This window comes from Meles meles, chromosome 1 (genome assembly GCF_922984935.1).
Source record: "Meles meles chromosome 1, mMelMel3.1 paternal haplotype, whole genome shotgun sequence".
In the NCBI taxonomy this organism is placed as follows: domain Eukaryota; kingdom Metazoa; phylum Chordata; class Mammalia; order Carnivora; family Mustelidae; genus Meles; species Meles meles.
Genome location: NC_060066.1, coordinates 216,624,806 through 216,759,319, shown reverse-complemented (window position 1 = coordinate 216,759,319; position 134,514 = coordinate 216,624,806). Strand labels below are relative to the sequence as shown.

At 63.2% G+C, this 134,514-nt stretch overlaps 7 protein-coding genes across 21 annotated transcripts in view; 2 read left to right on the top strand and 5 right to left on the bottom strand.

The window, feature by feature from the left end:
• RNF223 (ring finger protein 223) overlaps window positions 1-1,745 on the bottom strand; it is a 3,455-nt gene extending 1,710 nt beyond the window's left edge. The window contains exon 1 of the mRNA XM_045983222.1: window positions 970-1,745. The gene's annotated coding sequence lies outside the window, so the exon portion shown is untranslated. The remainder of the gene's footprint in view (window positions 1-969) is intronic.
• A 1,811-nt stretch (window positions 1,746-3,556) lies between these two features.
• C1H1orf159 (chromosome 1 C1orf159 homolog) lies at window positions 3,557-36,666 on the bottom strand. 11 transcript variants are annotated; one of them, XM_046001239.1, is made up of 12 exons: window positions 32,320-32,589; window positions 32,112-32,209; window positions 27,029-31,596; window positions 16,114-16,351; window positions 15,944-16,032; window positions 13,766-13,841; window positions 10,288-10,449; window positions 9,954-10,019; window positions 8,318-8,452; window positions 7,078-7,103; window positions 6,951-6,981; window positions 4,165-5,585 (listed from the first exon to the last, which is right to left on the bottom strand). In XM_046001239.1, exons 5-12 carry the CDS (start codon window positions 16,013-16,015, stop codon window positions 5,488-5,490), a joined length of 666 nt encoding a protein of 221 aa, XP_045857195.1. In that variant the 5' UTR covers window positions 16,016-16,032; window positions 16,114-16,351; window positions 27,029-31,596; window positions 32,112-32,209; window positions 32,320-32,589; the 3' UTR covers window positions 4,165-5,487. The 11 variants fall into 11 exon arrangements, 10 of the variants coding, with proteins under 10 accessions (XP_045857189.1, XP_045857183.1, XP_045857192.1 ...); XM_046001233.1 differs by having other exon boundaries at window positions 3,557-7,103; window positions 16,114-16,192; window positions 16,317-16,351; window positions 32,320-32,596; XM_046001227.1 differs by having other exon boundaries at window positions 3,557-7,103; window positions 27,029-29,937; window positions 30,737-31,596; window positions 32,320-32,595.
• A 37,759-nt stretch (window positions 36,667-74,425) lies between these two features.
• Window positions 74,426-99,932, top strand: TTLL10 (tubulin tyrosine ligase like 10). Its single transcript, XM_046013523.1, has 14 exons — window positions 74,426-74,565; window positions 83,745-83,810; window positions 85,954-86,357; window positions 87,008-87,088; window positions 87,164-87,296; window positions 87,395-87,513; window positions 87,683-87,806; window positions 89,008-89,093; window positions 89,415-89,586; window positions 90,489-90,660; window positions 91,244-91,384; window positions 96,816-96,932; window positions 97,237-97,330; window positions 97,717-99,932. The coding sequence occupies exons 3-14, from the start codon at window positions 86,039-86,041 to the stop codon at window positions 98,130-98,132; spliced, it is 1,974 nt and encodes a 657-aa protein (XP_045869479.1). The 5' UTR covers window positions 74,426-74,565; window positions 83,745-83,810; window positions 85,954-86,038; the 3' UTR covers window positions 98,133-99,932.
• A 3,624-nt stretch (window positions 99,933-103,556) lies between these two features.
• On the bottom strand, window positions 103,557-107,905 carry TNFRSF18 (TNF receptor superfamily member 18). Of its 4 annotated transcripts, none has more exons than XM_046028363.1 (5): window positions 106,760-107,905; window positions 105,501-105,620; window positions 104,532-104,619; window positions 104,170-104,372; window positions 103,557-104,046 (listed from the first exon to the last, which is right to left on the bottom strand). In XM_046028363.1, exons 1-5 carry the CDS (start codon window positions 107,064-107,066, stop codon window positions 103,925-103,927), a joined length of 840 nt encoding a protein of 279 aa, XP_045884319.1. In that variant the 5' UTR covers window positions 107,067-107,905; the 3' UTR covers window positions 103,557-103,924. The 4 variants fall into 4 exon arrangements, with proteins under 4 accessions (XP_045884319.1, XP_045833825.1, XP_045833834.1 ...); XM_045977869.1 differs by having other exon boundaries at window positions 105,501-105,617; XM_045977878.1 differs by lacking the exon at window positions 106,760-107,905 and adding an exon at window positions 106,443-106,738.
• Window positions 107,906-109,037: 1,132 nt separating this feature from the next.
• TNFRSF4 (TNF receptor superfamily member 4) lies at window positions 109,038-115,381 on the bottom strand. Its single transcript, XM_045977900.1, has 8 exons — window positions 112,960-115,381; window positions 112,574-112,696; window positions 112,008-112,109; window positions 111,615-111,681; window positions 110,992-111,188; window positions 110,733-110,837; window positions 110,013-110,639; window positions 109,038-109,063 (listed from the first exon to the last, which is right to left on the bottom strand). The coding sequence occupies exons 1-7, from the start codon at window positions 113,114-113,116 to the stop codon at window positions 110,569-110,571; spliced, it is 822 nt and encodes a 273-aa protein (XP_045833856.1). The 5' UTR covers window positions 113,117-115,381; the 3' UTR covers window positions 109,038-109,063; window positions 110,013-110,568.
• A 643-nt stretch (window positions 115,382-116,024) lies between these two features.
• On the bottom strand, window positions 116,025-126,159 carry SDF4 (stromal cell derived factor 4). Of its 2 annotated transcripts, none has more exons than XM_046028333.1 (7): window positions 126,018-126,159; window positions 122,811-123,164; window positions 121,827-121,963; window positions 121,464-121,577; window positions 118,209-118,367; window positions 117,682-117,857; window positions 116,025-116,581 (listed from the first exon to the last, which is right to left on the bottom strand). In XM_046028333.1, the coding sequence occupies exons 2-7, from the start codon at window positions 123,113-123,115 to the stop codon at window positions 116,405-116,407; spliced, it is 1,068 nt and encodes a 355-aa protein (XP_045884289.1). In that variant the 5' UTR covers window positions 123,116-123,164; window positions 126,018-126,159; the 3' UTR covers window positions 116,025-116,404. The 2 variants fall into 2 exon arrangements, with proteins under 2 accessions (XP_045884289.1, XP_045884293.1); XM_046028337.1 differs by lacking the exon at window positions 126,018-126,159 and adding an exon at window positions 125,365-125,500.
• A 180-nt stretch (window positions 126,160-126,339) lies between these two features.
• B3GALT6 (beta-1,3-galactosyltransferase 6) lies at window positions 126,340-132,035 on the top strand. The gene has a single exon (XM_046028348.1). It carries the CDS (start codon window positions 126,373-126,375, stop codon window positions 127,360-127,362), a length of 990 nt encoding a protein of 329 aa, XP_045884304.1. The 5' UTR covers window positions 126,340-126,372; the 3' UTR covers window positions 127,363-132,035.
• The last annotated feature ends 2,479 nt before the right edge of the window (window positions 132,036-134,514 follow it).

Below are 134,514 nucleotides of genomic sequence, written 5' to 3'. Positions count from 1 at the left end.
GGTCAGTGGGACCTGGAGGAGGGTGGCTCTGGGTCGGATGAAGTGGGTTTGAACAGGGATCCCAGCACAGGCACCTGACGTGGTGGACACACCCGGTTCTCGGGCCACCGTAGGAGGGTGGGGTGCCACGCCTGGCTGGCTGAGGGTCAGGACTCTGTCTGGGGGCCAGGGTGAGCTAGCCGGCTGCAGGAAGTCGAGGAGGGCCTGGACGGGGTGGGGGCCGGCGTCCCAAGAAGGGTTTGTTTCCCAGCCTCGCCCGAACCTGTAGGGCCAGCTTGTCTGGCTGGTGACGAGGGCTTTCTGCTGGCCCTCAGGACCCAGAGTACACCTCAGCCCGAGGAGCCGGAGGCGGAGGAGCTGAGCCATCGTCTGGGATGACCCACCACCCCGAGGGTTCCACAGGGACACAGCTGCCGTCCTCCCGACGCGCTTTCCGTTTCCACGGGGGACCCTGCCTCTGTCTCCCTGGCAAGGCTCGGGTGACCCGCCTGCTGACCAGGGCCCTGCCCAGCCCTGCCTCTTGGCCTGCCACATGGGTCTTGCCTGGAGGAGGACAGATAAGGAGGACAGTGGACAGACCCCATGAAGCCCAGAAGGACACCCTAGAGGTGACCCTATCTTGCCGGTCAGTCCAGGTGGGCGATGACTTGCAGTGATGTGTCGTGCAGGTTCGGGTGTTGCTGTGTGATGACTCTGACCACCATGAGTCACGGTGACGTCACTGTGACGTCATGAGTGCTCCCAGCACTGCAACGCGAGGCGTCACCGCATCTGGGAACAGTGGGGGCCGCAGGCTGGGCAGCAGCTCCAACGTAGTCGGCAGCGGGGACCACAGGCTGACCCCTCCAGGCCCGTGTACCCACACAACCAGCCCCTTGGCACCGAGGTCTCAGCCCTCCTGGGAGGCAACCCCCCCCCCCCCCCGCCCGAGCCTGTGCACGCGAGAGGCGAGTGCTGGCTGAGCCTTACCTGGCGGCCGGGGTCGTCAGCAAGGCCTGAGCATGGTCCTTGAGGCTGGGCACCACCGGGCTGTGAGGCTCTGAGCGCTCCCGTCCGGCGGGAGCTGCTTTGGAGCTGCTTTGCCCCCTCTCCTCCGGGCTGGCCGCCAGCCGCTGTCCTTCCTGGTGGCACCGGTCTGGCAGGTGTGCCCTCTGCTTCGTCCCAGGCAAGCGGGACTCGGGGGGCTGTGTGCTTCCAGAAGCCGAGGACTGTCCGGAGCAGGTGTGAATTCTCTGGGTGTCGGCTTCCGGCAGGTGTATTTATACACGCAGGGTCATACCAGCCAGGGGTGTGGCCTGGGGCCTCCGGGATTGGCCGGGCTGCTGTCCTCGCCCCGGCAGGCTGGGCAGCGGAGGGCGGGAAGTCAGAGGTGAGAGGTCCGAGCCTGGGTGAGGCTGGGGCAGGTCTGTGGGTGCTGGGGCCTGGGCAAACCCTCCCTCTGGCAGCCGCTGGGAGGCTGGAGCAGCCGTTCCACAGACAGATCCACTCACGAACCCTGTTCAAGGTCCTGGTGGCACCTGAGTGCTTAGGGGCTCCCAGAAGGGCCGACCCGAGGAGCACCCCAACCTCACCCACACGGCCTGCTTCCCGGGGGTGCGAGCGCAGGCTCGCCGCACGAGTCCCAGGAGGCGGGTGAGAGGTCAGGGCTGGGCACCCCCAAGGGGCGGAGTCAGGGTGAGCGCGAGTCAGGGATGAGACCGGCCACAGGACTTGCTTTGGGCGAACGTCTCCTGGGGGTGCCCTCAGTCACACACATGAATTCAGGGCGCCGGAGCCCAGGAAGCCCCCAGCACGGCCAGGGAGGCCAGACATCCTCCTTCCAGGCATCCTTCCCGGATGCGAAGGCCTGGGGCTAAGGCGGGGTCTGGGTGGAGGCTGGGGCTGGGGTCCAGCCGGGAGCGGGGCTTGTGTCCCTCGCAGCGAGCGCCTGCGATGAGGTGTGCCGGCCGGGGGACAGGGGCAAGGGACCCGAGGAGGAGGCTGGAGACTCGGTGTGGGGAGCTGCTGTGTGGCCTAGGCCTGGCCTGTGCAAGACGGGGTTCTGGTTCCCGAGGGAATGGTGACTCGGGGTCACATGCTGCCTCCAGGAAGTGTCCTCGGTGCCTCTGCTCTGAGAACACCCTTGAGGGCTCCTGGGAATGTTCACGTTCTGAGGTCACTTGAGCTCCTTGGTGGACGAGTCAGCGCCCAGAGGCAAAGGGAAGACCTGAGGAATGTGCCATCTGGGGCGGCGGCCAGGACTCCCTGCTCAGGAGCAGAACCCAGCCCTGGGCACTGGGGTCTTGGCAGCTCAGGACCTGGTGACCCACCCGGTCCCCACACACCTGCTCACCCCCCACCCCGGCGGGTGCGCAGCTGTGCCGTGTGGATGCAAGTGCTGCTCACGTCCTCCGTGTTAGTGGACCCGCGGGCCAGCCTGGCTAACCGCGAGTGTGTCCGTGCGGACGCCGGTGCGGACACACCTGTGAGGGGAGCGTAGCTTCCAGGGTGCGTGTGGCCCCACGGCCCCGGGACTCGGCTGGGGAGAACACGAGGTTCCCAGTGAGCCACCCACCCCTGCCCCGTGGCTCTGAGATGTGGGCTCCTGAGTCCCCAAGGGCCGGACAGTGGTTGTGCTTGGCCAGGTGAGAGGACTGTAGCCCCAAGGCCCGCTCTGGCTGTGGTCCCCCCCACCCCAGGACTGGGACAGAATGGGCTTCAACCCCAGGTGCTGTCCAGGACGCACAGAACGGCCGCCGCACAAAGAAGCCCTTCCCGGCTCGTCTGGGACCGCGGTGGCCTGGGGGTGTGAGGGCAGAGTCCCCCCCGGCAGCCGGGGACTGGGATGCTGGGGAGACTGGGACACGCGCAGGCTGCGGTCCCCACACGGGCAGAACCTGGGCCCCGGGCTCCGGACGGGCTCAGCATTGCCCTGGGGGGACACCAGGACTCAGCCAGTCCTGCCCCTCCCACGCCCAGGGCTGAAGGCCACGTCCGCTGAGGTCAACTGGGGCCCCCCCACCTCTCTGCAGCCGGCTCCTTCTGGGGTCCCGTGCCCGGGTCCCCTCCCAGGCCCCACGTGGTGCTCCTCTGTGTGCCCACCCCCTGACGCAGCCCTAGGTCTTCCTCCTGCGAACATCCGACCTCGCCCGCTCTCGGGGCTTCTCCTGGCGCTGAGTGAATGAAGGAACAGCCTGCAGGCCGTGAGCCCAGCACGGTGCCGGCTGCCCATCCCCCACGCCGTGTGCCTCTCCTCGGGTGCGGGGGAGCCCCGCGGCAGCTGACCTGGCGGGGGCTCAGAAGGGGACAGATGCCTCACCTGCCTGTTTCAGCCAAAGTCAATGGCCCCTGAAACTGGCCTCATATTGGCCTCCTCCGCAAACGCTGGAGTCCGGCTAAGGGCAGGAGCCCTGGTGTAGGTGCCCGACCCTACCAGCCGCCCGCTCCCGGCTCAGGTGCCCTGCACCCCACTGTCCCCGCTCACATGCTTTCCAGCCCATCTGTGCCCATCTGGGAGGCTGGGCTTGGGAGCCAGGGGAGAACGTGCAGGACCCATCAGGGTGAGGGGGCTGGGAAGCCCAGTGACCCTACTCCCCACTATTTGGGGGCATAAAGAACAGTAGCACCCAGGCCCAGGGGATGCCCAGTGGCAGGGGGGATGCTGGCGGACTAAGGGCCCCAAAGACCAGGCCCCCAGGCCTTGAAGGTCGGGGGAGCACATCTCAAGTGTGGAGCTGAAGGGGGCTACAGGCTCAAATTCAGAGTTGTCTTTGCTGCCAAGGGCGGGGCAAAGCTGAGGCTGGGGGAAGGGACAGGGAGATGTTGGAATAAACCCCGGCTTCCAGGCTGCACCTCAGGGTGGCGGGAGATGGAGAAGACCTGGGGTGGGAGACCCCATCTGTGCCTGGCCTGGGCCTCCAGGGCCTGACGGGCTGGACCTGCCTTCCTGGTCAGACGTGGCTCTGCATGTCCTGTTCTGTCCCCCAGATTAGCAGCCATGCTTGGTGCCAAGGTGGGAACAGGGACAAGGGACTCTCTTCCCATGTCTGTTTCCCACCCCACGAGGATCCATAGCATGGGACAGGCTAGCCTGACCTCAAGGGGCTACAGAACACGCAGGAATCTGGAGGGTCCTGCCCGTTCTCCCCTGGCTCCCAAGCCCAGCCTCCCAGATGGGCACAGATCGGCGGTGGAGTGTCCTCTCCCTTCCCCGTGGTCCCTGAAGCTGATGGGGACCATCAGCTGGCCTCCCCACCTCCTTCTGGGTCCCCTTCTCCTCAGACTGAGGGGATAGAGGAGTGAGAGGCAGTCCCCAGGACAACACGTCTCTGCTCCTGGGGAAGCGAAGTCCACGTCGGCCTGGCTGACAGGCCCCCCCACGGTAGGGCAGGTGGGGCTTCGCGCTTGCTGAGGAGCAGACGAACTCGGGAGCAGGGAGAATGGGGGAAGAAAGCCCTGAACAGTTTATTGACACTGATTTGAAGCTGGTGCGCCCCTCTCAGCCGCTGGACCGTGGTAGGCTCAAGTAAACTCTTGGGACAGGCATCACGGTGCGCAAGGGACACAGGAGCTGAGCGCGCAGGCCCTGCCTTGGGCCCTTGGGACGTGGCGTCAAAGGACAGAGATCAGTCCCGAATGACAACGTGTGATGATCAGCGCCGAGCCCAGGGTGTGAGAGACGGCCACAAACGCTCCTTTCTCTTGGGGAACCCCTGCCTATGTGTGACCGGCCGGGGCCAGAAATGCTTCTCCAGGCCTGGGGCAGTTGGGGCAGGACCACTGGCCAGCATGGCCCTCCACAGGTCCTTTGAGACCAGGCTACCCAGGCAGAAGTCACAGGTGAATGTCACCCTGGGTGGACATGGCCTTCATCTCCAGCAGTTCAGGCCAGAGCCCGTTCCTGCGCCCAGCATGGAGAGCGGATCACGGGCAGGAGACAGGAGGAAAGCAGTCTCTCTGCCTTTTCTGCTTAAAACTGACACAAGTCAGTAAGAAACCAGGAATCTCGCCTCTGCAGCTCCCGGAAGCATGTGGTGGCCTTGGGCTTGGGGGTCGGGGGGTGGGGCCTTGGCTACAGGACAGCGCGGTGGGCGCCTCAGCCTTGGAGGGGCCGGTGCTCAAATCATGCCTCCCCATGCCTGGACACCATCCCGGAGGGGAGGCCAGGAGGGCAACCGGCCTCGTGGTGCGGGGATGTCTGCCCATGGTGGGCTTGGAAAGGCAGAGGGGCCGAGCCCCCAGCTTTGCCAGGCATGGAGCAGCCAGCAGGCCTTGTAGGCTCTTGGCCGCTGGGAGCGGTCTCCCCCAAGGGACCCAGACGCCCGACCCCTGCCACAGGCTGCAGCCTGGCTCAAGGACGCGGCTCCCAGGTCGTCACACCGAGCAGCCGTGGGGTGGGCGGAAGCACCTGTAGCCGCACCTGTCCCGAGGCCTCGCCAGGCAGCACCTGCCCTTCGTGTGCTGGCTTCTCTCCAAGGCGGTGTGCGGAGCTGTGGGTGGGTCCCCGGCTCAGACATTGCTGACCCGGGCCTCCACCGAGGAGATGGCCGTGGAGCCTGCGTCCCCGTCCAAGGGCCGCTCACGCCTGACGTAACGCGGCTTCCGCACTGAAACAGGGTCAGAGACAGGCAGGGTCAGAGAGGGGCCGGGACGGGAAGGATGGCCCCGGGAACTGGCCCTCCCTCGAGCTCCTGGGGGTGGGGTGCGGAGCAGTTGAGGGGAGGTGGTCCGACTGAGCTCCCAGCCCGTGAGCAGAGTTGCGGCTGCTGCGGAGAGCGTCTGATGAAGGCCTCACTCATCGCAGACACCGGTGCCCCGCGCCCCGAGCGCCTCGGCCTGGGTGAGGGCCTTGCTCTCAGAAGACACAGAGGCAACAGGTCCCGTGATGCACGCAGGGTGGCCCCCAAGTGAACCCACGTCTGAAGCCCCAGAAGCTGCAGGTGCGGCCTTACTTGGAAAAGGGGGATTTGCAGGTGTGACTAAGGATCTTGAGATGAGATCCTCCTGGATTATCTGGGGGGGCCCTAAATCTAGCGACCAGCGTCCTCCCAAGAGGGAGCAGAGGGAGGAGACCCGGGAGCAGCCCCGTGAAGACAGGGCCGAGTGGCGTGGTCACCAGCCCAGGGACGCCTAGAGCCACTGGGGCCGGAAGAGGCGGGACGTTCCCTCCCCTGGAGACTCGGGAGGGGGTGTCCCCCCAGCCCCCGCCTTGACTTCTGCCTCTGGCCTCCTGCTGTGAGAGAGGACGTTTCTGTCGTTTCACGCCCCCGCCTGTGGTCATCTGTTACGGGGGCCCTGGGGGACTGACACAGGGAAATTCGAGATGCTTCTAGACGGTACTGGGTTAGAGAAATCAGTGCAGATCTAGCCTTGTCCCCAAAGAAGAGGGACATCCTCCCCTGTCCCCACTCCAGACTCGTGCACAGCAGCAACAACACAGACTGTGGAGGCCAGGGGACTCCTGCTCCGTGGCCTGCAGCCGGTGACCACGGGCCAGTCCCCCAACCTCTCTGTGCTCGCAGGGCCGTCTGGAACAGGGCCGACAGGTGCGCCTGCTCCTGGAATCATCCGAGGTGGGGCACGTCTGACCAGTCATCTGAAGTCCCGGCCGCTCTGGAGGGACTGCAGGAAGGCCCTGCGCCCGGGCCAGCCTGCGCCCCACACCCGCCACCCAGGCGGAGCTGGGCCTTGGTGAGGGCCACGCACAGGCTGCGGGGTGGCCTCAGACTCTGTGCTGGGGGTTCTCGTTCTCTCCCAACAGACTCAACATGTCAGGAATAAAATGTCAGGAGTCAGAAGGGTTACAAGGGAAAGGCACGACAGCTGTGACCGGTTGGGGGGGACCTGGCCTGTGTCCTGAGAGCTGCAGGGCCAGGCGCCCGTAGAACCCAGCCCTGCAGCGTCCCTGGAAAGTGGCCGACCCCAAGGGCAGGAGCATTTTGACATTGTCCCCGAGATGAGGGCTGACATACCTGAGGGGTGCGGCGGGGGGATCATGGCAGCCTTGAAAAGGAGAAAAGGCTCAGTGAGAAGAGCGGGCGGCCCTAGCCCAGGGGCCCACGACACGGGGCGCTCGGCCCATCCTTCCGGGCTACTTACAGCTTCGCCAGGCTGCAGGACAGGGGCTGCGGGCAAACACGGGGGTCACCTGGGGCAGGGGTCCCGCGCCTGGGGGGACCCACGGGGCCTGCAGAGGCTCTTTCCCCCACTCCGGGCTCTGCACAGTCCCTGCTCCACACAACCGCCCAGCAGGGCCTGGGGCCTGGCTGTCCGTCCGGCCACACTGCCCACCTGCTCGTAGGGTGGGGGCCCCCAAGCACCCCAGGGACAGCCGCCCTTCCAGGCCTCTTGGCAGAGTGACCAGCCAGCCCTCAGAAGGCACGCTGCCATTGGTCTCCGGCACCACCAGGAACACGGGCACGAGGACGCCTTCAGCCCCAGGGAGGCCCAGGGCCGGGGTCATGCCTCAGAGAGACCCCTGCAGGGCCCCCCTCTCACCTCCGCTGGGGAGGCTGCCGTGTGTCCTTGTGCTCCTGGTGGCCGCCTAGGCTGACCGAGCCCGGCTCTGGGGGTGTTCAGGAGCAGAGGCCCCGAGCGGGTCTACCTCAGCCACCACGCTGGCACACGGGGACCCCCACAGCCACTCCCGCGCAGCCTCCCTGCGCTGACCCGGGAGGACCCGTCCCGACCGGCCCGGGTCAGGCCCTGGGCGCTCCAAGGCCCCGGGGGGCACCCAGCGCTGGCTCCGAGTGGGCAGACGGGGCCTCCCAGAGGCCAGACGAGGAGGCTCTGGCTTCTCACCCACTGGCACTGTCTATGGAAGGGCTCGCCCTGGAGGCCGGACCACCTGCCTGGCACCCCGAGGGCACAGCAGGAGTGACGCTCCCCTCTTCCAGAGGGAGGCAGGTCCGGCATCCAGGCCCAAAGCCGGCTAAGGTGGCAGGGACCCCAGGGTCCCCTACCCCCGGGGGGCAGGACGGGGAGAGGACACAGCCGGCTGGGGAAGCAGCGGGCAGGTGGCCCCAAGATGTCACTCCCCCTCACGCCCGCTCAGCAGCCCCCCCGTGACGGCCCCCAGTGGAGTCTCGCCAACACCTTCACCTGAGAGCCCACAGAGTCCACACGGGAGCCTCCCTGAGCCAGGCCACCCCTCTCACTCAGACACAAGGACCACGGGACAAGCCGGTCCCCTTCCCGTTTTGTGAGGACTCTCTCCGGCTGGACAGTGGCATCTGGCACCCCAGCCCCAGCCCCTGCTTCTCTGTGCCCCCGAGGCAGGCCCCGGGGCCCCACAGGGGGTGTGCACTGCCCAGCACCCTTCCGGCGCCCTCCCGCGTACCTTTGCTTCCTCCGTAGAACACCTTGGGGAGTTTACTGGTGCGCTTCAGGTAGAAGAAGCCAGCCACAGACAGGATGAGGCCGGAGCTGATGAACAGTGTCCCCAGGAAGAGGGAGGCCGCCACCCGAGGGCTCCCTGCGAGCAAAGTGAGTGGCTGCCTGGGCGGGCCTCGGAGGGCCTCCCCAGACCCCCGTTCCCGGACACGCCTGTGCCCTCACAGGGCTCCGCACCCAGGGGCTCGGGTCCCTCGCAGGCCGAGAAGCCTGGCTGTGGGGTCTGAGGGGCTCAGGCTCCCTAGGCCTCAGGCTTGTCACAGGGAGGTGGGGTGCTGAGGGGTTAGGGTGCCAGGCCCTGGGGTCCCCATCTCCCTCCTGAAGACCCGGCACAGACCGTGGGGCCCCACATCCCCGGCACGCCAGGTCAAAGCCTTTCACTCACAGGCTGGGTTCCCACTACACTCTCGCCTCTTGGAGCTCGTTCCTTGTCCCTAGACGGCCTTCCTGGAGCCGTGATGCCTGCCCTTCTTCACAACACGGGGTCAGGAGGGGCTGGCGGGCCCACGGCGGGGGCTCTGGATGGTAGGTGCGGGGCAAGTGCTCTCAGGTACCTGTGGAGAGGCGGCTTTCCGACCCCGGGACACGGGCACGGGGTGTGGCCACGGCTGTGTTAACATCTAGGGGGCATGACTCCTGGTGAATTTGGCGTGTCCTGCCCCGAATTTGCTGCACTGGAAATGGGCTCCGGAACCAGACTGGCCAGCCTTCCTCCACCAGTAACCTTCCACCAGACCCAGCATGGTGCTACGGGAGGTCGGGGCCATCTGCGCTGACCCCCCCCAAAACTCGGCTGCCCTGGAGGCGGCCTTGGTGGTCCAGGTCAGCGCAAGGCCACTTGCGTCTGGCCCACAGAAAGCCGGAGCCCTCAGCCCAGGTCCGACATGCATGCCCTCTGCTGAAGGCGCAGTGACGGGGGGACACTCGGGCCCCCACTGTGACCTGGTCACCTGAGAAGAGGAGGTAACCACTCTTGGGGCAGGTCCTGCTCCCTGACTGCTGTGGCCCCCGCGGCACGGCCAAGCCTCCACGGCCGGTGGGCCCTGCATCAGACGGGACGGGAGGCCGGGCGGGAGGCGGGCGCTGGGTCTTCCCAGGAGGCCCGGGCTGTGGTGGCCCCGCCCGGCCTGCGCTGTTTGCGGTCTGAGCCCTGTACCCTCAGGAGAGCCTCAGGGGGTGGGGGCGAGGGGGCCTCAAGGCGGCCTCCCATCCCCAGACAACTGAGCGTCCTGCGCTCCCCTGGACCGGGGCGCTGGGCGGGCCAGGCCCATGGCAAAGGGTGAGGCATGCGGCTGTCAGGGCTTCCACCACGAGACTTGCTCAGGGGCACGCGTGAGGGCCTCCTGCCTGTGCCCACGACCCCAGCCCCGGGGGCTGCCGACTCCACCAGCCCCGTTCTGCGGTCAGGCGGGTCCCTGTCCACAGACCTCCTGCCTGCGCTGCAGTATGACCTTGGCCGTGGTGGGGGCCCTGCAGAGGCCAGCTTAAGTGGTCACACGCACTGGGAATAGCAGACGGCGACCCCTTCCTCCACCAGGACCTGGGCAGAGGCCCTGCCCTCACCTGGTGAGCCAGAGACTTACCGAGATTTGGCTGCCCGGGCGTCCCTGTGCTCCGGTTCACCGGGACCTGGGCGCCCCAGCCAGCAGCTATGGGGAAGCAGAACCATCAGCCCAGGGCAGGTCCGGACCACGCACAGGGACGCTGCGGAAGACGCCCAGGGAGCCAGAGACACCGCGCAGTGGGGAACCACGGGCCGGAAACCAGAAAGGGAGGAGGCTGTGGGGACAGAGCAGCCCTCACCCCACGGACAAGAGGACTCGGGGAGGGAGAGGACCGGGTGGGGGTCCCCTCGATGGACAGTGGTCCAGGGAAAGCGCCACCTACAGCTGTGGGCACAAGAAGGGCACGTCCCACCTGTTCCTGCGGAACTTGGAGACACAGCCCCTCGGTGGGAAGTGGGCCAGGTGGGCCCGGCGGGGGGAGCCACGGGGTGGCCGCTGCACTCAGGGCCGTAGGTGCCATTCCCGCAGCGGACGCAGCGGACACTGCCGTCCTCGTTCCGGTGCCCGAAGCAGCCTGTGCAGGAGGCGGTGCGTCAGTCCCTGCCTTTGGGGGTCTGTCCGCATTCTGAGACCGTGAGACTCAGAATTCACTCAAGAATGCTCACTAGCGGGCGCCTGGGTGGCTCAGTGGGTTAGGCCGCTGCCTTTGGCTCAGGTCATGATCTCAGGGTCCTGGGAGCGAGCCCCACATCGGGATTGAGTCCCGCATCGGGCTCTCTGCTCCGCAGGGAGCCTGCTTCCTCCTCTCTCTCTGCCTGCCTCTCTGCCTACTTGTGATCTCTCTCTCTGTCAGATAAATAAATAAAAAAAATCTTTAAAAAAAAAAGAACGCTCACTAGCTGGCTCTGGAAGGCTGGGCGGAATGGCACGTTCAGTTTCAGAGAAGACACACTTGACAGGAGCCGCAGTGAGCTCTCACCCCCGGGGCTCCTGTGGGCTCCTTTCCTGCACATCGTGTAAAATACCCCGGACGGCCCGGGAACCCAAGGCAGGCAGGTGCCGTGCGCGGCCTCGTGCTCTGGAGAGCACTGAGGCAGCCTGGCCACTGGGCCCTGCCCCTGCCTCCACAGGGGCCGTAGGGGACCAGGCCCACGCCCCTCGGTGACCCTTGCCCCTCTGTTGCCCCCATCCCTGGGGGGTCCCAGACAGACGCCACCGCAAGCAGCTCCGCCTGGCCTGGCGCTGGGAGCAGCCCGGCTCCCACTGGCCAGCGGTTTACAGACCATCCGTCTTGCTAACCAATCAGGGCACCCCTTAAGGGCAGGAATTGTGCCTTACGCCTTGATTTTTCCTTCACATCTCCCACGTTGAGCCCAGCGGCTGGGCAGACACATGCTCGACCAACGCTGAGTGCGGGCACTGAGCTGGACCTGGATCCTAGCACTGCACCTGGGGCAGCGTCCGGAGGCAACCCACAGGCCACACGTCCTTCATGGTGAATTTTACCGATGTTTAATCCACACACAATGTGCCACTGTGAGATGAAGGCCTTTCTACAGGGACACCAAGCGGATGGCAGGGCCAAAGACTGACCACAGCAGGGCCGGTGGTGCTGAAGGCCCAGAGACCTGGGAACGGCGGGGCGTGGGGGTGGTAACTGGGCAACGCTCCCCAGGGCTACCGACCTTCTGGAGGCCCCGGGCTGGGCTGTTGTGTGCAGGCACAAGGGACAGCTAGAGAGCCAGCACTGGTGACCAGAAAGACCAGAAAGGAGGGGGCGCCTGGGGGGCTCAGGGGATTAAAGCCTCTGCCTTCAGCTCAGGTCATGATCCCAGGGTCCTGGGATCAAGACCCACGTCGGGCTCTCTGCTCAGCGGGGAGCCTGCTTCCTCCTCTCTCTCTGCCTGCCTCTCTGCCTGCTTGTGATCGCTCTATCAAATAAATAAAATCTTTAAAAAAAGAAAGAAAGAAAAAAAAGAAAGACTAAGGAGCTCGTTATGAAGCCAAGCCCCTTTGAAAAACTACCCGAGTCCGGGCTTACTGGCTTTCCAGCCTCGCAGGTGAACCAGGTCACATCCAGGAAGTCCAGGAAGCTGCGGATATCGGGACCTTGAGAAGAGAGGAATTCGCCAGAATCTAGAGGTACTGCAGGTGAGGTCTGATGGTCAGTCCTTGGCTTGGCTTCCCGGCCTCAGGAGTCTAATCTAGGATCCCTTGTGGAAAGGTCCAGCAAGGCGGACCGGAGTCTAAGTGGCCAGTCACTGTCCTCGCTGCACGTGGCCGCGCGTGTGAGGCCAGACTTACTCTAAGAGCAAACCCGTGTCTCGCTGTGACTGTCTTTGGTAGGAGTGGGGGTGGCCGTGTCTGCGAGGCACCTGTGTGGCCGTCAGACCTCACTCCTGTTCACCGTGTCTGAGGATCTGAGCTCTACCCGTAAGCCGCGGGGGCTCCGGAAACCTCCTTGGCTGCGACTCTCCGAACGAGCGTGTCCGCCTTCCTCCCACCCTCCCGACTTGGAACCACTAAGAACTGAAAGTGCCCTTTCCCCAAGGCCTGCGGGCTGCGGCTGGATGTGAGGACGCGCGCCCCGGAGAGATCACCCCGACGCCTCCCGTGCGGGCCCCTGAGAAAGTCCACGAGCCGCCCCACGGCCTCGGCGGCGACACTCAGCGGCGAGCCCGGAACTCGTCACACCTGCCTGTGTCCTCACGCCCCCGACTCGGCCTCGACTCCAACGTCTAGCACGCACTTAGCCGACTGCCCTCCAGGAAAACCAGACTTCAAATGGGCTCCAACCCTAACAGTCTTCTGCTTCCCTAGAACAGCCCCTAACTCCACACGCGACTGCCCGCACCACACGGCGGCCTCACTCGGGGGCCCGCGGGCTCCTGACGCCAGCGCGTCCGCCGCCGGGATGAGAGGCCCCTCTGGCGAGGCGCGGGACAGTGAGGTCACACCCAAACTTTTCCTCCCATTCCATGACACCGTTTCCACAACTTCCAAACTTCCAATCCAGCTCTCTCTGCAGTTTGGCTTTTTGGTGTTTTTTTTTTTTAAAGATTTTATTTATTTATTTGACAGACAGAGATCACAAGTAGGCAGAGAGACAGGCAGAGAGAGTGCGAGGGAAGCAGGCTCCCTGCAGAGCAGAGAGCCGGACGTGGGACTTGATCCAGGACCCTGGGACCACGACCTGAGCCGAAGGCAGCGGCTTATACCACTGAGCCACCCAGGCGCCCCGGGTTTTTTAAGATTTTATTTATTTGACAGAGAGAGACACAGCAAAAGAAGGAACACAAGCAGGGGAGTGGGAGAGGGAGAAGCAGGCTTCCCGCTGAGCAGGGAGCCCAATGTGGGACTCGATCCCAGGACCCAGGGATCAGGACCTGAGCCGGAGGCAGATGCTTAACAACTGAGCTTCCCAGGCGCCCCCGGCTTGGACTTGTAATATGTGAAACGTTCTGAGAATAAAGTTTCAAATGGGGGACTGAGGGAAACCACAATATGCCTCTTGCACACAAAAAATATTTCCAGCTGAAGACCCTTAAAAGAAGCGGGAGCAGGAAGGGCCCTGACCTCCCTTTCTGTCCCTGAGAAGCAGGAGACAGAGGCCCCACGTGGAGGTCGCCCATGCCATAGGAGGAAACATACTCCCCACCGGAGACCAAGAGCCAGCCGGGAAGGAGGCTCAGCGGGCATCCTGTCACCTTCCTGCTGCTTCTGCCCACGTTCCTGGCCCCTCGCCTACATCCCGGGCACCTCCCGTGTCCTTCCTGAGGGGACCGTGTGCCCGCCTGCCCACACCAGCCAAGGGGACCTCCACGGCGTTCGCGTGAGCACTGGCCTCGTCACCAAGACCGGTCAAGGTCGGCTGGTGCAAAGCAGCTTACCTGGACCACACAGGCTTGCGCCCCCGCAGGTGGTGTTGACGTCCGGCACGTCCACACAACACTCGGGCTGCTGGCCCTAGAGGGGAGAGGGCGGTGAGCTCCCAGACCCCACGGCTGGGGGCTCGGGGGAGACAAGTAGGCCAGTCTGAAAACGGCACCAGCAGAGGTTACCGCATGAGCCAGGCCCAGTGCCCACGGCTCTGGCCTCTTCTAAATTCTGAATCGGGTGACCATCCCTTGTTAGCCAGAGCGAGGGGGATACACGTAGCCATCCCACATGGACACTTCCTGGGATAGAACTTCAGATCCCCCGTTGAGTGTCTGACGACGGAATAAACAAGCATGTTCCTAAGCATCAGATTCCCAGAAGCCAGGAAGGGGGTCCCTTGGGGGCCCACTCAGAGAGGCCGACCAGGGGCCCGGGCTGGGGCAGCCTGGTGGGGCAGGGAGTGGTCCCAGGGATACTGCCTGGGCTGTGGGTGCGCTCAGGTCTATGCAGTCACCGTCCTCCACTGCCCGCCTGGCTGACCACTGAGGCCTCGCCTGGGACGTGCTGGGGTCTCTGGGGCCTGGGGCACCGCTACCGCCACTCAGCCCCACGGACCACAAGTGGGTAGAGGGTGGGGCACGTCAACCCAAACATTATTTATCGGCAACCGTCTGTGATACTGCGGATTCGGCTCCAGGACACAAAAAAGTGAATCAAGTGGATTTCTGTTTCCTAGCGTACGTGAGTCACATTTATACTGTAATGTGGTCTGAATGTGCTACTGCGCTGTGTCTGGAACACAAGGTACAGCTTAACGTAAAACATTTTCCGCTACAAAACGCTGACCAGCACCGAGATTTCAGCAGGTCAGTCACTGATCACAGGTCACCGTAACAAACAGGACGGTCATGAAGAAGCCTGAACTGCTGCAAGGATCCCCCACACATGGCACAGAGGCCTGCCGTGACACCCGCCGTGAGCACCTGCAGCAGCAGAAACGGCGCCCGGGGGTGGGCAGCAGCAGGCGGCCCAGACTGTCCGCAAAGTGCGACAGAACGAGGTGAGCCTGCGCGCTACCCACCACTTGCCAAACGGCGGCTTTGAAAAGGAAATAACTGGAGGTGCTAAACCCCACCCTCCAGCTCATGTGGGCTCCTTCCCACATGGGAAACATGGGTTTTTCTAGACTGTAATAAAATATGAAGATAAACCCGTGCGCCCATGGCCTCTCTGGTAAGGCAAGTCTGCCCTTCGCTGCCCAGAGAGGAGTCACCCCACAGGTCCTGGTCGTGCTGTTCTCAGCGCCCTGCAGCTGCCCTCCAGCAGGGGTTCCTGGGGGGGTCCCCGAAGAGGAAGTGCTCAGACCAGGGCAGCCTGTGGGGCAGGAACTCACGCCTGCTGCGTGTGCCAAGGAGGTTCCAAGTGGGGAACAGACGAGCCCAGGCATTTACAGGACCAGACTTGAGGGGTTCCCAGTGGAAGCTTGGCTCAGTGTGTACTGTCACAGCTGAACTTTTGTTCCTTATGACGAACACAGGGAGCAGTGATGGGTGTCTAAGGAATGGCGTGGAGTACCCACACCACCACAGGAGGGGTCCGAGGCCAGTACATGGCTGAGGTCAAGCCCACGAGGGACACTCCAGCCATCCCACTGCCCCTGCCCCGGCAGAGGCAGAGTGGCTGAAGTCCCCATCCTCTGGAAGGCCGGGATGATGTGTGGCTGGTGGTACATGGCCACGGCCGGGCGCAGCATCCCCGTGTCACCGGCCCGGGAGAGCAAGGACACCTGGCTGCAAGGGGCCTGGGGCAGACCGTGCCTGATGCCACCGCTGGCCCAGAGCACGCAGTCTCCCCTCACCCCGAGCTGGGCAGGCAGCTTGCAGGCTGCATTCAGCGCCGGAGGCCCTCTTCCAGCTCCAGCAACAGGATCCATTTGGCAAAGAGAATAAGAAAGTTCTGGGGGCAGAACAGAGTGGGTGGCAGGTGGGGAACATGTGTTTGCTGCTCTCCAGGAGGCACGGGCTTCTCTGACCCCGAGAGTGGCCACAGTCAGTTGTCCCCAGGGCCAGGGCAATGGTGACCCCCAAAGGTGGAAGGTGAGGCCCCTCTGGGTGCAGGGCGCACTGCCTCCAGAAAGGACTCCGACGTCACTTCCCGGCACCCACGCCCCTGGGTGATGGGACACCTACCGCACTTTCCGAGGATTTGCTGGCAACTTCCACCAGGAGGCCCGCCAGGAGAACGGCACGCTGGAGTGCCATGTTCCAGAACACCAGGTCTGCAACAGACGGGGACCCCATGCAGATGCCGGTGCCTCCTCCCGGGGCACCAGGCGGGGACCGAGGTGCAGGACCCTTACCCAGCCCTCCGAGATGGGAGCTGCAGACCTCCAGAGGCGGGCGGGACCGCTAAGAAGCCGCAGAGCCCCGGTCCCAGGCCTGCGGATCAAGGTAGACGGTGAGGTCGGTTGTTGGTGGGCTCGCCCGACTCACTGCAAGGAGGCCCCAGAGCTGAGGCACTGCGGCGGCTGTCCTCAACCCCTCTGGATCTGGACGGACTCACTCCTTGCTCCACAGCTCTCAGCCACTCACTGCCTCCTGAAAGACGAAGCAGACGGCGTTCTACTCAGAGCTCGGAGAGGACTTGTCCGCCTGCCATCTCACTTTGTCCTAGCGAAACGCCCGTTCAGGCATCTCACCAAGAGGCAGAGATCCTCGGTGGTGAGACACCGCGGGGCCAACACAGGCCCGTCAGGGAGCCTCCTGCTTGCCCTGTCCTTGTCCTGGCGCGATGGCATCTTGGGCGATGGAAGCGCCATCTAGAGCCGCGACCGAGGACGGCTCCGGAGCGACAGAACAGGGCATGTCTCGCGACACCAACAAACTCCAACCTCCCAGCCCGTGTGGTCTGCGGCCAGAGAAAACTAATCCACACAGACCCTGCAGTAAATGAAGTTTGGACAAATCCCTGCTGGCCCGCAACACAGTGACCGTAACCCTAATCCCTCGGCGACACAGCTGGCTAAATATTTGGACATATAAAGGTCACCTCTAAAAAGACTTCTTACTCGACAAAAAGAGCTGTTACTCAGGACACCTGTTCAGGTTCCCGGAGACGAAACTTCCACGGTGGTAAGTGGGCCAGGGAACGAGAAGCCCCTCCCGCATCGGCCTCAGGGCCAGCAGGACCAGGCGGCGGGTGACTTCCAGCCTGGGGGGCCTGGGCAAGAGCCTCATCGCCACGGGTGTTGGGCAGCCTCCTTGCACTGTGGGCCCCAGGCCTCTGAGCATGGGAAGGCAACACGTGCGTGACAGCAATATTGGGGCAGGGGCTGCGGCTCTGTCCTAGCCCTGCAGAAGCAGGAGCGACCTATCAGGCCTTGCTAAGAGCCCCTCCCCGCCCCTTATTCATGCCGCCCCATTTAAAATGCATCCCAAATGCACCTTCTCTTTTCTAGGACAACAATTGCGGACGTCATAGGCGCACTAACCCTCACCCACAGGCTGTGAGCAAATCTCTTCCTTTTCGTCTGTTTCACGTGTACTCAGCAGAGACGTCTCTCTCCGCCTCGTGGAAACCCTAACAGTCACGGACCCTGCGGTGCACTCTGTGGTAAGAGGCATCTCCAGGGTCATACTAAGTCATAAAACACCCTTCCAATTCAGGAAATCAGAAGTCCAAGATTGATTTTTTTAAAAGATTTTATTCGAGGCAGAGGGAGGGAGAGGGAGAGAGTATGACCACAAGCAGTGGGGAGGGGCTGAGGGAGGTGGGGAGACCCCTACTGAGCCCGGAGCCCAACCTGCGGCTCGATCCCAGGACCCTGAGATCATAACCCGAGCTGAAGGCAGACGCTTAACACACTGAGCTCCCCAGGCACCCTAGAAAGTCCCAGATTTCACTCAACGCGTTCATCTGCCAGTTAGTCGATGTTCCTGGGTGTAAACTGCCCAAAACCAGCCGCGGCCACCTACAGCAGGCCATCGGTGAGCTTAGACACAGACACACGGTGCGGATGTCTCTGCCACTGCCAGGGGAGCCCGGGCCCCTCCAGTCCCTCCCTCCAACCTGGCTTCACACATCCACGCATCCCCGGGCCGGCCCCCGTCCCCGCAGACCAGCTTGCGCGGCCTTGAATCCGACGTCAACAAGCCGCACAGCGTGCCCACCTCCGCGCCCGGCTCCTTGCACCGAGCTGGTCGTCTTCAGTCATCGGCACGGCACTCCTCTCACGGCTGAATGTGAACTCGGCGGTGACCGTGCACAGCATGGCCGTCACCCCCCACCTGCTGATGGGCGCCGGGGCTGTTTCGGGACTGCAGAGGCTATGAATAAAGCTCTGTGGACATTTTTTCTGTGTCTCTGTGTGGACATTGTCTTCATTTCTTTTGGGAGATACTTAGGACTGGAACGACAGGGTCAAGCGAGTCTTTAGAACCTTTCTAAGCTGCTGCCCGTCTCCCACGGGGAGTACCGTAAGAGCGCCCTTCAGCGCATCTTCCGGCTCTTTGCAGACCTTCGTCACTGCTGCCCCAGAGACGGTCACATGCGCCGTCTCCCGCACCGGCGGAGGACGCAGCAGCCTTCCAACTCTGCAGGCTCACGCGCCCGTCACCGTTCTTGGGGCCACAGCTGTCCTGCCTGTGCCATCTGCACCCATCACACACGCGAGCAATGTCCGAATTTTTTAAGATGCACGTACTTAAAAGAAAGCACTTCCCCCAAACATTTACTGTGCCCGATGCTCGCCCTCATTCATGAGATCGGGGTTTCTCTCTGCTGCTGACCTTCAGTTGACAAAAACTTCAGCATTTTTAGCAGTGCACCCTTGACAGCAACAAATCTTATCAGTTTCCCTTTCTCCGAAAATACTTTTCTTCAGCATTCACCCTTGGAGGGTACAGAACCCTTCTAAATTTTAGGTGCAGTCCCACTCACCTCCGCCTCTGGGGCCCCTGACTCAGTCTTTACAACGCTATTCTCTGCCTTCAAGATTTTCAAAGTTAATCTTAAGTTTTCAATAATTTGAAAATGATGTGTCTAAGTGTGACTTTATTCTATTTTTCCTATATGCCTTTCACCAAGTCTGGAAAGGTTTTAGTCATTGTTCCTTAAGGTATTTCTTCTGCCCCACTGTGCGTCTCTCCTCTCCTTCTGGAGTCTACAACTATCCATGTGCTAGACGCTTACCCTAATCAACCCCCCTTTTGCCTTCAGACGAGGCGATTTCTAGCAATCTTTGATGTCACCAACTATTTCCTGTCACTCCCATCCTACTATGACCATTCAGTAAAGTTTACATTTCAGACGCTGTATTTTTCAGTTTTTTTGTTTTTTTTTTTTTTAGATTTTATTTATTTATTTGACAGAGATCACAAGTAGGGAGAGAGGCAGGCAGAGAGAGGAGGAAGCAGGATGCGGGGCTCGATCCCAGGACCCTGGGATCATGACCTGAGCGAAAGGCAGAGGCTTTAACCCACTGAGCCACCCAGGCGCCCCGTATTTTTCAGTTCTTAAATTTCCATTTGGCTCATTAAAAGTGTGTGTGTGTGTGTGTGTGTGTACATATATCCTATTTCCTTACAGAGATTTCCTCTATTTTTGTTCAAGATCCCTGTATTTTCCTTCACCTCACTGAATACAGTTATTAGACCTCCTTTAAAGTGTTTGTTTGGGGGCGCCTGGGTGGCTCAACTGTTAAGCATCTGCCTTTGGCGCAGGTCATGATCCCAGGGTCCTGGAATTGAGCCCCACCTCGGGGCTTGGCGGGGAGCCTGCTTCTCCCTCTGCCTGCTGCTCCCCCATTTGTGCTCCCTCCCTGTCAAATAAGTAAATACATAATCTTTAAAACATAAAATAAAGTGTTTGTTTGACCAAAATCTGTAAGGCACTTATCAAGCTCAACATCCCCAAAACAAATAATCCAGGTAAGAAACGGCAGAACACACGAGCACACATTTTCCCAAAGAAGAATCCAGATGACTGAAGACACAAGATGCTCCCCATCACTCGGCATCAGGGAAATACAAACCAAAACCACAGTGAGACACCCCTCACGCCAGTCGAGAACGGCCGAAATCAATACCACAAGAAACAACAGGCCTTGGCGAGGCTGCGGAGAAAGGGGAGCCTCGTGCACGGCGGGTGGGAAGCCGAGCTGGTGCAGCCGCTCTGGAGAACAGTGGGGGGAGTCCTGAAAAAGTTAAAAATAGGGGCGCCTAGGTGGCTCAGTGGGTTATGACTTCAGCTCGGGTCATGATCTCAGGGTCCTGGGATCGAGCCCCGTGTTGGGCTTCAGGCTTGGAGCGGGGTGGGGGGGGTTGTCTGCTTGAGATTCTCTTTCTCTCTCTGCCCCTCCCCCCATGCATAAATAAATAAATCTTTTTAAAAAGAGTTAAAAACAGAATCGCCCTGTGGCCCGGCAATTGCACTACCATTTACTCACAGCACACACAAATGCAGATCCAAAGGGACACGTGCACCCCGACATTTCCAGCAGCCTTGCGAACAGCAGGCAGTCTATGAGAAGCGCCCAAACGCGACTGATGAACGGACAGAGACGACGTGGAGTATATACACAATAGGGTAGTACTTGGCCACAAAAACAAGGAAATTTTGCCATTTGCAAGGACATGGATGGAGCTGGCATGTATCACGCGAAGCAAAATAAATCAGTCAGAGAGAAGACAAACACCAAATTATTTCACTGTGTGGAATTTAAGAAACAAAACATAGAAACATATGGGAGAGGAAAACAAGGGAAACACGCCATAAAAGACTCTGAGAGACTGAACAAACCCAGGCCTGATGGGGGGGCGGGGGGCACTCGGGAGGGCACTTGGCTGAGCACTGGGTGTGTAAGTCAGGAGCCGTCACACTCTACTCCTGAAGCCACCGCTGTGCTAACTAGAATGTAGGTACAAATTTGGGGGAAAAGCGTCTGTGTGACCATCCAACACCTGGGTCATAACATAATGAGTATCGATTGTCTTTTCCCTCGAGAATGACGCCTCTCGCTGCGGCTGTTCGAGGGTCAGTCACTCCGGACGGGGCCCTGTACATGGCCAGCGCTATGTGGACACTAGACTTGACTATAAACCTCTGAAGAAAGTTAATGTTAAAAACTCTCAGCAAAAAAAACCCAAAAACACAACAAAAAACCTCTCAGCAAACTAAAACTAGAAGGAAATACACCAAACCTGATACAAGACATCTATAAAAACCTGTAGCTAACATCATACTAACAACGAAATATAGGACATTTCCCCCTAAAGACTGAAGACGCCACGGGTATCTAATCTCAGCATTTCTCTCCAACATCGTCCTGTAGATGCCAACGCAGCAAGGAGAGAAAACGAATAAGCTGTCTCTGTGCAGATGGAACGGCGATTTACAGGAGAACCCAACAAATTTACATAAAGAAGCTGGTATAATTTATGAGTGAACGTAGTCATGTTCCAGGAACATAGAGTCAATATACAAGTCAACTGTCACGTCTATGTACCAGCAGCGACTAACTGGAAAATGAAACCTAAATATTCACAACGGCGTGCAAAAACATAAACTGCGGGTAAATTCACTTTAAGATGTAAGACCTAGACACTGAAAACTAGAGCACACTGCTGAAGTTCAACATCTGAACAGGGGAAGGGCATACCGTTACAGCGTATACTATATGCGCCATTTATATGTAACGGAAATATCCATTAATCCATGTCAGTGCGTTAAAGAATTCAATATTATTAAGATGTAACCTGTCCCTACATATCTTATACTTAACATAGTACCAATCAAAATTACAGAAGCCTTTTATTTTGAGGAATTCACAAGCTGGTTCTTTTTTTCCCCACAAGCTGATTCTAAAATTTACAAGAAAATGCTTAGGGGCGCCTGGGTGGCTCAGTGGATTAAGCCTCTGCCTTCAGCTCAGGTCATCATCCCAGGTCTGTCTGTCAAATAAGTAAATGAAATCTTTTTTTAAAAAATGCTTAGAACCTAGAAGAGCCAAAGCAGCTCTTTTTGGTTTTGTTTTTTCAAAGATTTGTAATTTATTTGACAGAGACACACAGCGAGAGAGGGAACACAAGCAGGGGCAGAGGGAGAGGGAAAAGCAGGCTTCCCGCTGAGCAGGGAGCCTGACGAGGGGCTCGATCCCAGGACTCTGGAATCATGACCTGAGCAGAAGGCAGATGCTTTTTTTTTTTTTTAATTTTATTTATTTGATAGAGAGAGAGATCACAAGTAGGCAGAGGCAGGCAGAGAGAGAGGAGGAAGCAGGCTCCCCGCTGAGCAGAGAGCCCAATGTGGGGCTCGATCCCAGGACCCGAGATCATGACCTGAGCCGAAGGCAGAGGCTTAACCCACTGAGCCACCCAGGCGCCCCCAAAGGCAGATGCTTAACGACTGAACTGCCCAAGCACCCCACCAAAGCAGTTTATAAAGAGAAGACAGTGGATTGACATGACCTCACCTGAAGACTTAAGACAGTTGGACTGATTAAAGTACAAACAGATCGATGTAACAAATCAAAGAATCCAGAAATAACTCCGATGATTTTTGACAAGATGCCAAAGTAATTCAATGGAGAAAAATAGTTTTGCAACAAATGGCACCAGACACCCAGCGACTCACAGGACATAAAAACCAGAGGCACACTCGGCTCAGATGAGAAAATCAGAGACGGATCATGAAGCTAAACGCAAAAAAAAAAAAAAATCTACAAAGCTTCTAGAAGAAAACACAGGAGACCATCTTGGTGACCTGCTTAGGCAAAGACTTTTAGAAAGGACACCGAAAGCATGAACGGAAAAAGAAGACCAAGTCATACATTAAACTTCATCAATATCAAAAACGTCTCATCAAAATACACCATTATAAAAAAAATACACCATTATGGTGGATACAAGACTGTGCATCTTTCAAAACCCATAAAAGCATGTGTCACAGAGAATAAAGTTTAATGGATACGAAACCAGAATTAAACAGAATGTCAGGGATCGTGTCAGGGATCTCAGGACGGAACAGACTGGGACCACCGATTTTAACCGTCAGCAGTCTGGGACGCCGACATACCGGCGGGGAGGGAAACAGCACGTCTGGGACATGACGTCTGCCCGGAGGCTCAAGGTAAAAAGGACCACACGCAAACAGCGTACTCTAGTCAGGAAACTCGCTTCTCGTGGGGATGGAGTGCGGGCGGACAATTCTGAAACTGCTTTCTGTGCACACGGAGGCCGGGCCGGGCTAGACAGATAAGCAAATGGATGGTGGGGGACAGGGCTGCCTTGGTGGCAAGCAGTGACTCCTGATGCCGGCTCAGGTCGTGACCTCACGGTCCTGGGACCGAGCCCCGTGTGGGGTGCGGAGCCTACTTGATTCTCTCTCTCCTCTGCCTCCTACCCGCCGCCCCCCTCAGGTAGAAAGAAAGACAGAAGGAAAGAAAGGAGGGAGGACATGGAAGGTGGATGGTGGGAGCCCGGTTCGGACCGGAAGCTCGTGAGCACACGGTACGGGTTACAGGTCACAGACACACACGGAACAGCCCCGCCCGCCGGAGGCCCACCGGCAGGGACCCCAGTGCCCCGATCCTGGCTTCTACACACCGTCCTCCAGGAAAAGACACGGGGCTCCCTGGAGAGCCGGCTGACTCTGGGGCTGAGGCAGGCAGGCAAGACGAACCTGGAGCCAAGGAAGGAAGGACCCCCGGCCCCGACCGAGAAGGCGCTCCCCACGGCCCAGGCCGGAACGCCGTGCGCGGCGAGAACCAGCGCGGGAGCGTCCCCGCCGCACAGGACACACACCCAGGAGCGCAGCTGAGGAAGCAGAGCGGCCAGAGAAAGCCTCCTTCCTGAAGTCCTCCCTGGCGCCCCCCACCGCGGGGCTCTCGGCTCATTCCCACCCCGTGCAGGGCGACGGCCTCACTGGGCGGCCGCCAGAGAACACAGGAGGGAGACCAGACACCCGGCAGGCACCACGCGGACCAGGTGGCCAGGCCAACGTACCCCAGGCTGTCCGCCAGACGCCAGCCACCCCCGCCCCCCGACAGCCTGGGACGAGAGGGCCACCTCACCGCCGGGGTCTTCTCTCCCAAACGCACCAGCCCCCTCTAACCACCGCGGAACACAGCAGACAAACCCAGAATGCGGGACATGCGACCCAACACCTGTGCAGCCCTCCTCAAACCTGTCACGGTCTTGAGAACACAAGAGAGTCCAAGACACCAGCCCATCCCAGAAGGGACAAAGGAGCTGGGACACTCAACGCGCTGCGGGACCCGGACAGGGACACCGAGGAGTCGAGTGAACCCTTCAGTCTGCCGTGTAGACCACAGGGTCATAGCACTACTGTTTCTCAGCTTCCACGAGGGCTCTGTGCCGTCCTAAATGCGGGTATTAGAGAAAACTGGCCATTCTGCCACTTTTCTGCCAATCTAGAACTGCTCCAAAATTCCTTAAGTGTATTTTTAAAATAAGCCACTAGTAAAATAAATAAGCAAGTCAAAGAACGGGAGATCGTATTTGCGACATGATCCGACAAGCTGTTACCCAGAAGATAAAAAAGCGCTTTTACAACTTGGTAATTTTTGAAAAAGGACAAAAGACTTGATCGGACACTTAGAAAAGAGGTACGCATGGTGACATGGCTGGAAAGTGCTCAGCATCACTGAGCTCTGGGAAACGCAGATTGAGGCCCCCAGGAAACTCTGTTCAGCAGGCCCTTTGGGCAGGGTCACACGCAGGGATTTTCCCGAGAGAAAGAAAAACACGCCATAGAAAATGTGGGCAAGGACCCCTTAGTCACACAAGCCAAAGCCCAGAAACCCCACCAATTGCCTCACAGGACTGATAAGGGCACCCGGGCGTGTCCCAGGAGTGCCAACCCAGCAACACCACGGGGCTGCGGCCCAGGTGCCCGGGGGAGGGGAGATTCCAGAGACCCAGCGGCTGGCGCGGGCCCTTCCCGGGTGCAGGTGGGGCCTGCTTGCTGTGTCCCCCGGCCCTTCCCTGGGCCCGCGAGCAGATCTCTCTCTCCTCATAAAGGCACTAATCCCACCACGCGGCGCACCTGCACGACTTCATCTAACCATAACCCCCCAAAGGTTCCACCTCCAAACACCAAAGCACTGGGAGGCCGGGCTCCAAACGTGGATCCGGGGGGCACGACCATTCGGCCCACCACATGAGGGACCTGTCACGGATGACAGAAACGTCTTCTGTCTCGGCCGGTGTGCAGGTCTCACCGCTGGATGCGGCTGTCAAAACTGGGCAAACCGGGCGGCGTCACCTCAGTAACCACCCGAAGAGGCGCCACCCGTTTAAGAAATCATATGGAGCCCGAAAGTTAGAGAATTGGGTAAAAACGTGTCTACGTGGTAATGAAAGAACTGGTGAGAATTTAAATTGTACAAAAACTGTCTCACAGCTCACTTTTCCTTACAAGAATTGGTCTGAGCGAAGACACAGAGCCTCCAGGTCGCTGCGATTCTGAACAAATAGCGCACTGGGGTGAAGTGGGTGGGCTGCGTGTGGTCAGCAAACAAGGATGGTGCTGACGGGACCGGTAAACCAGCAGGAGCCTCGCCAGTGACCACACAAATAATCACCGCAGCTCCGACGCCCGCCTTGCAGCCGTGGCTGGACGGCGCAGTAGGCGACGGCGGGGGAGGGAGGTCCTCAGCTCTGGGTCTCGTGCACTGATAGGGGCACGAGACCGGCCCACCGGACCGCCCCCCACCAGAGAACTGCTGGTTATTCTCCCGGCAAGCAGAGGAAGCAAGCGTGGAGTCTGACTCTCAGGAAAAAGTAAGAACTTGCTGCTCGATCTAAACATCCCATCTCGGGGTGCCTGAGTGGTTAAAGCCTCTGCCTTCGGCTCAGGTCATGATCCCAGGTTCCTGGGATCGAGCCCATCGGGCTCCCTGCTCAGCGGGGAGCCTGCTTCCTCCTCTCTCTCTGCCTGCCTCTCTGCCATCTGTCAAGTAAATAAGTAAAATCTTAAAATTAAAAAAGAAAGAAAGTAAAGGCTGCCAACCTCACTGGACGTAAGGGAACATTCCAGTCAGCGGACATGGATGGCAGATGCCCGGAACGGCATGTGGGCACCCACGTCACGTGGACGCCACACACGGGAGAGGGCTGTGCACCCCGGGAGCTGGCCTGGGGGTCTGCATGCTGCAAATCCGCTCCCGCATCCTTGGCCTTGGGGATGCGGAATTCCCAGGGCTGCGGTGACGACCGTCCTTCTTCCAACGAGCTAGATGACAAATCATGGCTCACCTTGGAGTATGAGAGTCAGTGAAGGGTTGGGAGGTGCCTTTGGGGTCCTGGGGTGCTGCCTGTGGACCAGTCCACTCAGGGGATCACCCACCCAGGGGATCCGTTCGCTCTGCTTTGGGGAGGAACATGCCAGGGCGGGGGTCGGGGTGTGCCTGTGCTAGGAAAACCAACCCTCTGGATAATTCAGATTTTACTTCCTTCTAGGAATTTCTAAAAACAACGCGGCCATTGAGATTCTGGCTGAACACGGACCCCTGCCCAGGGGTGCTCCCGGGAGTGGGAATGGGAGGGTCGGGGTGGGCCGTTCCCCCGCCCAGCCGCCTGCACCCGGCCTCGCCGGCGTCAAAAACCACGAGAAAGACGAGCCCCGGGTCCGCCGCCTCCGCAGGGCGCCGCCACGCCGGCAAAAACACAAAGCCGGGCCCTTCCCGACGAAGCGTTAGGAAGGCTCAGAAACAGCTTTCGCGGGGAGAAGCCGCGGCGGCCAAAGCGCGGTTCCCTGAAAGCCGCGTCCCAGGGAACCCGAACGACCCGGCCTTAACGCAGACTCCTCGAACGCCCACCGGCCGGCGCAACCCGGACGGCTTCGGGCCGCACACCGGCCGGGAGCCCGGCTACCGGGGAGAGCGCCGGGCGGCTTCCGGGCATCCGGGGCCGCCCTCCGCACGCCCCTGGGCTCGCTGCCGACGGCGCGGCCTCCTGCGGCCCCCCGACTTCCGGGACGCGGGTGGGCGGCCCTGAGTCCGGCCACCGACGAGCTCCCTCCGCGGACTGCACCTGCGGGACGTTCGGGAGCCCGAGGGGGGCCGGGTCCCCGCGGGCCTTTGTCCCGGCTCCGCGCCCCGCGCCGCCTCCGAGACCGCCCGGACCCGGCGTCCGCGCCCCAAGGCTGCCCCCGGCGCTCCTGCCCCTGCTCCCGCCCCCGGCCCGCCCCCCGCCCGCCCCCGGTCCGCCCCCGGGCCCCGCCGCCCGCGCTCCCGCCCCCAGCCCCTCACTCACCCCGGCGCCCTTCGCGTTCCTCTTTCGTACCCCCCGCCCTCCAGGCGGTCGCGCCGCACCCCCTGGGATTTGTAGTCTTTCTGGCGCCTCAACCCAGTACCAGGCAGCGCGACTCCCAGCTTCAAACTACAGCTCCCGGCAGTCCCCGCGAGAACTCCCTCTCCAAAGATGGGTTCGGGCCCAGGCTCTCGCGAGGCCATGGGAGGCGCGCGGAGCAACCTAGGAAGTGTAGGCTAGGGCGCCCGGGTCCTAATGGCCGGGCCCCAGACCGAGCCGGGAAGGAGAAGAACTACGCTTCCCAGGGGCCCACGCGCGCCCGCCATCTTTGGCGTTGCTAGGAGACGCGAGGATGCGAACCAGCGGGTGGCGCGCCGCGGCCGCCGTGTTCCCTCTGCGCCGCGTCGGCCGCCGGGATCCGTGCGCGGCCGGGGAGGAAGTGAGCGCAGGTGCGACCTGCCGCCCGCGACTAGCTTACGCGACCGGCCAAGGCCCGGTCAAGGCAAAGCACAAGCTCCTCCCGGAGGCGAGAACGCGTCCCCCGAGGAGCGCGGGGCGGAGTCTGCACTTCCCGCCTCGGGCCCGGGGCGTCCCCCCCGCGGCCTTTCGGAGCCCTGTGTCCCGGCTGGTGGCAAGAGGCCGGCGCTGGGTCCCAGCGAGGAGCCGCGGAGGGACGCGGCCTCCGAAAGGTTCCTGTGGGTGCGGGTCTCGGTGCGGAGCCCGGGGAGGGAGCCTCTGCGGCTGCCCTAGCGGACGGCCCCGCCGCTCTGGGGACCTTGGGCAGCGTTCCCGACCCGGCGCGGTCAGCGCGGAGTAGGGTATCGCGGCGCCGCGCCCGCGGCAGGGCTGGCCTTCCGGCGGCCCCTGCGCGTGCAGGGTGGGGGCGCGGGGGAGGGGAGGGGGTGTGCCGAGGAGCCCCCGGGGGAAGGACAGTAAGGCCGAGCGAGCTCTCCCCTTTGCAGGGCTCTGCCCTCCTGGTGACGGGGCTGGCGCCGCGGAGCGCGCAGAGGGCGAGGCCGCGGGCTGCGCCTCAAGGGGGTGTCGTCCTGAGTAAAGAGGGGCCTTCTGTGCCATTGGGCTGCGCGGGCGCTCCTCAGGGCCTGCAGGGGAGCAGAGGGGTCGGTGACCTTGCCTGAACCAAGAAGGGCACCCGGAGCGCAGCGCGGGCGCGAGGAGGGCATGGGCTCTCAGGCTTCTCAGGTCACTCTGGACCAGCAGGGAGAGAAGAAGACAAGTGTGACCTGGGGTTTCTCTGAGCTGGTGGGGCCGGTCCAGCCGGTTACCCTTCCCGCTAACCGACCCCTGCAGCCCTGAGGCCTCGGGGATGGGGAGGGGGCTGGGAATGCTCCCCACACTTAGTTCCGGAGTCCATGGGGTCCGTGTGGGTGACTGACCTGTCACCCTTCTAGGCCGACGGTGTCCCGGCAGGACGACTCTGAGGCTGGTGGGATTCCCACAAGCGTGGTCTCAGGCTCCGCGTCCGAGCTGAGAACCACCGTGAGCAGCCGTCAGTTTCTCATTTATTAGGCTCTCTTGGGCGTTAGTAAAAGGGTCTGGAGCTTGTCAGCCTCCTTGGGGGCCTCTTGAGTGAGAGGTGAGTGTGAGTCAGGGTTAGGGGTTGCAAGTGTGCTGGGGCATGGGGGCCCCTGAACTCTGGGATGTCCCTGGGGCCTCCCTCCCAGCTGGCCTTTGTGCCTGAGTCCTGGGGGTTCTCGTCCCTCTGGCAGGCACCTGAGGACATCCCTCCCTAGCCTGAGCGTCCAGAGTCTCCGGTGGAAATAGACGCCAGCCTCGCAGCGTAGGTGTCGGGAGCAGGAGGGAGAGTGACCGTCCTGTTTGTTGCTGGGAGGACGGCACTCGCTGCGCTTCTTGAACGGCGGTGGCAGTGCCGCCCAGGGTGTCCCTCGGGGCCCTCTGAGGCAGCAGTTGGCGTGTCACGGGCCTGGCCGTCAGCCGGGCAGGCCATGTTCCGGGAGACTGGGGGACACAGGCTTGCTGCGAGAGCCCGGGGGCTGGCCAGGGAGGCTGCCCTGGGAAAGCGACTGCAGGCTGTTCCCGCTAAGCCTGGGGTGGGCTGCCACCTTCCCGGCTTCGGGGGCAAGATCAGGCCCAGAGAGGGCCTAAACACCTCCAGGAAGCTGCTGCAAGTGTCAGGGAGGGATCCCAGGCAGAAGCCATACCCAGGATCCACCCAAGGCTTAGGGCTCGGAGGGCAGGATCCGGAGGAGCGTGCTGTGCTATAGGCCAGGCTGACTCCCAGCCGGCCAGCTGGGTCCTGACCTGCAGGAGCCCCCGTCACCCAGTCGCCCCCACCCCCATCGCTGCTGTCCCCCCAGGTGCTCCCTTGGCTCGCGTGCTCCCAAGAGTGGCAGGACAGAGCTCAGGGCTGAGTGCTTCTCTGCCACCACCCCTCCGTCCACCTCATAAATTCAGACCCCACCTCCCAACTTGAGCCTCCTCCCCGGCCTTCCTGGGCATCCCTTGGAAGCCTCACCCCCAGGAGGGGTCAGCTTATGTCTGCCCCTCACCCCGTGCCCTCTGGCTGTGGTAGGTGACTGTCTCTTGTCCCCCACGGGTCCTGTCACGGCCTAGCCCTTGCTGCACAGTGTCGCCTGCCTCCCCCCTCACTCAGGGAGGTCTCCTCCCAGTGTCGGGGCTGCCGTGCCCCAGGCTGGTGTCCCCATCGCCAAGCAACGGCCTGGCCCCCGGCCCCTCCCGGTGCCACTCGTGTAAGGCGGGCAGGGGAGCCCGGCAAGACCTGTGAGGCTATTGTCAGCGAGGGCGCCCAGCAGACACTGAGGCAAAGTCTGCATCAGGTAAATGTTCTGATGGTCCGAGGCCTCCTGCGGCCCAGAAAAGGCTGAGACAGATGTTCTTGGAACAGTGCAAGTGACCCGGTGAGCTAGAGGGTGCTGAGAAGATGAAAGAATGCAGGTTAACTCTACATAATGTAAGGACATCTGCTACGGAGCCCAGAGTCTCTAGACTAAAATAAAAAATAGGTCCTGGGATCGAGCCCCGCATCGGGCTCTCTGCTCAGCAGGGAGCCTGCTTCCTCCTCTCTCTCTGTGATCTCTGTCAAATAAATAAATAAATAAAATCCTTAAAAAAATAAAAATAAAAAATATACTTCCTTGACTATCTTAAGGGCCACAAAAATGCAAAGTCCCATCCGGCAGTCATGTGGGGGACACCCCTGCAGGGCACAGGAAGCAACGCAATGTGGGACCCAGGCTGGTGCCGGCAGAGTCCGGCCATGATCAGGGAGGGGATCCCGCCATCATCCCGCAGAGATCTCAGGGACAGGGGCACCGGGCCTGCTGGGCTGGCTAGGTCCCTGCATGGACACCTTTCCACCCCGCAGAGATTTCGGATTCAGTGTGGGGAAGGCTGGGAGAGTCGGCAGCCCGCACGGCTGTTGGTGGCACTCACGTGGAACCAGGGCCCGATCACGTTTGTGACGCCGAAGAGAACTCGGCCAGTGAGAGGGTCAGCTTGGCCACTGAATCACTGCTCCCGAGAGGAAACTTCTTAGACTTGGTGTTACAAAGTGAAACCCGACTAGACTTACGTAGTATTGGAAACGTTAAGAGACACTTTGGAATAAGGTATATTAAGTTGACTCCAGCTTGGGTGGGTCTCATGGGCATTTGCTGGGTGAAGAAAATCCAATCTCAAAAATCCAGTCCAATATGCTGTGATTGCACTTACCTGATAATCCTCAAATGACAGAATTATGGAGGTGGAGAACCGCCCGTGGTTCAGGAGGCGAGGGATGGTGGCGGGGGCGAGAAGGGGCAGCAAGACGGGTCTCTGTGGGGTGGAGCAGCCCGTATCCTGATGGCAGGAAGGTCACAGGAGCCACACGTGCGATAAAACGGCAGAATAAACAAGTGCCCGAGTCCTTCCCCAGTGGTGATGGTTGGCCTCCCCGCTGAAATCTGAAACCGGCCCCAAACGTGGCGGGTGGGAGGGGCAGAAGAAAGGGGCAGGATGCTCCAGGCTGGTGGGTGGCAGGTGTAATAAACAAGGGAACTTACACAGGAGGCTGGCCTTGGGCAGTAGCGAGTAGAATGGACACCCCCCACCCCCCCCACGCACCAAACCTTCCAAGAGTCCTTAGCGGGCTGGTCACGCCCACCCTGCGGGTTTGTCTCTGTGTCCTGGAGCCACCTCTGGGAGCAGGGAAGCCACGCTGCAGGGACCGGGGGCGGGGGGGGGGGGGGGGAGCTTGGCGGCAGCAGGGCTTCGGACAGGTGGGACTGTTGTGGGAACCAGAGTGGCTGGCACGCGGGACTCCGTATCTACCCTCCAGGTCTTAGCTTTCTGTCCTGTCCCCTGATGCCAAGGGACACCGCGCAGGCTCAGCTTTTTCCTGTGACGGAGCTGCTCAGACAAAGGGGGCCTGGAGCTTCTGAAAGAGGAGAGACCCTCGGCGAGCTGCCGACAGAGCCCCAGCCTGGCCACACTCTCTCGGGCCAGGATTGCCTCCGAGGAGCCTGAGCACAGCAGCCAGCTTCCCACCGGAGGCCCTTCTGATGCCGCCTCAGGAAGGCAGCTTCGCAGCCAGCCTGCGGAAGGAGGGGAGCCTGAGCTCACTGCTCCTGCTCCTGGCAGGCGGGAGAGGGCCCTCCCCAACTCCTGGCTTCCCTGAGAGTGTCCTCTGCGGTCCCTGGGGGGGGGGGTGCTCTAACTTCCACACAGCTGCTCAGGGATGTGTGCGGATGGGGCAGGCTCGGGACCCTCAGCCTGCCTGGTGTCCCCAGCCCCACCTGCCGGACTGCCTGCACAGCACAGGGAGCAGGTGAAGGTCGTTAGCTCTTCCCAAACAGCCTAATGCTGGGGGAGGCTCAATTACCAACTAATTAATCGCCTGCAATTAGAAGGAGGCCTTAATTGCCATGTTTGCAACTCCCCCGACCCTGTCCTCCTCAACCAGGCCCGTTTCCCTAGGCTGTGGGGCGTGGCAGACATCTGTGCAGAGACCCGGGGAGAAGCCAGGCTGGGTGCCCCGGACTGCCCTACCCTATCCTTGCTTTTCAGGTGTGTAAGGGGAGGCTTTCCTGAGGTACCCATGTGTACTCACCTGTGACCACCAGCAGGCCTGGCACCTGCCGCGGGAAGCCAGCACACAGCACCCCTGGGAGCCAGGGACTACGAGGACAGAGAGTGAACACCTGTCACCTTGACAAAGAGACAAAAAGGCCTTGAGTCAGCCACAGGCCTGGGTGGGGCTGCTTCCTGGGCACCGCCTGCCGCGCTGAGCCTGTGGGCCCCAAACGCTCCCTGCTCACCGCTGAAAGTCAAAGAACATTTCAGCCTTGCTGGAATGTTCTAGGAACTCCAAGAAACCAGCCTTGCAGGGAAGCAAGTAATCCTGTTTGTTATTAGCAGATCTCTGCAGCACACGTCCCACCTCCGTGGTGGACTATGACCAAGTCCCGCTTCCTTCAGGGCTAGGCCACTCCCCAGCTGGGGCCTGCGCACAGGAGACTGCCCCGGTGACCTCAGCCCTCGGTCGGCGAGACCCTGAGACGCCCCGATCTCCAGGTTCTAAGCACAATAGAAGGAAAGCAAATGGCGAGGCACTAGGGAGACCTCCCCCGCACCCTGCAGGATGACAACTCCCCGGAACTCTGGCACCACGATAGGGTAGGCGGCCTTCGGCCCTGAGTGAAAATGCTGGGGAGCTAAAGGAAGGGGCCATTCTGGGAACTGGACGACTTTTGAAAACTGGAGGCCGAGCAGGGAGCTGGGCCGGGACCAGGACAAGGAAAATCAGCACTTTCCAAACTTGGTGGAGAACTAGGCCGAGCGTGGCCCCAGCACCCCCACCTGGTCACCTGCTGCGGGGCTGAAAGGGGACCCCTACCTCCCTGTGGGCTGGGCAGCTTCACACTTGGGCCATGGGATGGCCCCCTCCTCCGCGCCCGGCATATTCGCAGGCCGGCCTGCAGGTGGCATCCCTGTCCGGTGGGCAGCCGGCCGGAACCCGTGCCCCAGGCCAGTCTGACTGCGGCCAAGAACCTGGGCCCTTTCTCAGTGAGGTGCCGAAATGTGGGTTATCGGGCCCGAGCGTAGGCCCCTCGCCGTGGAAGAACGGCGGAGAACCTGAGGCTGGTGCTGAAGCGGCCCCTCCCCTGGCGGAGAGGAAGGGACCCCGCCTGCAGCCTCCCCACGCCTCCATCCCAGGTGTCCGAAAGCACCGGATCGTGGGTCCCCGCCCACTCCCCAAACCAGCCCTGGCACCTGCGAGGAGCCCTGGCAAGCTCGGGGCCACCACACTCCCCCGACTGCTCGTTTCCGTATTATCAACGAGGGCAACTCCTTCTCCAGGACGGCTGTCGTTCTGCTGCCAGAAAGCCTGCCGAGGGTCCTCTCATGACCTCGGGACCCCACTCTTCCGAGTCACGAGGTGTCCTCACCCCCAGAGGGTCTCTCGTCGGCTTCTGGGCCTGTCCGTGAAGCTGATGCACAAGTGTACGGCAGCCCACGCACCTGTGACCCAGGGGGCCGGCATGAGCGGGGGGAGACACCCTGCACCCCTGCGGTGGGAAAGCCCGCCCACCACCCCTCTGCTCCGTCCGATGAGCTAGATGCGACCCAGAGTCCCTCGTTCCCGGAGAAACCTCCAGAGGAACAGAACTGGTAGGTCGTACGCATAGAAACACCGTAAAGAATTGGCTCACCAGATGGTGGAGGCCGAGAAGTCCCGACATCGGCACTTGGCGAGGTGGAGACCCCGAAAGCTGCAGTGTCGCGCCAGGCCAGGTGCAGAGGCAGGAGAAGACGGACGTCCCGGTCTGAAGGCCATCAGGCAGGGGAGATGGCCTCCTCGTGGGGGAACGGTGGCCTTTTTGTTGTATCCAGGCTCTTAGGAGACCAGCGGAGGCCCGCGGTTGCTGGAAAGACCGCCTGTTTACTCTGTCCTCCAGTTTACTCGTCAGTCTCACCCAGAATCACCCTCGCAGAGACACCGGGAATACTGTTTGACCACGTATCTGAGGCCCCTCGTGGCACAGCCAAGCTGACCCAAAGTCAACGCAGATGCCGACTTGCGCTGGAGACTCACGGCCAAGTCCAAGATGTCGCAGAGCGACCTGAGTGATTGACCACAGACACGGAGCTGTTCTTAGGAAAGTTAGGTTTGCTGCTTGAAAAGGCCGGCTAAGGACAGCATGTGGCAACCTTTCCGTAGAACGAGACGCTGTCAGACCTCGGGGACCAGGGACCTCAGCAGGCAGGTTCGTTCCTGGGGTCTCTGGAGAGAAGGCCTATCCCCATGAAGGTCCTGTGCACCCAAGCATTTGTATGAATTAAATGTGTGTCTTCTCCAAACTCCTCCCGCTTCATGCTCTTCACCAACCAGTCACAGTCCATCAGTCCACACGAACAAGCAACCCATAAATGGGCTGAAAGCTTCTGGGGAAAAAGCAAAACCAAACAAGACCAAGTGGGCAGCGACCCTGACCAGTGGCTGGTCGAAATCAAAGCCCCTGTGGCCAGCCAACTCTGAGAGCCTCAGGCATCCCACTGTGAGGCACTTGTCCCCTGGGCACCCCTCCCCTCCCTGTCTCTGGACTCGCCTCCTGGTACACGCAATGCAACAGAACTCGGAGAGCAGCACTTTCCAGCCTGGTTCTGAAAAGGCCACAGCTGGTCACCAGGCTCCTGCCAGGGCTACCCGCCCTGGGGGATGCCAGCCCTCTTGGGCAGCCCCGTGGGGGCCTCCGGCCAAGCTCTGGGCTGGTGCAGCCCTGCCCTGTATGGCCAGGACAGCCTTCTGCTCCGTCAGCGGCTCTGGGTCCCTGGGCCACCGAAAGAGAGGACAAATGCCTGGCATTTCCACCCACAGAAGTGGGGTCCCTGGCGCTGGAGCAGTGGATAACCGACACAGCCACTGTGGGAAACGCCGTGGCACTCAGGGGCGAGTGGCTGCCGTGGGAGCCCCTTGCCCTGCACTCTGTTCGCCTCCAGGACCCCTGCCACATTCTGGCCGACCTCTGCTAAGGACATTCCACGCACTTCACATTCCCCAGGTTTCCTACCGCCTGGTTCTGCCCAGCCCTTTGCTGGCCTTTGCCTGGTGCCGAGGTGGCCGACCAGGGAGCTCTGCCTTCCAGTCTGGACAGGGAGGCCCAGAATGCGGCATGACAACGGGCCTGTCATCCCCGTACTCCCCTGGTCACCCAGGCCCTTATAGGGCCACCACCGGATGTTCTGACTTTAGGCCCATTTAATACATAACCCTGGGCACCACCCTGCGCAAATATTTATTTGGCTGTTAAGGGCTCAGCAGGACAGAGGCCAGAGAAGCTTCTCGGAGCCACAGCGCGGGTGCAAGAGCAAAGCGTGGCAGAAAGGTGGTCGGCAAGGGACAGAGGAGGGCGGGGAGCTGCGGGCCCCAGGCGAGCGGCTGGGCCTTGTCTGGAGGATCCGGGCTCCGCGGAGTGTAGAGCCGAAGCTGTGCTCCCTGGCAGGAGGCGACGGCGAGGAGTGCCGGGCACCTTGCTCCTGTGCGGGACGCGTGGGGGTGTCGTGGCGCCGGGAGCTGGCTGGCGGCCTGTGGGGCCCAGGACGTGTCCTGGTGCTGAGTCTCTGTGTGCCGAGGAGATGATAGTGGAGGCAAAGGGACGAAGGGGACCCAGAGCTCCGGATGCCTTCACGGCATGGGTTTGTGGTCCTGAGAGCCGCAGGAGGACTGCACTCCGTGAAGGGTCGGCTGCCCATGCCCCAGAGCTCAGGAATGGCGTGAAGGGGCTGGTAGGCTTGTCCGGTCGGAGCCCCTGGGGATGGTGCCGACCTCCCCTGGTGACACCACCCCCAGGCCTTGCTCCTCTAGGGAGGGGCTGTTGTGGCTGAGGCGTGTCCTCTAGGAACCCAGCCCCGAGGGTGCAGAACAGCCCCTGTGCTCTCCCTGACCCTCTGGGGACCTCCTGGGGCTCATTCCCCTCTGCTGCCGGGCACACAGGTGATACAGCACTTAGAAGCCGGACTCGCACCCTTCGGGGGCTGCCGTCCAAGACTGAGAAGCTGGTCCCCTCTGAGAGCCACGCCCCTGCTGACAGTCCCCAAGTTCCCTGGTGCAAGCATGAGGCACACAGCCACCTTTAAATTAGCAAAAGCCCACTGCAGACCCCTTACCTGCCAAGGCACCCTTACAGCTGTCTGGTTAGTGAGAAGGGTGGGGTATTACCTCTCACCAGGGAGGCGGACGAAGGGCCAAGGGAGGCTCCACAACACTGGCTAAGAGCAGGGGCCTCAGCCACCCCTGAGTGCTGGCCTGTGGGGTGGTCCCAGTGTCCCCACGGAGCAGTGCCAAGGGAGGTGTGCGGCATGCCCCTCGGTGGGGATCCCAGGACGTGGCTGACCTGCAGATCGTGGGGCCGGTTCTCAGTCCCTGCTCCTGGCCGGACCTGGGGTGAGCGACTCAACTTCCCCATGTCTCCTCTACAAACCAGCACACTGGCCGCCCTGGGCACTGGCCCTCTGGATGGCTCCTGAGAATTCTCAGCAGAAGTGAGAGATGAGGGTTGCCTGGGTGGCTCAGTGGGTTAAGCCTCTGCCTTCGGCTCGGGTCATGATCTCAGGGTCCTGGGATCGAGTCCTGCATCGGGCTCTCTGCTCGGCAGGGAGCCTGCTTCCTCCTCTCTCTCTGCCTGTCTCTCTGCCTACTTGTGATCTCTGTCTGTCAAATAAATAAATAAAATCTTAAAAAAAAAAAAGAAAGAAAGAAACAAGAGATGAGGTGCTCACCTGACCCCGCAGAATCTGTCATGCACAAACCCCGTTGTGGGCAGGTAATGTCATGACCGGCCACTAAGCCGTGTCCCGGAGAGTGCGTGATAAGGAAAGGGGAGAAAAGACAGTGTGACCTTGAATGGGAAAAGCAGAATTCGTTTTTAGCCGTCTGCTTGCATCAATGCATAAAAAAGATTGTAAGGGGAAAAAACGATTATAAGGAAATGCCCTCAAATGCCAGCGAGGGCACCTGTTAGCCGTGGGTCGGTGCTGGCGTCGGCCGCCTTCGAACAGCTCAGTGTGTTTTCCTGAGCGGCGACTCGTCATCGGGGAGAGCCGCCGTGGGCTGGCGTGGGACGTCGGGCGCTCCCGGCACGTGCGCCCACACTGAGGCTTCCAGCTCCGCGAGTGAGTGGGAGGCCCGTGGGGGGCCCGCGATCGCCCCGGCCGCCTGGCTCACGCCCCGGGGGCCCCTTTGGTAACCATGGGACTCGCCAGCCACTTGCAGGAGCCAGTGCTGCCTGCCGGGCGACCTGCCAGTCCCCTCCTGCGGGGCCGGCTGCGGTCGGGGGTCCGGGCCGCGTGGGCTCCAAGGAGGCTCACGGCGAACCTCTGTGTCGTGCCGTTCGTCTGGCTCTGGAGGCGGCTAAGGCTGGGAGCGACTTGTTCCCTTCCGGGCTCCCGCAGCCGCCCAAGCTGTGGCTGAGGCCTCCAGGAGGTGCCCTGGGGCCGGAGGGCAGCAAGTATCGCACTCACCGGAGTCTCCCTTGTGGGCCATGGGCCTCGGGCGCCTTCTTATTTCTTCAGTGGAGTCTGGCCAGCTGAGGGCGTTCCCAGCAGCCTGGCTCCCGGAGGCCACACTTCATCCAGAGGGAAAGGCTCCTTCGTCGGCTCCCAACGGTCACAGACGTCCCTCCCATCCTGGGGAGCGTAGATGACCGTCCGCTGTGAGCCTTTGGCCTTTCGAAGGTGCAGAACCCTGGCACACCCAAGCTCGGCGGGGAAGGCCTTCTCCAGCCCCAGGGTCAGGAGCTGCTCTGCCTAGACCCCCAGGGTCCACCTGGCTGGACCCAGCCTGTGGGTCCTCACAGTTCTGACCCTGTGTCCAAGCCCAGGCCCCCCAGACCCCAGACTGCCTTGGACCTGGGCAGACTTCCCAGCCAAGGGCTGGACCTGGTCCTCCACCCCTGCCCTGACAACGTGTGTGTGTGGGACACACACCCATGCGCACACACGTACACACACGCAGAACTCTCTCCAGGCCGCGTCCCCACCACACCGTGCTGGCGGATGTTGGCAGGTCCAGCCCCCAAGTGTCCCTGAACATCACCCACCCTCACAGCTGCCCTGCCCTGCCCTGCTCTGGACATTCGAGAGGTCTGCGCGGGACAGAGGCGCAGGACAGAAACCGTGAGGTGGAGACTCATGTCAGGGCGGGCTCCGACACCTGATCCTGTTCCCAGGCCTCAGGGCAGGCCCAGTGCCCCCCGCTTTGGTGCTTAGGGCACACACAAGCTCTTGGGCCTCTCGGCTGTCTGGGGACATGCGGGGTTCCAGCACGACTTCTCTCTGACCCTCTTGACGGGGCCTGCTGGTCACCCTCATTGTCAGACCTGCTCCCAGGAAAGCATGGTTGCCCCTGGCCTGTTTTCTGTCCACACTCGTCACTCCTGCCAGGGCTGGGGACATCTCGTCCCTTGCCAACCCTGTACATTTGTGGTTTCCCCACGGACCCAACCACTAACCCTGGCGAGTCAGCTAGAGCCCACCCTGGCCACACCTGTCCCCGGACACACCCGGCTGTTTCCCCCAGCTGTGCCTGCCCCTTGACCACACTTGCTTTCCCTGGCCACAACCCTCCCCCCAAAGCTGCTCCTGTGCCCCTGGGTTGCACCTGCCTGCCTTCTTCCCTCAGCCCTGTCCACTCTGTCCACTTTCCCTCCCAGGCCCTTTCCCTTGCTGGGAACCCTTCCCGAGACCCCCACCCCCGCCTCCCTTCCTCGGCTCAGTCTACAGGTCGCCCCGTGACTAAAACCCCCAGTGCCCCTAGACCTGGTTTGGGTCCCTGACTGACACAGCCCCAGTGCCCAGTACCCACCTGCTCCCGGTCAGAGCTCACGGGCACCATGCAGGTGGTGGCTGGAGTGTCCCTCTCCCCTCCTCTGTCGCCCGGGAGGCCTCCCCGCTGCAGCACCGCTGGGCTTCCCGCAGGCGCAGGCGTGTGCGGCTCCCAGGTTTGGTAGTGGCCAGCACACCCCAGGCTTCGCCCCGTTTGGCTCGAGCTTTTCTCTGGGCCCTCAGGCTGCATGGGCGCCCGTCGCAGTTTTTGTATTTGAACAAACTTGGCTCGGGGTGCTTGATGGTCCCACGTTTCTGCAACTCTCGGGGCCGGTTATCTTCCCAAGTGCAGCCCCCCACAGGCGCCTCCCTTGGAAAAGGACTTATCCTGAGAGCCCGAGGAGTCTGACCCGTCGGTTCCTTAAATGGCTTGTGCGTAGGACACGAGCTCTTTCTGTTGTGTCTTTCCTTGGAAAGGGTGAGATACGTTCCCTCATGCGACCGTCTGTTTTCTGAAACGTTGTCTCTGTTCCTTTGCTGGACTCTCTGAGACCTACAGAAAGAGCCAGCTGTCGTCAGAATCCACATCCTACAACACACCGACACGGTGCCTGAGGTCGCCCTCAGGACTCCTCGGATGGTCCCCCAGTTCCAAGGGGCCTCATGATGTCCCCAGGATGGGAGGGGAGGGACCTTCCACGGTGCCCACTCCCCCGGGCCCCGCACGGGGAGCACAGGCCGCAGGGAGCCCCCTGGGAGGCCCCCTGATGTGTCTGGAAGCCTGGCGCTCAGGGTCTCCTGTCGGGAGCCTGTCCTGGTTCCAGGGCATCGTCCCTCCTCCCGGAACAAGGAGTGACCCAGGGGAGGCTGGAGCAGAGGAGTCGGGCAGCACTGTGGGGAGGGGGCCCTGCCGGCCTGTGGGCATGGGGATGCGCGGTTGGGCTCACGGAGATCTCCTCTGGAACCGTGCCCGTGAGTGGTGCCTCAAAAATAGCACACGATGACCGCAAGTTTCCTCACAAAATGCAAGCATGGTTTGCTAGATGAACACGAGGAGAAAAGTGTGTTCACCTCAACTGATGCAGGAAAGGTTTTTAATAAATCTTAGAACTGACCCAACTGTGATTTTTTTTAAGATATTATTTATTTATTTGACAGGCAGAGATCACAAGTAGGTAGAGAGAGAGGAGGAAGCAGGCTCCCTGCTGAGCAGAGCCCGATGTGGGGCTCGATCCCAGGACCCTGAGACCATGACCTGAGCCCACTGAGCCACCCAGGCGCCCCTAATTGTGATTTTAAGGATACCTCTTAGGGAAGTGTTCCTAGAAGCTCAGGAACATGAGGAGACCCACACCCTGAAACCTCACCCCAGGCCTCACGGGCCCCCGGCAGGCCTCCCACCCATTCTCTTTAAGACCCAAGTCAGGTCAGGGTGCCCCACGGCACGGCCCTGGCTCCACAGGGGTCTGGAGACCTGCTCAACGGGACAAGGAGGGAAAATCGGTGAGAGGCCTAGCACCCAGGCATGAGAGAAGAGATAACAATGGATGTTATTTGCAGAAGATATGATCATCCATTTGGAAAAACCAGCAGAACTGATGGATAAACTATTAGAATAAGAGCCCAGTGAGAGACCGACCTGCAGAAACCATTATCTCAAGGACATTGTGCTGAGTGGAATCGGCCAGTCACAAAAGGACAGACACTGTATGGCTTCACTTCGCCAGGAAACGGGACTGACTGAGTTCACACAGGCAGCGGATGGTGGCACCCGGGGCCGGGTGGGGAGTGCGTCTCATGGGACAGAGTGTCAGCTTGGGGACACGGAAAGTTCTGGAGATGGACAGTGGGGATGGTCGTCCCACAGTGTGAGTGTGTCCATGCCCCCGAGCTGTGTACCCAGAAAGGGTTAAAAGGGTAAATTTTATGTGAAGTATAGTTCGTCACAATGAAAAGATCAACATCACAATAAAGAATAGTAAAGAAGCCAGACACAAAGCATGACTCCTTTACTACGAAACACCCAGGACAGGCAGACGGAGGGACAGAGCAGACCGGTGGAGCAGTGTCTCTCTGGGACAACGAAAATGCTCTGCAACCAGGCCGACGTGGCCACGGCTCCGCATCACGTAAACATGCTCAGCGCCACTGGAACACACACTTCCAAACGGTGAATTTTAGGGGTGCCTGGCTGGCTCGGTCGGCGGAGTATCTGACTCTTGACGCTGGGGTTGTGAGTTCAAGACCCAATGTTGGGTGTCGAGCTTACTTGAGGAAAAAAAAAAGAGGTGAATTTTACATAACATAAAAAATTTTTTAGGAAAAAAAAAAGAGGTGAATTTTACATAACATAAAAAATTTTTTAGGAAAAAAAAAGGTGAATTTTACATAACATAAAAAATTTTTTAGGTAGGCTCCTTGCCCAGTGTGGAGCCCAAAGTTGGGCCTGAACTCAGAACCCTTAGGTCAAGGCCAGAGCTGAAATGAAGTCAGTCACGCAGCCTGCTGAACCACCCCAGCGCCCCTCACCTCGTTTTTAGTGATGAAAACCGTCCATCACATGGTATAAACCAGCATTAACCAACCAGCAAGAAAAGGCGGTTCACAGTATGAAGGAAATGGTGACGTGTCTGGGAGCTGACCGAGGCACACATCTGAGGAGAGAACCGCCAGCCTCAAGCAGGCCCGCGGGTGCTGGCGGAGTCGCCCAGAGGCCCGCCGAGCTGCTGGGTGGGACAGAGCTTCACCCACGGCCCCGTTCCTCCACACACACCTGCAAAGCCCGTGCAGTCCTGCTCCAAATGACACCTGGAGATTTTTCGAGAACCAGATGAATTTACCGTGAAATTTGTGAGAGGAAACGGCATGAATAACTAAGTAGACATCACAAACAGAGGGGGCCAGCTCTTCTGGGCTATGGGCACAGAGCAAAGGGACAGTTTTACGAACCAGCTGGTTCGGGCAAAGTGAGACACGGACTGGAGAGAGCTGCAGAGCCCAGGGATGGACGAGCAGGGACCGCACCTGGACAAGCCAGCGGGGGAGCGGTGGGGCGGGAGACAGGATCACGACATGGAGCAAAAGAGGCCTGGATCCGCCCACAGCAGGGGCAGGAGAGGCTGGAGAACCCGCTGCTGCCTGGCGGCCTGTGGTCAGGGAGGGAGACCGGACCTAACACCTCGGGCATGCCAGCCATCAGGCCGCCAGTGGGCACGTCTGGTTCCGTCCACGTCGGGGGTTCAGACCGGACAGACCCTGAGCTCGCTGAGCAAATCCATAGAGACCATTATCAAGGCTACAAAAGGAATTGGGCAGTTCAGCAGGGAAAAGATAGAAATCCCACCAAAAACATGAGAAAAGGAGCAAAGTCTATGAGCGAGCCTGTTCCAGAGGACAAGGTCGCGAGTCTGAAGACCTCGCGCAGAAACACGGTCAAGCACGTGGGCCGTAGCGGACGCGCCAGTGAATCACAAGAATTCGCCATGGGACAGTCTGACACGGCGCGCCGGTGTGCGCACGGATGTGGCCGAGAGTCCAGACAGGGCGGCCAGGAGTGCACAAGGCAGCCTGGCTGGACGTGGCCAGCGGGTGGGGCGCCCCACAGAGCCGTGGGGGACGCCCCAGCATCCAGCGTGCGGCCGGCGGCTGCAGAGCGCAGACCCAGCGCTGGGAGCGCCTCCGGAGCGAACCCTTGCATGCCGAGACCCGCGCAGGGGCAGGGAGGGGCAAGGGGCGCTGCGGGCTCTGTGCACAGGAGGGCTGACCACGCCCACCGCAGAGCAATGGCCCAGTCCGCGGAGACGGGCAAGGCGGTGAGCACGTGACCTGCTCCCCTCACCCAGCTGAGAAGGACTCCGTGTCCAAGGAGACCTGGCTCCCTGCAGCCCAGGCCCATGCCCCAGCAGGTGGCCCTGCGGCTGTCAGGGGCCCTGGCCTATGGCCCTGCCTCAGCTTGCTCTGTCCCCTCTTCCCGCCACCTCGGCATCCGCCGTGTCACAGGGCAGGTCCTGAGGGAGCCCCTGACCCCCACGCGGGTTCCTGAGATTTATTCCCAGCCCTGGCCTGTAGTGAGTGGTACCCGCCCTGCTTGGACAGAGGACCTGCAGCGGTCCTGATCCCCTGCCTGGGTCCCTGCCAAGCTATGAGACAGCTCCACGGTCCCTGGCCGAGCCTGGGCTGCTCAGGGATCACGCGATGCTTTATGCTTCATGAGGAGGCTGGGAGCCTGGGTGGGAGCCTCGTGGGAGCCCCTCCTCACCCACCACCCAGGATCCTGGACAAAAGTGCTGGACAGAAGCCCCTCCCCAGCTCAGTCCCTCCAAGCACAGGATTCCCTAGGGCGATCCTCGGGGACCCGAGCCCGTGATGGAGCTGGGCTGCCCGGCCCCTGTCCTCTGCAGCAGATGGTGACGCCCCCTCCCAGCCCACGCGGGGCTGCAGGCCTCTCCAACGGCCCCGGCGAGTGTCAGTGGGGCCTGTCCCGGAGCTGGAGAACGTGGAGGTCTTGTCAAGGGGGACTTCGGTTTCAGGCTGTGAGCTTCCTGGCTCACTGTGTGCTGGTTCCTCTGCGCAGGGCCTGCCGGGCAGTCCCCTCTCCCGTCACCCGCAGGCTCCCAAAGCTCCGTGTGACCTCTGTATTGTCCAGCCACAGGGTGAGAGGCCCAAGCCTGTCTTGGCTGAGGACAGGACTGACGGCCAGGAGAATGGCAGGCAGGGTCTGCGGGCCGTAGAGGTCTCCAGTGTGAGGCTGTTGAGAAAAACCGCAGTCCCGGGCATGGGGTTCCAGGGCTGGGGGGTGAGGGGGCTAGTAGGTGGGGGAGGGGTGGCCAGCTTTACACCCGGAGGAGCGTCAAGAAGGGTTCCAACCGGGACACCCACCCCCCATTTCACTGCAGTGGGAGTGGCGGGACCGGGCCTGCGGCCCTGCGTGACGGCCAGCGCGGCCCGACCGCCCCCCGACCGCTATCTTCCTCTGCTCTTTTTCCTGTTCTTTCCTCTTTTTCCCCCCAGAGCAGGTTTCCTCGTGATTATTGAGGTATTTATTTTTAAGTGAAAGCCCTTGGCATTCCTGTGCAGACAGACACTATATACAACCCTGGTTTTCTCTCAGCAGAAGTTAAAAATTATTCAACGCAGAATTCCTGGGCTGTGTTGCAGAGGCCGGCTGTACCAGGCAAAGGTTTCCACCGCATTCCGCCCGGCCAGGCCACGATAAAGCAGCCCCAGGAAGCTGCGCCTGCCGACGATTCTCCGCCACCGCCGTCCTCCCAGGGACCAGGTAGGACTGCGGCTTCCGGGAAAGCACCAGGGAGGAGTTGGTCTTGTGGGGTCTGGGTGACCACCTCTGCCTCTGACCGGGGCTGGCCGGAAAGCTCCCACCAACACTGCCGCCTTTCTTGCCAAGCTGTGGTCCAGCCCACGGTCTCCGGGATGTCCTGGTGTTGCCAGGGACGCTGAGGCCTTAGGGACCGTGGAGAGGTCCCCAGGCCATGACCCTGTGAGAGAGAGAGGGGGTCTTTGGGAGGGGCCGCGTCAGCTGAAGGGGTCTTACAGAAACTGGCGGTGCTCCTGCTGTTTGTTGGGGGATGGGGAGGGATTGTGGCCCAGGCACACCTTTGGGAGTGTTGGAAGATATCTGGGAAAGCTGGAGGGGCTCATGGGCCAATGCCAGCCAGGCAGGAGGCCTGAGGCCCCACGGCATGGTGACCTGTTGGAAATCCAGCCCCACTGGCTGCACAAAAAGGCCACAGGATGACCTACGGGCTCCCCGGCAGAATGGGGGTCTTGGACCTCTGTAATGGGTGTGGGGCTTTGAGCGCCGTCTGGAGAAGGGTGACTATTAAGTCCCTAGACCGTCCGCTATGACCCAGCGATCTCCGAAGATGACAGCCAGAATCCTGGGGAGTCAGGGAGGGAGGGAGCAAGACTGAAACCCTTCACATTCCTAGACAGGACAATGGCAGAAAGCACTCGCAAGGGAGCGGATTTATTCCATTTCACAAGACAGACGTATACCGTGCCCTGCCCTAAAGGTACGGAATTCGCGAGTGGCTGGAGTAGGGCGGCTTCCTCCTTCAAAGCTGAACTTGAACCCGCCGAGATTTGGAGCCCAGGTGTCGATGCAGCGTGTTTTGTCGGCGACACGCGGCCTAAAACATAGGACGGCTCCCCCGCGGGGCTGGGCCGTGAGCGGTCCCACGGCAAAACGTCAGAATACGGTGGAGACCACGCCTGCCCGGGAGGGTGGACTCGGGGTTGGGGTGTTAGACGAAGTGTGACCTCAGCACGGGAGATGGATGTTGTCCCTGGTCTCTGTCAGAAGAGGAGTTGGAGAGTGTGACAGTCACAGCAGGGAGCAGGTAAGCTCGCAGCCAGGGTTACTGCTGAAGGGACTCCCGGGCGTCACGGGCTGGAGCCTGACCAACCGAGTTTTATTTCATTTTCTTATCACAGCTCTATTTGCACGCAGTGTAAGTACGTAGCATTCCTGTAAGACAAACACAGCGCCGAGCACCCCGATGCCGTCCGGGACACAGCCCCTTCCCTGTTCCAGACGGTTCTTGCGCTGCTTACCTGCATCTGGGCAGCAACGGCATTGAACGGCTTCCGGCGTCGCAGGGTTAGGGATCATCTGCGGAATTCATCCTACGGAAGACGGGACTTATTCTTCCACCTCTCCCGCCCCCCACACTTGCACCCCCCGCGTTCCCAGTGGGGCTACGTCACAATCCAGGGTTAGATGTGCTCACTCCGGGCCAAGGGCAGGCCATGGTTACCGTCGCAGCCCACACATGTGTTGTTTTCCCTGGAGTTAATAATCGCCTTTCTTGCTTCGCGCTTGCTGTGTTCTCTGAACTCATTACTAATTCATCCTCAGTTCTTGCCAGTGGCTTAAATCTGAGCACATGGGGCATTCCGGAGGCAAACGCTCCAGTCCTGGTCAGTCCTCCTGGTCCGTGGTAGGGCTGGCGCCTCAAAATCTCCCTTGTGTTCAGCCTGAAGGTTCCCTTTGCTTCTCCTTGGTTGGATTTTCCTGGGTCTCATGTCTTTCTCTCTTAGTCCTTGTTCTGGTGAAGCACGTCCTTCAGCAGCTCTTTGCAAAAGGGCACACGGCAGACCCATGGCTTTAAAATGACTTTAATCCACTGTTGCTTGCTGACGTGACAGTCTGGCTGTGTACGCGACTCTGTTTTCCCTCCAAACTGTGAGTCCATTACCCAGTGCCTCCCAGGTTCTGATGCTGCAGTGGGTAGATGTGATGCTGTTTAGCTCCCGATCTGTGGTATGAAAACCAGGTTTTTTCCTTGCTGGAAGTGATTTGGGCCTTCTCTTTGTCCCCAGTGTTCTGACAGATCATGAAAATGACCTTGGTGTGGATTCTTTTCCGTCTCTTTTCCCAAGTGCCCCGTGACTCTTTTGGTCTGGGAATTCCTGTCCTTCAGTTCTAAGAAATTTTCTTGAATTATTAATTTTTAATTCTTTCTCTTTCTCTGTGTTCTCTGTTTCCTCTCCCTGTGGTACATGTTGGGATTCTGGACCTCTTAGACTGGTCTCTAATGACCTTTCTTCATTCCTTTTCCTGGTCTTCTGGCTTTACTTTCAAGGAAATTCTTTAATTCTGTGTTCCGACTCCTTTATTGAGCTTTTCACTTATTCTGAAATATTAATTTCCAGGAATTCATTTTGGTTCTCTGAATATTTATTTCTACAACTCTCTGATCTTTTACTGTGGTCAGAATATTTTATCTCTTTCAGGATATTAATGATTTTTTTTTAAGTTTTCCTCTCATACAGACCCTGGAGAAACACAGTAAATATATTTTTCCCCATATTTCCTTACGGTCACACTTAAATAGTATCAAAGTTAAATCAGAGTTGAATCAGAGTTAAGCACTCATAAATTGTCAAGAAAAACACAAGAAACTCTACAGAAGGGTGGGTACGGGCTCTGGCCTGGTGAGCCAACGACCTGACCCACGAGCACTCAGGCTGGAGAAAAGTTCAGTCACTATTTGTCAAGAAGGCAAAAATCAGACACGGGTCCATTTTCTGGGAGCAGAGCCCAGAGCAGGGGACCTGTGTAAGGAGTACTGGGGTAAGGGAGACCTCAGGGAACAGGGAAGCAAGGTCCAGTAGGGAAGGAGCTTCTGGCCTTGGAGGTCAGGCCAAGCTTCCCTACTGAGTATCCGTCATGATTTTGAGGGTAACCATCCCCATGAGATGGACAAGAGCCCTGGGCAGTGAGGGTTGTGCACCTGCCGGCAGGGGTCTGGGTGGGCACCTGGCTTCACTGGAGGTGTGGTGTCACTTGGGGGGAGGGACACCTTCGCACACCTGGAAAGCTGTAGGGGTGGGCGGCTCTCGTGTCGCAGGCGCTGGGGTCTTCGGAGACAGCGGTCTGTTCACGTCACCAGAATCAGGAGCATCTGTAAGGCGCCTGCAAGGAGGCATCCTGAGGTCCCCCCACAACACACGACGGGAGGCAGGGCGAGCCCCCCATGAGCTGTGCTGAGTGTGTGTGGTCTGTCCGCAGTGTGCTGCTGGGTGTCCTGGCCAGTCTGCTGCATCCCGGGTGGTGGGCGGGGTCTCCTGTCCTTGGCTCCTGCGTGCCCTTCCGGAAGGGGTGATGGTGAGCGCGACGCTCCCGTGTGCACGGACGGTATCCACGCTGCTGCTCAGGGAGGCGGGAGAGAGACCGGCTGGGAGCCGGCGGCACCTGGCGTCCTCCCTGCGAGCCCAGGACCTAAGCAGCCCCGAGCCGAGCCCTCCTGGCGCGAACTCCTGTGTTGGAATCAGAGTCTCAACTCCGGGCAGTGGTGGGAGGCAGCCCAAGGGACAACTGGCCGGCCCTGTACTGGAATGTCTCGCTTCCTACCCGCCTGATTAACCCTGGGTCGACCTCTAACTGTTTCTGCAGAAACCTGCCTCTTGGGCCCCCAGGGACCGGACAATGGCCTTTCCCTCTAACCCGTCGGCCTTGTGCCCATGTCAGCAGCAGGAACTTCGGGGACGCTCCCAATGTCTGTCTGTCTGTGACATGGGTTGACAGGCTAGGCCGGGGCTTCCCGGGACTGTGTGGACAAGCACAGAGTTTTCTGGAGTTTGGTCCAGTGGGTCATTGGTCTGGGGAGAAGGAAATGTCCTGGAATGTAGATTCTGTGTTTGGTTTCCCCAAAAAAGAACAGTTTGATTAATTCACACATCTTTGCTGTGAGTTGCCTTACCTGGTGCCTAGGAAAGCTAGTGCTTGGGAAGACGCTTAGGGCTGTCTCTCCTAAGAAACAGATGCCTCATGTAACAGCCAATTGAACATCAGCTCACCGGGAAATCCCAAGTCCCGGTTCACCCTCTCCCTGCACAGATCTTTCTCAGGCCTTCTCTGGCCCTCGCCACACGTGTCCCCATGCCGCTCTGAGAACTAGAACGGACCCGTCACTTCTCTCCATAAACCCTTCCTCACGTCCTGCTAACACCACAAACAACATCCGAGAGGGGCTGTCCTTGCCTCCCAGGACATCACCATGTGCCACCTCAGCAGATGAGGAGGCCTCAAGGGAGCAAAGGTCCCCGCACAGGCCGGCCTGAAGGTCGTGGGATCCAGGAGCTGTCGTCACACCCTGGGCATCTCTGAGGGCTTCTCGTGGCCGTGGGGGTGGGTGGTGTCTGGATAGGATAGGATGGTGCCAACTCTCTCTGGCATCCTGCAAACTGTGGTCACACAAGCACCTGGAGAAGGCATCCAGGTCACAGGCCCGCATTCACGCTTGTTCCCAAGAAATAGCCTTCAGAGGGAGAGCGTGGGGTTTGGCGGCAGGGGTGAAGCCCCACAGAAGGACTTGGGGATGACGGGGCCCGGCTGGAGAGCTCAACGGACCCTCAAGTCCCGGGGAGGAGGACACATGGAGGCTGGGGGCCAGGCCTGTGGCTGACATGGACCCAGTCAAGTCTCCCTAGTGCCACCGCAGGGTGCGTGTGTGGTTCCCACCGGGCCAGAAGGGAGTGGTGTGGGGGGGTGTGAGTGGGCCGCTTGACCCTAACCACAGTCCCTCCAGCAGCGTCCCTGGGGGCTGCTCCAGCCTGAGCCCGCACCAGCACACACCTGGGGCTCCGGAGGGTTTCAATGTCAAAGATGCGCTGGAAGCCTGGGAAAGCCCCCCCATGCCCCCCCCCATGAACCCACTTCCCAAGACAGGTGCGCAGCCTAGCGCCTCGGACCGGCTCGCGGGCCCTGCAGGAAGCCAGGCCCCAGGGCCGCTGTCCACTCGGGCCGCCCTGCTGAGAGGGCCCAAGGCTGCCCGGGACATTTGGGTCATGAGACCTGCGCCCTTACACCCCCTCCACAGCCCCCTGGCTAGGGACTGAAGGGTCTTGCCACCTCCGTCCCCAGGGAATGGGGTGGCCCTGGCCACGGCAAGCTAGTAAATGCTTAACAGCTGGCCGGGGCCTGGGCCTGGGGCAGTGGGGGTGGGGGGTGCCCAGCTGTGGCATTTGTCCCTCTCCACGGTGTCAACCCACCACAGGTCTCCAGCGTGCAGGGTGCAGCCAGTGAACACCGAGCTGGGGAGAGACGCGGATGGTCTTCCAACAGGAGCACGTCCCAGACGCGCTCCTGTCCCCCTCGCGTGGTGGTCGTGCGTGGGATGGGTGCCCAGGTCAGAGAGCAGGGCCTCGGGGCTCCGGGGGTCTGTGGCCCAGGGGCGATGGTGTATGTCCGATCCTGTCCTGAGGGGCCTTCTACGGCCCCTCCTAAGAGCACGTGCGCCTGCAGAGGGAACTAAGGGGATGCGGCCGGACCGCAGCGTTGTGTCCACACACACCCTCTGAGGCCAAGACAGACATTTATTCCCTGGTTCTCTGTGCCCTGGGGGGGGCAGCTGGGGGCTGGGGATGGTGGGGGGAAGCAGGCAGCCCTGGAGGCTCTGAGCTGAGCAGAGGCTGTAGGACACACGCGTTTGGGGGGCGATGAGTGGAGAACCGGGGACCCCCGTGCCCTGGGGAGGGTGCTATGAGGTCCACACCAGGTAGACAGGCTAGGCTGGCCCATGGGGGACAGCTGTGGCCACCCTGTAGCAGAGCGGGCGGGGTCAGAGGGGGCTGCAGGGGCGAGGGGCTGCAGGTGGCCTGCGGGGTGTCAGCTGACAAGCGCCAGGAATGCTGGGCCCCGAACAGTCTCGAACAGTCTCGGTCCAGGGGCTGCTAGAACGTCCCCCTGAGCCGTGACTCTGAGCACTGCCAGACAGTGAAGGGGAGCACAGAGCCCGGGGTCGGGGTCTCCGCTTTTGGGGTGCAGGCCTGGACAGCCGTTCCCGGGGGAGGGTGTGGCACAGGGCTGAGGCAGCTTGCTGGAGGAGTCCAAGTGCAGAACTTGAAGCTTGGGGGATGTGAGCAGACACCTGCCTTCCACGGAGGGCTGGAAGGGGGTGGGGCGGGCTCTGGTCGGGGGTGGGTGGGGGGGCTCTGCCCAGGCAAGGTCTCGTGAGACAGACGGAAGGGCGGACCCTTTTTCTGGTGGGACTGGAGCCTTCCCCCCTTCATTTGTCTGGGTTAATTCAAGAGCAGGTGCAGATCTCCAGCAAACAAAGGTGCCGCCCAGACGTGTTAACCCTTTCGCCGCCGATCTGCTCGGCACTCTGGGGGCAGGGTAGCAGACCTGTGGGGGTGGGAGGGCCAGAGGCCCGGCCTGCCCGGAAGGTCAGTGAGCCCTGGATCCTTGACCTCAAGCCCCTCTGTAGGGATAGCGGACCTCACTCCTGCCGGCCGGCTGGGTCCAGTCCAGCCTCGGAGGGGACCTGGGCGGCCCCAGCCCAGTCCCTCTGCAAGCTCACTCACACCAGGGCCTCTGGAGCCCGTGCACCTGTCCGCGACCCCGCAGCCCCGCCTCTTCTTGGCTTTTCCAGCGAACAATGCGGGCAGGGCGCTTTGTGGCGGCCTCACCCTGGGGACTGCGCTAGTCCTGGGAGGGTGGGAGGGTGCCAGTGGGTGGGAAGCTTAGCTTTGCATAAGGAAACCCGAGCCCCACCAGGTGCTGGAGACAAAGGCCTGAGGCCCGCCCCGCCCCCGGCGGCTCTAGGGGGCGGATCCTGGGGGGGGTGTCTCCGCGCTCCCCCCTCTCCTCGGGCCTCTGCGCCCACGCCCACTGGGGGGGGAGGGGAAGGGCAGGGACTGGGCATAGCCAGGCCAGGACGTGAGCGCGGAGGGGTCTAAGGCCCCAGGTTGCCCCAGCTTCCTGCCCAACCTCTGGGCGGCCCCCTCCCCAGCCGCGCAGGCCGGTGTCTGTGGACTGAAGGGGAGCTTGGAATAGGACAGGCAAGCTTGCTGGTCACATCACATCTCTGTGTCCCCATCACCAAATCGATCCCTGGGGTCGGTTTCGCAGAAGAGGGCAGGTGCCTCCCAGGAGCGAGTGTCTCAGCTCTACCTCGGCCTCCTGCTGCCCCTTCCGCAGCCCTGTGTTGGGTCCTGGGGCCTGTGGTCCTCCCCTCGCCAGCCCTCTGCAGTGTCTGTTGCTGTGGTCCTTCTGGGGTCTCGTGGCGGGGGGGGGCGCTCTGGGACCCCCGAGCCTGACTGCAGGAGCAACCCCCTGGAGGCTTTGGGGGCCTACGGAGGAAGGGGCTTCTTGGAGAGAGGATGGCTCCAGCCCCCACTGGCCCGCGTCAGGGCTGCGGCACAGCCTCCGGGCCTGGGTTCAGATCCCTGTGACCTTGGGGAAGGGTTCAGGGCCTTCTGTCACAGGAGCTGACAGAGGCCTTTGGGGGGGCACAGCAAGCAGCCGTGGGAAGGGGGCTGGGGTCTCCCTGGCCTCTCGGGCACGGCCACCTTCCCAGGGTCAGGTGCGCCCGCTGCAGCCCCTGCTCTCCTGGGACCCCTCCGACTCCTTCCTCCTCTGGGCTCCACACACTCATGCCGGCACACACGCGTGTTCAGTAACACGTGCACGCGGTCCCACATCACCCCTGCTCACACGCACACAGGCGCGCGCACGTGCACACACACGGAGGAGGGCCGTGGCGCTGGTGGCCAGCGTCGCAGGCTGTCCTCTGGCCCCGTTCTCAAGGGTAAGCCACCCCGAGTCCCGTTCAGCTCATTTCCAGACATGCGTGCCCCTGTGGCCTTCCCACCTCCGGCTCGGCTCAGGCGCCCTGGGAGGGGGCAGGCGGCCTGGATCAGCCCCACAGAGAAGCTTGAGGCCGCAGGCTCTGCTCTCCCGAGTCCCGTCAGGACCGGAGCGGTCTTGACCCGCTGCCAAGCTCCCTGGCCGGCCAGGCCAGGCTCAGCTCACCCACACGGGCTCCACCTGGCTACATGCCCAGAGCGGCTTCCTGCTTTCCACCTGCTCCAGGAACAGGGCGTGGCCCGTCCTCCCCCCGCCGGGTCTGACTGCTTCCGGGCCCTTCCATCACACTCTGGATGTCGGCAGCCGTGTTCTCTGGACAGGCAGTGGGGGAATCTGGGAGACACGGAGGGGGAGGGAGCCCAGGCCACAGGGGCACGCAGGAGGGTCCCCATCCCGACTGAGACAGCTCCCTCCCCACCAGGGGGATGGCCGTGGCTTTGCTAGTCTGTGGAATGCGGTGAATTTTCCAGAAAGCTGGGTTTAAACGCGTGCGATTTCAAGGAAGCACCCTTCACCCCAGGACCGTGTCCTCCCCGCCGACCGGTGCTACAGCCTGGTCTGCCTGCTAAGATGACAGGTGCTGGCTAGGAGCATTTCTGAATGACCTTTGTATCAAACACATGCTAGTCGCCGGCGTCCTGGACGGTGGGGCCAGACCTGTGTCTTCTGAGGGGAGGGACAGGCGTGGTGGGCTCTGGACATTTGGGGGACGGCGGGGCCTCCCGCCTCGGAGTGGTGAGGGCACACAGGCGTCGTGCCTTCCCGAATGCTTTATTCACTGCAAAGCAAAGTTCATCACAATTACGGAGCAGAGTTGGGATCCCAGACTCCATGACGTTTCACCATGTGATTAAACCTGGCTCCTTACTCGGCGCGCAGAGCAGGACAAACCGTACCGGCAAACCAGTAACCGGGGCAGGACGTTAACACGGCCAGCGCGCAGTCTGTGTGAGGGCGGCAGCAGAGACGGGGCTGGGCCGGGCGCAGGTCAGCCCTCGGGGGCCCGTCCTGCGGCTGACATTTGAGCAGGGAAGGACCTCCCGAGGGTCTCGGTTCTGTTCAGGGCCTTCCGCGGTGGCTGCCTTTCTAAGGGTCAGTGTCTGAGGAATCTGACGGTTTGCTGCAAAAATCCTCCCCTTTAACGGGACGACTCAGTCTTCACCCCGCAGCTCCCCTCTGCTCCTGCCGGCTACCAGTCTCCGGGGGACCTGGGCATCCTGGGGTGCCCTGGGGCAGGGCTGGTCCTGTCCACAGCCTCGCCGCCGGGCTCGCTGCTCGACACGGGCTCCTGCCTGACACCGAGACTCTGTTTTGCCCCCACATGAGGAGTCTGTGGGTCAGGACCCCGCTCATGGTCCGGCTGGCCTCACAGTTCTCCCCTGCTTGGGGTCCTCCCCGGACAGGGTGCAGGCAGCCCCCCAGGAGGTCACCAGCGGCCCTGCCCTGGCTCCCCAGAATCCGGCTTCTGGGGCTCGGCGGGGCGCCCCGGGTGGGGGCAGCTGGCCCAGGCGGAGAGCGGCCCTCAGGAGGATGTGGTCTCTAAGCCAGCAGGACCTGCGGATGAAAACTTCGACGTTTTACACGCAGAGGGGCTCCATTTCTGTTCCCAGCCTGTGCACAGCGCCGGGCCTTAGCCCCGAAAGCAAAGCAGCGTTTCTCACAGCTGCGGCTCCCGGCTCCCTCCGGGACCTCTTCTTGGCCACCGGCTGTGGCCACCCTTTGCAGCTGCTCAGGCTTGAGGCCCTTACTTGGGACTCGTTTTAGAAAAGACAAAAGGCGGGGGGGGGGGGGTCCTTCACAAAGGGAGGCTCCAGGGAGGTAGAGCCAGGGCCCTCCTGCCTTCAGGCTTCTCGGGGCACCTGCACCGAGAGGGGCCCTTGAAGGGGGGCGGGGCGGGGCTCCGGGTTAACCCTGACCCTGTGAGACAGACGACGCAACTCCGCCAGCAGCCTGTCCGTGAATTTTCGTTTTGTTCCCGTGTCTTCCCGCGCGAGGGTTCTTTGGAGGGTTGTCCTGTCGCGGGTTTATATCGTGTTCTAACGACTTCTCCATCTCAAGGTCATGAAACACGCACCGCGGTCGTCTCTGTAACACTGAGGTCTTCGTGTCCTCCTCTGAGGCTTCTCTGTGTCTGTGTCCCTGCCCCATGCTCTCGGCCAGCTCCCCCTTTTCTTGCACGGAGTCCCTCATCTGTGAGTCTGTCTGGTCCTCACCCAGATCTCCCAGATCTGCTGGACTCGAGGACCCCCCCCGTTGGACCCTGTCAGGGCCAGGGTCCCTTGCAGATTTGTCTCCGTGGGTTTTGCCCACTTTCCTTTCCTGATGGATGTTGGAATGAGCGGAGCTGGGCTGGTACTGGCATGTGAGAGACTTGGGGGAGCAGGTGTCTCGACCACTGGGGCACAGCGGCCTGGGGTGAGCTGACGCCCGCCCAGCTCTCGCCACCCCCGGCTGCCTCCCGGTCCGCTCTGGCCCTGCAGAGCCCCCCTCCAGGAAGCATCTCACGACTGCCCCATCTGACGGCCAAGGCCAGCGCCCATGCCCCTCCCGGCTGCCCCAGATTCCCTGTCCAAGGCCCAGGGTCCGAGCTGGTCTTCTCTGGGGGTCCCTCAGGCCAAGAACACAGAAAGCCTCACTTTGCAAACAGACAGAAACACGGAGGCCCTTGCCGGGGGAAGCCCCTCTGCACTGCTCTTCTGAGGGGCCAGAGCAAGGCTGCGACCCCAAAAGCCAACACAGTTTCTCCTCCCCTGGTACCAGCCGACGTCCCGAGGAGGGGAGAGGCCCGGGGACACTGAGCGTGCACCCTTGCATGCATGCCCGGGTCACCCAGATGTACTTACACGCCTGCCCACCCGCTGGCATTTCTGTGCACGGGATGCCCACCATGAGCGAGACTGTCCTCATGAGCCCTGCCCACATCCCACCTCCCAGCCCTGACCTCAGTCCGCGCGGCATCCAGTCAGGTCCTGTGACCCCAGCCAAGCCCCTTGCAGATGCTCCCGGAGTCCAACCCGGGTGTTCACAAGCACTCGCAGGCACTCACACGTGTACGCATGCCCGCGGCCCCAAACCCCCCGGGGCCTGCCCGGAGCCTGGTGTCCAGGCAGAGGAAGAGGCCAGTCCCCCAGAGTGCTCTGGGGACCGCACCCTGGATGGGAGCCGTGCCCTCGGAGAGCAGGACAGATGACCCGGAGCCCGAAGGGGTGGATAGGACCTCTTCGGCGGATGTCGGGCGACGGGCGCGCTCAGGGGTCACACTTTGTAGGTAGGTGCAGGCTCCTTCCTTCTGCCAGGTCCCCTCCTTGTGGGGTGAGAGACTACCCTGAGATGGAGGACCCCGCATCAGACCCCAAGGAGGGAGGACCCCCTCTATGACAGAGAGAAGGAAAGGCAGCCGGAGCCGGACCCCGGGTGACAGCCGAGTGACAGGGTGTTGGCGATGTCGTCTCTACTGCTCTACCCGGAAACAAGACCTGGGTGCCCTGGTGCCATCCCCGTGCCTCCAGGTGTCCAGGCAGAGCTGAGGGACACGTGAGGCTCCGGGAGTCTGTAGTGTGAGATCCGAAGACAGGAGCCCCTGGGGGTGCAGCCGTGTGGGCTGTTGGGGCAGGAGGCTGTGTCCCGGGTTGTGCCCTGGGTGGGCCAGTAAGCTCCAGGGTCTCACCCCTTGGGCAAGTGGGGGGACCCTCCTGGGCCATGGATGGGCCCGGGCCTGCTGGTTCACCGGGGCAGGGTGACAAGACAGGCGAGCTGCGCAGAGAGCCCAGCCCAGAGCACACCCCAAGAGCGATGCGTGTCCCCATGGGGGGCTTGTGGAGCTCTGCGGGGTGTGAACCCAGAGCGGCTGGGGCGGGGGTCTCTGCCCATCAGGCCGGGAGCCGCCTGCCGGGGGCAGGTCTGACCCTCAGCTGAAGAAGCCCAGGGAACCACCACGGGCCTGCTGGGGACAGCAAAGCAGCCAGGGTGATGAGCTTAGGGAACCCTCGGGCGCACGCCCCCTCTCAGGCAGCAGAGTGAGGGTGAGAAGGACCCCTCGGAGCAATCCAGGCATCAGGACCGTCTCCTGGGTCCCCTGGTGCCCTCTAGTTCACCCCGAAGTCCCAGGTCTGCGGGACACAGTCTCCGTGGGTGCCTTCAGCCTCCTCACATGGCCGAGGCAGGAGAGTCCCGGACAGACTTCGTCCTTGGAAGACCTGGTGCCCAGGTGGCATTCATTAGCCGAAGCCCGTGCCGTGCCGTGCTGTGCTCGGCCCTGGCCACGGCGGACAAGAGCCCGCAGGGGACGACGAGCACAGGATAGCCCCGCTCTGCCGTACGTCATGAAGTGGAGCCCAGAGCACTTACTGCCCTGCTAGGACATGGTGCTCCCCTAAAGTCAGCCACTCCGTGTGCCCGCGCCTTGAAGGCCTCTGCCCCACCCCGTCCTTGACCGCTGCTCGGGACTGACCTCCAGGCACATGGTCCATTTCTCCAGCTTTCGTGGCTGCACTGCCTGGCTACTTCCAGAAGCCAACGTGGCCGTGCGGCCAAACTCTGTCCTCAGCACAGGCCATGGGCTCCCGCCTTCACCCCACACAGACAGAAGCCCCGGGGCACGGTCTGCCCAGTCTCCTGACACCTGGCCCAGGAGCAGCCCCTGGCAGGCCAGGACACCCATCCGTCAATCAAACGGGATGGAGGGTCTTCACGAGGCTCCCACATCCCTGGGACCCTGGCCCAGCCCCCACCCTATTCTGGGGGTGCTGCGGCGGCTGGCAGAAATGGGTGGGGCCGTGGAGGCCCACACCCCCCCCCCGGTGAGATGCCGGGGTCCCCCAGGCACTGTATAGGGTCATGTCCCAGGCCTTGGTTAGACCAGAGGCCCGTGGCATCAGGGGGAGAGGCAGTCCCTCCCACGAAACAGGTGTGGGCACAAAGGGGCCTGTGCTGCCCCCCAGACCCAGGGCGGGGGCAGGGTCCTCTTCCAGTGAGGCCTTGACCTGCCCCGTCTCGCTGGGCAGGGCATTGGCCTGAAGTCACTGTCATCGAAGCAGCTGTGAGCTTCTCCCTCGGACTGTCCCCACTCCCTCTCCTCAAGCCCCCCCAACCCGTGTCCCCCGCCGGTCCTAACAGGCCTTCCAACACCCTCGCGCTGCTTGCCGTGCCCACACAGGTCTCTCTGCTGGGCCCCTGGACCCCCGCCTCCGTGACTGACCCCACGTCTGGCCTCCTGGGCTGCAGCCCGTGAGACCCCCAACCCCTCACGGCTCCCCGGACGTCAGGGCCCGTCTGTACTGTTCCTCCCTGGCCTTGGCAGCCCCTGGGGCCGACCCAGCGAGACGCTGTGTGGTCTGTGAGCCCCACTCCTCCCCTCCCTTGGCAGCTTCTGCCAGGGCTCACCCCTGGCTCCTGGGCCCCAGCCCGTGTCCTCTCCCCTGCCCCTCCTCAGCTCCCTGCTGACAGGCTTCGGGAAACACGCAGTCCGGTGGCCTCTCAGACTGGGGGTCAGGCCGGAGCCTTCCCTTGGGGTCAAAGCTGTGCTCCTAGCCAAGGGGAGCCCCACTGGACCTACCTGGGGCCCCCGGGGCCTCCCAGGGTCCACATCTGTCCCCATTGTGCCAGTCCCCTGGGTTCCCTGGGGCGCCGCCCCCCATCTTTAAACAAAACCCTCCTTGGCCACAGCCTCTGGCTCCCGCCTGTTTCTCCGCGGCTCTGCGAACAAAGCCTTCACTACCTCTGGAAGCCGCGGCTTGGCTCCTCCCTCCTGCAGCCAAGGTCACAGTGACCTTCTCCCACTGGTCTGGCCTCCACGTCCCCCTCCCCTCGTGCTGTGCTTGATGCTACGGGGACCCGGGCTCCCCCACCTCTCCACCAGCATCATGTCCGCCTCCCGCGCCTCCCACGGACATGCAGGCCCCGGGCGGTCCCCAGGCCCTTCCTTCCGGGCCACTAGGCACCAGACATGGGCCCAGCCGGGGATGCGGGCTTCCCGGGCTAGAGTCTCTCAGTGTCTTGGAAGGGCCCAATGAAGCCGTGGCAGAGCCGGGCCCCATGACGGCAGCCCCTACCCACAGTCCGAGCACCACGGGCCGGGAGGGCCAGAAAAGCCCTGACCCTTCTGCTCGGGGCGACCGGGGCGACCTCTCAGGGCCTTGTGCAAAGGACGCAGATTCCTTCCCTGCTGCCGTCCTCACATTTTGGGGACCCAGGATTCCGGTGCTCTTCCTGCCAAGTGAGAGTGTCAAAGGGCATCGATTCTCTTCTCATCTCTCTCTCGTGGGAGCAGGTGCCTGGGTCACCGACCCCCCAGGGCTTGGTTTGGGTGGCCCTCACGTCCCAGTTACCTGTCCAGGGCCACCCCCTGCATGTTTCCTGACCCCCAGCCCTGCCTCAGATTTCCACTGCCCCCCCCACCCCGCCGCCAGCCCCCCTGGCCCGGCTCCCGCCGCCCTCACTCCCAGGGACCCTGCGACCCTGGCCCAGCCCCACCGGCTTTGCCCTCTGCTGCCCACCAGTGTCGGGCCCACCCGGGGAGCAAGTCGTCTGAACGGACTGTGCATTTCCTGCCGACCGACCCAGAGTGTGGGCGCTGGTCGGGTCGGCCGTGTCAGGGGCGGGAGACAGCAAGCTCGGCCGCTGTGGGGCGTCACTGGTAGGAAGAGCGACCGGCGAGACCCCTGGTGGTTCCTGGGATCAGGGGGCTACCTAGTGGGTTTTCCTTCAGGGGATAAAATGTCCTGGAACTCGAGGCAGACGGAGGTTGCCCAGCATGGTAAGGGCACCAAATGCCACGGAGTTCACTCCAAAACGCTTTGTTTTGTGTTATGTGAATTTCACCTCAGTTACAAAATACTCCCTGGTAAACACCCCCCCCACCAGATCCCATTAGACTACGACCCAGGTGCTGCTTGGGGCCACTGGGCCCTCTCAGCCCTGCGGCTGTCCCCCACCCTTTCTGATTGAGAAAGGCCTAGAAGGCTCAGCTGGGGAAGGCATCTGTGCCCCTGGAAACAGGGGAGCCAGGCCTCCCCCCTCCGCTGCCGTGTGCATCTGAAAAACAAGCCTGCTTGGTGCCGGGCGGGCGGTCCCAGAGCACAATCAGACTCCAGCGAGTGGAAAAAGATGGGGGAAATTTTCTTGAGCCCTGTCCCAGGAGGCAGCCTCAGGCGTCTCCGTGACACTTTTCTGCCTTTGGAGACCAATTACCGAGGTGCAGGGGGAGAGCTGGGCCCAGCGGCCTCGTTAGCTTGCTTTCTCCGTCGGCGGGAGCCCAATGAGGGCGGCTGAGCCACGGCCCAGGCACCTCGGCCGGACCCCAAGGACCTGGAGGTGCAGAAGGAGCCTCGCCAGGCCGGGGCCCCCAGATGGGGTCAGGGCCCTGCCAGTGGGAACCAAGGGCCCCTCCCTGGGGGTCAGGGTGCCCAGTGGAGCAGGACAGCCGAGCTCCCTCCCTGCCATGGCAACAGCCCAGCCGAGGCCTCCCTTTCTTGGGGCCCCTGGTTGCATCAGGCCGGTGGCCCCCTGGAGGCCCCAGCAGCAGTTTAGGTGTGGGGTGTGTCCCGCCCCGGATGCCCGGCCTCCCGGCCCAGGCTGAGCCCACCGCACCGCTGGGTTCTGCCCCCCCCCCCAGGAGTGCCCCAACACCCCCTCCCCGGCTGCCGCCTGACCTGATAATACAGGGAGTCTGGATGGTTCTGTCTCCGTGGTCTGCAGTCTGCTCAGACTTGACTGGGGCGAGGCCAGACCAGAGACTGGTTCCGGAACAATTTCCCAGACAGGCCACTGATCCCCTGGAGGCCTCTCGGGGAAATCCCAGAGCAGGAGCCAATATCCATGGCCTAACCTGGCCCCTCGCCAACCCCCCCCGGGAGCAGGAGAGGCCAGGGGGGGCAGCCCTCGGCCCCCTCACCCCCGTCAGCCCCTGAACCGGTACCTCCATGGCTCCTCTTCTGAAACTTGTCCCTCTCCTGAAGGCCCGAGGAACTGCCTCCCCATTCACCTGGAAGCGGAAGACCCGAGGCCTTACTTCTGCTTGCCGGCAGACAGGCCTCTGTGGGGAGCGCCGGCTACGGCTCCTGCAGCCTCCCCCGGCTCAGGGCCTCTGTTCCCCGAAGGGCACCCGGACAGTAAGGAGAAGGCCCCGGCATCCCTGTCTTCTCCCCAGAGATCACCCCACATCCCGCTTGACCGGCCCCTGAGCGCCCTGCAGTCACCTCTGAATCTAAGTCAGGACAGGGGACAAGGCCTCTTCGCAGCTGGACCCTGGGAGGAGGCCCCATAGGACAAGCCCCTGCAGGGAGAACAGGACAGAACCATCCCCCGGCGGGACCCCAGGGAAAGGAAGGAGGAGGGGCCCACTACCCAGAGTGACCTCCTCACTGACCCTGCCTGACCTTCTCACTTATGTCACCTGACCGCATGACTGACCCCTCCTGACCCTCTCACTTACCTCATCGGACCGCATTGGCCCCACCCGACTTTCTTGCTAACCCCACTTGGCCTCATTGACTTCTCACTGGCCTCATCTGACCTCCTTGCTGACCCCATTCGACCCTTTCCCCCTCCCTCCTCTGACAGGGATTTCCTGACCTCACTTTCTGCTAGCACCGGGACACCTGGGGGCTCATGGGGCTACAGCCTGCTGGGGGAGTGGGGTGCCCCAAGTCCCCGGGGCTAACTGGAGGAGAGGCCGCATGTCTCCCCCCGGGGAAGCCACCAGGATGGGCTGGGCTGTGGCTGGGAGTGAGGGTCCGCTGGAGCCAGATGGGGCAGCCCGTGGGGCAGGGTGGTCTCCGCTCTCTGCCCCGGGCCCTGGGAGCCACTGAGAACACTGCATGGGAGCCCGAGAAGCCACAGCAGGGGGAGGCCGGCAGCGGTCCCGATCCCTGCCAGGTGGGGTTGGGACGGCAGACAGTGGGCCCTCCCACTCGTGACGGGGACCGTGGCTGGAGGACGCAGCTCGGGGGTCGGGGAGGCCCAGAAGGCACCCCAACCACTGCAGCTGAGCCAGACCAGGAGGGGTGGGGGGCTGGCCTGAGCATGAAGGGGCCGCACACCTCCCTGCTGGCAGGGCCCTGCTGGCCCAGGACCCCACTCAGAGCATCGCGTGTGGGAGAGAAGGGGGCGTCCCCTGGAAGCCCGCTGTGCCCCCAGCGCAGCCTGAGAGCGGGTGGGCAAGTTTCCCACAGGCTGCGAGCCCCACCCTCTCCCCAATCTGAGAATTTTCACTCAAATTAGATGCTAAGCGAGCCCCAGCTGGTGATTTGGAATGCAAATCCGAACCACTGCATGGAGGCCTGGGGGCAGGGCTGGGCGGCAGGGGCCAGAGCGGGGTCTCCCCAGGCCCCCCCAAACCTGTTGGAGGCCTGGAGCGTCGGCACCTTCCAAGGGCCCTCCCTGCAGACCCATGGACCCCGGCCTCCGAAAGGCGCTGGCCTCCTGCTCCCTCCTGCTCCTGCTCCTCCCACAGGGCCGCCCCAGAGGGCGGGGAAGCAGGGAGGCCAGCGCCAGGCTCGGCTCCAAGGCTGGTCACAAGCTCAGCTCTGCCCTGCACAGTTCCGCCCCCGCAGCGTCGCTGGTGCCTGGCGCCTGCCCAGAAGCGGATGCTGTTGCGTCCTGAACCCAAGACCCTCCCTTGTCCTCTGACCCCAAAGTGCTGGCCTGGGGCCACGGGCACCCCCTTCCCAGTTGTGAGCACCCCTGAAGTGCCCCTCAAGGCCCAGACGGAGCGGGCAGTCCAGCATCACACCTTCACTCACTCACTCACTCACTCACTCATTCTGCAAACGCCATGCTTGGTCTCCGGGTTAGCCCTGAGTGGCCCAGACTCCAGCCCGCTGGCGAGCCCCCCTAGACCGTGCACACCGCTGGCCGGACCATGCTGGGGGGCATGTGGGCCGGGCTCCCAGGTAGCAGGTGGTGTGGGCCTCCCCATGGTGGACATGCACAAAGAGGCGGACAGGGCAAGGGGGTCACGAGGAACCCCAGAGAGAGGCCGGAGGGGGTGCAGGGGCTGGGGCAGGGGGATGCGGGCCAGGGTGGGGAGGGGAGAGCAGGGGACAGTGTGTCTCCACTTGCTGCCAGTGGAGCTGAGCCTACAGGCTTTGAGGCCATTTGCAGGGGCCAGGTGAGGTCACAGCCCGGACCCGGGAAAGACAGTGGTGGCTGGAGCGGGCAGTGACACAGCCCCCAAGGACCTCCAGGCCTGAGTGAAGGTACAGGAGCTCTCCTGAAGGCTGGAGCTGGACAGAGTGCAGCAGAGGGACGGGAGGCCCCTGGTGGACATGGGGACAGACGGGTCTGCCCCTGCACATGGGGTGGCAGGCAGAGTGTTCAGTCTGGGGTCCGGAGAGAGTATGAGGGAGGGGAACAGAGATCACAGATGGACTGGGGCCTGGCCAGGTTCAAAGGTCAGGAGAGCCCAGGGACAGGAGAGGAAGCCCAGTGGGAGAATGGCTCCAAGCCGGAGAGGGTGACCCTGGTGTCAGAAGGTCAAGGGCCATGGCTGAAAACCGAGCGCTAGGTGTGGGGAGGAGGATTCCGGGGGAAGTGGGCAGCCCGCGGGGCTCACTCTCCACCCAGAGGCCCCCAGCAGCTTGGAGAACCGATGCTACCCATGCGGGGCGGGGGAACCAGACGCAAGCATGGTGCAGAGTAACCAGGGAACAAAATACAAATGTCAGGGGAGGACAGGGAACTGCTTTTCCCTCCAGGAGAAGAGCCACGAATGAAAAAAGTTGCCATTCACGACACCAGTGAGCAAAGCCAGAGCCACCGTTAAACGTGAGACAGGCAGGGGTCTCCGGCACCTATGTGGGGGGCTTTGTGCGGAAGGACAGGCCCGGAAGCTTCAAAGGGGTCTCAGCAGTCAGGGAGAGGCTGAGGAATGTTCCGGACCTGCTGAGACTAGGGGACCCCACAGCTCAGGGCAACGCGTGGTCCTGGGTCAGATCCTTTGGGAGGACAGCACTGGGACAACTGGTCAACAGGGCGTGAGACCAGCCCGGAAGGCGTCAGAGACGGCGCGGTGGGGGGGTGGCGGGGAGCAGGATTCCGCAGACTCCGTGGCTGTGCGGTGCTTTGGCTCGGCCGGCGTTGGTGGCGGGGGGTGAGGGCCAGCCAGCAACTCACCCTCAAATGTCCTAGAAAACAAAAAGTCCCAGTACTTGCGCCCAAATCCACGTGCGGAAGCCTCGTCCCTCGGCGCGTTGGCAGCCGGAAGGGGCTGTGGGAGGAGGTCTGCTGAGACGAGGCCAGGACGGTGGTCCCCGCGGCGGGACTGGCATCCTTATAAGGAGAGAGACAGAGGGACCTTCCCTCTGTGTGGACTCTGAGACGAGGAGCCGTCGGCACACCAGGACAGGGCCTGGCCAGACGTCGCGTCTCCTGGCACCTTGATCAGGGACTGAAGGCCTGGGGACTGTGGGAAACAAATGTGTGAGCCACCCAGCGTGCCCGATCTGTCGGGGCAGCCCGAGACCACTGAGACAGCACTGTCCTTGAAATTTTTCTCTAAGTCCGAAATTATTTCAAAATAAAAAGGGAAAAGATGCCAGGAAGGAAAGACTAAGGGCAGAACCAGGGCTGGGCCGTCCCCAGGCTGCGGGAGGCCTGTGCAGGGGAGGGGCCTTCCGGGAGTGGGGGAAGCTGGTAGGACCCGTGTTCCGAGGCACTGTGGAAGCCGGCAGTGCCGAGGGGATGGGAACGGGGTCGGGGGTGGCTGTTCCGGACACCACTGAAGAATGAGGACCAGAGGCTCTAGAGATGCAGCTGATGGGCGAGGAGGCCATGACGGGGGGGGGGGGGGGCAAAGGAGGGGGCTTGGAGGGCCCAGCTGCCGCATGGGGTCAGGCTTGGAGGGGTCTGGGAATCCAGAACCCCAAAGGGGTGAGTTTGGGGGCTAGAAGGTCATCGGGTGCTCCCCCTGAGCGAGGCAGAGCCCCGGGAGGTCTGGTGTGAGACCCCCTGGGGGCCACATATCCACTGGAGGTCCTGGCTGCTGCCTGAGCCCCAGCCGTGTGGCAGAGAACTGAGGGCCTCCGTGGGTCTGCGCTGAGTGCAGTCTGGGTTCCAGCGGGTTCCCGCACAGCCGGGGGTGCTGGGGGTCCTAGGGCTCCCTAGCCCAGCCGGTTCCCAAGTGTAAGGCTCCCTTTGCGTTTGGAGGCTGGGGGCCTCCTAGACCAGGCCTCCTTTCTTGAGTGCTGGGGCGGTGGGGGGATGCGCTGACGCCCATGGAGGGCTCTCGGGGGCGACACGACTTTCCTGAACCTCCAGCTCCGGCCAAGGGCAGGGGATGAGGCCCAGATATCTGTCTTCCCGGGCAACATGTGACCTCGGCTTGGCCACACCCTGTGTGTGTGGGGAGCACAGACGCCTGGTCCTGGTCCACATGTCCCCCAGGGCCTTCCGCTCTTGGTGTCTTCCTGACAGGCCACCGAGTCACGGGGCCTGGCCCCACCTAACAGCGCCAGGCCGTGGGCTAAGCCCAGCCTGGCATGGGCCATGCAGGGCCTGAGAGGACAGGAGCCCCAGCCCCACCCAGCACCACCCATGCCCCCAGGGGCAGGTCGAGGGCAGGATCCCCCGCCCCAGTCTGGAGCTGCTCAGTCCTAGCAGGGCAGGCCGGGAGCCACAGCTGAGAGGGGGCGGCACCCCACTCCGGGCCCTGCTCAGCCAACATCATGGGCCCACGGACTCAGGAGGAGCCAGGATTCAGGGTCCCGCCAAGTCCCGCGTAGCACCCCAGCTGCCCCCAGGCTCTGGCCTCCCCTCTGTGGCCAGCGCGAGAAAGGCTGGAAGGAAGGGGCCACACAGGGTCCGCCGGGCCCTCAGGCTGGCCCCACTGGAGGGCCCCCATGCCCAGGGCCTTCGGATCACGGCCTGAGAGTCCTGGGGCACCCGGCACCTCGAGACCCGCCCCCCACGGTGAAGGCGGAGGTCCTGTCAGGTCGGCCGCACCGCGCAGCGTTCCCGGGCATGGTTGAGAGCCACCGCCGCAGCTCTGGTGGCCCCCACGCTGCCCACAGGGGAGGGCAGGGCCCACGGTTGCCTGTCGGCCCGTCCCCAGCATTTGCGTGGATGCTGCCCCCGTTCTCTCCGGGGCCGCCCAGCGACCCGTCAAAGACGCCTGTCGGTGACGCTGAGATTCACAGCTCTAGGTGACAGCGCTGGGGCCTCCTCAGCCTGGACTGCCGACCCTGACGGGGCCTTGGCCTCTTAGAAACGAGGGCCGAGCAGAGAGGGAGGGCAAGGGTCAGCAGGGTAAGGGGCACGTTGGCGGAGGCCGGGCTGTGGCCGGGCTGAGCTGGCCTTCCCCTGCCGTCACCTCTCCCCAGGCTGCTTCAGCAAGGAGGCTTGGAAGGGCCCCGAGCTGCAGGAGGGAGGGGGGGTGCAGACCTTCCTCCCCCGCAGGGGTCCACACCACGGCCCCCGGCCTGTGATCAGTTCTCATAGTCCTTCCCCAGGACAAAAGGGGCCAACTCCCGGCCACTCAGACCACAGGCCAGGCTCTGTTCAGGGCCTCTAGGGATGCAGGGTACTCGGACTCCTCAGGAGCCCCCAGGAACACCGGCCCCCGTCAGGCCCTGAGTCCCCAGAGCCCCCTTCTGGGGGTGGGAAGAGGCAGCGAGGAGGGCAGGGGTGGGGAGAGCGGGGTGTCTGCTGGGCCCCTCCCCAAATTCTGGTTCTCGCAGGTTCTGTGCACCTGCCGATCCCCCAGATGGTGACCGGGGGCGGTTACTCAGTGCCCACAGCTCCCGGGATCCTAGCGCGTCCTTGGAAGGGTTCTTGGTCTGGTCCCAAGTGTCTGGTCTGGAGGTGCCCTTGTCCAGAACCTCCCAGCCCAGGATGCATGTGCAGACCCGGCCGGCAGCACCAGGGCGGGAGCCTGCCCGTGTGCACCAGCGTCACCCTCTGGAGATGCCCGTGTCCGGGAAGCCTGACGCCCGGGACCCCCGGTCTGTCACCTCCAGGGCCTGCTCCCGGCGTTTGCCTCTCACACGGCTGGCTTGGCTGTCCCAGGTGTGGGTCCATCTCCTGGGCCCCCTCGGTCTTCAGGCGCAGGACCCAGAAGCCCTTCCCTCCGGAGCAGCACCCTGGTATCAAGAATGCCACGTGGTGGTCCCAAAAGGCACCATGCAGAGGGGACCGTGACAGTCCGCGGGTCAGGCCAGAATCCCAGGAGTGTTCCAGTCAAGACGGGCCAGAGGGTTAGGGTCCCCAGAGCCCCAGGCTGACGCCAGGCAGGTGGGGAGTGGAGCGACCTTGGCCCTAGCCCCGCCTCCTGCCCCCGGACGAGGCGAGAGGTGTCCTCAGACCCAGAGGCCCCCAGCCCCATCCCGAGCGCTGTCCCGGCTCAGGGCCCGGGGCTCATGTCCGGCAACAATTCACGTCCCTGCGTCTCTTCCCCCAGCACCGCCCCCTTGCCCCAGCAGTCGCAACCACAGTGCCACCAACGGGACGTCTGCCAAGGCCACTGGCAGGACTCCTCAAAGTATATTTATTTATTTTTATGTGTTTTTAAAGATTTCATTTCTTTATTTGACAGAGAGATCACAAGCATGCAGAGAGGCAGGCAGAGAGAGAGGAGGAAGCAGGCTCCCCGCTGAGCAGAGAGCCCGATGCGGGGCTCGATCCCAGGACCCTGAAGCTTAACCCACTGAGCCACCCAGGCGCCCCCTCAAAATATATTTCAATAAGCTTTCTATTTTGAAAAGGTTCAGCTCTCCAGAGACGTTGCAGAGACAGTACCAAGTTCCTGTAGACTTGACCCCTGTGTCCCCCGTAGTTCGTGTCCTACGTTAGCGTGAAGTACCCGCCACAAGGAGCCAGGGTCTATACGTCACTAGTATCTGAACTCCACCCCTCATTCAGATTTCCTGTTTTTCTGAAATATCCTCTTTCTGTCCCAGGATCCGATTCAGGTTCTCACGTGACATCTCGTTGTCTCATCTCCTTGGGTCCCTTTGGGCTGTGACGGTCTCACCCTTGTTTTCGTTGACCTTGATAGTTCTGAGGAGTACTGGCCAGGTGTTTTGTGGAAACTGCCTCAGTTTGGGCTGCTCCGGTGTTTTCTCGTGGGAGACCAGGTTGTAGGTTTTGGGGAGCCCCACAGAGGTGCGGTGCCCTCATGGGGTCAGGTCAGGGGTGCCTGTCGTCTCTATGACCCTGATCTACCCAACTATGGTTTTCCCACCAGTGGGATGTTTTTTACAGTCTTGCATTTAACTTTAGTGACCTTTGAGTTCTGAGCCCGTTGTTGTTATCATTGTTGCGTGACGTGAAAATTAATTCCGAGTGACCTTTTACGCCTCCCACCTTCTACCTAGAATCATTCTCCTTCTGCTGATGTGTGTGCTTCGTGGTTCCTTCAGAGAAGTCTGCTGGCGGCCAATCTTCCCAGTTCTCTCTTGGCTTTTGCTTGTCCTGCTATCTTCCGCCTTGTTCTGAGAAACGACATTCTGGTTGGCGGCTCCTTAGAGCTCTCGTCCCACTGTCCTCTGTCCCCATCATCACGGTCCAGATGTTGGCAGTCACTCCCACTGCTGACCTGTCGTGGTTTTCTGTGTCCTGGTTTTCTGGAGGGTTCATGTCAATGACAAGGTGCGGGTTTATGTTTATTTATCCCCCTGGAGGTTCAGTGGGCTCCTTGAATCTGTATTTTGATGTCCTTCAGCGGTTCTAGGAAATTTGCAGACAGTATCCTTTCAACTGTTAATGTCTTCCATTCTCTCCACTTCTAATTCCGCATGTTTTATGCACACCTATAAATCTTGCCCTCCCTTCTGTATTTTGTGGGTCTTTTTTTTTTCCATTTCCAGCCTCTGGATTTCTTCTTACCTATCTTCCAATCCCCAATTTTTTTCAGCTACTTTGTTAATTTTTTAAAAGATTTTATTTACTTGTCAGAGAGAGAGAGCGCGTGCACACAAGCAGGGGGAGGGGCAGCAGAGGGAGAAGCAGGCTCCCTGCTGAGCAAGGAGCCAATGCAGGACTCGATCCCTGGGGGACCCCTGGGACCATGGGACCTGGGACCATGACCTGAGGACCATGACCTGAGCTGAAGGCAGATGCTTAACCAACTGGGGCACCCAGGCGCCCCTCAGCTACTTTTTAAAAAAAGATCTTATTTATTTTGGGAGCACCTGGGTGAGTCAGTCGGTAGAGGGGCTGACTCCTGATTTTGGCTCATGTCATGATGTCAGGATGGTGGGACGGAGCCCCGCTTCAGGCCCCACACTCAGTGGGGAGTCCGCTTGAGGATTCTCTCTCTCTCTTTCCCTCTGCCACTCCCCCTGCTCTCACTCTCTCTCTCAAAGAAATAAATAAATCCTTTTTTAAAAAAGTTTTTTCAAAGATTTTTAAGTAATCTCTATGCCACAAGTGGGACTTGAACTCAGAACCCCAAAGACAAGACTGAGCCAGCGAGGCATCCCTTCTTTTCAGCTAATTTTAACCTGATGTTAAGCCTTTCCATTGAAGTTTAAATCGTGCTTATAACTTTTCGTTTCTAAATGCTCATTTTTTAATTGGCTATATGATTTTTATAAGTTCCAGCTGCCTGCCAATACTAAACTTTTCTTTTTCAGTCCAGTAATATTTTTCTCTTTGGTCTGTGCTGATAATTCCAAAATCCGAGGTCCCTGCAAGTCTTTCTGATCGCTCGTTTCTGCTGGCTCTCGCTCGCGGTGTCTTCTCTTCTCGCACCCGGGTTGTCTCCGACCGCATGTCAGTCACTGCACTCGAGCAGTTATTTGTAGGAATCCTTGGATACCTTGGCGAAGGCGCCATCTCAATTCTCTTTTCTTCTGCCAGGGGCCCTGCCTGCTCTAGGACCACCCTGACTTGAGAAAGATCCCAGCCCGTGAATTGGGCTATACTTACACTTCTTCAGTGGAAACCCTGGGAGAGGAAGGCTCCCAGCTCTCTGTGGGGACCGTGTCCTGTTAAACCCACCCCCTCACTTAGTGGAGACCCTGAGCTTTCATTTCTTTCCTCCAGCTCCTCAAGACTGTCAGAACAAAACTCACATGTGACCCCACAGAACAGTGGTCTTTGTGCACATTTGCCTCTCAAGGAGACAGTTTTCCGTTGACTGCATCCTGAGATGCCCATACCAGTCCCATGGCTCACCAAAGCTTTAATAAGATAGCTTAGTGTTTTAATTGTCTTCAGTGAGTGGTTTGGCCTGAGAGCCTCTGCCTTCCAGTATCGCCAAGAGGCAGCCCAGTACTGGCACACCCTCCTTCATGGGGCTCTCTTTCCCTTGGTTTGGGGCTCCTACACTCCTTCTAGCTGCTCTGTCTCCACCGTGGGTCTGTCAGTTGCTTCCCAACCAGGAATCCTGGGACTCCTCCCAGCACAGTGGACCCTGACCGTGGCCTCCATTCCCACCATCAGCACCACCGTCCATTCCCATTCATCATCAGCTGAAAAAGACACCAGGTGTATCTCCTGCCCAGGTTCTGAGATGACCTCCAACAGCCAGCATGGGCTCTCCACCTGGAAAACTCCCACTTCGGTTCCACCCGCCCCAACAGAAACAGCAGGGTGTCTGAGCCGAAACCACCGGACACCGGGGAAGAATGTTCCGTGTCCTCCCCAGCCTCCAGATGTTGGGATGCCAAGAGCTCTGCCCTCAGGTTCCTGGCCTCCACCTGCACCCACTCCCCTCCCGTGGCGCTGGCACCCTGACCCAGAGTGCCTTGCTCTCTAGTGGCCTCGTGGAGCAGAGGCTCTGAGAACACACAGTGACCAGCTGCTGACAGGCTGAGCCAAGGAGCTCTGAGGGCTGACCGACGGACTTGACACCCCAGAGGCCTGCAGGGACCTCCGTGACAGTGGCTGTAGAGGACGGGGACGGCTCCGTGGTGAGCACTCAGGAAGGAAATGGACAGTCGGGGCGAGGACAACGGCGACCCGGCAGACGGCCATGTGCAGGGGACACAGGTTCTCAGACTTCTGATGTTATCCCGAAGCCCTGATCAAGGGTGGCCGTCGGGAAGATGGACACAGGGACGACACAGGTGCTTCAGGGTCTCAGGAGAAGGGGTCAAGGTCAAGCCTGAGTCAGATTGCTGGAGAAGGCTTCAGAGCTGGAGGACGGTGGGTGTCACTGCCAGGCCCTGCCTGCACACTGGGGCCTGCGATGGCGGCACAGCGGGCGGGAGACGGGCCGGGACGCATTCAGGAGATTTGGAGTGGCGAGGAGGCAACCGTTCCCCCATCTGTGGGCTCGCGTGAGGCCTCCCGTGGTGACCAGGCCTCCAGCTTGGCTGGGCAGGGTGAGAGAGGAGCTTTCTGGCTGCAGCCCTTGTCCTCTGAGCTGCAGTAGCAGGCAGGTCTCTGGGCCCTTGATTGACTAAGGGGGTGGAAATAGATCAAAAGCAGGGGAGGAAGGACCGCCCTCCGCGTAGCGTCTAAGTAGGGCAGGGCCCACCTGTCAGCATGACCAGAGAGAGCCCTTGGCTCCGGAGCAGGGACCTGGGCTGCTGGGCACGTCTAAGGGCACAGCGGTCACAGCCCGATCCTCGCCAGAGCATGGCGGCCCCCGCACAGCCTTCTGCTGGGGCGGGGTGGGGGAAGGGATCTCTGCGGCGCCCGACAGCTCCGAGTGGGAAGGGGGTGGCCAGGTTGCACTAGGGTCCAGCTGCGCTAGGTCTGAGACTCGGCCTCCTTCCCGGTTTCTCCACGTGTTCCTGGGCAGTGCTTGAGAGGGCAGCACCCTTGGGAGAGAGGTGCGTGACAGCCTTGGCCCCCTCTCCTCCCACAGGGGCACTGACCCCAGGGACAGCTGCCCACGCGGGACGTGCGGGAGCTGGCAGGGGGCTGCCCGCGGGTTTGCTCTCCTGTGGCCAGGAGGTGAGTCAGACCGAGGGGCCCGGAGCTGCGGGAAGACACCCAGCCTGTGCAGAGGACAAGGCCTGTTCCCAACCAGAAATGGAGGGCCCCACGCAGGCATCTTGGAGCCCAGAGCTTGCTAAATGCTAGGAGAGCCCCCCCCCGCCCCCGTCCCCTGAGTCTTCGTGGGAGGGCAGTCCCCCGGCACTGGGGCAGGACCTCCCCGCCAGCCTAGTTTCCAGGCCAAAGCTGGGCCACAGGGGTGCGGAGAGCCTGAGGCCCTCTGTGGCTGGCTGCCAGGCAGGAAGTCACCAGGAGCCACAGCCCAGTGGCCCTTTGTCCTGTCCGCCCCACCCAGGCAGGCGCTGGCAGCAGCAGGTCTGGAAGGCTGGAGATGGGTCCCCTCAGGCCGGCTCTGCCAACAGCCTGGGTCCCCAGGCACGGGGGTGGCCTCCATCACCCTCCCAGGACCCTGTCCCCGGGGAGCCTGGCTCTCCTGCTCCACCCGCACCCCCCACGCTGCCATGGCAACGTCTCCACCCAGCGGGTGGGCTGGGCTGGAACTTTCGTCTGGTGGCCACCGGTGTCTCCAATGACCCCAGCACCCAGTGCAGCCACCCTCCCCGGGCCCGGACGACCTGGGCCTGATGTGCTGGGTGGGGCGGCCCCAGGCTGATCATTCAGGGCTCGGATACCTGGTTCGCAACAGCTGGTGTGACCCCGTGATTCTCCCCTGCAGGAGGCCAGACACTCCGGGCCCGGTCCCCCTGCCCACATATACCCTTGAGAGATGGGGGTGTGCTGTCCCCCACCTCTAGAGAGACCCCTCCAGGCGCCCCTGCACGGGGCAGGAGCTGGGATCCTGCGGCGGCGTGTGACAACCGTAGGAGCAAAGGGGACGCCCCAACTGACCATTTGTCTGAAGCCAAGGGACGCAGAGAGTGGGAACGCAGCTGTGGGCCCCCCTCTGCCAGCACAAGAGGGCAGACCATTTGGGTCCCATAGTCTGACTTTGGGTCATTTTTACTCTCTTTGGGACTCAAGCAGGACGGCGCGAGGAGAGGAGTGAGCGGGCAGAGCGGGGTCAGGGGCAGGTGCTCAGCCCCACCAGAACCTTTGTCTTCACAGTGACGAGCCCCGGAGACAGTCGACATAGACTGCGTCAGCCAGGGGCCCCTGGTCCGGCAGCAGAACCCACGGAGGCCTGGCTGCGGCTCAGGGGAGGGAGGGAGCCTCCACTCGGGAAGCTCAGCTGCTTCCTGGCCTTTGGGCTCCTGGACTGAGAGCGCCCCTCAGCAGCCCCACTTGGGCCAGTGGGGGTCGCGTGTCAGCAGGACAGGGAGTTTGCGGCGCCCTTGCCCGGAGTGGGAGAGGAGCACACACGAGGTCGAGGGCCGGTCACAGCGCCGTCCGGCTCCTTGTCCAGCCTCCTGCAGAAACCGCAGCCTGAGTCAGAGCACGCCGGGATCCAGGCGTTTCTGAGTGTGTGTGAGCATCAGAATGGGTGGAAAGGGGCAGGGACCCCCTAGCCCAGCCGACGGGAGGGTGGGAGCCGTCAGACCTGGCCAGGCTCCGCCGCAGTAGTTGGAGAAGCAAACGGCAGCCACTGCCTGGGCCTGCCCCTCGGTGGACGCTCACTTCCGCCTCACTCTGGGCCCCCTCTTCCCAGCAAGTGACCGTCCCTGTCCCCGACCTTGGCCCAGGCCCCTTCCCTGGCACCAAAACTCAGTGGGGACCCACCTAGTCCTCACTACGTCCCGGCGCTTGGGGCTCAGGGAACACGGGCCGGGCCCCCTCCAGACACCCCTCGTGCTCCTGGGAGCTTCTGGAGTCTGGCAACACCAGGCCCACGAGCAGAGGCCAGGGTGTGAGCCTGAGACGCAGGTCAGCAGCGAGCGGCCCTTCCTCCTGCCCCCATCCGAAGGCCAACCCCTCTGGCTTTGTGAGTGAGCAACACCTCCGTCTCCCCGAAGCACGGGTACCACTGGCCAAGTGCGTCCGGACCCCACCCCACACCAGCACGGACACCTTGAGTGAGCGTCGGCAGTGGGTGTCCTCACGATCCTGAGGAGGGCGCACCTGGTGGGTCACCCTCGTCAGCATACCCCAGGGGCTGGAGGCTGGAAGTTTGGAGGGTCAAAGGTCACTGACACCCCAAGGACTGGTTTCCAGATGCTCTGCTGGGGGCCAGGGGAACCAGACCGACTCCCGCTGCCCCTTCTGGAGGGGAGGGAGGAGCCCCAGCCCCAGCACAGCCGTTTGGGGCAGGCGGCCAGGCTGAGCTGGGCAGGGAGTGGACTCAGAGCCCCACCCAAAGGGTTAGGGTCCTCCACCAGGACCACAGTGATCAGGCCCCCAGGGAGTCCTGGGCAGGGGTGGGGCGTGCTGTGCCCTCCTCTGGGACCCCCTGTGCAGTGGGGACAGGAGGTCAACAGGCGTCAGAGGGACAGTGCCCCCTGGAGTGGCGGAGCCCTCAGGGAGCCCTCCGTGGCGGCCACTGCCTCTTCTGGCCACGTCCACCCCTAGAGGACAAGCTTGGGCCTGAAGACCAGGCCCTGGACGGCAGCTCCACACAGCCGGGTTCCTGGGGTAGAGAAACCAGAGCCAGCAGCCCAGGGGGACAGGCCCTTGTCACTGGGACTTTACAGTGGAAAACAGCTGGGCCCTTCGGGACCTCGCTGGCCGCACTAATTACCGGCGTAGCTGTGCTTCATTAGGGGACCTCGCACCAGGAGTGTCCCTGAGTCACTTCCCCTATCTGGACTGGGGCCCTGCTCCTCCCCACCCTGCGGCCGTGGCGCCCAGATCCTTCCAAACCCCAGTGCACCATCTCGTGTCCCTTAGCCCAGCAGTTCCAAAATGAGGGTGTCCCAGGGGTTGCCATGGCCTCAGCCCCCAGACCAGCCCCTACCCTGCAGAAGGGCCCTTCTTCCAGGCAGCCTGTGCGCCCCCCACCCCCGTCCCCACCGCCTGTGGGTCCTTGTGACACGCCCGCCCTGTTGGAGGCCTCCCGCCCTAGGGGTGTGTGTGGGGGCCCACAAGGGAGGGAGTCTGACAGATTGGGCAGAGGAGACCCTCCGTGGCTGCCACAGCTGGGGGAGGGGGGAGCTGAGAGCAGGTCCAGGCTCGGCTTCTGCCAGTGGGAACCTCAGCCCCAGGGGGACAGGGAGCACTGCTGGGGCCTGGCCTGGGGCAGAGCGGAGGGCGCAGGCTGTGACCTGGCCCCCTCCTCGTGGGCAAGGCGGTGCCGGCCTGACTGTCCCAGCTGCTGGCTTGCACGGTCCACGGCAGCCTCTGCGGGAGATTTCGTCCCTGGTTTTTGTTCGCGCTGGGCCCCGGCCGCGGCGGGCGAGCTGGGCGCGGCGGGGGCAGGAATGTGTGCGGGGCCTGCCGCCCGCCCTGCGTCACGCCGCTGCCTCCCTCCTGGCCTATGGGAGCCCGGGGGACACACCTGTTGGCGGCCAGGAGCAGAGATTGGTCGGCCGTGAGCAGGCACCTGCGTGGGGCGGGGTGAGGCCCTACATGTAAGGCGAGCCCGGGGCCACCGTCTCCTCCCTGCCCTGCCCCTCACCACTGCACAAGGACCCGCCGGGCCTCCATTGTTCCCCGGTGTCTCCACACTTCCCTGAAGGACCAGGCCCGCTGCCCCCTGGCTCCCGCGCAAGCTTCAGGCCGAGGGGGCAGGAAGTGGTGTCTTCCAGGAGGCGGCCTCGCTGGCCTCCACGCGGCTCCAAGTTCGGCTCTTGGTTGGGGGCAGGTGGGGCGGAAGCCAAACCCGGGCGCCGGGCTGCTCACCGTGGGCTGACAGGTATTTGGGGCGACTGGTGCCAAAGCTTCTCTGACGTCTGTTCTGAGGCCTGGGGGGTCCTGGGTGCGGGGTCAGAGCGGCACAGTTCGGCCTCCCGGCGGGGGTCGGAGTGGCCTCCCCCGCTCCTGCTGCAGGCGCCGAACCTGTCCGGGCAGGTACGCGCGGGAGGTGGAGGGGCTGAGCAGGCCGCGTGCGGGGAGGGTCCCCGGAGCGGCTGCCCAGAGGGGACAGAGCCACAGCGGCACAGGGGCTCTGACGCGAGCCGGGGGTCCTCACCCTCAGAGGACGGGGTCCCGCAGGCCGAGGGTGCTGGGTGCCGGGACCAGCCGGGGCCGCCGAGGGCCGGCAGGCGGGAGCAGCCAGGCCGCGGGCATCTTCCGGGCCACCAGGGGCGGTGGGGGGGCAGCTCGGGGTCAGTAGCCGGGAGGGTCCCCGCCTTCCCCCTGCCTGGCAGCAGTGACTTCTAGGACTCTCCCCCACCAGCCCCTGACGTGACGGCTCCGGAGGTAGCCTGCTCCCTCAGAGCCGGGTGTGGGGAAGCACCCGCAGCCCGGGTGCTGGGTTTCCCGAGTTTGCTCTGGAAGGCAAGGGCTTGGCCCCGCGAGAGGCGGCAGCGGCCGGAGCCGGGCTGGCCTGGATGCGGGCGCTCCCTCACCCGCCTGTGTCCAAGACGAAGCCGGAACCTCCTTGCAGGAGGTGTAGGCCGGCCCCCCGCCGGCCCCGGGGCTCGCGGTCAGGTCCCAGGCTGCTCGGAAGGGGTGATCACGGCGCGCGGACTCCGTGTTCTGGCCAGTGTGGCCCGCGCGGCCCAGCCACGCGCCGCCGGCCTTGAACTCGCCGCATGGCTGCGGGCAGCTTTCTCCCCGAATCCCCGGCGGCTTCAGGCCGCCCTGCGTTCGGGCGGGGACGACACTGCTGGGAACTGAAGCGAACTAGCTCTGCAGCACAAAACAGTCACTGGTCGCGGTGAACGCGACCTTCAGGGCACAGGAATCCATGTTTTAACGAATCCAGGGGAAGCATTTCAGGCCTTTTTAGGCAGAACATCTGAAAAAATAGGTTGGTTTGGTTTGGTTTGGCTTTTTTCTAGTAGCCCAGATGAAATACCGGCAGGTCAGAGCGACTGGCGGCACATCGAAGGCGCCAGAATGAGCGCGGGGCGTCCCGCTTACGAAAGTGCCCAGGGCTGCACGGCAGGGACACGGCCACGGCCCGCGTTCCGACATTTTGGTCATCTCGCAAACACCCTCTCTGCAAAGCCGGTGCGTGACACTGTCCCTGGTGAACCCAAGAGCCGAGATCCCCACCTCCCGGGGAGTCCGGCTGGTCTTCAGGGGCGGGCACGCCCCGAGGAAGGGCCAGAGGCTGTGCCCGCCTCGTGGGGGAAATGGCGGCCCGGCGTGCGCGGGGGCCCAGGAGGTGCCCTGCATCCGCCGCCGCCCCGCCCGCGGCCTCTGGGCCGGGCTGGTGCGTCCCGCGGCGCTGCAAGGCTTGGGTTTCAACGCTTTGTTCTCCGCGGCCTCAACATTGATTAAGGCGGCCGGGCCGGTTGGCCGGCAAGTTCCCGCTGGGATCGCGTTCCCCACCCCGCCCGGGCCTGTGCAGGGGGGACCCACAAGGGCAGCTGGGGCGTTTGCTCTGCGTTTGCTCTGCCAAGAGCCTGTGGAGCTGTTCCGGGCCTCTCGACCCGTTCCTCCATCCTCCCAAGAGGAGACTGCTTGGGAAGGTGATGATTAACCAGACCCCAATCCGGCCGCCGCCGTGAGGCTGGCCTCCCACCCGACCGACGACAGGCCGAGAAAAGCACCGTATTTTCACTCTTCATATCAACCCCCGAACCCTGCCACTCCTCCTCCCTGCCCTGGGCACCTGGTGTCGGACTCCTGACCCCACGCTGAGCGGCACTCAGGGCCGAGGCCCTATTCTGAGTTCAGGAGGAGCCTGGGATTCTGTCCTGGATCTCAGGGGGGAGAGCCCTGTGCTGCCCACTGTCGGCCCTGGCTCTGTCCACGCGTCTGTCTGTGTGTCTGACCCCGCACCTCTTCACCTCCTTGGTGAGCAGGAAAGGGTTGACAAGCTGGGGTGGCACCCAGCTCCCCGTCAGGCCAGCTCAGGCCTGCCGGGTCTCCAAGGCCTTCCAAACTTCTGAAGTAGGGCTGGCCCTCAGTGGCCAAGGACACTAGGGACACCGAGCTCAGGCTCCAGAGGCCACACAGCGGGAGGCCAGTCTATGCACGGCGGGCTGGCCACAAGGGAGAGACACCAGGCACCCGGCCCTCGCTGCCTCCCCCCATGGCCTGGCAGCTGAGAGCAGAGCTAACTTTAACTCAGCGCAGAAAGAAAGGTGAGACAGCTTCACCGAGCTCAGAGAGAGGTGGGATGCGTCCCTAAGGCACTCCGATTTTACAGGGCTTGTGGGACAACCTTGAAGGGTGAGCTACAGAGCCAGGAGAGTCCGGAGGTGGTGATGACTGTGGGATCCGCCCTTTGAGCCTGGACGCAGTCACCCGGAGGGGGGGGGCGGGTCCAGGCTCCTGTGAAGCCTCCTTCCCAGATGATGGAGAGGCATCTCCCCTGTCCCCCCTACGCTGGGCCTAAGTGAGGGTCAGGTCCTCTGAGAAAGGTCGGCTGTTCCCAAAGACAAAGCGGCAGAACCAGGTGAACCCAGACTTGGCCGGACAAGTGGACACAGCCTTTGTGGTGGTCAGCCAGGTGGCCTGGGGGGAATCGGCACGGGGCCCACACCCTCTCCCTACAGCCTCTGTGGGTAGAAGTTGCCAGAAAGCTTGAGGAGCTGCCCCGGCCCATTCCCCAGGTCCAGGGGTCATGTGTGGCAGAGAAGAGATGACAGGGAGGGTGGGACCCCGTCTCCCAAGGCCGGAACGGGGCCTCTCGGCTCCCTGCAGGGCCCAGGTGCGGGCGCAGCGTCTCCCACTTCCTTGCCCCGCTCTGAAGTCCAAGGACCTGCTTGGCCTCCACAAGCGCGGGGGAGTCGGGTGGGGCTGGGGGAGCCGGTTGGCCTCCTGCGTCCTGTGCTCCGGGGCAGGGGTGAGTGCCGCGTACAGGCTGGACAGGGCTGCCCTCCCACACCCCCTCCAGGCCCAGCGCCGGCTCACCCTCGGACCTCACGGCCAACAGCCGCCAGCACCCAAGGGCCGCGGAGCCGGGGGGCGGGCGGACAGACCCGTCTGAGGCCTGGCCGGTGCGCGAGGAAGAGGCCTGGGCCGGTGGGGTTGAGGCTGGGGGCTGAGGTCTCCTGTGCTGCCTGCAGAGCCACGTCCCACTCCATTGTCCCAACACCCTTCCGCGCCCTTGACAAGGGCAGGAGGGGGCTGGGCTGGAGACAGCCGTTGGGGCGGCCTCCGGGAGACAGAGGCTCATTGTCTGGCCTAGGCAGCCCTTCTGGTCTTGGACACACTCACAGGCACATGCAGCCTGGCCCCGCGGGAGCCACATGTCCGGGCCTCTCCCTGGGACCACCCAGAGGGGGGATCCCACTCTGTCCTTCCTCCTGTGGGCAGGGCGTCCACCCCCGGCCCCGAGCTGATGGCCCCGCAGAGCTGGCCCGTGCTGGCTGGGCAGGAGGCCTCCTTGTGGTCCTGGCCTTTGGGGGGCATTCTGGTGCTGCCGTCCAGCCTTCCCCAGCCTGGGCCCCTAGAGCTGAGGCTCTGGCCCCCGTGGACCCCTCCCCCCTCCCCGTGCCCCGAGGGGACACGGTTCTCTGTCAGGTTGCTGATCGCCGCCGTGGAGTCCCCAGCTGGGCGGCCCCCAGACCCCATTGGGGGCGGCCATCGCCATCTTACTGGGCAGCATTGGATGGTGTCAGGTCTCTAATACTGCCTGGTAATGATGACGGCGGGGCCCCGCGTGCAGCAACGGGGCCGCCCTCCCCCCGCCCGGCCCCCGGCCCCTCCCTTCCCCACAGGGCCCCACAAGGATTCCCGCAGCGTCAGCCCATCCTGCTGGGGCCGGGGGGGGGGGGGGGGGGCTCTAGGGCAGACATGTGGCCCCTCCCCCCAGGCCCAGATGTGCCCCTTCTCGGCCCCCCGGAGTGGAAGCCGTCTTGCAGCCGCACTGAGCACCCCCTCCCCAGACTGATCCTGGATTAGGACACGCAGGTATCGGGGCCCTGCCCACAGCGCCCAAGCAGGTGTGGGCTGAGCGGGTGACAAGGGCTCTGGAGGGCCAAGGCCCAGCCGGGGGTGGTCAGGCCCAGCCTGGGCCTCCAGGTGGCCCCGGGGTGGGCGGCATCTCCAGCCTCGTCCTGGGTCTTCGTCCCCTCGCTCTGGGGAGAGCAGGGAGGAGCACTCAGGCCTCCAGTCCCAGGGATCCTAACCCACTTCCACTGGACCCTGCCTGCCCATGGGTGGGCACCAGGTGTCTGTCCCTGTCCTCGGGCCGAGCCGCACCTGGGCCTCTGTGGGCATCTTACCGGACAGTGCTGGATTTCTTGGCTTGACTCTAACACTGTCTGGTAACGATGTTCAAAGGTGACCCACCGCCTGCCTGCCAGGAAGTGGCCCGAGGACACGCGGTCCTGAACTCCTGGACTCCAAAGACGGGCCAGGGCCCAGGGCTGGCTTAGGGACTGGCAGACAGCCTGTCTCGGCTCCGCAGCCCAACCCATCAGGGGCCCCACCGGCAGGGGGACACTCCTCTGCTGTGCCGCCAAGCCAGGCTCTTGGCTCCCTCCCGAGTGAAGTTCTCAGGATGCTCTGATCCCCAGGGGAGACCATCAGGATTAGGACACGAGGCAGAGGAGGGCCACCGGTCCTGTCCTGGCCGTCGACACCATCCTGGGGGCCTGGCCCACACCCCCCAGCGCATACCCCAGCCCCACCTGCTTGGCCCAAATTGTCTGCTGTGGCCAGACTCTGGGGGCAGAAACGGATGTTGGGCCCTGCTCAGCACCCACATGGGGAGAAGCATTTCCTGGCTGGTATGGAGCAGGCCCACTGTCCCTTTTCAGCTCCTCCTGTCCACCACCCAACCTCAGACGTCCCCCGTGGCTGTCCTAGGCTGGTCGGTCCTTTTGGAACTGGCCCTGCCCTTAGACCCCCGTCCGGTGGGGCCAGCCATGGGCAGTGGCCCTTCTTCTCACACCAGGACTCTTACTCTACAAAGGAGACCTCACTCCACTGGTCAACCAGGGACGCAGGAAGGACAAGGTGTGTCCGGGTGCCCCAGCCCAAACCCACAGGCGAGCGCAGCAGACATTCTGTGCTGTGTCCCCGTGAGGACAGAGACACCCTCTCCCTGCCCCAGCCCCCACGGTGTCGCAGTTAAGAAAGGAAACATTGTCCGAAATCGGTGAGGCCAGGATGGCCCTTTGTTTTATCTTTTTGATCTGAAGCCAGGATGCTGGTCCCAGACCTGCCCAGCTGACCTGCACAGGGGCGGCCCTTCTGGGCCCCCCAGAACCCCACCCTGCCCTGGGTCCCAGCTGGCCTCTTGGTGGGGGGGGCGTCTGTCCCTGGCCTCCCTGTTACTCATTAACCAACCAAGAGCCATTCAGGAGACTGGCAAGGGTGTCTGGGTGAGCACAGTCAGGGTCAAGAGCAGGGAAACCGGACCGCCCACTCCCCAGCTGTACCCACCGCACAGGCGCCTGGAGGCTGTGTGCCGGGTTAGGGTCCGCAGCAGAGCCCTCCTCAGAGCCGCCCCGGGCCAACACCAGGTGACAGGGGCCACCCTGCAGACTCAGGAGGGTTGAGGGTCTCGCAGGGGTCTCCCCGCTTCCTCAGCGAGCTGCAGGACGGGCAGTGCCCTCCGTCCTAGGAGTGCCCCCAACTTGAGGCCGCCTGCACCGTCGCCTGCCGATGGGCGTCTTACCAGACATGGTTAGATCTGGGTTCTGTTGTCTAATACTGTCTGGTAATGCCGTTCATCCATGGCCTGACCACCGCCAGACGAGGAGTCCCTGGAGGGACACCGGGGCGGGGGGCGAGGCCCATGGGTCCTGCGCCCGTTAGCCGTGTCCACGCCAGGACCTCCCCAGGCCCAATGACCCATCTCGGCCCTAATGGACGATCTGCGCAATAAAGGGTGAGCGGTGCCTCGGGGGCTGGTTTCCGTTCCTCGCAGGGGCATGGCTGGGAGGGGCTGGCAGGCACAGAGGGTCGGCAAGCAGTTGAGGTGGACGCCCGGCTGTTGGCCCTGCCACGGAGCCAGAAGAAAGCCCAGAGACTGCGGAACCCCCCAGCCCCACCTAGAACCCTCTCCAGGGAAGCAACCTCATCCCTCACCCCTACACGCCCGTACCCCAAACCTCCAACTGAGGGCATGGCCAGCACCCAGAAACTTCCCTGGGCCCCTCTCTCCCCGACCCAGGCAGCACCAGGGCCCAACATCGGTGAGAGCCCGTCCTCAGCCTAGAGCGAAAGGCTCAGGGAAGGGGGTGGGGGGTGTAGGCCCCCCTGCTTCCCCTCCATGGGCCTCAGGCCCCCACTTCCCCACAGGCCCATCTCCAGGGCTTAGGCATCAGTCAGGGAGGGCCCTCCAGGTGCCAGACCATCGCCACGGGGACGAAAGGTCAGGGAGCCCTTCATCTTGGGCTGCCCTCGGGCCCCCGCCCCGCAGCTCCCTCCTTGCTCCCCTCTTCTCTACCTCACGCAGACGTCCTCCATCCCAAGCTGTCCCCAAGCCAGACCTTCGGGTGCAGATCCCACCTTCAGCCTCTTGGCCGCCCCCTAGAACCCTCTTCCTTTCCCGGGAATTCCAAGTGGGTCCTAGGGTCTGCCTCCGCCCAGGTGCTCTGCGGCCTGTGTCAGGGAGAAGGGGACCTCTGGGGCTCCGGGGGTTCCTCCCCACCTTCCCTCCTTCCATTACCAAGTCCCTCCTGAGCGCCTCCCGCAAACTCAGCCCGTGCCAGACGCTGGGGACAAGACCGTCCCCGGCAGGAGCGCAGGTGGTGAGAAGGGGGCAGAACAAGCGAACCAGGACAGCTGGCGTGGGGAGAAGGCCGGAGCAGTCGAGAAGTGGGGGTTGGCGGGGGAAGAGGGGGTAAGGGTGGCCTACCAAGGCCTCCGGGAGCAGACGACCAAGTGGGGACCACGGGACACCCGCCAGAGCCAGGCAGAGGCGGCAGAGACCAGGGGCTGCGCGTCGGGACGGAGGACGTCCTGGCCTCAGAGAGAGGTCGCCAGCCGCAGTGGGGTGCCGGGCCTTTCCCCCATGCCCCAGCCCCAGCACCCCCCGCCCCGCTCGGAGGCCCTCCACAGCCAGCCCCCCCGGCAGGTTAATGACTCCCTGCTTCACCCCAGGCTGCCGACGCGCAGGGGCGCGCCCAGCCGCAGGCCCTCGGCACCGTGGGAAAGGCCGGGGCGGCACCCCATCCCGTCAGACGGGTTACGGGGCCGGTTTCGGGCTTGAGCTCTTGTACCAGCCCAGGCCGGGGCTGCCTCCCCAGAACCCACAGGGACCCCGAGTGGAGCCTGGGCGCCTCCAAGGGTCCCGGGCCCCCAGAAGGGACATGGGGAGGGGAGCGTGTGCTCCTGAGGGAAGACAGGGCTGGGGGCCCCGAGCTCAGGCCAAGGAGAAGAGCAGGGGCCCCACCCCCCACACTGGCCGCTGCCCGGGCAGGCCCAGGCCAGCGGCGGGGGCGGGGGGGGGGGGCGGTCACCAGCCCCAGTGGCTCAGTCCAAGGCTTGGCTAGAGGAGCTCTCTGCCCCCCAGGCCGACCCATGGCCACCTCAGGGCAGAGAGTCAGAGAGCACAGTCCAGCAAGACTGACCCCGGAAGCTCCCAGCACCAGCACAGACAGGCGAGGAGCTGGGGTAGGTCAGCCGCTGTGTGGGGTCAGGCAGGCCTCCCCGTGGTGAAGTCACCCACAGGGCTCTCGAAAGTAAGGAGGGACTTACAGGTTACGTCAGTCCCCCAGGGCCCCCGTAACAGATGACCACAGGCCGGGGCTTGAAACACAGCAGGAGGCCAGAGGCAGAAGTCAAGGCAGGGGCTGGGGGGACACCCCCTCCCGAGTCTCCAGGGGAGGGAACGTCCCGCCTCTTCCGGCCCCAGTGGCTCTAGGCGTCCCTGGGCTGGTGACCACGCCACTCGGCCCTGTCTTCACGGGGCTGCTCCCGGGTCTCCTCCCTCTGCTCCCTCTTGGGAAGACGCTGGTCGCTAGATTTAGGGCCCCCCCAGATAATCCAGGAGGATCTCATCTCAAGATCCTTAGTCACACCTGCAAATCCCCCTTTTCCAAGTAAGGCCGCACCTGCAGCTTCTGGGGCTTCAGACGTGGGTTCATTTGGGGGCCACCGTCCAGCCCAACAGGAAGCAAATTGAGGTGCCCCAATGAGAGACACCTTTGGGCCCCACACAAGACTCTGAAGGGCAGCAAGGCCGTGGGACTGGAAGGCGGACGCCACAGGAGGGGCTGTGGTAAAGGGAGTTGAACTAGACAGGTGGCGCTTAGGAGACGTGAAATCCGAGACAGGGTAGGTCCCGGGGTCCTGGCACGGGCTGGGGGTCTCCAGTCGGCTCGGGGACAAGCCAGCCGAGCGTGCAAGGCCCAGGTGGGGGCCGTGCACGGCCCTGCTCCAGCCACAGCCTCCTCCCAGCTCCCAAGGAGCCCGGCCTCCTGCCCCTCCTGATGGCCCGGCCGTGGCCGCTGGGCTGCCGTTGCCCAGAGACGGTTGCCGGGCCACCACTGTTGTTTCCCGGGCAGAGGGCTCACACCACCTTGCTGGGCAGGTAAGAGGGACAGGCCGGCCGCCCGCGCGAGTCCTCGCTGGACGTGAGGGCTGTGGCCACCATCCTGTGCCTCCCCCCGCCTGGACACCAGGGACCCTGCGCGTCCTGTCAGGACGCTGCCAGCAGCGGACGGGAGACGAAGGAGGGTCAGGAAAGGGGCATTGTGCTGGGATGAGCCCCCTCTGCGGAGGGTCCACCTCCCCCGTGCCACAGCATGAGGGTCACAGACCCTCGGGCCAGGCCGAGGGGCGCGCGTCCTGGGGGCGGCGGCTCCTCTGGACAAGCCCCTCTGCCCAGGACGAGGCCTGTCTCCCGGACCCATGCCCCAGCGGGCGTCCGCCCAGACAGCCCCACCCCCGCCGGGGCCCCCAGCCCATCGAGCCATGTCAGCGTCTCCTCAGCACCCCAAGACGACCGGCGTGTGTTCTGGGGGAGACGCACGTGGGACACCCACAGCTCCTCCTCCTCTTGCACGTTGTCTTCAGGTCCGCCGGCGTCTTCCCTTCACCAGCCTCGGGTGCCGCTTCCGGCCGGTCCTTCTACCTGACCAGGTACAAAAGTTTATCTCAAAACTTACTGCAAACTCGAGCTGCCCCTGCCCTGGCCGTGCTGTCCCCGTTTCCACAGTCCTTCTGGGAGGTCTGGGGGCCGTCCCGCATGGCCAGGGGCGCCCATCCCGTGACCCCCGCGATGAGCGCGTGCCGTGAGCACCTGCGAGCAGAAAGCTGTGTTTCGGGGTTAGAGTCCCGGCCCTCAGAGGAGCTCGGCAACGCGCGGGCGCTGGAGCAGAAGGTGGCCAGGGACCGGGGCTGACCCCGCCACAGGCCCCTCCTGCCCGGCAGCCGGTCACCACCTGCAGGCACACCCAGGGCCCTTTCCCCCCCTTAATCTTTGTCACTCGAATGACAAGAAGCAGGAACTCACGCCTTATTGAATTCTCTTTGTGGAATGATAAATGCGGGTTTTCCCACTCCGGAAAGCCTTTCCGGAGCTGAGGCGGCAGCTGCGTCACCTACAGACCTAAAACGCACATCCTGGGCTGGGCTGACACCTCGGGATGGGGGCACAGCCGACGTCAAGATAAAGCCCAGATGCTCCCAGACACAGCTCGGGCTCTGGGGAGGGTGCTGGGTGCCCAGGGCGGCCCCGGGGAAGGGGCTGGGCAGCAAAACACCAACGCCCTTTTCCCTCTTTGCCGTTTTTCGTAAAGCAAACACCCTCTTCAGCTTCCTTTCAGTTAGCAGAAGCAGGTACTAACGTAGGCCCCTGGCCAAAGTAAAGAGGCGCGCCTCGAACTTCCGGAAAGCCTGGGGAAGCGGGGTGCCCCCCCCCCACACACACACGGTTAGAAAAGCCAGCAGGAGGCGGGAGGCCCCTCGGACAGCAGCTCCGGTCCTGGGCTCTAGGGAGCCCCCCGCGCCCCCGCGTGACATCAGCTGCCCTGGGCCACCCTTGCTGGGTTTTCTGCTGCTCCCTGGTGGCGCCCAAATGCCGCACGGGTCACCTGTCCTCACAGCAGCTGCTGCTCCTGCCGGCTCACAATACAGGCAAGGAAACTGCGGCACAGAGGGACTAGCTGGGCTGCACCCTGACCAGCCCCTCTGCCCTCAGGGTTCGGGCCGGCCACGCGCCGGGTCCCCAGCAGGCGCTCGCTGAACGGCAGGTCCTTCCCGCTCCCATCTTCGCGTCCCTCCTGCACCGTCTCTGAACTCCCATCGCCCTGTCGCCCTGTCGCACCCGCGTCCCCTGCTCTGACCGCAGCCCACCCGCTCTCAGGAGCGGCCAGTCTCCTACTCTCAAGCCAGCACCGTCTAGGGCTGGGCTTCCTCTCTCCCCCCTTCCACTTCTCGTGCACCTGTGTGTGACGGTGTCTGCGTCTGTGCGCCTCTGGGGGGGCTCTCACTCACACCTGGGGGGGCCGGTGACCTCGGGGCCACTCAAGAGTCTGGAGGAATGGTTCTGAGGGTCCAGACCTTGGGGGCGGTCCATACCCCAGCAGGACTCCTGGGACTTGCTGCTGGGTTCCGGGAACCTAGTGGGAGGGGACCGGGGTCTTCCAGCCCACACGTGCACAGGCAGGCCTTCTCCCTGTTTCCTGCAGGCTGCTATCCCCCAGTCGTGCCCGGACAGGAACGCTCCCATTCTGGGTGGGCCAGGGCGTGGTGAGGGCCCCTGGGTGGTCTGCACTCTGCCCACCCTCGGCCCTGCCCCGGCCGCCGGCCCAGGTCCCATGTCATGCTGACCGCTATCCACTTTAGTCCTCCTCTGGCCTAAGTGGGGACTAAAGCGTTTCTTGGGTGGCCCCTGGTCTGTCTGCAGAGTAACTGTCCTCTCTGGGAAGTCATCTGCCACACCTGGTCTGTCCTTGTCCTGCCGACCCCACGGTGTGCCGGCCACTTATCTTTCCCAGCCCTCCGGAAAGTCCTCACTCCCAAGCGGCTCCCAGATTGGGAGCGACCCATCCAAGAAGGGCTAAAATTCCCGGAAGTGTTCCCAAGTCGACCACATGGGAAAGGATGCTCCAAAGGAGACACGATCCTCGGGGCGGGGCCCGAAGCAGCAGAGGAGACGTTGCCAGACGCCTTCCTGCCGAGCCCCATGTCACGGTGCCATCCCCAACTCCGAGGAGGCACCCGCTTGGGGCCAGGGGGCCCGTCCAGTGCCCCAGAGACCTGACAGCGACCCTCCTTACAGCCGGCACCACCAAGGCCAAGCATGGCAATGCCAGACAGACGGTCCCCGCAGGGAAAGCCTCGCCGGGGATAAACAGGATGTACAGATGGTCCTGCGTCCACGGGGCTCCGGGCCCCACGGTCACCACAGAGACAGGAGCCAGCCGCAAGCAGAAGCCCAAGCCCAGGATCCCAGGAGGCGCCCCTCCCTGGGGCTAGGACCGCGGGCTGCCCAGAGGACCCACAGAGGACTGGGGGTGGCGTCCTCCCAGAGGTGCCCCCGCCCCGGCGCCCCTGCGCCCACGGCCCGCAGCCACACCCACTTCCTCCACCGTCGGGGACCACCCAGCCGGACCCACGTCAGTGGCAAGAGAGGCAAGCGGTCCGGGACTGCCGGGCTCCGGGGGAGCCACACCCGGGTGCCAGGTGAATGTCCGGGACAGGTCTACTCCCAGCCCAGGCCAGTGCCTCCCGGGGCTGGCGTCACACCCCGAGGAAGGCATTCCCGTGGGCCGACCACACATAGCCGGTCCCTAGGAGAGAGGCCAGGAGAAGGCCGTGCCCAGGGTGTGGAGTTTGGGCCAGGGGAACAGTGCAGAGGACAGCAGGGCCGGGGTCTGAACAGGCAGAGAGGGGACAGAGCTGCTCTCCACAGTCTGGGCGCTGCCCCTGCCGGCCTCAGAACCCAGCCCATGTGCAGGACAGGCCTGGCGCTGTCTCTCCTGCCGGATACAGGTCACCCGTGACATCACGAGAGACATTGTGACCCCCACTCTGCTGGGGACAACCCTGCACATGTCTCGCCCCAGCTCCAGCCTCACACCCTAGCCCTCCTCTGCACGGAGCCCCTGCCCTGTCGGTAAGCAGGGACCCTGCCCGCTCCAAGCCTGGCCCTAAATGGTGATGACTCTCCCCTCTTGCCCAAGATAGGTTCAGGCCCGCTGGTCAGGACTCAGCCCGGGCTGCGATGGGCCCAGGGGGCTGAGGGAACGGCCCAGGGCCTGCCAGAAATGGGCAAGATGGCCGGATTCAGGATGGACCTTCCCCGCCCCCCTCAGACCCCACCCTGTTCACAGGCTGGGCCCATGAGAGAGCAATGGGGAGCAACCCAGAGGAGCAGCTTCTGCGTGTGCTAAGCCAGCTGGAACAAGACGCAGGTGGGCTTGGGCAGGGCCAAGGGACACGAAAGCCCCCGGCCAGGCCAGAGCCTCTGACCCCCCGCCTGCCCACAGACCTCTCAGACGACGTTGACGGTGTCGGGCCTCAGGCTCTCCCGGAAAAGCACCTGCTGGAGGGGGAGAAGCAGCCGCACGGCAGCGGGCAGGGGCCCTACTTCTATATCGGAGGGACGAATGGGGCGTCCATGTGAGTGGGGGGCTCGAGCTTGGCCCTGCCGCCCCCATGTGCCCACCCACTCCTGGGTCAAGGCCCCCAGGGTCACCCCTGCCCCTGTGCCCCCGCAGAATCAGCTCCTACTGCAAGGGCAAGGGCTGGCAGCGTATCCAGGACAGCCGGCGTGAGGACTACAAGCTGAAGTGGTGCGAGGTCAAGTGCAGAGACAACTACTACAGCTTCCGGGAAGGTAGCAGGGGACGGCCCCCCGCCTCTGGCCTGCAGCCTGCAAGAGCCTCCCGGTCCAGAGCCAGGGTGGCATGAGGCCCCAGGCCTCCGCTCGGGGCAGCTGCGGTGGCCTGGGCAGCCCTGGCCCCCAGCCCCACGTGCCAGCCAGGACTCTGCCCCCTTCCCCCCAGGAGAGCAGCTACTGTACCAGATTCCCAACAACAAGCTCCTCACCACCAAGATCGGGCTGCTCAGCGCCCTGCGGGAGTACGCGAGGGCCGTGAAGACGGCCCACAAGACCCCACCGTGTGCCAAGTAAGCCCAGCCCACCCCCGCCCCGGGCGCCCGCCGTCAGCCCAGCACTGGGCTGTGTGTCCTTCAGAGGAGCCACCCACGTGCCCATCCCACCCGCTGCCCTCTTCCAGGTCCCGTGCCCGCCCACCCCGCGTGTCCATCGCTGGTCCCCACCACCCTCCCGGAACCCGTCCACTCACCCTTCTGTCTGTTCACCTCCATGCACCCCACACACGCCACCCACGCCACCCGCCTGCCCTCACGGCCAGCCAGGGATCGACAGGACCGCCCACCCCCCCACGCCCTGCTCCCCAGGCCCTCCACACCGCCGTCCCTCTGCTCCCCCGCACCCCCCGCCTGTTGCTGTCCCTCACCTGCCCGTCCGCCCCGCCGGCTGTGCGCCAGCTGTCTCCCCGCCCCCGCCCACCCCCAACCAGGCAGGCCGACCACCCGCTCGCCAGCCACCCGGGACATCCCCTGCACATCCGCACGTCCAGCTTCCACCCGACCCTGCCCGTCAGCAGCTCCAATCCACTCCCTCCAGCATCCGTGTCCCCGCGGGGCCCCCTGCCCATACGCCTGCTTCCACCCAAAATCCACTGACCCAGCCACACGCCGATCCACACCCCACCTATTCTCTTCTCCAAACACCCACCACCCATTCTCCGCGCCCTACTGCGCGGCGGCTCAGGCCAGGCCCTCCCTCTGGGGTACAGATCTAGAGAGGTCACAGCCTCTGCCCTGGAGGAGCTCACGTGGCCCAGCCCAGGAGGCCTCCTGCAGCCCAGCTGGAAGGAGCCATTCCACCCTAAACCCAAGGCCTGGTGGTTGACAAAGAGGGGTTAGAGGGCAGCCCCCAGCCAGGGAGGGAGAGGGGCGGACTAGGCCGGGGTGTCCAGGGACCCGGACAGACCACTCACGGCACGCCTGGGGACACAGCTCAGAAGCGTCGGCGTGCAGTGGTGAGGTGGGACAGGGAGCAGGGCATGGGTGACGCAGCCTGCTGAGAAGCCAGGTGGGCAAGGACCCAGAAAAGAGGGCTCCTGGCAAGGGACAGAAGGTGCAGAAGCAACAGCTGGTGCTGGGGGACAGAGGCAACCAGCTTTCCAGTGGACACTGTCCTCCAGCTGCCCCCAGGTCAGTCCCCTCGAAAGACTCGCTGGCCTAGCCTGGGGGGAGGGGACAGCCCTCCCTGTGTCCTCCCCACCTCCCTGCCCCCCAGGGTCCTGAAAATGGAAGAATTTTTCCCAGAGACATACCGTCTGGACATCAGGGACGAGAGAGAGGCTTTCTTCACTCTCTTTGACGGTGAGAGGCCACTGGACGCCCGGGCCCGCTCTGGGAGATGGGTTCAGGGATGGACCAAGGACCGGGCACGCCTAGGGCGGGACCGGGCCTCAAGAGGGCGAGGGAGGCGTGGCCATGGAGGGGTGAAGGGGTGGAGCCAGGTGGGTGATGGGTGGAGCGTCAAGGCTGGGCCTTGTGGAGGCGGAGCCTGGTAAGGGGCGGGACCATGGCCTGGAAGGCGGCTGGGGTGTGGGCGTCGCCACTCCGGGGCGTGGCCAGGCCATGACTGGGCGTGGTCGGAGCGGGGCGGGGCTAGCCCGAAGTTCGGGGCTCTTCCTACAGGAAATCACATCTGGATCTGCAAGCCCACTGCCTGCAACCAGGGCAAAGGCATCTTCCTGCTCAGGAACCAGGAGGACGTCGCTGCCCTGCAAGTCAAGACCCAGAGCATCGAGGACGACCCCATCTACCGCAAGATGCCGTTCAGGGCGCCTCAGGCACGGGTCGTGCAGAGGTGTTGGGCATAGGCCCGGGGCGTCGTTCATGGGGCGGGGGAGGCGGGGGGGGGGGGGGGCGGCTGGCCGTGGGCCCCGCTGGCGCCTGGGAGAGCTGGTGGGGCTCCCAGGGCCCGTAGAGGAGTCCTCGGTCATGGAAAGCAGTGGTGCCCTCAGCTGGGCCCCTGTGTAGCTGGCAGAGGTGGGTGGTCACAGCTTGTCGGCCCTGCAGAGGAGATGCCCTCCACCCCAACCCCACACACAGAGGCTCCTGCACATGGGGGTAGGGACAGGGAAGCCTTGGTCGGTTCGTTCCCCAGCCTGGGCACTGCCCCTCTGTCCTGTCCTGCAGGAAGGCCAGCCAGTCTCCCATCCCCAGCGCAGCCAGCCCCAGCCTTCAGGCCTGGAGCAGAGCTGACCACCACCCCCCTGGCTCCCTCTGGGATCCAGACCCTCAGCCTCACACCGGGAGGTGGAGGAGCAGCAATCTGGCCTCCCAAAGGTCCCTTTGGAGTTCCCCACATGTCAGCGTGACTCTGCCACAGCTGCGGTCTGCGCCCCCCTTTGGCCCTCGGGGTCTTTAGACCTACCATTCCTTCCACTTGGGATGTCTCCTCCGGGCCATGCACCCTTGAAGGCCCAGTGTCGGCCTTCTCTCCTCCAGGAAGTCCTCCCTGCCCACAGGGGCCCAATCTGCTCCCACGCTCGGGGATCCTAGTGAAAACTGCCCTTGGGGGGGCGGCGGGGCACCCCAGACAGGTGCGTGGGCTGAGGGTTGGGGCCAGGCTCAGAAATGTCCACTCAGAAGAGAGAGCCCACAGGCACCTGGGACAAGCGGTACTGAGGAAATGGTCTGGGCCCAGGAGGGGGCCAGGGGACACAGACTAGGCTGGCCATGCCCTCAGCCGCCATGTGTCCCCAGGTACATCCAGAACCCACTGCTGCTCGATGGGAAGAAGTTTGACGTGCGCTCCTACCTGCTCATCGCCTGCGCCATGCCCTACATGGTCTTCTTCGGCCACGGCTACGCCCGCCTCACCCTCAGCCTGTATGACCCCCATTCCAGCGACCTCAGCGGCCACCTGACCAACCAGGTAAGGGTACCCCGCAGATGAGGGCCCCCTCTGCAACCTTGGTACAAGATCGCTGCTCGGCACACAGAAGGGGGTTCAGCTCTGGACCGAAGCTCAGGCCCGGAGGCGGCCCGGCCCGGAGGCGACCCACGCGCTTTGATGGGGAGAGGCCACTGGACGCCAGCCCCGCGCTGGGGCGCTGGGGCGCTGGGGAGATGGGCTCACGGGTGGAGCGCGGCCCGGGGTGATTAGGGCGGGGCCGGCCCCGGGGCCGTCGAGGTGGGGGCGTGGCCACGGAGGGGGAGGGTGGAGCGGGGGGGGGAGGGCGGGAGGTCCAGGAGGACGGGTGGAGGCGGAGCCTGGTGGGGGCGGGACCACGGCTGGCGGGTGCGCGGGAAACCCGTGGGGAGGGGTCTCCGGGAGGACCCCCGGGAGAGACCCTGTGCGCGGAGGTCTCTGGGACAGGGTCTGCGTGGGGGCCTTGCCCGAGGATCTGGGGGACACTTGGCCGTCCAGAGGGTCTCAGCAGGGCCTGCCGGGTGGCGGCGGGGGACTCTGCGGGGGGTGCTCGGGAGGGGCGGTCACGGCGCCGCACCGCCCCCAGTTCATGCAGAAGAAGAGCCCCCTGTACGTGCTGCTCAAGGAGGACACGGTGTGGAGCATGGACCGGCTCAACCGCCACATCAACGACAAATTCCGGAAGACCAAGGGGCTCCCCAGAGACTGGGTCTTCACCACCTTCACGGTCCGTGTGCCCCTCCCGACACCAGCCTGTGGGGCGGGGCTGAGGGCCAAGACCCCTCGCGGTGGCGGGGGGCGCTGGGCGCAGGTGCTCACACCTTCGGGGAGTGTGTCCGCGTGTGTGTGTCACGTGCGTGTGCCTGGGAGCGGAGCGGGCAGCTGGCCACTGGGAGGGGCCGGTTACCCCTCCCTGCCCTCCCTCCCTCCCCCTCCCTCTTACTCTTCCTCCCTCCCTCCCCCTCTCTCTCCCTCCCTCTCTTCCTCCCCTCCCTCCCCTCCCTCCCTCTCCCCCTCTCTTCCTCCCCTCCCTCCCCCTCCCTCCCTCTTACTCTTCCTCCCTCCCTCTCCCTTCTCCCTCCCTCCCTTCCATCTCTCTCTCCCTCCCTCCCTGTCCCTCCCTCCCTCTTTAAGGGTTCACCTCACACGGGGTTCACTACTTTATAGTCTACAGCTCAGGGTTTAGTAGATCATAAAGTTGTGCAATGATCACCACCTGGTTCTTCAAACAGAAACAGCCACACCCATCAACAATCAGTCCTCATCACGTCCCCCAGCTCTTGGTGACCATGCCTGTGCCGCAGATTACCCTATTCTGAACATTTCGTCATAATGGAATCATACAATATGGCCTTTCCTGCATGTGGCATTCCTCGTTCCTGTCTGTGACTCAGTAAGATCTCACCGTAGGGTTATACAGTTTCTTTGGAGAAACACTTGTCACCAATGGATGTGGGTCATTCCCACTTTTTGTCGGTTAGGAGTACGCTGCTGTGAATACCCATGCACAAGGGTTTGCAGAACACATTTTCAGTCCTCTCAGGCACGCAGTCAGGAGTGCCGGTGTGTCGTGCGGTGACTTACATGGAACTCGTTGAGGAACTGCCCACTGTTCCGCAGGGGCTGCAACGTTCCGCATTCCCACCAGCAATGCAGAAGGGTCCAATTTCTCCATATTCTCACAGGCACTTGCTCCTTTGCTTTCTTTCTTTTCTTTTTTTTTTTTTTAGTCATCCAGTGGATGTGAAGTGGTATCTCATTGTGGTTTTGATTTACATTTCCTTAATGATGAATAACGCTGGGCATCCTCTCACGCACTTACTGGCCATCTGTAGGTCTAAGAGCTTTTTGCGTGTTCCGGGTACTAGACCCTTATCGAATCCGAGCTCCAGATACTAGACCCTTATTGAATACGTGTTCCAGGTACTAGACCCTTACCAAATACGAGCTCCGGGTACTAGACCCTAACCCAATACGAGCCCTGGGTACTAGACCCTTACCCAATACGAGCTTTGGGTACTAGACCCTTATCGAATACAAGCTCCGGGTACTAGACTCTTATCGAATACGTGACTTGCGCGTATTTTCCCCTGTTCTGCGAATTGTCTTTTCACTTTTTTTGTAATGTCCTCTTTCTTGCACCGAAGTTGTTGATTTTGAGGGAATCCAATTCATCTGTTTTTTCTGTTACTCCTGCCTTCAGTGTCTAAGGCTCCGTTTCCAAACCCAAAGTCACAGAGATTTGTACCTGTGTTTTCTTCTCAGTTTTATCACCGTAGCCCTTACAGAGAGGCCACTGCTCCCTTTTGAGTTAGTTTTTGTGTATGGTGGGAGGGGTCCACCCTTATTCTTGTGTGTGTGGATGTCCAGCTTTCTTAGCACCGCAGTCAAGGACACTGTTCTAGGCACACTGTTGACAATCGATTGGTCGGATAGGTCTGGGTTTCTCTAGAATTTCTTTTTTTTTTTTTTTTTAAGATTTTATTTATCTGACAGACAGAGATCACAAGTAGGCAGAGAGGCAGGCAGAGAGAGAAGGAAGCAGGCTCCCCGCAGAGCAGAGAGCCCGATGTCAATCTTCAAGGAACCAGCTTTTGGTTTCATTTATTTTCTTTATTGTTCTCTATTCTCTCGTCCATTTATACCCATTATTTTTCTTCCTTTGGATTTTCTCTTCTTTTTCTAGTTTATTAAGGTTTAAGTCTAGGCTATCGATCTGAGGTCTTTCTTCCTGTTTTTTATAGGTGTTTGCCACCATAAATTTCCCCCAAGCACTGATTGTACCACAATGCGTAAGACTCTATGTTCTACCTTCATTTCATTTGTTGCTAAGGGGTGTGCTGTTTAACTTCCACAAACTTGTGCATTTTCCAATTTTCCTTCTCACTGATTTTTAATTTCATTTCACTGTGGTCAGAGAACATACTTTGTATGTTTTGAACCTTTTCATAATTACGGAAACTTGCTTTCTGTCCTAACATTTTGTCCACCCTGGAGAATGTTCCACGTGCGCTTGAGAAGAGTACACATGGGACACACTGTGCTATTGCGGACGTCTGCAGTCTGCTTGGGTTATAGTGTCGTTTGAGTCTTCTGTTTCCTTGTTGATCTTTGGTCTAAATATTCTACCCAGCGTTGAAAGTGTGGTATTGAAGCCTCCAACTGCTGTTTTAAATTGTCTGTTTCGCCCTTCAATTCTGTTTTTCTCTCATATATGTTGAGGACCTGTTGTTGGGTACACGTGTGTTTAAATGATTACATCTTCTGGATCTATTATTATACAGTGTCCTTTTCTTTCTCTAGAAACAATTTTTGTCTTAAAATTTATTTTCTTTTTTTGTCTTAAAATCTGTGTCAGTATAGTCATTCTGGCTCTTTTGATACTGTTTGCCTGACATACCCTCTTTCCATCCTTTCGCTTTCAGCCTGTGTCTTTGAATCTAAAGTGAGTGTCTTATAGATAGGATATCAAGGGTTGTGTTTTTTAATGCATTCTGCCCATCTCTGTTGTGTAATTATAAAGTTTAATCCGTTTACATTTGATACAGTTACTGGTAGGCAGGACTTACATCTTCTACTTTTCTATTTGTTTTCTACATGTCGTATCTATTTTGCTTCTCAATTCCTCCATTACGGCCTCCTTTTGTATTAAACACATATTTCCTAGTGTATCATATCTAGTGTCATTTCTTTTATTATATGTTTTTGAATTATTTTCTTTGCTGTTGCCTTGAGGATTACCACTAACCTCTTAATCTATAACAATTTACTTTGGATTAATACCAAGTTAATTTCCATAGTAGTAAAAAAAACCACGAAAACCCTTGTTCCAATACTCTGGTTTCTCTTCAGATCGTATAAATCTTTCGCCTTTTACTATATAGTTCCTTCCCTCCCTTTATGCTGTTATTTTCACAGATTACAGCTGTATACATTGCGTGCCCATCAACATTGATTTATAATTTTTGTTTTATTTATTTTTAAATAAAAAAGAAATTACCAATAAATTCATTTATGTGACATTTAAATTTAACAGCTACCACAAAATTCATTGATATGGCTTTTAAGTTTAACTATGTAGTTACTTTTATGAGTACTCTTTATTTCTTCACATCAATTCAACTTATTGTCTAGTGTCCTTTCATTTCAACCTGAAGGACCCCAGGGCAGTTCTAACTGTGGTTTTTAAAATGTGGGAATGTCTTGATTTCTTCTTCATTTCTGAAGAATAGTTTTGCCAGATAGAGAATTCTTGGTTGACAGTTTTTCCTTTCAGCATTTGACTATGTCATTCCTCTGTCTTCTGGAATCCCTGGTTTCTGTTGAGAATTTGACTGTGAACCCTACCAAGGACCCCTCATGACTCATCACTTCTCTCTTGATTTCAACATTCTCTCTTTGTCTTTTGAAAGTTTGCTTATGATATGCTGGATCCCTTTGAGTTTATCCTAATTGGTGAACTTCTTGGGTGTGTAGACTTTTTTTTTTTTTTTAATCAAATTTGGGAAGTTTTGTATTATTATTTCTTCAGCTATTCTTCCTACCTCTTACTTCCTTCTCCTTCTGGGACTCCCGTTACATATGTTGGTCTGCTTGATGGTGTCTCACCAGCCTCTGTAGCTTTGTTTCTTTTTCTTCATTCCCTTTTTTCTGTTCCTCTGACTGGATAATCTCGATTGACCTATCTTTTTTTTTTTTTTAAGATTTTATTTATTTATCTGACAGACAGAGATCACAAGTAGGCAGAGAAGCAGGCAGAGAGAGAGGAGGAAGCAGACTCCCTGCTGAGCAGAGAGCCCGATGCGGGGTTCGATCCCAGGACTCTGGGATCATGACCTGAGCCGAAGGCAGAGGCTTTAACCCACTGAGCCACCCAGGCACCCCTCGATTGACCTATCTTCGAACAACTGTTAAGCTCCTCAAATTTCATTTTTTATTTACTATACTTTTCAAATCCAGAATTTCTGTGTGGTTTCCTTTTGTAATACCGTCTCTTCACTGATATTCTCTGTCTGGATATCATGCTCATATTTTCCTTTAGTTCCCTTCAAGTGAGTTCTTCTGGGGAGGCCGGCAGAGAGGTCACAAGTAGCTACTATTTTTTACGATTTCTTTGCAAGTCAAATCCATTCTGCTATCCCCAGTACTGAGAATGCAGACTTTTTTCAAGTCTAGCACCAAGTTGGGAAGTAGGGATAAAACCAGGGCAAGTTAAAATGCTACAGAGCTTGCTCTTCTTACCAAGATTCAAGATTTTTCTTTCACAAACACTCCTCAGGTGGCTGCAAGCCTTTGGTTAGTTTCCGGAGTCTGAAAAAGTTGATTCTGATTATTTTTGCCAGGTTGTTTTGTTTGGTGGCTTTTATGGCGTGACTTATTTTCAGATGTCCTTTCTCTGCCGTTGTGCTGAACCCATGACCCACTCCAGCGGGCTTCTTCTGCCACTGAAACACTCGCTGAGGTCACCAGTGACCTCCCTGTTAACCAAACCCAGGGGTCGGTTCCCAGTCTTCTTTTTCCCTGATCTGTCAGCCAGTTTGCACTAGCTGTTCATTCCCTGGTGTTTTCTCCCTATGGCTTCTAGGGCCTTGCCCACTCCCTCTTAGCACCCTGTTCTGGGCCCCCCACATCCCAACTACTGCTCTCTGGAGGCCCAGAGCTCTGCTCCTTATCTGCACCGTTGGTTATGAAAGTCTCCCAGCTGCACAGTTCAACACCTGGCCCCGACCTCTCTCCTGAACTTGAGCCTTATATCCCGGAGCTTATCAACACCCATCTGCAAGCTCTTAATCATCTCGGACTCCACTGTTCTCCTCCTCTTCTCCGTGATGGGGGCTTCATCCTTGCAGAGTTTTCGACCAAAGACTTAGGGATAGCTCTTTCACAGCTCATAACCCACTCAAAACCAGTCAGGTCAGCTCTGCACCAAAATGCATCCAGGACCCAGCCCATCACCTCCACCTGCCGACACTCCCTCACCGCCCTCCCTCCCTCTCAGCAGAGCAGCCCCAGGCGCTCCTGTGCGAGTGTGAGCAGGGGTGCGGCCGTGCAGGGGAGGACACAGACGGGAGCGCAGGTGAGGGGTGTGGTGGTAGCTGCTCAGGCCTGGGAGCTGTAGCCAGGGGGTGACTGCGTGCCCCCTCCCCCCCGCCCCCCAGAAGCGGATGCAGCAGATCATGGCCCACTGCTTCCAGGCCGTCAAGTCCAAACTCCACGGCAAACTGGGCTACTTTGACCTCATTGGCTGCGACTTCTTGATTGATGAGAACTTCAAGGTACTGCCGCAGTGTCCTGGCCCCAGTGGGGTTTGGTAGGCAGGGGCCACCAGCGCATATCCGGAGTCCTCAGGCCAGCCCAGGGGCGGGGTCTGCAGTCAGACTCCGCCACCCCCTGCCGAGCTCCTGCAGCTGGAGCAGCGCCCCCCAGAGCCCGACCCTCAGCCTTGGCTCCTTGGGCAAATAGGAGTGAGGCCACAGAAAAGGGGCTCCCCAGGATCACTGGCCTTAGTGGGGACCAAGGCTCCAGCCTTCCCTCGGCCAAGTGATGTGTGGGGACGATGCTAACCAGTGTTGGGCCCAGGTGTGGCTGCTGGAGATGAACTCCAACCCCGCCCTGCACACCAACTGTGAAGTCCTGAAGGAGGTGATTCCAGGAGTGGTCATGGAGACGCTGGGTGAGGCCCTTTGCAGCCCCCAGACCCTCAAACGGGCCCCTCCCTGCTTGCCCAGCCTTGGATGTGCCAGTCCACCCTCTCCCCAAATTCACACGCCCGCAAACCGAGGTCTGCAACACCCAGAGGACCTACCTGGACATGCACCCTCTGCTCAGGCCCCGCAGCAGGGCGTCCCTGCCGACCCTCCCCACCACCTTGGTGCCGGCCACGCACCTCGTCCCCAGCCGGGTCCCGCCCCTCGGCGCTCTCACCCCCGACCCCGCCGGGCCTCAGAACCTCCACCCCAGCCCCGCAACCGCGACGCTCGGGGAGGGGCGCTGAGGCCCCGCCGCGCCCACGTCCCCGCAGCCAGTGCCCCCGCTCACCCCCTCCCCCGCCGCCCCCAGACCTGGCAATCGAGACCTTTCAGAAGAGCTCGCGCAACCAGAAGATGCTGCCCCTGCTCTCCCAGCGCCGCTTCGCGCTCCTGCACAACGGCGAGGCCGACCTGTGGCCGCGCCCGGGGGGCCCCCGCAGCGCCCTCCGCCCGCCGCCGCCGCAGCCCCGGGCAGCCGGCGAGGCCGACCGCCCGGCGCCACCTCCGCCCCGCGCCGTCGACAGGCCGGGCGCGCGCAGGCCCGCGCCGCCCCGGAGCCCCGGAGGCGCGCACAGGCGGCCCCGACCGCCGGGCCCCGGCCCCGACGGCGCCCAGAGCGGGGAGCCCGGGCCCGAGCGGCCGCGCGCGGGCGCTGGGGACCCGGCGCGAGAGCCGTCCCCGGGGCCGGCGGCGGAGCGCAAGAACGCGGGGCTCCGCGGCTCCTAGAGGGCGGGCGCGGCCCCGCGGGACCTATAAAGGCTACTTTGTGACAAACGGCCTCGGCTGCGGATCCGGCGGCCCGCAGCCCCCGGGTGCCCCCCGTCGCTCCTTCCCAACGCCCTTGCCTCTGCCCCACAGGCTCCTAGTCCACGGCTGGGATCTGTCCTTGGGGGCTGGGGTGGGGGATGAGGGGAGCGTCCCACCGGGAGAGGAGGAGCTGCCCACAGCCTTCCCTCTGCCCTCCTGCGGCGGCCTCTGCCAGGAGGAAGCCCGCTAGGCCGCGGGCTCCTATCGCCCTGAGTCCCTCCCGGGCAGGAACAGCTCCCGCAGCCCCACAGCCCACGCGGCCCCTACTGCCTGATTCTGGGGTCCCCATGGAGAGGAGGACTCCCTCACACCCAACAGAGGGGGCTGCCCTCACCCTGCCGGGGCACAGCCCCTTTCTGGGCCTTCAGAGCCCAGGCCGGGGCTCTGCACCCCCCTCCGCCTCCCATGGCCCCTAAGATCCCACAGACCCTGCGGCAGAGGCTGAGCACCTAGGTCGCGGGTGAGGGGCACATCGCCACCGCAGGGCAGCCCCAAGGGACATGCTGGGCCAGCACTGGCCCCACCCAGGCCAAGCCACGCATGGCTTCAGTGTTCCCATTCCCCGTGGCGCAGTCCTGTAGTTGAGGGAGATTTAGGGCCTCGGATGTGTCCAGGCCCGCTGCCTCCACTAGATGTCCAGAGCCACCCATAGTCCCCTCTCCCTGTACCCCCAGCCACCCGCGCCCTCCCTGGTCCAGATGCTGGGATCCAGGCAGCCCGACCCCCAACCACCACCCCATACCCCCACCAGCTTGTACACCTCCTCCTCTGCTCCGTCTTACGCACCCGGCCCTCACCCCAGCAGATGCTTACCGCCAAGTCACAGATGCCCTCCTCCCGGCCCACTGGGTCAGGGGCTGCCGGGACCGGCTCTCTGTTCTGCGTTGGAGAGCTGGTGGGATCTGGGGTCCACGGGTCTGCGGTTCGGCCACTGCTGGGGGGCACCACTAGGGGGCACTGTGCACCACCGTGTCTCGGGCCCGGGAGCAGAGAACAGTCCTGAAGGCAGGCCTGCAGCAGGGACTGGCCTCTCCCGTCACTCCCAGACCACCCACTGGACCCTGCCACCCCAATGCACTTTGCTGCACCCCAGGATGGGGTCCCCAGACCAAAGCCAAGAAGCATGCATCACCGTGGGCCTGGGGTCCAGGAGCCCTAAGCTCCCTCCCAGCATGTCTGGTGGTCAATCCTTGGGACTGGCCGAGCTCAGCCATGGGCCGCTGTGCAGCTGGACCTGTTGGCTCTACGCTCTGAAAGCCGGGGAGGGAAGAAGACCAGCCTCCGTGGGGTGGGGGTGCAGCCAAGGGCACCCAGGCCCTTGTGAAATGCACACCTGCCCCTTTGGGGCCCAGGCTATGTTCCCTGCTGGCACCCAGGCCACTCCGCATTTGTGACACACATGCCTCTGTGCCCCATGTCCCAGCTCACATCCTCACTCACCCCTTCCTGACATGCCATCAGCCCTGCAAGCCCCATGGGCCACTGCCCCTCACGCAGTCATGGTTCCTGATGTGGCCCAATGGTGCCGTCCCCAGAGCATCGGCAACACGGTGCTCACAGAGCAGCCTGAGGCCCCAGTGACAGGCTCGCTCTCCCTGCTGGGTGGAGTGTCCAGTGGTGGGATGGCCTGCCCTGCCCTCCTGGGGCTCCCCCAAAGGCCTGTCTGCTGCTCTGGGGTCCCTGGCGCCCCCTTGAGAGCCCAAATGTCAATAAACGAAGTTTCCCAAGAACCACCGCTGTTTGTCCAAAGCCCCAGAGGGGACGGCCACCCCCTGCCCCCTATCTGGATCCCCCAGTCCTGCCCCGCTTGCCTGTGGCCCCGCAGGGCCCTCGCCAGCCAGAGCTGGAAGGACCGCCAGGGAGAGGAAGGCCAGAGACAGAGTTTGGGGTGCTGTGGCCCGGGGCACCCGAGCGTCTGGCGGTGCACAGTAGATCCCGTCATTTGGATGCTGGGCAGCAGACACAGAAGACAGGTCAGGGCCCGCAGGGGCTCGAGCACCCGCCTCCGCAGCAGGGAGTTTGATTTTCAAGGCAAATACCGGCCCCTGAAAGCTGAGTGTCTCGCTCCCCCTCCGGGGGGGGGGGTGCCTGGGGCCCTGCTGGTGGGTGGGGAGTTCAAGCAGCGCCTGCTCTCACCCAGGGACCCCCACCATCCCTGCATCCTCCACCCAGAGGACCGCCCGGTGCGGGCCCTACCCCTGGCGCCCACTGGGGCTTCCTTCGGCCCCTGGCAGACACACCGCGGGGTCTGCTGACCACCACCAGCCGCGGGGCTGTTTCAGCCAAAGATCCGACGGAGTCCCAGGTCTCCGAGGACATCCCCCCCTGCGCCCCCCCGAAGCTGTCTCCTACAGAAAGAGTGTGTCTGAGGAAGGGGTCGGGAGCCCCGGGGCCTGAATCCGCATCTCTGGGCAGCACCGCAGCTCCAAAAGCTTCCTGGAACCCTGAGTCAGGTGGGGGCGAGGCCGTGGCAGTGGTCTGCCGCCCAGCGCAGCCTCCTCCTGAAACACAGGCCTCCAGGAGCGGGTCCCGCTCAGACCTCCGAGCTCAGCCCCACTGGAGGAAGAGTGGCTCGCTCCATAATGTTCTAGAAACCACAAGGTGGGGGGCCGGGGGCCCAAGAGTGATGGGCCACGTCCTGGTTAAAGCCCTTGCGTGGCCAGGCCTGGCGTCGTTGACGTGTTTTACCAACGGGCGCCCCTCCCAGCGCCTGGTGGTTGGTGGGGACTCCGGTCGGCCGGACGCTGCCCCAGGCCGCAGTGGTGGCCCGCACTGTCCCCACCCCTCCATCCTGCTGAGGGGTCCCGCGCGGCCCGAGTCCGGATCTCAGTAGAGGGAGGGCGGGAGCCTTTCCCACCGAGGTGGGGTGGGGACTGCGTGGGAGCTGCCGTGGCCGGAAGCTCTTCTGGGAACCACAGGCGGCCTTCGGGCCCTTATCTGAGGTCGAACGCGGGCGGGCGAGGAGCTGCGGTTTTCCGGACCAGCTGGAGGGCGGGGCCTAGGCGGCGGGGTCCCTCTCGGGGCTCGGTGACCCCGCAGGACGGGTGCTCTGCCCGGCACGTCCCTGCCCCCACTCCAGGGAGCTGGGCTGGGTAGGAGGGGGACAGGCGCCTCTCAGCCTTTCAGCCGCCCCGTAGCTCGGCCCTGGGCCCCGCCCCTCCCGGCGCCCACAGCTCCGTCCGTCCTGCAGAGCCTGGAGAGACGTGCTCAGGCCTCACCTACCTAAAACACCCGGTGGTAGCCTCTGCCTGCCAGGCCCTGGGGTCTCCACCTGACTCTCCAGCCCCTGAGCCCCCGCGGCCCTGCACAGACTTTTTTTTTTTTTTTAAGATTTTATTTATCTGACAGAGATCACAAGCAGGCAGAGAGGCAGGCGGGGGTGGGGGGGAGGCAGGCTCCCTGCTGAGCAGAGACCCCCCCCCCCCAATGCAGGGCTCGATCCCAGGACCCTGAGACCATGACCTGAGCCGAAAGCAGAGGTTTAACCCACTGAGCCACCCGGGCGCCCCATGCACAGACTCTTTTCACCCAACAGTTCTATAAATCACAGAGACCAAGTCTCTCCATGCGCTGCCTCCCTGTTCCATGTCCTCGGAGCTGGGGGCGCTCGGGCCACAAGCTTGCAAATCACAGGGTTCTGGGGGCTCTGAGGAGGGCAGGAGCAGGGCAGGCAGATGGAACTGGGCTGAAGGAGAGGGGGCGTCTCGGGAAGGGGCAGTGGGGGGTGAAGAGTAGGACCCATCCAGCCTCTGCAGGTTGCCCTGAGCCCTCCCACCCACCCGGCCCAGCCAGGCCTCCCGCCCACCCTCTTTGTCACCGACTGAATCCAGCCTCTGCCCCTTCTCCACCTGGGCCTCGGAAACTCCCACCCTGCCCGGTGCTGCCCCCGTGCTGCCGCCCCACACGCCTCCCCACCCCGGGGAGTTTCCACGCTGAGTCAGTGGACAGAGAGGTCCCACGGGACCTGGGTGCGTGCCGGCCGGAGTGTGTTCTCAGGAAGATCCACGACTGCAGACGACCCGACTCCCCCACCCCCGCCCCCGGTCCCCACCCAGCCACCACCGGGGGACTGCCGAGCCAGGGCTGGGGAGCCCTTTGCCCTGGGGCAGCCTGAAGCAGCCCCTGTGGAGGGTCCGGGAAGCCCTGAGCATGCACGTGCCCCACCCATGGGGGTGGGACCGTCAAGTGACCCCGCTGACAAGAGAACTCCAGAGGAGCGCTGGCTCCCTGCAGCAGGGGCACGGGGTTGGCAGGCAGGAGACCTAGCCTGGAGACGGAAGAGGGGCCAGGGGCATGGCCAGCAGGCCCCAGAGCGGGCTGCTGGGGGCCCCGGAACACAGCATGGTGTCTCCCACGGTCCCCTGACACCCAGCCAATCGACCTGCGTTTTCTCACTTATTAGCTAATTCGCCTGGACCCTCACCTGGAACGTGGGCTCTGTGGGCGTGCCGGAGCCTGGGACCCAGCCGGCACCGAGAGGATGTTCCCATGTGAGTAAATTCAGGAAGGCACTGTCAGCGCCCCTCCTGCCAGGGGTGAAGAGGCCGCTCTGAGCCGCGGTGGGGAGGGGGTGGGGGTCAGGCCCTGGGCAGGACGCACGATCTCTCCACCGCCTCCTTGCGGCCCGACGGCACTGAGTCAGGGTGAGGGCCAGTGCGTCAAGGGGCCCTCCTGGGAGGCGGGCAGGCAGGAGGGAGGCGTGGGGCAGGTGCGGGCAGCGGACAGGCCCGCTCTCGAGACCAGCCTCCGCCGGCCTCCCACACCCCGGCCAGCCGAGCCAAGAACTGCAGGGCCAGCGCCGCGGAGGCTGGGAGGCCACTGCTCGCCTGCGGGGGGCCGGAGCCTAGAACCATGCCCCAAGCGAGAGCAACTTGGGAGGTGGTGGGGTGAGCAGCAGGTCCGGCCTAGAGGGTGGGGGCCAAAGGCAGGGCCCTCAGAGGCTGCCCTCCTGACCAGGAAGAGTTGCCCGTAGAAACTGACCTCGCCCTGCACTTGGGGCCAGAACGACACAAGGACAGGCACCTCCCAGGAGCCAGCAGGCTGTTTGACCAGCACAGAACACAGAATCCAACTGTCCCACGGCACCAAGCGGACTGCCAGGGAAGGGGGTTCGCACAGGGCAGCAAAAAGGCACACAGGACACATGTCCATCATGGTGCCCTTCCTCCAGGAAGCCTTCCAGGGTCCCTGCTAAGCGCTTGGGCCGGGACTAGAATGGCCCTGACTTCTGCCCCACCCCCCGCCCCACCTGAGCTGGAAGGAGCCCGCGGCGGGGCGGGGGGAGTTGGTACTGGTACGGGCCTCGGCTCCCTGCGCGCCCGCCCCAGACCACGGCCACTCACGTCGCTGGACAAGTGTTTATTGAGCACTGCCTGCAGCCAAGCCCTGCACTGGGCCCAGCCTCCTATCCTGGAAGCCAGGGGCCCACGGACGCCACAACCCCAACAGGGCCAGCAGGGGAGGGAAGCGGCCATGGCTGCGGCTGTGTGCCCCGTGGGGTCTGGCCACAGCTGCTGCCTCTCCTGCATGGTCTGGGGGACTGGTCACTGTCACCATCCCCCACCCACTTCCACCATCGAGGGGAGCAGGGCCGGGCCCAGAACTGGGGCCCCACCGTGGAGTGCAGGAGCCCTTGTTCCCACGGGCCAGCCCTGGGATGTGTCCTCGGAGGGTCCGGCTCTGGGTCTGCTGGAGCCGAGGACAGCCAGGCCTCACACCCACAGGTGCCGCAGGCCCTTGTCCTCCGACAGCGGCTCTCCCCGCTCCTCCTCAGGGAGCTGGCAGCTGCAGGCGTCCTCGGCGGGTGGCGGCGCCTCCAGGAGCGGCTGGGTCTCTGCAGAGCAGCCGCAGTCAGCGGGCGGGCCAGGCACCCGCCGCTCCCACCCCAGGGCACAACAGACCTGGGGGCCGCCCGCGGGCCAGGCACCCGCCGCTCCCACCCCAGGGCACAACAGACCTGGGGGCCGCCCGCGCTGCCGTCTCAGCTGCCAGACGTGCAAGCCCAGCTGGACCACGCTCAGGACCAGGACGCAGGCGGTCACGGAGAGGAGGACGACAGTCAGCGGGTTGTGCGTCTCAGCGGGTGGCAGCCCTGGGCTGCATACGGCATTGTGTGTCTTGTTCCCGGGAAACATGGGGGGGAACCCAAACTGGGAACAGCTGGGACACACAGAAGAGCCCTCAGTCAGCCCTCGCCCACCTGAGCGGGACGTCCACGTGGTTGCTGTCTTCCGAGTGGGAGGCAGATCACCGGGAAGGACAGGAGAGGCCCCTCCCTCAGGAACTGGCCGGCCACCTGAAGGTCCCACCAGCACTCACTCTGACCAGGGTCTGCAGCGACCCTCCTGGCCTCCAGAGAAGGTCCCTGTGGCGCAGTCGACACACTCAAAGCCGAAATCGAAATTCCCTGGAGACAGACAGACAGCTGGGGTTTGCTGGGGTAGGTGAGACCTGGGTCCAGCAGGTCTCCGGTGCCTGCGAGACTGCAGCCCGGCCAAAATCAGGGCACAAGTGTGCCCCATTCCAGGGCAACCATCTGTGGGCGAGGCAGACTTGGGGGACCCCAAGGCTGTGACCCGGAGCCGGTGGAGGTCCCTGGGGGAGCTGGGAGAGGGGGGAGTGCAGGGGCCTGTCCATGAGGCTGGACAGTAAGGGAGCCCAGAAGGGGCAGAAGCAGAAACCAGGCCAGAATCGGGCCAGGTCTTACACTTGGTGCAGTAGCCGGGAGGGCACGAGGCCAGTGGGGTCCTGGAGAAAGAGGGTGAGGCTTGCGCCCCACCCCACCTCGCGAGGGTCCTCAGGCTGCACCATGCCCCTCCCAGCAGGTAAACAGGCCCCAGGAGCATTTGAGCAGCTGCTTCCAGGAAAAGGTTGACCCCCAGACAGGGCAAGAAGGGGCAGGCGTGTCCCCACACAGACACGCAGGGTTCAGGGAGGACTGGGCTAGACAGCCCCTGGACTCGCCCAGGACTCCCCCAACCAGCCCCGAGGAATGCCCTGGAGCTGCACCGGAAGCCGGGCGAGGAGCAGGAAGGGCTCGCTGCAGCCGCGGGGATGCCAGGACCCCCCTCTGGGTCCGGGCGACAGGCAGCAAACGGCCGCACCCACCTGGGCTTTGCCACGGAGCTGCCGGAGCCTGCCTGCCCAGAGGCCACGCACGTACCCGCCACACACAGGCACTTCCTTCCACACCCTCGTGGGGCTCACCATACACCCACTGCCCTGAGCCCTGGCTGGGCCCTGGTCAGATCCCCCGACCGGCTCAGGCCGCAGCTGCCGCGGACTCACCATGGGGCCGCACCTCCTGGCCGGGCGGGCAGCTGTGATGTTTGCAGCTGGTGCACTGGGGGTCCCCGCAGTGGAACCCCGGCTCCACGCACGTGCAGTCCACCTCAGGGCAGGGCTCTGCTGAGCCAGAGAAAAGCCAGCCCCCTCAGCAGCTGGGCCGAGCCCCTGCCTCCTCAGCACTCCCCCCACCACCCACCAGAGCCCCCCAGTCGGAATGGGCCATCCACACCTCCACCCGTAGGCAGCCCCAGAGGTCAGAGGGCTCCTGTCTGGGAGCCAGCACCCAGTGGGGTCCCGCTGTCTCCCTCCCCCACAGGCACCCATGTGGCCTGGCTGTGTCCCCCACTGCCTTGAAGCTGCTCCCACCCAGGGTGGTTGTGACTTGGCCTGTGACCAGAACATGTCCCTGCTGGACAAGGGGGCCGCCTGGGGGACCTACGCCCTCTCCCCGTTTCCTCCTGCCTGTCCCCGCCTGCCGCACTGAGACGGGGACCCTCAGAGACACCCCCCCCTTCTCAACCCCCAGGCTCCAGCAGGGCGACACTCTGGGCTGTTTTCCCTGCAGTATTTGTCCCCAGGCGGGCACATGCCCCTTGCCCCCCACCCAAGAGGCAGGTCCGAGGCAGGGGTGGGGCAGAACTTGTGCTGGCCTGAGTGAAGGTCAAGGGCTCCCTAGCCGCTCAGTAAGAGCTGGGACAGCTTTCCTCCACCTGGGAACCCAAGACTCTCCTTGGGGAAGGCTCTCACCCCCTAACCCCTGACTCCTCACATGGCCCCTGGCCCGAGCTGAGCTCCTCTCTGCTACACGCCCCTCACCCATTGCCCAGGGTCCGTGGGCCCCGGACCCAGAAGATCTGCCCGTCACGCTGGGAGGCCGGGTCTCAGCACAGGGAGAGGGCGCGGCGCCGCTGCCCTCGGAGACAGGCTCCCCGCGCGCCTTACCCGGGGCGCACCGGCGACAACAGCGCGCGTCCGTCCCGGTTCCACGCAGAAGGCGCTCGGGGCCGCAGCTCAGACCCCCGGCGGGGCGCTGGCCCAGGCCCACAGCGCAGAGCAGCGTGACACCGCACAGGGCCGCGCGCGCGCCCCTCGCCTCCATGGCACCCATGGCGGGACGGAGCCGGGAGACTTTAGGGGATGGGCCCCACCCCGCCCCCATCCGGGCACGCCCAGACCGCGCCCCGCAGGCCCAGACGCCCGGAGCGGGGGAGAAACGGTTCCCATCCGACCCCCGTGACCCCCGGCAACCCCCGACTCACCGGGCGGGCGGAGCACCGGAGGTCTGCGGGCAGCGACCCGCTCCGTGTGACCGCAGCGGTGACGACGTGTGTCTGGAGCTTCGTCCAAACCGCAGAAGGCACGGCCGTGTGGGACCTTCCCTAGAACCGGCCCCTGGAGCCCCTGGGGCCCCGCGGCCGCTGGAACGGGGCTGGGGGACGGTGGGGGCAGTCCCGGCGGCGGCCCCTCACGAGGGATGTGACCCCAGAGCTGCTCTCCATAGAAAAATCGTTTTTTAAGTGAGCGGCGCCCAGCCGGTCTCTTCGCAGCTGCAGAGCACACCCACATGGGGTGGGGGGCCTCCAGGAGGCTCGTGTGCGGCCGGCGCAGGGGGTCACCTGGGGGTTCCTAAGTGTCCCTGCCCTCTGGTCCAGGAATTTCTGCCCAGAAACTGAATATGCCCCCAAATGTGTGTGGGGGGGACCCTGAACAGAGCTTGCCTCTCCGCGACACCTGGGGCTGGACTGCAAGGGCGTGGATCAGAAACGTTTTCTAAACTTGCGGCCGGCAGGTGTGAAGGGAGGGACGCGGGCGGGAAGGGCCGGCGCTGCGGGCTAATGCAGACCGCACCCTGTGGCGGGTAGTGCCCACGGGGTGCTGGTGCAGGGACCCCCGGGAGGACAGTCTGGCTGGGGACGCTTCCCTCGCTGTGCCCCCTCGGTGTCTGGCTGTGTCCCCTACCCCTGCCCCAACTTCCTCAGGAGAGCCCCAAGGGCTTTTAAAGATCTCCAACTCCTCGTCCTCTACGGACCCTACAGAGCCCAGATCATCACGGTCCTGCCCCCCACACCAAGAGGCCCCCCATTTTCCAGGGATGGGGACAATGCCCCCCTTACTTTCTGCGGATCAGGACACGCCCCCTCACTTGGCCAACAAGGTCTGACCAGGCTCCAGGTCAACACACACACACAGACACCCACACAGAGCTCGCAGGAGCCACCCCTCACCTCCCAACCCAAGGATCTCCTCGGATCCCGGGACAGGTCGCTAGTAAGGAGAGGTCCGGGCCTTGACTAAACCTCCAGGTGGTCTGCTCAGGTCCCAGTCCAGACCTCTCCGGATGAATCTGGTCATCCCGGGCAGTGGAGGGCCAGCCCGACCCCATCTTCTGAGCCTCCAACTCACCGTGAGACTGTCCCATCTCCCACAGCCTCAGCTTCCCCGTGGGGCACAGAGGCCTTCTGGGGCCCTGCCTCCTCCAGTACGCCTCCCTGGGGCCGGGGTCTCAGGAGTGTGACCGAGCTTCCGGCTCTCGCTGGAGGTTCTGGTCTTTGAGGCCTGCAGCTGCCACCGGCCTGGTGGGCAGCTGTTCCTTTCCTGAGGGAAATGACAGGAATTAGCCATGGGTAACTCAGCTCTCCAAGTGCCGGGATGCACGGCCCCTCCGCAGAGGGGCAAACCTGGCAGAGCAGGGAAGGGGGGCTCTCGGGGGGCTGTAGCTCCAGGCTGCCCGAGGCTCCGCGGAGCCCTGAGATCTCCCATGGCGGGAGATGGGTCTGAGCGCGGGGCAGAGCGGGAATCCACGCGCAGACCCCGCAGGTCCAGACCTTCATCCGCGGCTCACTTCAAAGACCTGAGGGGTCAGGTCTGGGGCAGTACGGGGTCACCCCAATTCTGGTAAGTTCGCGATATACTGTGGCCCAGGAAAACACGATCGATACCCTACAAATGATGCTCGTCAGACTGTGCTACGTGTCGGCTGGTCCTTCTGGAAGCAGGGACAGAGTTAGAAGCTTCTGGAAACAGTGGGGAGGAGTGAAGGTGAGCTGGGCGGGAGGAGCTCCGTGCAGAAAAAGTCCACGGGAAGGGCCCGTGGGCGAGCGGGAGAGGAAGCTTCCTCCGTGGCTGCGGCCCACAGCTGCACAGAAAGCAAACAGCCCACGCTCTATGCCCACAGAGATAGCGGCTTCTGAGCAAGGCCCCTCAAAAGGCAGGAGTGACGTCAGCCTGGTGTCGGTGCCTGCGTCTGAGTCTTGTCCCAGCCCCTCCGGAAGCCTCCCCCACCCAGCCACAGGCTGCAGGACGAGAGCCTCGAGAGCTGGGCAGCCAGGGGAGCAGCGATCTTTATCTGCTGTGTTTCCCAGGGCCCTGGGCCGCTCACCACATTTCTGCATTATCAGTTCTTCCCGCCAGAGTCACCCTGTTCCTGTTAGCAGACGGCCCTTCACGGAGGAGGCCGGGCAGTAGCCAGAGGGGGATGGTGCGTGGAGACGGGGATCCGACAGCAGGGCCGGGTGGGGCCGGGGCGCGGATGCGGAGGGCCCAGGCCTGGGGTCACGCAGGGCCTGGGGCGGAGACAGCATGAGGGTTTTCAGCAGACTGGCGGGGGTGAGGGGCTGGAGAGTGTGCTCAGGGCTGGTGTTGAAGCAAAGAGAAGACGAGTCCGGCCATCTCTCTGCCCCACAGCAGGTGTGGAGCAGCCAGGGGAGGGGAGGGTGTCCTGGCTGAGGGAAGAGCTGGGAGGTGTGGGGAGGAGGCCTCGGGTCCAGGATCTGACCCTCCCCTGCCCCGGCCCTGCCCCCTCCGCCGGGTCCCCTAGCACTGCTCCACGGCCTCCACACTAGCCTGGTGACCACCGTCCCCAGATCAAGGGTGCGGGTTTGCTGCCTGCGTTGAGGGCGCGGCTCACGCTGTTTTGTCCACTGCTGAGTCCCACCCAGAACACGGGGAACTCAGTGCGACCGAACATGGGACGGCTCTCTGTGCTCCCCCTGCAGCGTTCAGGCCCAGGGCAGAGGGCTCAGAGGTTTGAAGACATTGGACGGGCCTCTGGGCGACCCCGGGGAGAAAGGTGGCCCAGGAAACAAGGAGGGCTGGTGGCCAGGGCTCGGCCGACATCAGGGCCGGAGTCTCGTGCTGGCCGCAGTGCCTTTGGCTTCGGGTCACCCAGCAGCTGCGAAGGACGCTCACCATCGGGCCTGGCAACCCGGCAAGAGGGGCACCATGGTCGTGGACAAGTCATTGTCCCTGGGACTCTACTGCCGACGGGTCGGGGTTTTCCGCATTCGCGCCCAGGGCCAACTGCCACTCAGCTTGATTGGAAATCTCCGCTTTCCCAAAGCGGCGACACCCAAGCTTCCCCACGCACTACCCACGACACACGCAGTTCCGGCAGGCCCGGGACCGAGAGGTCTCAAGAAAGAACGGCTCTTGAGCTCTCTGCTCTGCAAGGACACACAGACCTGAAGGTCGTCCTCAACATCCCCTTTGGGGCCAGGGCCTCCGGTCTCCTACCTGCTCCCATTAGTGCTGGAGCTGTGGGCTCGCTGGGGGTGCCTAGGGCCTGTTCACCCAGGTGCGGGGCTCGAAGAAGCGGCTCCTGGATGCCGCCGACAAGCTGCGGGGTCATTCGGTCCCCCCAGGACATTGATGTGGCCGGCACGCCCCCCCGTCTGGAGCCGGGACGTGCTCAGAGAAGGGGTGAGGACAGGGGTGCCAGGGTCTCTGAGGGGGTCCCACACCCCTGCCGGGGCTGGAGAGGCCTCTCCCGCCAGCGTGGGCCTGGCCCCTGCACTCCCACCGTGGCTATGTGGCACTCGGCCCGCTGGTAGCCAGTCGGAGACCCACGTTCGCCAATGTCCTTTATTGGGGGACCACCCCGGGCGGGGAGTATGCACAGCATACGTAGGCAGAGCCCTGGGCGCAGGCCAGGAGCACCTAAAACGGTGCGGGGTGTGGGGGTATGGGACACGGTGGCCTGCGCATGGGGGCACCCCAAAGCCCCTCCATGTCCAGCAGGCCCTCGGGGCCCCCGGCCGAGCGTGGGAGTGTGCGCTGCTCCAGCCGTGGCTCAGATCTTGGCCAGGGCGGAGTTGGCGTCCGAGTGCTCCTCCTGGATGGGGGTCCGGAAGCTATTTCCACCTGGGGAGGAGAAGGAGCAGAGGCAGGAGGTGGGGGAGGGCCACGGCCCGCCTGTGGGGGAGGCCTTCGGGGCGGGCTCCCACGGGGACTCACTGGGGGGCAGCCGCCAGGCTCTGTGATGCAGCAGAAGCGCCAGCGCAGCGGCCACGGGAGCCAGGAGGCCCAGGCCCAGGCCCAGGACAGCAGCCAGCTGGGGGCCTGCGGGGAGGCGGGGCCTGCTGGGGGGGGGTCCCTGGAGCAAGGGCCCAGCCCCCGACGGCCTCCGGGAGGGCAGAGGGCATCCCCTCCCCCGCCCTCTCTCCCCACCCTCCTTCTCCTTGCCCTGCTGGGGGGAGGCCAGGCCCCCCCTTACCCCGGGGGGGCTCTGTAGGGGGCGTGAAGGGCTCTTGGGAGGCCCTGGCCCGGGCTGTGGTGGGCTGGGTGGTGGGGGGCAGGGCTGGGGGGCCCCGGGTCTCCCACGGCAGCGTGGCCGGGTGGCTCCTGTCCTCGCAGACGGCATCTGAGCTCTGACTGGCTGGCCGCACCGTACGCTTTCCCTTCAGGGTGCAGCTGACAAAGGCAGGGGGTTCTGTTCAGGCCGGAGCCTCGGACCCCCCAGCCAACTCCTCCCGAAGGACCCAGAACTGAGGCAGGACCAGGGACGTGTGGGGAGCAATGGGCATCCGATGCCCCCCGGGTCCCGTCAGGCCGCATCCCACTCCTAGCCGGGGGACAGGCCGAGGACCCTGCCCAAGCCCCACAACGCCCAGGGGCCCCCGCCCCACACCCTCACTCCGCACTTGCCCTCGCTCTGCTGCCCACACGGCTCTCTCCCACCCCCGCCGTGGAGGCCGCAGCTGTGGATGAGGCTCTCATGGTCTCACACTCCTCACCCCAGCCCAGCAGCCAGGTTGAACCAGGGCTGAGGCGGCGGGCAGCATGGTGGGGACAGGGGTCATGAGGGGACAGGGGCCAGGAGCCCCCCAGGCCACTCACTTGGTCCAGGGCTTGCAGGCCTGGTCATCCCCTGGGGAGAAGTGTCCCGGTGGGCACGGGGCACAGTCTGCAACCGAGACAGCAGGACGGTCTCCTCACCGCCGCCTCAGGGACCGGGACGCGGCTGCTGCTGGGGGCTAGTCCTGTAGGGCCGGGCGCTCGCCCACTGCAGCCTCCAGAACCGCCTCCCGGCCCACATTCCGCCCACTGGCCCTGACCCGGGCCCCCCCCCCTTTCTTGGCCTGGCCTGTTTGTTGGGGGAAAGGAACCCGGTCTGAGCCGGGGAGGGGGTGGGAGGTACAGCGGGAAGTGACAGCCGGCTCCCAAGGACCCCGCAGGCGCGCGGACCGGCCCTCCCGCGCACACGCCGCCCGCCGCCACCCCCGGGCTCACCGACGCCGCGCTTGAAGCCGTCCTGGGGCTCGGTGCCCGGCTTACAGCCGCAGACCGTGTCCTGCGTGGGCGTGCACCTCTGCTTGGGTTCGCTCCCGCTCCCTGGGGGGGTCAGGGGAGCGGGCACGGTCGGCAGAGCTGCCGGGGCTGCCGCGCAGGCTGGAGGACGGAGGCTCCCGGACCAGCAGCCCCCGGCTCCGGGCTCTCTCCAGTCCCTGGAGGCCTCATTCCTTCCGGCCATGTGGCCCTTGGGAGGCCCGGGGCGCTCCAGCCTCCCTCCCCACCCTCCGTCAGGCCCACAGCAGGCCCTCCGTGGCGCTTGGATCCTGCTCTTGTTGCTTGCAAAGGCCAGCGGGCAGGCACGTGCCCCTGCCTGATTCCTCGTGCCTCAGCGCCCCCTCCCCGGGAGGAGGGAGGGGCTCCTAGGGGGCCCCCCCCCATGGTGCAGCAGGCCCCACTGTGGTTTGGGGTTTGTCTCTGCGGCTATGGGGACCTCCTGGGAGCGCCTGGGTGGGGCGCAAGGGACTTGCTCGGGGGGTCTGGGATCCGGTCAGGGTGATGCTCACTCTGATTGCACAGGGTACAGGGTTTGCAGGGCTCATAGTTCGTAGCCTCGTTGTAGAAGCCAGACAGACAAGGGTGGCACTCGGTGTCCTGGCCTCCGCTGCAGCGTCTCGCCATCCCATAGCCTGCAGCGGGGGGCAGGCCAGACTCAGCGCGGCTCGGCATCCCCGCCTCAGTCCTGGCGGCCCATGGCCCTGGGCCTGGCCGCCGATCACCCACTCTGTCAGCCCGAGTCCACTAGCCCGTGACCCCCGTGTCCCGGGACCCCATCTGCTTGTTCCCCTCTCCCCAACCCCTGTCCCCGCACGTGTCCCTTCCCTAGGACCCCACCCTCCTGTCCCAGGGCCCCACAGGCACCCCTCCCCAGCTCTGTGGCCAGGCCACTCACCTGGCGGGCAGTCCTGACAGCACCTGCCGTCTTTGGGGTAGGCGTCCCCCACGCAGGTGAGCCGGGCCGCAGCGCCCAGCACGAGCCCGAAGAGCAGGAGGGCTGAGGGGGGCCCGTGGGGCCGCCGCGCCTGCAGGAGGAGGAGACGAGGATTCATCGCCGGGCGGTGCAGGAGTCTGGGGTTTTTCCTTGCAGGATGTGGCTATAAGGGCTGCGGGGGAGGGGTGGGGGAGGGAGAGAGGAAGAGGGGACCAGGAGGAAGGAGGCCCAGGAAGGGCTGGGGACCCCTGACCTGGGCTGGTGGCAAGAATGCAGCTCGTCTGGGCAGCAACCCTCCAGGCCGCGGGCTTCTCTCCTACCCTGGGCCCTCCTCGCCTCAAACACGCCCACGAACCCCAAGGCTCAGCCAGCAGGCAGCGGGGCGCCGACCCGGCTCGCAGACCTGGGGCCAAAGTGAGGACCCGCAGCCGCTGGACCCCCAGCAGGGCCAGCACACCTAGTCCGCATCCACCGTCCACGCCGGACGCCCCCTCGCCCCACCTCACCGGGGACATGGCGCCCCTTCGGCTGGGCACACGGGTAGCCTCCTGCTCTGGCCGGCGGACCCCTCCACAAGCTCAGTCCCTCTGGGCGCCGGCTCTCCCTGTGGAGGGCAGGTCGGACCCCTCAGGAGCAGGTGTCTGCTCCTACAACCCCCTCCCCCAACGGAAGGCTACACTCATGCCAATGCTCACCCCCTCAGCAAAGGGGTGCACAGAGCACATGGGTAAACCGAGGCAGCACCCTGTGTCAGGAGACAGGCCTCACACCATCTGGACCCTCCACGGGGCACCGGCTCAAGGGGAGAGCAGCCCCAAACTCCAGAGCACAGTCCTGGCCCAGGCGTCCAAACCCAGCTCAGACGGAGGCAGTGGTCGAGAGCTCAGGGGGGCGAGCGCGGGCGTGTGTGGACGCCGCGGGTGTGGAGGCGGGCGTGGCAAGCACACGAGTGCGAGGCAGGGCTGTGCTGCTCACAGGTGTCCCCTGACCTCCCGTGTGGCTGTTTGGAGGTGGGGCTCTAGGCTGCTGGTCAAGTTTAGATGGGGTGGCGGTGGGGTGGGGGGGGAGTCCTGATCCCAAAGGGCCGGCTTCCTTCTGGGAGCGACCCCAGGACAGCGCAGCAGGAGAGTGCGTGAGGACAACGGACGAGTGCAGCCCTGCCCACGCTTGCTCTCAGAAGTCCGGCCCCGGGACAGGGAGACCGTCGTCCCCGGTGCTCTGCCAGGACAGCCCCTGCTCTGCGCCCTGGGTACAAAGTGCGCCAGGAGCACGTGTGAACCTGTGTGCATGTGTGCACGCGGCGTGGGTGCGGCTGCTCCCGTGGGGGGTGCCCTCTGCACCCACTCTGGCTCCGGGTCCTCCCTGGTGGCCAGGCCAACCTGGCCCATCCCATACCCACGCTGGGCTTAGTGTGTCCCCACAGCACCAATGCGACGGCGGACACCACGATGACGCACCGGATGGTCCCCTGGAGCACATGGCACCCTCGGGCACAGCCCCAGGTGGTCCCAGGGCGGGCAGGGAGGGCCGTGTGCAGGGCTGTGGTATGGAGAGCGGAAAGAACACTCGCGCACAGCTCGGACATCACCGGGTGCCCTGGAGGCAGGGGAGGCTGCCCTGGGTCGGTTTTTTTGTAGCCTTCAAACTGTGACCTTGAGAGAAAATTAACCATACACCAGTTAATTCACAGTTTCGGGCAGAGGGCCCCTCTCGGGGAGGAGAGCAGGGGAGAAGTTGGAAATTCCCCTCCGTGACTCCCCGACGACAGGTAAGGAAGCTGAGCTCCACAGCCCACCTGTGGGAAATTCCTCCCCAGCCAAGCAGGGCAAGGCTGCCACGGAGGAGGCCACGGCCCACAGCAGCGGGGGCGGAGGGAGAGGCAGGCTCCACCAGGGCCACCGGGGGAGGGGATCGGGGCGTCCGGCAGCCTGGTGTGTGTGCGTGTGCGCACCCCGTCTTCCATAGATGGGGACAAAGTGTTTCTTTTAATGGACGCACTGTAGCTTCTGAGGCCGAGCTCACTTGGGCGTCCGGTGGGCAGGTGCCCCTCTCCTTCTCTGGGGGCCACGTGGGCGCTGCCTGCCCTCTGGCAGTACGGCTCCCTGCTGCCCGGGGCCCTGCCCACCTGGCCCACGAACCAGGGCCCTGTTCACGCCGACCCGCCAAGCACAGACCACGAGCCAACCACGTCGCCCACACCCCTGCCAACCCACCCACGTGGGCCTGGCCCCGGCGGGGACCCCTCCCACCACACACCCCCAGCCCTTCTGAAGTCGTTCTCGGCTGCGGGGACTGCACAGGTGTCGCCCCACCCCATGCTGCTGGGAAGCGGATCCCTGTGGCAAGGGCGGGTCCTGAGGGCAGCTCCAGGCGGCTGCTCTGCCCGCTCTCGGGCTGGAGCCCCCACCTCAGCAGGGCCCTCCAAGGCCTGGGCGGACCCACCCAGGCGCCACAGCCCACAGCGCAGGGCTCCTGAGGGGATGCCCGGCACGGAGGGGGCAGGGGCAGGGGTCGGAGGCGGCAGCTCAGAGGCACGTGAGGTCAGGGACCCTCGGTCCATTAAACCCCTCACAGCTCAACGTCCTCTGTCCCCACATGCTGGACAAGCACAGGGCACGGCTGACCTGGGGAAGGGCCTGGGACAAATACAGGTCTGGCGCGACCTCCACCAACAGCCCCATCCTGTCCCCAGGCTCTCAGGCCCTCCCCGCCCCTGACTACAGGCTCGGGGAGACTCCAGGTCCCCTGGCCGCCTCCGCTCTGTCCCCCACAGCCAGCCCGGCCAGAGCGCAGAGGGGACTCTCCCCCAGCCCCTGCCCTAAGGGCTGGTCCGCAGATGCTCCCTCTCCAGCCAGCACCTCGCCGGCTCTCAGCTCAGCTCCCACTGTAGACCCTCTGCGTCCACCGCCCCCCCAGCACGGCCTCCCGTGCGGCCCCAGCCAGGGACCGGGCAGGGGCCTGACCAAACCCTCTGTTCTCACCAATCACCCACCTCAAAAGCACCCAGTGGAAGCCACCTGGCCACAAACGTTCCAAAATCATTTTATGAGCTTTTTTTTCAACAAGGAAACGAAGCTAGGACGAAGAGGCAACTCTATCTTAACGTACATTAGTGATTCTCATCACGAGTGTCTGTGTTTTCGGAGACGGGACGTCACGCAGGAACCCCCGGCGGCCGGCTCGGGCCCCCAGAGCAATGCCAGTGAGGGACGGGCAGGATCCACGCTGCTCCCCGCAGGGCCCCGACGCGCCCGGTGCCCAGCAGTGAGACGCCCGTGCGGGGGGCACCAGCCCACGGCTGCACCGGCCCGCGCCGGCCGCTCAGGCGCACCTGGGGCAAGGCTGGACCTGCGGCGGCGGCGGTGGCCGGGCCCAGCGGGGGGGGGGGGGGGGGGGGGCAGCGGGCTCAGAACTCCTCGTGCACGTTGCGGGCGTAGTCCATCAGCTTGCTGCCCGTGAAGAACTCGCTGTATTTGAGGACCTCCTCGGGCTCCAGGTGCTGGTTCTGGTTCTCGTCGGCGATGACGATCATCTGCTTGGCCTCGTTAAGGGCGTTGTACTCGTTCATGGGGTCCATGTAGTCCTATGGTGGTTCCGGGCACGGGGTCAGCATGAACCCCTGACCACCACGGCCCGCCCCAGCGCGCCCGCTCACCGGCGGCACTAGGGCCATCGACCTGGAGTCTCTGCTCCACCACGGCGCCAGAAGTCCACACTTGGTGACAAGGCCGGGAGATACCCGCCCCCCCCACCGCCAGGCAGACGCCCCTGCCCCCCACGGATGCCCTGTCAGCGAGGTCAGTGCCTCTGGCCTCAGGGAAGTATCTGCGTGGCTCTGACCCTGTCACCAGCCTCAGAAAGCAGCGCCTTATTTAAAACACCCCACGGGCCAAGAGTACAGAAGCAGCAAGAAGGGGATGTGGGCATGTTCTGGAACGTCCTGGAAGGCAGACACCAGGCTTGAAGTGGCTCAGGGCCAGAGAGCCTTTGCCCATGGGGCGCCTGAGACTTGCCGCCTCCCGTCCTCCTCAGGGCACTCCTGACGCCTCCTTCCCGGAAGGGACCGGCCAGAGGGCAAACAGCCTTAGTGCTGTGGGAGCCTGCCCGTGGGTCACGCGATGCCCGGATGCAGGCACCGACACGGACTCAACGAGCCGCCGACCATTGCTCGAAGCAGATGAATGCGCCAGCTATCAACGGGGATCAGAGAATTCTGGTGCAAAGACAATGAGTCATGCAGCGACGGGGAAAAACAAGCCCACACAGCACCCACACGGCACCGGCAGAAACACTTCAGGGGAAGATGGTGGATTCCAGCGCGGCCTCACCGCCGGCGCCCCAGCACCTCACCAGCTGCCCACTGGGGAGCGGCGGCTTGGAGCCAGAAGAGGCCGAGGCATCCCAGGCACCCTGGCTGGGGGCAGGCCAGCACCCCACCGGCCCGAGCACCACAGGTGACCACGCCGCCCGGTGACTCCCCCTCCCCTGCGCGTGGGATGCCCACCTCCAGGTGCCACAAAGTGATACAACGAGCAGCCAGGCCAACACTGCCGTCCCTTCCACCGCAGCCCCTTGCCGTCCCTTCCACCGCAGCCCCTTGCCTGAGGCACACCTGGAACCCTGGGGATCTGGGCCCAAACTCAGGGTGGGGGGAGGGCGGTGCCCCCGGGCACCCGCACTGACCTCCAGCTCAGCCGCGGTCACGATCCCATCATGGTTGGCGTCGATCAGTTCCTCAAACTCTTTTCTTCGGTCTCTGACCCAACTGTCATCGATGTCCTGGCCCTGCTGGTTCTCCACTGTGCCGACGGGCAGAGAGATGAACTCAGGCAGTGAGAGCTGCTTGTCGCCGTCCTGGTCTGCGGCACAGGGGAGTGAACACTCAGGCCTCACGGGGATGTGGGACCACCTGGGCCCACCCAGAAGAAAGTCAACCGGAAGAGGTTTCCTGCCAGATTTTCAGTTAAATTTTAGCCTAAAGCTGTTTTAGGTGCGTCTCACCTGACCTGCTCGAGAGCCTGGCCGAGGCCAGATGGCCCAGGACAAGGCCTGACCGCCCCACACCACTGTGTGGCCCCACAGCCTCCGAGACCCCCAGGCCGAGCCCTGCCAGGAGCACCGCTGCAGGAGCACAGTGGGCTCCGCCCTCCAGCCCAGCCACCAGCAGGGAACCCCCCCACCCCGAGGCAGGGTCACAGGCCAGGCCTCACCCAGGTCCCGGACAATCTCCTTGACCATGAACTTGAGCATGCCACGGCTGTGCTCAGGGTGCAGGAATGACAGGAACTCGTCCTCGGTCAGAAGCAGGTCTGAGGGGGGGCTGTCCGCCTGATACCAGCGGTCCTTGAGGTTCTCCAGCACTTCCTGTGCTGAGAGAGGCATCCCCGTGAGGACCCAGGACACCTGCACGCACCTGAGAAGCGCTGAGACGTGCCACCTGGGAAGGCTGGCAGAGGACACTGGTGAGTCAGGCCAAGGGCCTTTGCCGCTCCACGGAGAGCTCAGCCCTCAGGCCTCCTCTGGGAGGCAGACGGTGCAGAGGCCGCCAGACCCAGACCCTCCCAAGAACAGGTGCCGACCCCTCCGTGTACAAACCCAGACCCCCTAAGACACGGACTCCTCCTCCACCCAGACACACACAGGCGCAGACAGCCAGCCCCCCGCCCCGTGCAGCCCCTGCCTCGGCTCACTGCGGCCGTTTGCTCCCGGGGGGGAGGAAAGCGCCGGGGAGGTGGACTCGCCCTGCCCCTACCGGAACGAAGCACACCTCGTTCCTTTCCGCCTCCTGCACGCGCGCCGTACACAGAGGGCAGGGCCTGGAGGAAAACCTGGCTTCCGGATGTGACTCAAGCGTTCCCCACAGACTCCGGCGCGGCCCCCATTCTCCCTCCGTGGGAAGGCCTGGCATGGGGAGTGCGGCCCAGAGCTTGCCCCCACGGCCTCACAGGCTCCGTGACGGTCCAGGGCTTCAACGGTGCGGAGTGGCCGAGGCCGGCCGAGCAGGAGGAGCCAAGGCGCGGAGATCTATCCACGCCCTCACTGTAGCCTCCGGGGACAGGGCGCCCAGGCCTTGGCACATCGCAACAGGGACACGGCTGCCTCCCACACAGCACCCGCCCCGAGTCTCAGTGCCTTCTGATGCGCAGGAGGTCCCGTCGTGACCTACTTTTCACGGCAAACCCACGTAGCGGACGGTGGCAGCAAGCAGCGCTCCTGCCCGCCACGCATGCGGACAGGCCCAGACTCTGTGTCTGTCCGTGGCGCCTGACAGAGGAAGGTCCACGTGGCTCCAGCGGCTCAAGGACCTCAACGTGAGCTCACTGGAGACTTAAGTGGGTGCTGAGACCAGCAGCGGATGTCCACGGAGAGAAGGACACACAAGAAGGGACGCGGGCGGCTCCAGCAGCTGGAGGGAGGCTGCCACCGAGCCCTGCGAGCCCGTCTGCGGTGCCTGGGGACAGCAGCCCCATGAGCCCGAGGGAGGCGCACAGCCTCTCAGTGCCCGCCTGCGCTCCCCGGGCCTCCCAGACCCTCTACACTGCTCTTCACTTCCGATCCAGACCTGCTCGCCCCATCCAAACAGAAGAAGGAATGAGGAGCCTTGAACACGAGTGCGACGAAGGAGTCAACAGGCAGGCTGACAGTTCATGCCCCAAAGGACGGTCCTGACCCCAGGCACGCCCGAAGGAAAGGTACTGAAGACAGACTAGCTCCCGAGAGCAGCCAGGGCCAGAGCACCGGCGGCCCACGTCAGCCAGGGCCAGAGCACCGGCGGCCCACGTCCAGCGGCCGCCCCGGAGGCTGCTGCCGGATGCCCTACACTGGCAGGACGATAGAGGCCCCCCAGAGCCCCCGGATGCTTCCAAATACCACCTTCAGGGGGCAGCTGGGACGACAGGACAGACCGTGGAAATGCAAAACGGAGAGAGGTACGAGAAAGGCAAACAACCGTTTCAGGAAAAAAAATGATCACATTCAAGGCACAGGCTTTCGAAAGGACAGAAATGAAGTCCTGGATGGTGTCCCAGAGAACTGGGGAAGGCCAGCCGGTGCCCGAGGGCATCCGTGCTGCTCAGGACAGGGGTCTGGTGCTGCTGGTCACACGTGCGCCACAAACAAACCGAGCACGAGCAACAAAGGTGGACGGCAGGGACGAGGTGCCTGTGAGCGGCGGCCCCAGGGACAGGTGGAAGGAGGCTGCCACCACACACCATAAGACGCTGCAAGGAGAGGGTCCTGCAGACGAGGGCGTCTCATGCAAACGTGCCCCACAGAAGATCCGCGAATGAGATCCAAAAACACGTAAGAAGGATCCCAGACCGTGACCAGGTGGGACTCATCCCAGGGGCACAGGTGGTTCAACATCTGCAGGTCAGTGAACACGAGCATCCCAGCAGGCAGCAGAAAAATCACACGATCCTGTCCGCGGGCGCAGAAAAAGCATGACAGGAGATCCGACAGGCATTCCTGATCCAAACTGAGCAAACCAGGAATGGAGGTCAACGTCCTACAAAACCCTACAGCTCGTATCAGCTTAACGAACGAGAAAAAGATGCCCCCTCCCCACTGCTCCCCAGCGCTGGAGTCCCAGCCAACGCAAGATAAGAAAAGGGAATCAGAGGCGGACACTTGGGAAGGAAGAAACAGACAGTCCGTGTTCACAGACGTCACGATCGCCTGCGCAGAAAATCGGAATCACCTGAAGACGCGGGCCAGGAGGTTAGAACGGCCGTCACTTCCCTGCGTGCCAGAAAGGCAGGCAGGGAATCAGGGTTAAGGACAAGCAAGAAAACACAAACAGGAAGTATGACTACAACCAACCGGGGACAGACGGGTCCGGGCCCGGAAACAGCAGCGCCGACAGCCGGGAGTGCCCACCGTCCGCCTGAAGGCCCGGCAGCAGGGAGCCCCGGGGGCCCCGGGGCCACAGCAGCTGCGTCCTGAATGAAGCGCAGGAGGACCCCTCCTCCCAGCACCAGGACGCTGGCCTCGCAGACGCAGGACGTCCTCCCTACCGCATCCCAGGGGCAAAGATGCCACAGAGAAACTCCGCGTGCCCACGAGCGCCCAGAGAAGACCCGACGGGACAAGGTGGGGATGGTGGCCCCGCACAGAGGAAGGACAGGACGCGACAGGCGGCTCACCAAACCTGCCACGCAGCTGGGTCGGGGCCCAGGCGGCATCCAGAAGGTAGCCGCCACCGGAACGCACTCGCACCCACACACCTGCCGGTCCTGCGTCCCTGCCGTGTCCCTGCGGGAGGCCTCACACCTCCCGCTGCGGGGAGGGCGGAGCTCTGCCCGCCCACCTCCAGGCCCCTCCCGCAGATGCCCCCCACCGGCCTCACCGCAGCCCCCAGGACCCTGTCCTCGCCCACAGACCAGCCTCCCCTGGGGCTCCAGCCCACAGGGAAGCCGAGACCACAGGCTCCCCCACCCCGTGGCAGGCCACGGCCCGGCGCTCACTCTCCTCGTCGACTTTCAGCTCCTCCCCGTTCCTCATCTTCTCCGCAACTTCTTGCTCGCTGTGGCCTTTGCTCACCAGAAACTTCACTTTGTACTCGTCCCACGACACGTGGCCTGGAAGGGAAGGCCGAGGGGCTAGGCTGTTCCACGACGCATGGTTTTAGGAAGAGCGAGGTCACTGTGTTCAGACCCCTGCCAACAAGCCAGCCCTGCAGGCGAGTGCAGACAGGCAGGAGCCGCCGCGGCCCAGGCCCCCCAACCCAGGCCCCCCCGCCCAGGCCCTCACTTCCTCCACCCTCTGCGCACACCGCCCCCTCCCGCTGGCAGCCTCCCGCCCCCCGGTGAGGGTGAGGTGGGCATTACCGTCGCCATCGGGGTCCACAGCGTGGAAGTGCACCCTGCTCTCCTCCACGGCCTCCTGGAAGTGCTCCGCCGTCTTCGCCACGATCCAGCGCTGCATCTCCTTGGCACTGATCCTGCGGTCCGCGTTCACATCCACCCTGCAGGCAAAGGCGCGATGTCAGACGAGGCCTCTAGAACCCGGGACAGGACAGACAGACGGACGGACCAAAGGGTGGCCAGCGGGGCTCCACCGTCATGAACAGGGACACGCTCTGCCCGACAGCGATGCCGGAGCGGTCAGGGGACAGCGGGGCTGGCTGGGCAGGCTGACCGCGTGCTGGGCAGGGCAGCCCGGCACCACTTCCCCACAGTCTGGGGGCCGAGGGGGAGCACAGACTCGGCCCTCGCCCTTGCTCACAACAGGTAGCGCCGTCAACCCAAATCCACACGCCCAGACACTGGAACAGGACCAGACCTGACGCCAGAGCACAGTCCCGTTTCGCACATGGGCACAGACGGTCGGTGGAGAAGCAAATGGAGATGGGAGCGTGTGCACACGGGAATCAGCCGTGCCCACGGATGCGGCGGCTCACACACGCGTGCAAACTAACACGCATGTGCCTGACTTAACACGCCTACCCACACACACGTTCGGATGCACGCCCGTCATCCAGCCCCGCCCACCCGGAGGTCCACTGGCAGGCACACCAGTGCCCCAAGTCTGGCTTCGACGCGCCGTCCTCCAGGAGCTCAGGAGCTCCTCTGAGTCTCCTTCCTGGAGCCGAGCACCATGGATCCTGGGTCCTGGCACGTGACTGGGCTACCATGCCCCCGATACCCTGGGAGCCTGGCCCCCACCAGGCCTGTGCTGGGCAGACAGCCTCCCACGGCATGGGCCCCCTGAGACCCGTGGACCCTGCCCAGCCCCAGCACCCGGCCTGCGTGAGCTTCGGTCCCAGCACACGCCGGCTAGACTCTAGCGGGCCCCCAGGCCTGGGCGCCTACTTGGAGAAGAGGACCATCAGCTTTCTCCTGCTCCTCCGTGGCTCCGCGTCCTCCTCAAACCCGTCCATGTCCTTCCCCAGGAAGACCTCCTGATGGAAGTCCTTGTTGAGGCGCCCATCCATCTCCAGCTTCACCCCATTCAGGTGGTCCGGGGGCAGGAGCTCATGCTCGTCCTTGCTGCCGGCTCTCTCCCGAGCAGACGAGTGGTTGGCAGGCCGGGCAGACACATCCATCAGAAGGGTGACCCCCAAGAGCCAGAGGCAGTGAGGAGCCAGGCCGCCGAGGGGGACCTGCCTCCACGCCATGGCCGCCCTGGGTCCGGACTGCAGGGCGGTCTGCAAGTGCGGCCAGGAGCTGGGGAGAGAGGGGCGGGGCAGGTGAGGAAGTGAGGCCTCGGCTCACACCTCCCCACCACCCCAGGCACGGCAGAAGGCTCCAGCATGCAACCGCAGGTCTGTAAAGAAGACACAGCCGCCGTCCAACGGCGCGCCAGCCCACACTTCTGCAGAGAGCCCTCTCCTTCACAACGTGAGATGGAAGTTCTTGGTTTACAAGATACATACTGGACACACCGTTTCCTTTTCCGAAGATGCCCACCTCAGGAGCTGCCCAGCACCACTAACCCTACCCCCTTCTAATGCCCACGGTGGGCATTCCCAGAACAGTCTCTCTCCATCCCCCCTGGCATTGGGACGGGCTCCAGAGTCATGGGAACTCACTCTCCAAACCCAACTCGGCATTTATGAGCTCTGGGACCTTGGCTAAGTCACCAGCCTCCCTGCCTGTTTCCACCCTGAAAGAGGAAGTCCCCTCTCTCACCCCAAGGCTTTGTGACGACTGGGCCTGGGGCCAGCAAATGCCCAAACCCACCCAGCAGGGCACCAGTCCTTTCCTACCTTCCCTTCTCAATGACCTCTGCAGGTGCACATACACACACACACTCGTGTGCGCATGGGTAGACGTGCACACACACCTACGTGTGCGTACCCACATGCCCACAAAGATGCACACACACCCCCTCGCACGCGTTCACACGGGAATACCAGGAAGTCTGTCATCCTTGTAGCTTGGGCCCAGCAACAAGGAAGCTATGCCACGGTCCTGCCCGCTCTACCACGGTACCGGTCCCAAGGCCACACGCACTTGTGCCCAGCACTCGGCCGTCCCTGCCTTCTCCCACATCCGGCTCCTTCCACCCAGGCCTGTTTTCCCTCACATCTTCCAGTTTCCCCCACATGCCCTTCTGGAATGGCCTGGAATTCCCTTCTGGCGCCAGAACAGTGCCCAGCTGCGCGCCCAGGTCCCTGCTTGGCTTCTCGTGGACCTTCACGCTCCACACTTCCCCAAAGGAACTCTAGCTCCTTCTCACCCTTGCCATGACCTGTTCCTCTCACAGTCTGCCCGGCAGACACCGGTGGTCCTCGCAGTGCAGCTGAGACCCTCCCCCCCCCTCCCCCCCTCCGGCCGTCCTCACAGAGAGGAGCAGCAGAGGGAAGCCCACCAGCTCCCAGGGTCCAAAGGTGGTGGCCCTGGGCACGCTCGCCACAGGCCAGAGTGCCACTTGCTGCCAAGCTGGGGCATGGAAGGAAGCACAGGGCCATGCATCGGGCAGAGCAGAGGTCAGTGCTGGCCGGCAGCCCTGCGACTGCCGCCTGGCCAGAGGCACACGGTGCTGGACCAGGGGCTCCGGCGGGCTGGCTGCCACCCCTGCTGGCCTGGTGCTTCCTCTTGAACCTGCTCCTGCACACCATATACTCCCCTGCCAGGTGACACCTTTATGGCCTCCAAACCTGACCCCTACCTAGATCTTTCAACAAGACTTTGCTCTCCGAACTCATCTCAATCCTCAGACGAAGCAATCCTCCTCCCAGGGCAGCGCACATCCCTCTTTCCAGGTGTGTGGAGCCTGCTGGCTGCCCCAGGACGTCCTCTGGGCTTGGACTGCCCTGAATCACACGGCCTGGAACGCCACACGCTGCCCCACCCCACCGTCCCAGCAGCGGTCACACTGTCCACACAAGCCGGTGAGCCTGTACGGGGTTCCTGCCACAGCGCAATACGTGTGCTCCGGAAGCGTCCGCGCCCCGCGGCACGCACACAGAAAACTCAGGGCCCGCGGGAACAACTCAGGGGATGTGTCCAAGCCCGAAACCACTGGTCTAACGGGCCAGGAAGAAACCAGTAAGTGGTGGCCGGCGAGGGTCCCGCAGACTCAGCACGCAGCTCTCAGCGGCTACTGAACGGTCGGAGATGCTGGGCACAGGTGCCAAGGAGATGCGGGTGGGACGGCCCCTAGGGTGGGCGCAGGAGGACGTGCAGCAGGAGGACATGCTGCAGGCCAAGACCTGTACAGGCCTGCGGCCCCCAAGGCCTCCTTTCCTGCGGGAGCGTAGCTCCACCCCTGCGCCCCACTCCCCTGGCTGGGCAAGGGCTGCGCCGGCGAGATGACCTCCCCGGACACTAACGTCGCTCTCGCTGGTCGAGGCCGCGAAAGCACGCACCATGTCCAAACGCACTGTACTTTGCTCCCGGAAAGACAAAGTCAATCCCTTACTTCTCTTCGGGACGCGGACAGGACGTTCTGCACAAAAGTAGCCCCAAAATACCCGCGCAGATACCAGGACGTCCAGGCTCTGAGCGCGGCCCCTCAGCGGCTCAGCTCCGCGCCCTCCGCCTGCCCTTCCCCCTCGCCCCCCGGACCGCGACGTCGGAGGCCGGGCCTGGCTGGCTGACCCGGGAGGCCCGTCCTCCAGCAGCGACGTCAGCGGAGGGGGCAGCACCGCCAGGGGCCGGCGTGGTGCAGCGGCATTTCTCGGCCATCCCGTGGGGTCCGTGCCGGCGACCCTACCCCTGGCCGACCGAAAGGCAAACGCGTCGCCCGAAGGCGCTGTCGCCGCTCTTCGGAGTCGCGCGGAGAGCGCGGGTAACAAGGGCCACGGGCCGAACCGAGAGCCCGGCGCTGCCCACGCGCGGCGTCCAATCTTCCCCAAGTCCGACCGATGATCACCTCTGGCGGACCAGGCGAGCGACGGCCGCTCGCTGGTGAGGACCGGCACCCACACGACTGCCCCGCGGCCGGCCTCCCTCAGCCTCAGTTTCCCGGCGGCCGCCGTCGGTGAGGGCAGAGGAGACAGGAGCCCGGGGTCCAGCGGCCCGAGGGAGCATCTGCAGGCCTCCCGGCGCCCCCGACCCGGGGCCCTCACTCACCGGCCTCCCTTCCCTCGCCCAGGATCGGCCGAGCGGGGCCCGAGCGCCCGTGACGCCTCCGACGGGACGCGCCTAGGCCGCGGCCATCTTTCTTCCGGGAAAAGGCGGACCCGGAACGGCGCGCGCGGGCGCGACGTCACCGCGACGACGCTGGCGCCGCCATCTTTCCTCTGGGCGGAAATAGCCGCACGGCCGCCACACCCCCCCCCGACAGCCAATGAGAAGGGCACGCGCGCCCACGTGACGAGCGGACCCGTGACGGGCAGCGCACGGCCCTCCGCCTCCGCCGTCGTCGGACGCGGCCTGCGCGCCGGCTCCGGGGGCCTCGGGGGCGCTTCCCTCGCGCGCGCGCGCCATGAAGCTGCTGCGGCGCGCGTGGCGGCACCGGACGGCGCTGGGCCTAGGCGGCCTGGCGCTCTGCGGCGCGGGGCTGCTCTACCTGGCCCGCTGCGCCGCCGACGGCCCCCGCCCGCCTCCGGGGCGCAGCCCCCCGCCCGCCGAGCCCGCGCGCGCCGCCGCCTTCCTGGCCGTGCTGGTGGCCAGCGCGCCGCGGGCGGCCGAGCGGCGCAGCGTGGTCCGCGGCACGTGGCTGGCGGCGGCGCGGCGCGGCGGCCCGGGCGACGTGTGGGCGCGCTTCGCGGTGGGCACGGGCGGCCTGGGCGCCGAGGAGCGGCGCGCCCTGGAGCGCGAGCAGGCGCGGCACGGCGACCTGCTGCTGCTGCCCGCGCTGCGCGACGCGTACGAGAACCTCACGGCCAAGGTGCTGGCCATGCTGGCCTGGCTGGACGAGCACGTGGCCTTCGAGTTCGTGCTCAAGGCGGACGACGACTCGTTCGCGCGGCTGGACGCTCTGCTGGCCGAGCTGCGGGCCCGCGACCCCGCGCGCCGCCGCCGCCTCTACTGGGGCTTCTTCTCGGGCCGCGGCCGCGTCAAGCCTGGGGGCCGCTGGCGCGAGGCCGCCTGGCAGCTGTGCGACTACTACCTGCCCTACGCGCTGGGCGGCGGCTACGTGCTCTCGGCCGACCTGGTGCACTACCTGCGCCTCAGCCGGGAGTACCTGCGCGCGTGGCACAGCGAGGACGTGTCGCTGGGCGCCTGGCTGGCGCCGGTGGACGTCCAGCGCGAGCACGACCCGCGCTTCGACACCGAGTACAAGTCCCGCGGCTGCAGCAACCAGTACCTGGTGACGCACAAGCAGAGCCTGGAGGACATGCTGGAGAAGCAGCAGACGCTGGCGCGGGAGGGCCGCCTGTGCAAGCAGGAGGTGCAGCTGCGCCTGTCCTACGTCTACGACTGGTCGGCGCCCCCGTCGCAGTGCTGCCAGAGGAAGGAGGGCATCCCCTGAGCCGCCGCCGCCGCCGGGTCACACGCGCTGGAGGGAGGCCGGGACACGCCTCAGGAGGTGGCCGCCGCAGCGAGAGGCGCTGGGGGCCTGGGGGCCCTCCCACTGGCCTTACATGGGCACAGCTGACCGGTTCTCGCTAGTCACCCAGAATAAGCCCAGCCCTCCCAGAGGCCAGGTGTATTTGGCGAGCAGCAGCAGACAGCTCCTAGGTCCCAGCTCCGGCGGGCACCCAGGCCTGAGCACCCCAGGGGCCACCATGGAGCCTCACTCTTGTTCTGGGTCTTGCCAGGGCGACACATAAGGTCCGGGCAGAAAGGTCCTGTCCCTGGATCTCAGCCTGCCTGGGCCTAGACTGGGAGGATGCCTGGCTTTGAGTGGCTTGCACAGCCCCGCAGCTCCCACCCTGGCTGTCCTCTACCAAGGGCGAGGAGAGCAGCCGGAGGCTGGAGCCCACAGGCGCTCGCGCACCCCGGCCCCAAAGAAAGAATCGACTTGTTCTGGGGATCATGTGACATCCCACACCATGTGTTGACCGTCCCCCTGGGAAATCCCCGCTCGGAGAGCTTTGGCTGCCGGGAACTGACCCTCCGGCCCTTGCATGTTCCCGCTGAGCTGTGTGTTGCGCCCGATGGCTTTGATCAAAATCGCTGCAGATTGTGGGGTTAGGTTACCTCTTCTGTTACGTGTTGATGTCTTCGGGCACGTGGCACTGACTTAACTGTGTGTCGGGTGTTTCTGCTTCAATGGTATCTTGGTCTTCGTTGCTTTCGAGTGAATTCGCGGTAAATGTCATTCAGCGTTAGTCTGTGACGTATAAATATTGTAAATTTGTGTAGATAAGAGTTCAAGTACGAGCGTGTGGGTCTTGTACTTTTTATTTAAGGGAAGATTTTTCTATCATAACTTGGGCTTTGTGGATTAGTCTGTTTTTATAGCTGGAGTCGTAGACTCGTTCCTGCCTGTGTGTTTAAGTGTGGAAGAATCCTAAAACTCCGTTTCTCTTCCCAGTTTACACAAAAAGTCAGTCCCATTGTTTCCTTCTGAAAAGATTTTCCTTTAAAGGCTTCCTCGCGGCCCTGCAGGGGCAGGCGTTTCTCACCCACGCGGCTGTTGTTTTAGACTGGGCCCAAGTTCCCAGAATCTGAGCCCTGGGAAGCGTCGTGAGGTTTCCCGCATTCTGTCTAAGAAAACAGGCTCTGCCCTCCGGCACGTCCTTTTGCAGACAGAAAGCACGTGCGGCCTCCAGGCTGATCTTCAGAAGATCAGGGTTTCTTTTTTCCCATTAGATGTGAAAAGTGAGTGCCGCAGTCATCACGAGAGTCAAATAAAGAGGCTCCAGGACAGCCGTGGGCCCTTCTGTGAGCGCCGTGGTGTGTGATGCTGCCCATTCCTACTCCGGCGCCTGCGCTGCGTCACCTGCTGGTGCAGCTGGAGTCTGGAGTCCGCTTCGGCGCAGTGCGGACGCGGGGAGCAAATCTCCGATGCCCTTTCATCGCCTTTCCTTTGTGTTCTCAGGCCGTGGGTTTTAAGAGCAGGTGCCTCGGTGCCCTCAGGCCGCGGAGAGAACCCTGCGGACGAGCGAGCCTGAGCAGCAGACACGTCTTCCTCCCGGTTCTGGGGGCTGGCCGGCCAGAGCGCCCGCGGGGCCGAGTGCTGGTGAGGACCTGCGTTCCGCGGCACAGGTGGCCACCTTCTCGCTGCGTCCTCATGGCGAGAGAGCCGGAGCAGGCTCCCCGGTGTCCCTTTTTACAGGGACACTGATCCCACCAGAAGGCTCACCCTCTGGACCTCAGCGGACCCCGGCTCCACATACTATCACGTGGGTGGTTCAAGTTTCAGTTTACATTTTTGGGGATGCAGTCAGTCATTGCAGGTTTGGGTTAATTCTGTTTAAAAGTAGAATATCCAGAATTTGGCATCTCGGGCCAGAAGGGAAGGTCTCGTGGCTGCAGTTTTCCGTCTTTAGAAGGTAGAACCCGGCCCTGTGTTTGTCAGGTGCATGTGGGCTTTCTGATTAGCTGCCTCGAAGCAGGCTCGACTGCCCCCTGTGCACACGTTTCCAGGACGGGTTCATGAGAGGGTCCAGGTTGGAGGACCCTGGGGTGAGCAGAACGGGACCCTGCCGGCCATTTTCACCTGGAGGTCTTGTCTGACCTCGGGGCTGTGGGACGAGTTGGCATGTGTGTGTCTCCGTTTCTCAAACGAGGAGACTGTGCTTGGACAGACCAGACAGCTTGCTGGGCCACATGCCCGTGGCAGAGCCGGGCTCCAAGCCGAAGGCTGGACCTCCGCACCCCTGCCCAGCATCCACAGTCCTGCTGTGGCTTCCGGGTTTCTCCGGAGTAGACCCGAGGGAAAGCAGGACACCGATGTCCCAGACCTCCTAGTAACAAAATCTAAAAATCTAGGCATGTCTCTTTGGAGGAGGGGGTCCCTGAGCGTTAGCACTCAGGTGAATCACGTGAAAGTGCCAGCGTGCAGCCCGGTGCGACAGAAATGGAAACTTCGCATTGTTCGACCTCAATCATTAAATTTCAAGACAGAACCAACCAGATACTGGGCTGATCGCGCGTCACTGCGACGGCAGCATTCAGACCACACGCTGGGGCTGAAGACCAGGAGCCCCTCCCTAGAGGGACCCTCAGGCATCGCCTTATCGGGGCCCCAGGAGCCTGCCCTCCTCCCCTCTGGCGGGTGTTCTCCAGGTCGGGGTACCCTCCCTACACTGCACCTCCCACCGAGGGCTCCCCACCATCTGGACGTGTGTGCCCTATAGACCAGGGGGTGAGCTCTGGCTCTCTGGCTCTTGGGAGATGGGGAGTCAGACCACTGGACTGGCTTTTTTGGGCATTTAGGATACAGGACCACTAACCTCCCAGCCAGACTGGTATGTCCAAGTGGCCGTCAGAGCCCACCCTTGCAGGGCATCGGGACCAGATGAGACATCCAGCGCCACCCCCAGGGGAATCCTCGTCCTGCCCCGCCCTCCCCTAAGGCCAATGTGGAGAGCCCTGGCAACAGCCCTTTCGAGCTCCTGAGAAAAGAGGAAGGGACGGGCACAGAGCCTGAGCGCCTCGGCCACGGTCCCAGGGCCAGAAAATGGGAGAAACTTCAGAAATCCTGGCTGTAACAGGAGGAATCTCCCGAGGATTATGCCAAGCAAGAAAAGTCCATCCCAAAAAGTTGCATACTGGGTACCTCCATCTCCGTGACATTCTCGAATGGCCGTGGTTCTAGATGCGGAGGACGCATCAGTGCTGCCCGTCAAGGTGGGGTCGAGGTGGGGCTGGGTTCCGGGGGCGGCGCTGCCTGGCATCTGGCTTGGGTGTCCTCGTCCTGCTTGTGGTACTACCCGGTGGGCACCCCGGTCACAGCCACATTAAATTTGCAGTCATCTCAAAATTTAGAATTTAATGTGAAAATAGAGATTGCGTCACTAATTCCAATACAAGAGAGAAACGTGGGACCTGAGAGACCAGAGAAGGCAGGGCGCCCTAGAGTGGCCGGGCACCAGGAAGGGCCCACACAGTCATGCTGGGGAGGCTAGCAGGGCTCCCAGAGGCCAGTCGTGAGCCCTGTGGCGAGTGGGAGCTGGCGCGCTACCCCACCATCCGCCCCGTCCCCCTTGCACCTGAGCCAAGACCCCCACCCCCTGCCCTGCCCCCCCCCCAGGCCTCCCAAAAGCCTGGGGGGCAGAGTTGGCGAGAGTGGAGAAGGGTCGGGGACGTGGTAGGAGCTGAAGGAGTGGAGCCTATGGTGGTGACCGCCCTGGGACGCGCCTGCTGGAGGAGACCTCGTGCCAACAGGGCTTACAGGCTCACGGCTGAGCCCTAGACCCGCACAGCTCCCGTTGCCCGCCGGCCCCCATCCCTCCCAGCCGCGCACGCTTCACGGGCCTCGCAACTCTGGCCGGGTGGGCCTCTGGGAGCTCAGCACAGACCCTGCCTCGCGGGGGCCTCCCTCTGCCCAGCACCTGGCCTGGAGGACAGGGTCCTGCGGTGGCAGGAAGGGGCTGGCTGCTCCTGGCCAGAAACTGCAGGTCCATAGAGATGGCCGGTGCGCCCCTCAGCCCCCACCTGACCCGGGGACCTGGTTCCCCTGGGAGACCACTGCCTGTCGTCGTCTGCGGCTGAGGGAGCGCGTGGCCACCGGCCACAGACGGGCCTCAAGCGGGCCAAGCTCGGCACAGCCAGAGGAAGCGTGGAGAAGCACCACATTCCAAGGCACCGGGGCAGCAGGTGGCCCCGTGGAGACTGAGTCACCCTGATTGGCTCCTGGGTGCCTGTGCTGTGGTCAGGAGAGAGGCTTGGGTCGTCCTGCCTCCTAATAAGGGTGCTCCCGGTTAGGGCTGCTGCCTCTCCTGCCCTGAGTCCCGGGAGCCGGCTGAAGGCCTGTGTCGGTCCTAACACCAGAACCTGGTCTCAGAACAAACAGTAGGCTCCTGAGGGGTCGCAGTCCAGGCCCTGGGGGTCTCCTCATTCCTGGGAGCCTATGGCCCTCCGCTCTCGGGTCACCTCCCAGCCCCCACCCAGAGGACCCTCCGCACAGCCTTGGTTGCTGAAATAGCCCCTTCCCCTGTCACCTGGCCTCTAGGGGCTCCCCGCTTCTTCAGGGCCAGGGTGGGCTCACTGCCGGCCTGGGCTACGCCGGAGCTCCGCCCCCTCCCCCACACACACCTGGTCCCCCTCCCCTCTGACCCTGCCCCATTCCCAGTCCTTCCGGACCCCTGTCTCCCCATCCCGCCCCCTTCCCCCTTTCAGACCCTCGCACCCTGGAAGGAGCCGCAGCAGGTCACCCAACCTCCCAGACCGCAGCCAGGTGGCCCTGCCCGCTGCACTGAGGGCTTCAGAGACCCCAGGACAACCTGCCACCCGTGGGTCCTGAGGCCCGCATGCCCTGGGCAACGCCCTCTGTGGGTGTCTCTGGAGCGGCCCCCCCTTCCTCCCCAAGGACCCTGAGCCTCCCCTACTGTGGGGTCCCACTGGAGGCTGTGCAGGGGGTGGGGCGGCCTGAGTGGAGGTGGGGGGGGACAACACCTCAGGCCTTGTTCCGGCGGCAGTGACAAGGAGACTCCAACCTGCCCCCCCCCCCAGGCCTGGGGTCGCCGGGGGCCACAGAGGCTGACGGCCATCAGTGCAGGCGGCCACTCCCAGCTCCGACCCTCCCCAGACGCCGAGGGGCCCAGACCAGGACAGATGAGCAGCAGCTCTGTGGGGCTGGGGAGGTCCCAGGGATCTGGAATGGCATTCTGGTGCCAGCCTCGAGGGGCCGATCCGAAGACTGGGCAGAGGTGTGCCCCGCCCCCAGTCTGAGCACCAACTGGTGGGAGCCCGGAGAGAGCACAGCCTCTGCGGGGCATCAGCCAAGCTGCTCTCAGGAGACGGGCTTCTGCGGAAGCTGACCATGGGGACAGAGTAACTCCTGCGCCCCCTTCACACAGACTCGAAGCCTTCACCCAGGCCACCTTGGGAGTGGGGCATGGGGGAGCCCGGGAAGGGATGAGGGTCAAGGTCTCTACAGAGCAGTCTCCACCTGGGCTTGGAGACGAAAGCCACCCCAGAACACACCCACCCCCAGCCTAGGAAGGGGACTCTGGCAGCTGGGTGGGCAGCCAGAGCTAAAATCTGGGGAGGCCTGAGCAGGTGGGTGTGGTTGGGGAGGCAAGGGGCAGCCCCTTGGTGGCCACTCAGAAGGACAGCTGGGCCTCTCCCACACACATCTGTGGCCAGCCGCCCACGCGGGGGTGGGGCCAGAGTGGCCTCCATGCACAGGTGCCCCTGTACCCCTGGCAGGTCCCTGCGCTTCCTGGGCACACGGCCCTAGACCCCTTGGGCTATGGACACCCAAGGCCAGGGAGAAGCCGTGGCGCGGAGCAGCGGGGACAGTGTACTGCTCTGTCCGCCAGAGGGAGCCTGGAGCACAGGCTGCTCCTGCCCCGTCCTCCAGAGTAAACACAGGCAGGGCCACTGCCCAGGAACCCCACAAAGACCCTCACCCAGACCCCACCTCCCACCGACCCAGGGCCTGACCCCGCCTGGCGACTGGAGGAGAAGGCCATCCAAGGCCTGCCCCCTCCTTCCAGCAGCACCCTGGGAGCTCGGAGGCCCAGCCCCCAAGGGGCCCCTGCGCCCTAACACGGGCGCCTGCTTGATCCTGCAAAGGGAGTGACGGATCGATGGCTGGAGCCGGCTCCAGCCCGCGACAGCCAGTCACCCGTGTCAGGCCCTCCAGCCACAGGAGGAGGGATCCGGCAGCCTCCTCGTGCCTCCTGGGGCCTGGCACCCGAGCCCCCTGCTGCAAGGGACCCCCCGCCACCTCGGGCTGCTGGGGCCGTGGCTGGGAGGGGTTCCCGCCTACAGCGGGGCCGGGAGGCTGAGTGGCGGCTCCCGGACAGGTTTCCTTCAGAAGTGGAGTTTTGCTTGGCTCTCCGACACCCTTCCTGTTCGCTCCTGTTCTCGCTGCCGCCCCCTCTCAGAGCCGGGTTCCAGCAGAGCAGCCTGGAGGGGCAGCAAGTGCGGGTGGGGGTCCCTCCTACCCTCGAGGCCGCCCGGGCTGTGTGGGACGTGCAGGCTGTTGCAGAACCGACGCTATCACACCGAGGAACCCATGAGTCACTGCCCGGGAGCCGGGGCTGCACCCGAGCCTCCCGAACAAAGGCCCTTTGTGCCCAGCACTACCGCCCCGCCCCCAGGCCCGCCTGTGCACACTGTCAGGCGAAGGCAGACTTGTCGGTGGCGCCGCAGGCACAGCTGTGGGGCAGGGCTGTGTGCTTGCGCCCTGGTCGCGCTTCCCAGCCCTCCCGGACCCGGCTGCAGGCGGAAGGCCTCCGCTCTTGGGTCAGCTCGGGTGCCTGGGGCTAGGGCCCAGCAGCTGGCTGACCCCAGGACAGGACCCTCAGGTCATGGAGCGCTCAGAGCCCACAGGATGCACTGGCCAAGCCCAGCCAGGGAGCAAGACCCCAGGGAGGCGGCCGCACCCCCCACGGCTCCCCAGCTCGTTCTCTGGAGGCCGCCCGGCCTTCGGCCCTCCTGTGTGCGAGAGAGACTTTGGGGGAGGTAAGGCTTCCTGCTGCCCCCAGGGGGCCTCTGCCCCAGCACAGTGTGCTACAGGCTCCTCCTTGGGCGTGAGGCACCCCCGTCCTGGCCACCACCG

Excerpts from the sequence above, each read along its gene's own strand:
- TTLL10 (XM_046013523.1), top strand. The coding sequence starts at position 86,039 with ATGGTCCTGCGTCCACGGGGCTCCGGGCCCCACGGTCACCACAGAGAC. Across the intron at positions 86,358-87,007 it reads GAGCCACACCCGGGTGCCAG|GCTGGGCCCATGAGAGAGCA; the intron begins GTGAATGTCCGG and ends CCCTGTTCACAG. Across the intron at positions 90,661-91,243 it reads GCGGCCACCTGACCAACCAG|TTCATGCAGAAGAAGAGCCC; the intron begins GTAAGGGTACCC and ends CACCGCCCCCAG.
- B3GALT6 (XM_046028348.1), top strand. The coding sequence starts at position 126,373 with ATGAAGCTGCTGCGGCGCGCGTGGCGGCACCGGACGGCGCTGGGCCTA.
- C1H1orf159 (XM_046001213.1), bottom strand. The coding sequence starts at position 16,015 with ATGGCACTCCAGCGTGCCGTTCTCCTGGCGGGCCTCCTGGTGGAAGTT. Across the intron at positions 10,450-13,765 it reads CGCAAGCCTGTGTGGTCCAG|GCTGCTTCGGGCACCGGAAC; the intron begins GTAAGCTGCTTT and ends CCTCCTGCACAG. Across the intron at positions 7,104-8,317 it reads GTTCTACGGAGGAAGCAAAG|CCCCTGTCCTGCAGCCTGGC; the intron begins GTACGCGGGAGG and ends GTTTGCCCGCAG.
- TNFRSF18 (XM_046028363.1), bottom strand. The coding sequence starts at position 107,066 with ATGTGGGTGTGCTCTGCAGCTGCGAAGAGACCGGCTGGGCGCCGCTCA. Across the intron at positions 104,620-105,500 it reads CCAGGAGGTGCGGCCCCATG|GGAATTTCGATTTCGGCTTT; the intron begins GTGAGTCCGCGG and ends GTCTGTCTCCAG. Across the intron at positions 104,047-104,169 it reads GCAGCGCGGGCGGCCCCCAG|AGACCCAGCCGCTCCTGGAG; the intron begins GTCTGTTGTGCC and ends GCTGCTCTGCAG.
- TNFRSF4 (XM_045977900.1), bottom strand. The coding sequence starts at position 113,116 with ATGAATCCTCGTCTCCTCCTCCTGCAGGCGCGGCGGCCCCACGGGCCC. Across the intron at positions 112,110-112,573 it reads CTGTACCCTGTGCAATCAGA|GGAGCGGGAGCGAACCCAAG; the intron begins GTGAGCATCACC and ends TGACCCCCCCAG. Across the intron at positions 111,189-111,614 it reads GCCTGCAAGCCCTGGACCAA|CTGCACCCTGAAGGGAAAGC; the intron begins GTGAGTGGCCTG and ends TGCCTTTGTCAG.
- SDF4 (XM_046028333.1), bottom strand. The coding sequence starts at position 123,115 with ATGGCGTGGAGGCAGGTCCCCCTCGGCGGCCTGGCTCCTCACTGCCTC. Across the intron at positions 118,368-121,463 it reads GCTGAAAGTCGACGAGGAGA|CACAGGAAGTGCTGGAGAAC; the intron begins GTGAGCGCCGGG and ends TGCCTCTCTCAG. Across the intron at positions 116,582-117,681 it reads TGACCGCGGCTGAGCTGGAG|GACTACATGGACCCCATGAA; the intron begins GTCAGTGCGGGT and ends GAACCACCATAG.